Raw genomic sequence first — 144,179 nt, 5'->3', positions numbered from 1 at the left:
CTCAGGGAAGGATCAGGAACGTCTTCTTTCTACAACAGCAGCAGTGATGGCACAGGCTTCAAAAAGTCTATGGCACTACAAGGCCCATCACAGCGAGACAGAAAAGCAATATGACTGCCCTGCACACATCGGAAGCTAGAATGAGTAAGTGCAGGGCAGTCACACTGAGGTCAGATCACCTGGCGACACTGGTGTTACAGCACCGATCATAAGCTGGACATCAGTATTTCAGGCAATTTAATTGCCTGAAACACTGAAAATGCTGTGAAAGTGCCACCATCCCTGGGACGACGACTCCTGGTGCTCTGCTGTGAGAATCAGCAGGCACCTTAATGCGATCACTATGACTGCGGTCGCGGTGTTGCATTAAAGATATGATATATCCATACGTCCAAGGTCGTTGAAAAGTACCTACCAATCTGGACATATGGATATATCCAAGTTCACGAAAAGGTTAAAGAGAATATGTAAGCAGGACTTCACCCCAGACTATTTATATGCACATGTACCTATTTCAAAGAGAAACCCAGCAATACCCTACATGACCAGTTTGCTTCTCCGTTACTGAGAAATCAACGTTTGAATGAATGAGCAAATGAGGCTGAGGTGCTTTTGGCTTGTGGAAGCTCATTCCATATTTCTGTCACTATGTGTCATGATCCATGCTGGATCATGACAGATAAAAGCACTAGTAACCTTTTTTTTTCCTCACTGTGTGGTTTCAGTTCTAGTTTTGCCCCCGGTGGCTGTTAGGGTCATTGCACTTGATGTTTTCTTTGCTTTGCCTTTTGCCCCCAGTGGTCACTGGGGTTATAGCAGTTTTTGGCCCCTGATCATTTGACCATTCCCTTTTCCTATATAGGGTCACATGGTCTATGAGCAGGTGTTAGTGATAGCGTCTTTTTGGGATTCCAACCACGGTTAAGGGAGCAGCTGGCTGAGGTGTGAAGCCACTGCAGAAACCTGGTGAAGTTAGCAGCTGGCTTGAAGGTTGGAGCCACTGCTGAAACTGGTGTTGAACTCTGGCTGCCTGGTGTCCGCAGCAGAGTGAGATGGTGAAGGTGGCAGCTGGCTCTGAGGTGTTGAGCCACTGCGAAAAGTTAATCCGGTGATGCACTCTGCTGCCTGGTGCTGCAGCAGAGCAAGAGAAGTCTTTTTGGTGGTTCCCCTGTTTGTATTTTTCCCTGGTGTGTATTAGTACAGCAGTGGGGCCAGTGCCTGCACCACCCAGCTCCCTAGCAAGGGATAGGTGTAGGGTGTGCTAGGGTGACAGGTATCCTGATCGGCACCCGGTGCGGAACCGGCCTAGGGATCGTTAGGAGTGGAGGGACACTGACTCAGGGGAGTGCAGGAGGTCTCCACATCCCCGTTCCCTATCGCAGGGCCCACCGTTGTAACTGTTGCCCCTTTCCCCGTGTCTTGCTGTTTCAGTTACCGGCCTGTGGGTCGTGTCACACAGGATAGTTACACGTGCCTTGTCTTGTTGTTTCAGTTACCGACCTGCGGGTTGTGTCACACAAGACGGGTCCACGTGACATTATCACCAACCGTACATTTTTTTTTTTCTGCTGAGCCATGGACCCAATGCAGTCCTTTGCCCAAATGCTGCAAATCTTTACCGATGAGATTAGGGGGCTGTGCAGTGAGTTGGTGCAGCAACTGCAGCTGTTGGTGGGCTTTGGGGGCTTGGTTCAGAGACAGGCTCAGCCAGAACCCAAGATATCTCTCCCTGACAGGTTTTCTGGAGGGAGAGATCAATTCTTGGTATTTCAGCAAGCCTGTAAACTATACTTCACTCTGCGCACTCGTTCATCAGGGAGTGAAGAGCAACAGGTGGGAATCATTATGTCCCTTCTTAAGGGGATCCCCAATCCTGGGCCTTCTCCCTGCCGAATGATTCACCATCATTAGAGTTCGTGGACAAGTTTTTTGCGGCTTTGGCGCTTGTGTATGGGGATCCTGATGGCGTCTCCCTGGCGGAATCCCGACTCCGTAGGTGTAAACAGGGAGCCTGGGTTGCTGAGGAGTACTGCTCAGAGTTTAGGAGGTGGGCCACTGACACTGTGGAATGACCCTGCACTTAGGAGTCAATTTGTGCAGGGTCTGTCTCCAAAGTTGCAGGATACTCTGGTGCAGTACGCCGCCCCCAGGTCACTGGAGGCCGCCATGTCCCTTGCCATCCGGGTAGATAGACGCCTTAGGGAGAGACATACTCAAAATGTGCCCCCTGTAGTCTTCGCTAGGAAGGAGGACCCACCAGTGCGGATGGAGGAACCCAAGCAGCCCGGTGTTGTTGGTACAAAAAAGGGGTTGTCTGCGGTTTGCCGTGGTGGGGGGGTATGCTTTTCCTGTGGGAAGCCGGGCCATTTCATGAGTGCCTGCCCAGTGCGTGCCAAGTCTCCAGATGAACCTATGCAAGTAGGAGGAGCTAGTTTGTGTATGGAGCTGCCTACTGTTCGGGGAGTGGTGTCGGCATGTTTTTACTGTGGGCAGACTGGTCATGTCCGAAGGCTTACCCAACCCGCGCCAAATTATCTATGCCATCTCAGAAGCCGCATTCCCCTGGTCGCTCGGAGGAAGGCAACCAGGGAGTGTATATTTCCTCCATTTTGCCCTCCCAAGGTACTATGTCAGCAGAGGTGTTGGCTGGCGGAGTACCAGAGGTGATTGATTGGCGGGCGAGGGAAGTAGTCAGCTGGGGGCAGTCGTGTGAGGGCTGCTGCCTAGGGACTACTGTCTCTGCTGTCTCTCTTCAACCGACCTCTTTCTCTCCAGTGAGAGCAGGAGATGTGCTGCAGGAGAGTAGGGGCAAGTCTCAATCCTCGCCATTAGCCAACCCTGGGAGGCGCAGAGCTCGTGGTGGAAGGGGTTGAAGGGTGGTGTACCCCATGGTGAATTGCGGGGGTATGAGTGTGGTGACACAGGGGAATGCCTCTGTTGTCAATCCCAGAAAGAGTTCACCGAATTGTGACAAATGAATGTGTGGCAATAAACGTTCAGGTCCCCGGTGGCTGCTAGGGTCATTGCACTTGATGTTTTCTTTGCTTTGCCTTTTGACCCCGGTGGTCACTGGGGTTATAGCAGTTTTTGGCCCCTGATCATTTGACCATTCCCTTTTCCTATATAGGGTCACAAGGTCTATGAGCAGGTGTTGGTGATAGCATCTTTTTGGGATTCCAACCACGGTGAAGGGAGCAGCTGGCTGAGGTGTGAAGCCACTGCAGAAACCTGGTGAAGTTAGCAGCTGGCTTGAAGGTTGGAGCCACTGCTGAAACTGGTGTTGAACTCTGGCTGCCTGGTGTCCGCAGCAGAGTGAGATGGTGAAGGTGGCAGCTGGCTCTGAGGTGTCAAGCCTCTGCGAAAAGTTAATCCGGTGATGTACTCTGCTGCCTGGTGCTGCAGCAGAGCAAGATAAGTCTTTTTGGTGGTTCCCCTGTTTGTATTTTTCCCTGGTGTGTATTAGTACAGCGGTGGGGCCAGTGCCTGCACCACCCAGCTCCCTAGCAAGGGATAGGTGTAGGGTGTGCTAGGGTGACACGTATCCTGATTGGTGCCCGGTGCGCAACCGGCCTAGGGATCGTTAGGAGTGGAGGGACACTGACTCAGGGGAGTTCAGGAGGTCTCCACGTCCCCGTTCCCTATCGCAGGGCCCACCGTTGTAACTGTTGCCCCTTTCCCCATGTCTTGCTGTTTCAGTTACCGGCCTGCGGGTCGTGTCACACAGGACAGTTACACGTGCCTTGTCTTGTTGTTTCAGTTACCGACCTGCGGGTTGTGTCACACAAGATGGGTCCACGTGACACTATGGCTCTATGCCACACCAAGTGCTACCTCCTCCTGCTTAACTGACCACTCCTTAGCTGTGTAACTTCAAGCAAATGAATTGTCCATCCAGCAGGAGAATTTGGTGCTGAATAGAAGCTTGGGTAGAGCTTCCATGTGTCGAAAGCACCTCAGCCTTAGGCCGGCGTCACACTATAGAGGAATACGGACGAGTGAGCGGCGATAAAAAAAACGCATTGCCCACGGACAAATGATTCTCTAAGGGGTAGCTCCCATCAGCCGTATTTTTCTCGCGTATTTTCTACGGTCCGTGCCAATCGCAGCATGCTGCGATTGTCAGCGTATTACGACCGTAGTACGCCAATGCAAGTCTGTGGGTTCGCAAAAAAATCGCACGTCACACGGGCCACCCGTGTGACTTGCGAGAAATACACAAAAGTTTTCTTGGTGACAGGAAATGGGTCAATCGCTCATCAGGAAGCTTAGATATGCAAATTAGCTCAAATAGCGCTCTAGACATCCAGGAAGTAAGCCTCCACGGAGTCCTGCAGCGTCATGTCTGGCCACATTAATGTGGAGCTTCTAATTGTGTTGGTACAGGAAAGGCCCGAACTTTGGGACCAACAGGATGCCCATTATTGTGACCGGGGCCGCAAAGAGGCGGCATGGAGGCGCATCTGTGTGCACATGTTCCCAGACTATGCCCAACGGCCGCGTGAGGAGCAACAACTCATTCGTAAGTAAATGTCATTTTTACCAATCAGCTTAAAGGCCAGAAGTGAGCTTTTTTATATGTAGCCACCACAATCCTAGACTGTGTATCCCTGTTTGCTAAAGAATAATTTACATAAAAACCAACCCCTACTAGGCCACGTGACTATGTGAAATGTTATGAATATTGCTTGGCACAATTCCCAAAGGTTACAGTCCCTTTTCACTTCACATTGCAGTTGAGGATGTGATGAGACGCTGGTGCAGCATCCGCAACCAGTATCGGCGGGAAAGACAGCAGAGGGCCAGGAGTGGGACAGTAGCACCGACCAAGCGGAAATACATCTATTTTGACTGCTTGGCATTTTTGGCACCCAGTATGGATCTCAGACCATAAGTACAGACATCACACCACATGGCCCATCTTCTGACCAGAGCTTTTGCAACCCCCAAGCTCCACCAGCATCAGGCCCAGCATCAGGTTCTGCACCTGGCCCAGACCCAGCAGAGCCACCAGCAGCCAGCAACTTAGAAGACCCTGGCAACAGCAGCAGCCCTACTGGCCGTGTTGAGGGGTCCCCCCAGCCTGCAGCCGTAGGCCGCTGTGGGAGACGGAGAAGGGACAACACTGCCTCTGATACCCGGAGGCATGTAGACACAGGTGACCTAAATTACCTGTCCAGGGCTACCCAGGATGAGGGTGAAGAGGCATATTCCCGAAGCCTGGCACGGTACCTCCGCCCCCTACCCCGTGAGGTGAGACTACGTGTGCGTGGATCCATTCAGATCCTAATTGATGCATGCACACACCCCAATGATCCAGATGAGTTATTTGAGTATCTTGAGAGGTGGCAGCTCTCAACTCGTAACCGTCTCCGCCTTGTCCAACAACCAGCTGTGCATGCTCAATTAGGATCTGAATGTCCGCCTGCATGTGTGCCTACACCGCCACCCATTCCCCCCCCAAACCAGCCTTGGCCACAACAGGGCCAAATGGCAGCCTATAACCAACCTGCCCAATATGGCCACTTGTACAGACCTGGTGTTGGAGGCTGGAACCCAACCTGGGTTTGGACGACATGGTCATATTGGGGGGTATGATGGACTTGGCTACAATCAGCCACAGGATTATAATCGACAGAGAGCCAAGATCATCCACCCCAACAGGGTGATGGTCAAGCTGGGCACCTCAACCCCCAACAAAGAGTTGAAGGCCTCCCGCCATCACCTCCGCCAAGCTACCAGCAGTTATAAAATAGCTAATCGTTTTGTAAATTATTTTTGTTGGTATTTATAATTTCTTGTTACCTCTTTGTGTGTCAAAAAATGACAATGTTATATACAGAAAAGGCTAAATGGCCTGGGCAATATCTGCCATATGACAAAAAATATGGTACACCATATTGTAAGCTATTTTTTGCATTTATAAAACATTTGAAAATGCATCTTTGGCCTTCTTCCTGAATTATTTTAGGCATTCGAATAAGTAAGTCAACTTTATCACATATAAACAGACAACACAAATCAGAGAAGACTAAACAAAAAAAATGATATACACACACATAAGAACATCACAACATAGATACAGCCTGATCTTCCCAGGTAGTAGAACCATGAGGTGAAACAAAATACTGGGTGAACACATCACGTACTTTGAGTCCTGAGAGAGGATGCCATAAAGGGAGCACATGTGGCGTAGGCCTAGCCCCATTGTCCACCACACCTTCAGTCACATCAGATGAGGAGCAATCATGCAGTCTAGTGAAGTTATGGAGGACCAAACAAGCTTTGATGACCTCATTGACGTTGGCTTCACTTAGCTGAATGGCAGACTGGAGGACACGCCATTTGGCACAAAGAATGCCGAAGGCGCACTCCACCAGTCTTCGGGCACGTGAAAGGCACACATTAAAAATTCTGCGCTGGTGGTCAAGGTTTCTGCTCGGGTATGGCCTCATGACATGCCATGGTGAATTGGAAGGCTTTATCCCCCACTAGGACATAAGGCACCGCTTCTTGATTTGAGCCTGGCAGCTGACGTGGTGGTATAGGTCCAACAGGTTATTGCGCAGCCGCCGACCCATAATGGAAGAACTGAAGACTCTAGTCTCCAGTTCTTCCATAAGCCCCAATGTCTACAATTATAAACCTGTAGTTGCTGTCAACCAGAGCCAACAAAACTACAGAAAAATATTGTTTCTAATTATAGAATTGGGACCCCGAGTTCGGCGGCTTACGCACACGGATGTGCTTCCCATCCAGGGCTCCAATACAATTGGGGATTTGGCAGTGCAACTCAAATCCCCTGGCAATCCTCAACCAGTCTACCATCTTTGGCTCTGGCATGACCAGACGATGAATTCTGGACCAGATTTCCGAACATGTAGCACTAACAATGCCGGATATTGTCGATCACCCAATCAAAAACTCCAGATGGAGTGCTGCATAAGAAAGGCCAGTTGAGAGGAACCTACAATTAAACAAATGTAGCAAATATATACATTAAAATACATGCTCAAGGATGCACACATTACATATACATCACCAGAACAGTGTGTAAGTAAGAAGCTAGGCGAACAATACATATACACATGTCCCACGGCTATGTAATGTGGAATAACAAGAAAATAGGGGGGGGAAGCCAGCACTGCTTGAGGTTAGAACGCATAAATTGGAGTGCATATGCACACAATATCTAGCTGTATTCAAAAATGAGATATTTAGCAAAAAAATTGATCAATTCAATTGAGCCACCCCGCCGCGTCAAGGCAATCTCATGTGGGGGGTCCTACTCTACATTTTTAATAAATGCTGTGCCATTACGGCCTCCTAAATACATTTAGAGCATGACCACATCAAGTGCAATCTGTACCTGGACATTACTGGATCGCTCCCATGAAGCCAGATGAAGCAAGTGCAGATGAAGGCCAACCAGGTCTGTGCACACACACGGCAGCCCCGCTCTGCCCCAAGCTTTATTTAATTGTGCACCTGTGTCCGGGCCAATATCGCCCTTCATCTATGTTTGCTGGTTGGGCAATGTGTGGAGGTCAATCCTGATATGTCTGTGTTCAGACCTGGTTGGCCTTCATCTGCACTTGTTTCATCTGGCTTCATGGGAGCGATTCAGCAATGTTCAGGTACAGATTGCACTTGATGTGGTCATGCTCTTAGGAGGCCGTAATGGCACAGTATTTATTTATAAATGTAGAGTAGGACCCCCCACATGAGATTGCCTTGGCGCGGCGGGGTGGCTCAATTGAATTGATCAAAATTTTTTTGCCAAATATCTCATTTTTGAATACAGCTGGATATTATGTGCATATGCACTTCAATTTATGCGTTCTAACCTTAAGCAGTGCTGGCTTCCCCCCCTATTTTCTCAATGTGGAATAACACATCAAAGTGTTCTAAGTTTCAGAGCATATATTTGGTACCAATACCTAATGTTTCTTGGCCAAAAAGGGGTTACTGAGTAAGAGAATTAGTTGAGAAAATAATCATCTACATACATTCTGTAGCTGAGAAATACATACCGTAACGTAAGGAGAAGGCGCTCCTCCGCAGAGATACATTTGTGCATCCGAGTGTCCTGGAAAGTGATCCCTGGGCGCACTGTCTCCAACAAAGCATCAAAGGTAGAAACGGTAATCCGACAATAGAGGAAAAACTTGTCAGGATGTGTCCTCAGAGCTGCATAAAGCCTGTGAAAATGGGCTTTATTGAGGCGCTGTCTCAAATGCGGATGCACCCACATGCGTCTCCTCCTCCTCCTCGGATCCACAATCACTGGGTATGGCTGGCCAAAGCGCCTGGACAAAACCCAGTTGAAGAGAACACGGTCAGTTGGGGTGAACTGAAGTGTGTCAGACATGTTTGCTAACAACCACCAAGACACCCACACAAGCACAGCACCAAAATGGGCAGATTGGAGGCTGCCACCTGATGTTGAGGCAATAAATAGGGTTGGTGCTGATGATTTCAATTATGTGCAGGCCTCAAAACCGTTAAATGTTCATTTTGCAAGATTGCGAGAAAAAAACGGTATACGGATGCCATACGGATGATTACATGAGAAAAATACGCGGCCACACCCTGACTACGGATGACATACGGAGCACTATTTAGGGATCATTTATGCGTATTACGGACGTAAAGTACGGTCCGTATGTTTCTACCTTGTGTGTGACTCCGGCCTTATCTGCATATCCGTTCAAATGCTGATATCTCATTAATTGAAGATTGGACTGGCCATGTACACTTATTATTCAATTTGTCTTTAAAAAAGGTTTAAATGCACATAAATAGTCTGGGGTGTGAAATCCAGCTTACAGATTCCCCTTAAATTCCAGGTATGTGAGTAATGTCGGGGCTCTGGATCTTAGCTGCATAAGGAGTATTTTGTATTTGGCACTTTGTCTTTCTTGCCTAGAAATGAGAAAGCAACAATAAGAGAGTACAGTCAGATTTTACATACTGTATGCATATTTTTCTAAATAATTTATGTGCTGTAGAACATCTTGAAGTCTGATTTGTTCAGATTTTTCTACATTCTCTTTCTCTCTCTACACACACACACACACATATCTACTATATAATCGTCTAATTCTGTTTGTCTGTCTGTAACGGAAATCTCGCGTTGCTGATTGGTCGCGCCCGGCCGGCCGCGACCAATCAGCAACAAGCCACAGTGCCACGTAGTTCAGTCACGTTTACTGAAGACGTTCTGTCAATCATAGTGGCACGAAGTTCAGTCACGTTAACTGAACAAGTTTTACCTGGAAAATCCTGTGTATTCATTGCATTATTCTTAAATAAAAAAACTACGTACATACATATTCTAGAATACCGGATGCGTTAGAATCGGGCCACCATCTAGTATTGTTTATTTACAGTGGCATACCATTTATAGCAGCAGACCATGTGGCTGCTATGGGTCCCCAAAGTCAGTAGGACCCCCGGTGCCAGTGCTGACAAAGGGCCTTCCCCTCGTGGCATCCCACTTTCAGTTGTACCTGTATTCTGGATGCAGATACAGTTGAAAGCCGTGATGAAAAAGGGATCCGTCAGCTCTCTCCTCCATCATTCTCTCTGTGCATCTCAAATATGATATCTCAATGCAGCGGGTGTGATGGCATCACTACATTGTGCAAATGTACAGAGCTTCAGATCAAATACTACAGAGCCTGGGAGCCCGAAGCAGCGGGGAAATGAGGAGAGGTTGTGTTTTGTTTTAAATCAATCAGTAGATTGCTTTGGCCATTATACTATTTAAACGGCTATAACGAGGCCAATTAAATTGTTCACACTTAGTTTATGCTTGGATGTGACGGTCAGTTTTTGAAATTTGTATTCATTAACCTTCTGACTAAGCACTCCACCTCTTAGGGCCCCGTCACACATAGCGACTCACCAGCGATCCCGACAACGATATCAACGGGTCAGTGTTATGAATGAGTCACCATAGGAGGAAAAAAACAGAAATACAAGCTAAGTCCAGAAAACCAGAGAAGTTGGCAACTATCAGATTGCAGACCCCTGAACGTATCAACACAACTAGCAGTAGCCGTGGGGGGTTCCTACGATGCCCTAGACCCCTCGATCACAGCCGGAGAATTAAATAGGCCTAAAGAAAGAAAGGGGAAATCTAAACTGCCCCAGAGCAGACCCCAAAGCAATAGGCAGCCCCCAACATATAATGACGGTGAAGCAAGATGAAAACACTAACACAGACAGAAAGATAGACTGAGCAAAGACGGGGCCCAAAACTAACTAGATAGGAAAGGACAGGAAGGCTGCTGTCTGCAATCTGCCAAAACCCTATCAAAGACATAAGCCAACAAGCTGATATGAAAAAGGCCCTGAAGCAGCTAGGCTTCAAAAACTAAATCAGCACTCAGGTATTTTCAGAAGACAGAGCTAAAGTAATTCAGCACACCCCAGCAGGGAATGGCAGAAATCCAGAAAAACAAAACAAAGTCAAAGCACCAATGCAAAAGGCCGAGCAGCAAACTTAGCTTTAGAGGAGCAGGAATTCAGACTGGTCTCCAAGGATCCCACAGAGAAATCACCCGCAGGGCAGAAGGGCGTCGGCAGCCTTATATCCAGTCAGTAACTCCACTCAGCCAGTCATCATCATCAGCCTCAGGTGTTTGATAATCAGGCTCACTACCTTTCTTTACCAGAAGAGGGAGTTCCTCGGGCCTCAGTAATGAAGGGGAAAATGAACTTACAACAGTACCTCCCCCTTGAGGAGGGGTCACCGAACCCTCAACTACGCCACCAGGGCGATCAGGGTGAGCCCGATGAAAGGCACGCACCAATCTTTTGGCATGAATATCAGAGGCAGAGACCCAGGAATTATCCTCCTGACCATAACCCTTCCACTTAACCAAATACTGGAGTCTCCGTCTAGCCAGACGGGAATCCAGTACTTTCTCTACCTCATATTCCATGTTACCTTCAACCAATACAGGGTCTGGAGGTGCCACCCCCGGAACAACAGGTTCAACAAACCTCTTCAACAAAGATTTATGGAACACATTATGGATTTTAAATGTGACAGGAAGAGCCAAACGAAAAGAGACCAGATTAATAATCTCCACAATCTTATAAGGTCCAATAAATCTAGGCTTAAACTTAGGAGAAGCCACCTTCATAGCAATATTTTTTGATGATAGCCACACCATATCACCAACCTTAAACTGGGGACCAATGGTCCTATGTCGGTTGGAAAACCGCTGGGCCTTTTCCTGGGAGAGAGATAACTTATCCACCACTTGGTCCCAGATCTGGTGCATTCTCTCCACCACAGTGTCAACACCTGGGCAGGCAGAGGGCTCCACCTGCCCTGAAGAAAATCGAGGATGAAACCCAAAGTTACAAAAAAAAGGTGACATCAAAGTGGCAGAACTAGCTCTATTATTTAAAGCAAATTCGGCCAAGGGCAAAAATGAAACCCAATCATCCTGATCAGCAGAAATAAAACATCTCAAATATGACTCCAAGGTCTGGTTTGTTCTCTCTGTCTGCCTATTGGTCTGAGGGTGAAAAGCAGAAGAGAAGGACAACTGAATTCCCAGCCTGGAACAGAAAGTTCTCCAAAATCTAGACACAAACTGGACTCCTCTGTCAGATACAATGTTCTCAGGAATCCCGTGCAAGCGAACCACCTGTTGTAAAAACAGGGGCACCAACTCAGAGGAAGACGGCAACTTAGGGAGTGGTACAAGATGAACCATCTTAGAGAACCTATCACAAATCACCCAAATAACAGTCATCCTTTGAGAGACAGGCATATCAGAGATGAAATCCATTGAAATATGGGTCCATGGCCTCTTGGGGACAGGCAAAGGCATCAACAACCCACTAGAGCGAGAACACGATTTAGACTGGGAGCACGTCCCACAGGACTGCACAAAATTCCTGACATCACGAGCCAAGGAGGGCCACCAAAAAAACCGACTCACCAGATCTCTAGTACCAAAAATACCTGGATGACCAGCCAAAGCAGAGCAATGAACTTCAGACATCACTCTCTTCTTCCACTGGTCAGGAACATACAACTTTCCACTGGGACAACGCTCAGGTTTGTCCTCCTGGAACTCTTCCAGAGCACGTCTCAAATCGGGCGAGATGGCAGAAAGAACTACCCCTTCGCCTAAGATGGTAGCAGGCTTGGTCACCACAGGAGAATCAGCAAAGAAGCTCCTAGAGAGGGCGTCTGCCTTGACATTCTTCGCTCCAGGAAGAAAAGAAACCACAAAATCAAAACGTGTAAAAAACAAGGCCCACCTAGCCTGTCTAGGGTTCAAGCGCTTAGCCGACTCTAGGTAAATCAAATTCTTGTGATCAGTGAGGACCACGACTTGATGCTTAGCTCCCTCCAACCAATGTCTCCACTCCTCAAATGCCCATTTCATGGCCAACAGTTCCCTATTCCCCACATCATAGTTACGTTCAGATGGAGAGAACTTTCGGGAAAAGAAAGCACAGGGATTCATTTTAGATGTTACAGGATCCTTTTGGGACAAAACAGCTCCTGCACGAATCTCAGAAGCATCCACCTCTACCTGGAATGGAAGTGAGACATCAGGTTGCCGCAAAACCGGGGCGGAGGTGAATCTTCGCTTCAGCTCCTGAAGGGAAGAAACAGCCTCCGGAGACCAGTTTAACACATCAGCACCCTTCTTAGTCAAATCAGTCAATGGCTTGGCAATACTAGAAAATTTTGCTATAAATTTCCGATAAAAATGAGTAAAACCCAAAAACTTCTGGAGGGCCTTCAAAGAAGTGGGCTGAACCCAATCGTAAATGGCCTGTACCTTGGCCGGGTTCATTTCAATAGTTGACGGGGACAAAATAAATCCCAAAAAAGAAATCCTCTGTACTCCAAAAAGGCATTTAGATCCTTTGACATACAGGGAATTCTCCCTCAAGATCCGGAACACTGTCCGAATATATTCCACATGAGAATCCCAATCCTTGGAGAAGATCAAAATATCATCCAGATAGATAATCAAAAATTTATCGACAAAATCTCGGAAAATATCGTTCATGAAGCACTGGAAGACAGAAGGGGCATTAGTGAGCCCAAAAGGCATCACCAGGTACTCAAAATGTCCCTCCGGAGTATTAAACGCCGTCTTCCATTCATCCCCATGCTTAATGCGAATAAGATTATACGCCCCCCTGAGGTCAAGCTTGGTAAACCAGCAAGCACCTTTAACTCTGGAGAATAGATCAGAAATCAGGGGTAATGGATACTGATATTTAACAGTAATTTTGTTGAGGGCACGATAATCAATACAAGGTCTTAATGATCCATCCTTTTTGGCTACAAAAAAAAATCGGCACCTAACGGTGACGAGGATGGTCTAATATGACCCTTCTCCAACGCCTCCTTAATATAGGATCGCATAGCCTCGTGCTCGGGTACAGATAAATTGAAGAGCCGACCCTTGGGAAATTTACACCCCGGGCTCAGTTCAATAGCACAGTCATAACTCCTATGAGGAGGCAGAGACGCAGACTCATTCTCACTAAATACATCATAAAAGTCCGCCAAATAATCAGGAACATCATGCGACTGAGGAGAGGTGGAAAACACCGGAGCCTCACTAAAGGCACACCGACAACCCCAACTCACCACAGACACAGATTTCCAATCCAAATGTAAGGACTTGGCCTGCATATCCGTTTCTCTGAAATCCTTGCCTTATGTCTGTCGCTCAGTTTCTGCTTTGCCCTTAGTTTAGTTCATTTTTGCCCTCATCCAAGATGGAGTCACGAGCCTCAACGGGGCCATCTTATTTCCTGTGTTGATCTCTCTTGTTCCTGTCTGCTCTGTATATAAGGAGGCTCTGTATGATTACTCATTGCTTGAGTATACTTGTTCTTGGACTTGTTATCAAGCTGGAAGGACTGCTACCTAGCTCGTCTCTTCATTACCTTGGGATACCCCGCCTGCCTGTGAATCTTGGTCTCATTGTAAAGACTTGTTTCTTCAGGATCAGCTCTGCACCCACCTCCACTTCAAGGACTGTTTCCTGCTAGCAGGCCTGGCCTGCTCTCCAGGTCTCTGGATCTGGCAACTTGGACTTCATACATCTCCACGGTCTGTACGTTTGCTCACTGCGTTATTATCTTCATCTGCTTTTTCCCTGCTGTGTCTTATCTGTAAACCTGCTTGATTCTGATAAATACTACAGAACTGAAAACCTATGGGCTCAGGCCTCTTTTCTGATCCACGTCACTGACCTCCATTACACAGAGTATATAAAGTTATAACAGAATACTCAAGCCATCAAATATGGAGATCTCTGGGTCAGATTCTATGGAGGTACGAATGAAGAAACTTTGCTCATTTGTTTCTGGTCTTCATGGGGAGCTGCAGGCTTTTAAAACCAAGCTGGGGACCTTAGAATCGCAAACCAATCATAACGCGAATGTGGCTGATACGTCTATTCAGGCCTTAGCGTCTCGACTTTCAAATGTAGAGACTGCAGCTGTGGTTGCTGCCCCGACTCCAATTCCAGCTCCGGGTCCGGGTTTTCCTAAACTCCCACCATTCAGGTTTGGTGGTGAAAGAGAGAAATTTCGGGGATTTTTGAATCAATGTCAGCTGTATTTCTCTGCACATGCGGCCCAGTTTTTAACTGATCGAGATAAAGTATTGACTATGATTATGTTGCTAACAAACAAAGCGTTAGCCTGGGCTAATCCATTAATTGAGACTAATGATGTATGCCTGAATTCTTTGAATGACTTTACTGCCGCAATGTCTCAAATGTTTGATGACCCCAACCGAAGTTTAACAGCAGAAACCGCATTACTGACACTTCGTCAAGGGAAGCGTCCGGTGGTGGAATATGCAATGGAGTTCCGGAGGTGGGTGCTGGATACGACATGGTGCGATTCTTCAAAGTATGCAGTGTTCAGGAGAGGTTTGTCTGCTTCAATTAAGGACGAACTGGCTCGAGGAGAATCACCTACTAATCTAGCTGACTTTATACATCATTGTATTCGGATTGACATTCGTCTCACTGAACGTCGACAGGAAAAATGGGCTGAGGCTAATCGTAATAACCTCTTGTCTTTCCCTTCCTCCACCAGAGAGGCGTCGAGCAAGACTTTATCCCAGACAGAGTCTGAACCTATGCAGGTCGACGCAATACGGAGAAAAGTCATTGATACACGTAAGGAACATCGTTTCAAGGAGAACTTGTGTTTCTATTGCGGAAAGTCGGGTCATTATATATCGGAGTGCCCTGGAAAAAAATCGCAAGTCCGCAGCTGCAGCGACCGAACTTGACTTTTCAGATATTTCTTCGGTAGGTTCTCATTCACACAGTCAGGAAATAACGGCTGCAAATTTTGATTTCCCTGATGATTCATCGGAGGCCTCATCACCTGTGGATATCGCCTTACTTTCTGCAAGTTCTACCACAGCCAGGAGAGATTCGCTCTGTTGCATTTCTATCAAGATCTGGGTACATTCCCGCTGGATCACGTGCTCCGCCATGATAGACTCTGGAGCTTGCAGCAATCTCATGGACACTTCCTTTGCTGAGAAACATGGCATTCTTTCATGAAAGAGGGACTCTCCGGTGTTTATGGAGACCGTGGACGGGTCTCCATTGATATCTGGGCCTGTGAAACTCGAAATAGTCCCACTAAAGATCCATATGGGGGCAGATCATTCAGAAAAAATGTTTTTTTTTACTGATTTCCTCTCCTAATTTTCCTATTATTTTAGGTCTGCCTTGGTTACGGCTGCGTAATCCTACGATCAATTAGACAACAAAGGAGTTAAAATTTCCAAATGAATCAGCAGCTTCCAGAGAGCTGGCTCCAGTGAAAACAGCAGCCGCGGTCGACTCGACACTACCGGTAGAGTATCGGGATTTTAGTTATGTGTGTGACAAGAAAAATGCGGATAAATTACCGCCACATCGGCCATATGACTTCCCCGTGGAATTATTGCCTGGTGCCGCAATTCCATTCGGGAGTATTTATCCACTGTCTGGTCCGGAATTAAAAGCTCTTAAAGAGTATATTGACGAAAATTTAGCTAAAGGGTTTATACGACCATCTTCCTCCCCAGCGGGTGCCCCAATCTTCTTTGTCAAAAAGAAAGATGGTTCACTTCGTCCATGCATTGACTACCGGGAGCTCAACAAAATCACAATCAGGAACTCTTACCCACTTCCACTAATTCCCGAGTTACTTGAGAGAGTTCGACACGCCAAAATCTTCACTAAATTAGATCTTCGTGGAGCATACAATTTAGTACGGATTCGTCCTGTCGACGAGTGGAAAACGGCATTTCGATCACGTTATGGACATTTTGAGTACCTAGTTATGTCTTTTGGCCTCCGTAATGCACCAGCTACGTTCCAGCACTTGGCAAATGATGTTTTCAGAGACATACTTGATATTTTTGTTGTGATTTACTTGGATGACATTTTAATTTTTTCCAGCAATATCGAGGATCATCAGCGACACGTGAAAATGGTTTTGGATCGTCTACGGCAAAATCATTTATACATTAAACTGGAGAAATGTGAGTTTCACAAAACAGAAATTCAATTTTTGGGATATGTTATTTCTCCCCAGGGTCTCAGCATGGATGTAAGCAAGACGCAAGCCATTCAGGAGTGGCCAACTCCCAAATCAGTGAAGGAGGTACAGTGATTCATCGGATTCGCTAATTTCTACAGACGATTCATTAAAAAATTTTCAGCAATCGTTGCACCCATCACTCATTTAACCCGAAAGAAGACACCATTTGTCTGGTCACCTCAAGCTCAAACATCATTTTCCACATTAAAGTCTAAATTTACGACAGCTCCCGTTCTCGTACATCCTGACCCAGAAAAGGCCTTCATAGTGGAAGTGGACGCCTCGGACTGTGCGGTAGGGGCCATACTCTCGCAAAGGACAGGTGAGAAAGATCTCTTGCATCCGTGTGCCTTTCTCTCTCAAAAGTTATCACCTGCCGAAAGGAATTACGACGTTGGCAACAAAGAACTGTTAGCCATTATAACCGCATTTAAAGAATGGAGACATCTGTTACAAAGAGCATCCCAACAGATTGTTATACTCACGGATCACCGGAATCTCGAATTTATGAGGCCGGCCTCTCGCAATGGAAAGGCTGATGCACTGTCCAGGATTCATTCAGATGAATCAACTCCGGCTTCGCCTCCAAGGACCATTCTATCTGAGAAGAACTTTGTAAGTGTCCTACATAATCAAGATCTTTTAACAGAGATTAAGGAGGCTTATGCTGCAGATTCGGTTTTGGGGCTACCCCCCACCCAGGTAAATCTAACTTTCAAGAATGGACTTTGGTTTCAAGGACAGCGTTTGTATGTTCCAGAAACAGTAAAACTGAGTGTCTTAAAACTAATGCATGACTCAAAGTTTGCCGGCCATAGGGGAGTTCAGAAGACTCAGGAATTTCTGTCTCGTTTTTTTTGGTGGCCAACCTTTCGGAAAGATGTGCTTCAGTATGTGTCGTCATGTGAGTCTAACGGTCAAACTGAACGGACCAATCAGACCTTGGAACAATATCTGCGTTGCTATGTGTGCCACCTACAGGACGATTGGGTGAATTTGCTTCCGTTGGCTGAATTCACATATAATAATCTTCAGAATGCTTCCACCAAATTGTCTCCATTCTTTGCCAACAAGGGATACCACCCCAGTATTCTTCCTCGACTTCCAATAGACATGTCTGTGCCTGCGGTAGCTGACCGCATTTCATCCTTGCAACGCAATTTGGAAGTTCTTAAAGACACTTTAGGTTCAGCACAGGAAAGATACAAGAAGGCAGCAGACAAATTCCGTAAGCCAGCTCCAATGTACAAGCCGGCAGTGCCTAACCCTTTTCCCGGACGCACCTCTGCTCCTCCTGACCCAGTACTCGTTGACGGGCAAGAGGAATTCATCATGGAAAGGATCTTGGATTCACGGGTTCATAGGAGACGTCTCCAATACTTGGTAAAATGGCAAGGCTATTCGGCTGAAGAGAATTCCTGGGAACCAGTGGAGAACGTCCATGCTCCTCACTTAATCAGACTGTTCAACAGCAGATATCCCAATAAGCCGGACTTAAGATCGTCCAGAGGACGTCTTTTAAGGGGAGAGTAATGTAAGGACTTGGCCTGCATATCCGTTTCTCTGAAATCCTTGCCTTATGTCTGTCGCTCAGTTTCTGCTTTGCCCTTAGTTTAGTTCATTTTTGCCCTCATCCAAGATGGAGTCACGAGCCTCAACGGGAGCCATCTTATTTCCTGTGTTGATCTCTCTTGTTCCTGTCTGCTCTGTATATAAGGAGGCTCTGTATGATTACTCATTGCTTGAGTATACTTGTTCTTGGACTTGTTATCAAGCTGGAAGGACTGCTACCTAGCTCGTCTCTTCGTTACCTTGGGATACCCCGCCTGCCTGTGAATCTTGGTCTCATTGTAAAGACTTGTTTCTTCAGGATCAGCTCTGCACCCACCTCCACTTCAAGGACTGTTTCCTGCTAGCAGGCCTGGCCTGCTCTCCAGGTCTCTGGATCTGGCAACTTGGACTTCATACATCTCCACGGTCTGTACGTTTGCTCACTGCGTTATTATCTTCATCTGCTTTTTCCCTGCTGTGTCTTATCTGTAAACCTGCTTGATTCTGATAAATACTACAGAACTGAAAACCTATGAGCTCAGGCCTCTTTTCTGATCCACGTCACTGACCTCCATTACACAGAGTATATAAAGTTATAACACCAAAACTGGATTATGAATTTGTAACCAGGGAAACCCCAGAACAATAGTATCATGCAGATTATGCAACACCAAAAATATGCAATTTTCTTGATGGTCTTGGGCGACCCGCATTACCACCTGGGTCCAAAACTGAGGTTTATTTTTAGCCAAAGGAGTGTCATCAATCCCCCTCAAAGGGATAGGCGTCTGCAGAGGTGTCATCGGAAATCCACAACGTTTAGCAAAATCCAAGTCCATTAGGTTTAGGGCTGCTCCTGAATCCACAAAAGCTTGGGCGGAAAATGTGGACAGGGAGCAGATCAGAGTAATAGCCAGAAGAAACTTAGGTTGAACACCCCCAACAGAAAACGTGTGTGCAAAGCGTTTATCTCGTTTAGGACAGACAGAAATAATATGCGAGGCATCTCCACAGAAAAAACACAACTTATTACGCCTTATGAACTCCTGACGCTGCTCTCTGGAAAAAACTCTATCACATTGCATAGGTTCAGACATTTGTTCAACAGGTGGCAACACCTCTCGTGCAGCTTTGCGTTCGCGCAAACGCCGATCAACCTGAATGGCTAATGACATAGAATCGTCAAGACCAGAGGGAACAGGAAATTCCACCATAGTATCTTTTATGGCTTCTGACAACCCCTTCCGAAAGAGAGCAGCCAAGGCATTATCATTCCAGGTAGTAAGTACTGCCCACTTTCGGAATTTTTGACAGTACAATTCTGCAGAATCACGACCCTGGTTCAATGCCAGCAGGGTCTTTTCAGCCTGATCAATGGCATTAGGTTCGTGATACAACAACCCCAAGGCCTGAAAAAATGCGTTCACATTAGTCAGAATAGGATCATCTGGTTTCAAAGAAAACGCCCAATCCTGGGGATCGCCACGCAGCAAAGAGATGACAATTTTAACCTGCTGCGCGGAGCTCCCTGACGAGTTAGGCTTCAAGGCAAAAAATAATTTACAATTATTTTTGAAATTCAAAAATTTAGACCGATCCCCAAAAAATACATCAGGTGTAGGAATCTTTGGTTCAGCAGCATGTGAATGAGCAAGGTAGGCAGAAATTCCCCGCACTTCCGCAGCGAGCTGCTCCACACGATCAGACAATTGCTTTATCTCCATTGAGAGAAAAAAAAAATTCCCCCTACGGCCTCAGAGATATAGAGGAAAAAATATACACACTCCTTTTTTTTTTTTTTTTTTTTAACAATTCTTTCCTGCTATTGAGTACCCTAGGATTTGCGGTATGGCGGGTGATTCTGTTATGAATGAGTCACCGTAGGAGGCAAAAACAGAAATACAAGCTAAGTCCAGAAAACCAGAGAAGTTGGCAACTATCAGATTGCAGACCCCGGAACCTATCAACACAACTAGCAGTAGCCGTGGGGCGTTCCTACGATGCCCTAGACCCCTCGATCACAGCCGGAGAATTAAATAGGCCTAAAGAAAGAAAGGGGAAATCTAAACTGCCCCAGAGCAGACCCAAAAGCAATAGGCAGCCCCCAACATATAATGACGGTGAAGCAAGATGAAAACACTAACACAGACAGAAAGATAGACTGAGCAAAGACGGGGCCCAAAACTACCTAGATAGGAAAGGACAGGAAGGCTGCTGTCTGCAATCTGCCAAAACCCTATCAAAGACATAAGCCAACAAGCTGATATGAAAAAGGCCCTGAAGCAGCTAGGCATCAAAAACTAAATCAGCACTCAGGTATTTTCAGAAGACAGAGCTAAAGGAATTCAGCACACCCCAGCAGGGAATGGCAGAAATCCAGAAAAACAAAACAAAGTCAAAGCACCAATGCAAAAGGCCGAGCAGCAAACTTAGCTTTAGAGGAGCAGGAATTCAGACTGGTCTCCAAGGATCCCACAGAGAAATCACCCGCAGGGCAGAAGGGTGTCGGCAGCCTTATATCCAGTCAGTAACTCCACTCAACCAGTCATCATCATCAGCCTCAGGTGTTTGATAATCAGGATCACTACCTTTCTTTACCAGAAGAGGGAGTTCCTCGGGCCTCAGTAATGAAGGGGAAAATGAACTCACAACAGGTCAGGATCTCTGGTGAGCTGTCAAACAGACAGCTTCACCAGCGACGCCGAGCACGCGGCGTCACTGTGTACTTTAGTTACCAGCGCGCTGATGCAGGGAGCTGGTAACTAAGGTACACATCGGGTATCTAGGCACAGCGCGCCCCCTTAGAAACCCGATGTATACCTTAGTTACCAGCTCCTGCTCGCTGGTCTCCCGCATGTCACACGCAGCGATGCATGGTGACCAGAGGGAGACCAGCGACCCCAAAAATGTCCAGGGCTTTCCATCAACGATCAGCGATACCGGCAGGGAGCCGGTTGCTGATCGTTGTCACACACGGCGATCTCGCTGGTGAGATCGCTGTTGCGTTACAAAACTAGTGACTCAGCAGCAATCTCGCTAACGAGATCGCTATGTGTGACGGGGCCCTTAGCCGCAGGCGTTTTTAATCACAGCAGGGCCACCTCCCCTCCACAGAGATATATATTTCAGTATAAGGAGAGGATTTACATATGTTCCCATACAGATGAAGACTTTAGTCTAAGTGAGGATTGGCATTAGGTTAGGGTCCTGAAATACGAGAAATACCTTACCGTGGCTTCCAGGTACACATAAATTGGTCATTTTATGCGCTAAGCTTTCTCAATTTTTCATATTTCTAAAGCAGTAATGCAATTCATTTTTCATATTTCATGTTTGCATGCTATGGCGCTACAGTGTGCTTCCTTTTCTCTTTGACAAGGCGGCATATATTCAATTGCCTTTTAGTGTAAAGACATTTGACGTGTGATACGGAAACTCCATATCTTTAGTGTTCTTTCAAATGCATTCTCAAATGACAGCTGTGGGAAATTGCATAGTTTAATAATGGATAGACATGAAGGGCAGTACCAGAAAGATGATCCTAGCATGATTGATGATATTCCTTTATGTGTAAATGAGTTTTAGCTTTCATTATGAATTTTCTTTACTTTTCGGCTGCTGTTTATTCATGGAGTCAAAGCTTGGGAGAGGTGTTAGACTGCAGGGCATGAAACAATTACTTTGTGTTTAATTCTTGCTGCCATTCATAATAATCTATGCCATATTCTCATTTTATTTCTGAATTTGGCCCGAGCAAAATATATAATGCTTTATGCAATAATGAAGTATGTTTCCTTGACCTTGAAACATAGGCCTCTCTCACTCTCTCTCTTTACATAACTGATAAAAATATATATACAGTGGGGAAAAAAAGTATTTAGTCAGTCAGCAATAGTGCAAGTTCCACCACTTAAAAAGATGAGAGGCGTCTGTAATTTACATCATAGGTAGACCTCAACTATGGGAGACAAACTGAGAAAAAAAAATCCAGAAAATCACATTGTCTGTTTTTTTTCATTTTATTTGCATATTATGGTGGAAAATAAGTATTTGGTCAGAAACAAGCAATCAAGATTTCTGGCTCTCACAGACCTGTACCATCTTCCTTAAGAGTCTCCTCTTTCCTCCACTCATTACCTGTAGTAATGGCACCTGTTTAAACTTGTTATCAGTATAAAAAGACACCTGTGCACACCCTCAAACAGTCTGACTCCAAACTCCACTATGGTGAAGACCAAAGAGCTGTCAAAGGACACCAGAAACAAAATTGTAGCCCTGCACCAGGCTGGGAAGACTGAATCTGCAATAGCCAACCAGCTTGGAGTGAAGAAATCAACTGTGGGAGCAATAATTAGAAAATGGAAGACATACAAGACCACTGATAATCTCCCTCGATCTGGTGCTCCACGCAAAATCCCACCCCGTGGGGTCAGAATGATCACAAGAACGGTGAGCAAAAATCCCAGAACCACGCGGGGGGACCTAGTGAATGAACTGCAGAGAGCTGGGACCAATGTAACAAGGCCTACCATAAGTAACACACTACGCCACCATGGACTCAGATCCTGCAGTGCCAGACGTGTCCCACTGCTTAAGCCTGTACATGTCCGGGCCCGTCTAAAGTTTGCTAGAGAGCATTTGGATGATCCAGAGGAGTTTTGGGAGAATGTCCTATGGTCTGATGAAACCAAACTGGAACTGTTTGGTAGAAACACAACTTGTCGTGTTTGGAGGAAAAAGAATACTGAGTTGCATCCATCAAACACCATACCTACTGTAAAGCATGGTGGTGGAAACATCATGCTTTGGGGCTGTTTCTCTGCAAAGGGGCTAGGACGACTGATCCGGGTACATGAAAGAATGAATGGGGCCATGTATCGTGAGATATTGAGTGCAAACCTCCTTCCATCAGCAAGGGTATTGAAGATGAAACGTGGCTGGGTCTTTCAACATGACAATGATCCAAAGCACACCGCCAGGGCAACGAAGGAGTGGCTTCGTAAGAAGCATTTCAAGGTCGTGGAGTGGCCTAGCCAGTCTCCAGATCTCAACCCTATAGAAAACCTTTGGAGGGAGATGAAAGTCCGTGTTGCCAAGCGAAAAACCAAAAACATCACTGCTCTAGAGGAGATCTGCATGGAGGAATGGGCCAACATACCAACAACAGTGTGTGGCAACCTTGTGAAGACTTACAGAAAACGTTTGACCTCTGTCATTGCCAACAAAGGATATATCACAAAGTATAGAGATGAAATTTTGTTTCTGACCAAATACTTATTTTCCACCATAATATGCAAATAAAATGAAAAAGAAAACAGACAATGTGATTTTCTGGATTTTTTTTTTCTCAGTTTGTCTCCCATAGTTGAGGTCTACCTATGATGTAAATTACAGACGCCTCTCATCTTTTTAAGTGGTGGAACTTGCACTTTTGCTGACTGACTAAATACTTTTTTTCCCCACTGTATATATATATATATATATATATATATATGTATATAATAAAATGGTTACAATGCCCCGTAAGTAATATGTGTGTACAAATGCAGATACACGTGTGAATAACATTCTCATAAAGGAACATCAAAGTATTCAAAGTTGAGACTGCAGGCAATAGTGCAAAGTTACTCAGCCTCTAGTGTCACACTCCTTCTTTGTAGAAATGTATTTCCAAGAGCAGGTGGGAAGAATGAAACATTGTCTTGTTCCACCCATGTCTGTGGCAGAAAAATGCTACTAGCGCAGAGTGACCTAGTAAAAATAGAATTTTGCCAGAAGCCAAGGCTCATCAGCTCCTAACTGTGACTTATCACAGACCTGTCTGAGTAATGAATAATAAGGCAATTTTAATCATGGACATTCTCCTAACCTCCATGTACGGTTGAATAATCAATAGAATTGCAGAATGATCATCTTATTCAGACACATTTCAACACGTCGCCTCATCAAGCCTTAAAGAGTATTTCCTTTTAATACGTATTTATATTGGAGCAATTAAGTGTTTTCAACACACATTGGGTGGTCTTTGTACATGTTTTACAAAGCCATGTTGATGATACACACATCAAAGGGGGCGAGAAGTTGTTTACTTCTTGGATGGAAGACAGGAAAGTGGCCTCCATAGACTGTAAAGCCCCCGTTACACACTGCGATATCGCTAGCAATATCGCTGTAAAGTCACCGATTTTGTGACGTTACAGCGATATTGCTAGCGATATCGCTGCATGTGATACTTACCTCCGACCGGCTCCCCCGCTGGTTATCGCTGATCGCGCGAGAAGCTGCTGGACCATTCCTCGTCGGTCACTTCCTGCGGCGCTTCCTGTGGCGCCGACGAGCGATGCGTGGAGCCGGGCGGGAGGACGCAGGATCACCGCGTCTGACAGGTAAGTAGCGATCCCCGTCCCCTGCGATGTCGCTAGTGAGATCTGCCTGTTTGGCAGCTCACTAGCGACCACCTAGCGATGCACCAGCGATCCTGACCGCGTCATATCGCTGGTCGGGATCGCTGGTGAGTCGCTAGGTGTAACGGTACCCTAAAGAAGAGTAGCTTCCCTTACTACTTTACTTTCCAAGGTCAGGAATAAATATGGTTTCCCAGTGTATAATGGGGATGGCGTGTATTTTTTCCTGTTATTAATGCTTTTCAGTGTATACCACCATCTCGACCCTCGTTTAAACATGTCAACTCAGCTTGCGACCACTTTTTAGGTATCAAACTTGTAATCTTATAATGTTATTTGAAACATTCACTTGACATTCATCTTACTATCATGGAAATCATTCAACACTTGACCGTTTCCCCTCTTATAGAGACTAGAACCAAATGTATAAGGGAAAAACTCTTATAGGGCAACACCATATATAACAGGTCTTAAGTGCTGAGAATGGGTGAACAGTAATGTCCCACTTACCTTCTCATCTTGTGTTAAAAACATATCTGTTGATACATATACCATAGGTCATCAAAACTACTACTGAAAGTCCTGTGAAGGCCATGATGAACAGAATACTGTCATACCCGCAGGTGGCGTATATGGTTGGTGGACCCACTGTGGCACAGGGCCAGGCCTGCCTAGGAAGAGGAATAGATAAGCAGCTACCTGGTGTTCACTGGAGCTCCTGATGGATGGAGACAGGCTGGGCTGCAGGTAGCCACCAGGTACCATTCCTAGGCAGTCCCCGACACTCCAGCTGAAGAGGTTCACTGACATGGACTCGGGCTACATTCAGACTGGAATGATTCAAAGACTAGTTTTAGTCCAGATGTATGTAATATTCGGAGGCACACATATACAGTAGACACATGGATCTCGGATACTGGTACTGGCACTGACCGCACACGGACTGGGGGACGATGTTCAGGAACTGGCAGCGCTAGGACCAGGGAATTTGGGTTCAGGACTGGTTGCACACGGACCAGAAACTTCGAGTTTAAGTCTGGCCACACTAGGACCAGGGATATGGGTTCAGGACACTGGCCACACTGGGACAAGGGAGTTTGGGTTCAGGACTGGCTGCACTAAACCAGGAATTCAGGTTCAGGACACTGGCCAAGCCAGGACTAGGGGACCTCACAATTGCACTGGTAGAACACCACACTACATAATAACTACATGTGTTGCTTGGCACCTCCTTATTGGGGAGGGTGCCTTTTAAACAAGATGCCTCCCAACAATTGGCTGTAAGCCATTTTTCAGGTCTACTGTTAAACTAATTGCCTTCGAGCTATTGTTGGGGAATTTTACTATATGCGCGCTTCCCCTTTAAGAGCAGTGAAGCGCACATTAGGCATGCCGTCTGGAGTTATGGCACGCACACACAGACCAGGGAGCAGGGAACAAGCTAGGCGAAGGGGAGCCATGCGGGGACTCTAGCCGCAGAAATACAGATACACAGAAGTTGTGGAAAGACCACCATTCAAGACCTGTACCATGGCTGCACTGTTGTGAAATTAGGTTTTGCTTGCATAAAAATGAAGAAAAGAAGCAGTTTTATTCAAGATGTCCATTTAGATGCATTTCAGGTTCACACTGGAATTTCATTAGAATAAAATACATCATCAGTTTTATTCAAGCTTTATTGAAGACGCTGACACTAACATTTTTCAGGCTTGAACTGACCTCCTTCATCAGGATGAAAACATCACTATTCAACTTTTCTTCAAGATGTCCACATTGGTGCGTTTCAGAATTTCTGCTGTTTTCCTTGTCACCTAGTGACATTGGCCCAATGGTTGTCAGACAATCATGATCATTCCTAGTTACTTAGTAAGTTTTACAACTTTAATACATATAGGAAATGTGGAGACAAATTTAACTAACTAACTTCCAGACAGAGCTGCTAGAAGGTACAGATGAGCGAACATGCTTGGAAAAGGTGTTATCTGAGCATGGTTGGGTGGTAAGTAACTGATTGTGTTCCACGTGTTCGAATAATATGTTAGAGTCCCCGTGCTTGCATGTCTCGCAACACATGCATGGATTGGCCGTTTGGTAGGACTCGAACATATTATTCGAGCACGCCGAAGACACTCGGTTAGCACCTGAGCATGTGCTGCGGATAACACCATATGCAAGCACGTTCGCTCATCACTACTACAGACCCAACATATTGATATTGTCAAAGAATCTTCTCTGTTCTAAATGCTCTGTGTCAGTTCTATCCATTGATGCTGGTAAGCTGATTGTGTATTTACTAAGTTAACAAGTCCAGGAATCTTCATTTATACCTCAAAAACATCTCTAGAATATGACCTTTCCTTACCCTTGACTCTGCAAAAACTCTTACTGTTGCTTTGATTCATTTTTGTCTATAGAGTTAACACTCTTACCCACAAAGTTCTGCACCGCCTTACACATCCTCGCTCCCCTCAGTTTACCACCCTACCTGTCCTCTCCAATCCACTAATGATCTAAGACTGCTATCATTTATTACTACTATTATTATTTATTTATATCCCCATTGATTCCATGGTGCTGTACATGAGAAGTGGTTACTTACAAATTACAGATATCACTCAACAGTAAACAAACTAACAATAACAGACTGATACAGAGGGGAGAGGACCCTGCCCTTGCGGGCTTACATTCTACAGGATGGTGGGGAAGGAGACAGTAGGATGGGGGGTTTCAGCAGCTCCGGTGTTGGTGAGGCGGTAGCTCTGGTAGTGGTGAGAAGGCAGCGGGGTCATTGCAGGCTGTAAGCTTTCTTGAAGAGGTAGGATTTCAGGTGTTGGGGCAAAGAATTCCAGAGGATGGGGGATATTTGGGAGATGTCTTGGAGGCGATTAGATGTAGAGGAGAGAAGGAGGTCTTGGGAGGACTGGAGATTACGTGAGGGAAGATATCGGGAGACTAGTTCAGAAATATATGGAGGAAACAGGTTATTGATGACTTTGTAGGTTAGTATTAGTAATTTGAACTGGATACGCTGAGGGGATGGGAGCTAGTGAAGAGATTTGCAGAGGGGAGAAGTGGAGGAGTAGCGAGGAGAGAGATGAATTATCGGGCAGCAGAGTTAAGGATGGACTGGAGAGGTGCGAGAGTGTTAGCAGTGAGGCCACAGAGGAGGATGTTGCAGTAGTCGAGGTGGGAGATGATGAGAGCATGCACAAGCATTTTAGTAGATTGAGGGTTGAGGAAAGGATGAATTCTGCAGATGTTTTTGAGCCGGAGGCGACAGGAGGTGGAAAGAGCTTGGATGTGCGGTTTGAAGGACAGGGCAGAGTCAAGGGTTACTCCGAGGCAGCGGATTTCCGGTATGGGGGAAAGTGTGATGTCATGAATTGTGATAGATAGATCAGGTAAGGAAGATTTGTGAGATGGAGGAAAGATGATGAGTTCAGATTTGTCCACATTGAGTTTAAGGAAGCGAGAGGAGAAGAAGAAGGATATGGCTGATAGACACTCTGGGATTCTGAACAGGAGAGAGGTAACGTCTGGGCCAGAGAGGTAGATATGGGTGTCATCAGCATAAAGGTCATACTGGAATCCATGGGACTTTTGAGAAATATATTAACACACCTGCAGCACTTATTTCAGTTCCAAATATTAGATGTAGGGAGAATGTATAAAAAACGGCACCTCATAAGCCAGCCTTGATCAATAGCTCACTGGGGTAAGATGGGTTATATTTAATAAGTGCTTTCTTCTTAATTAATGTATTTATTAGTGTTGGCAGGCCTGGCGTGATGTCACATATGCCTCACGTGGCAATGATGACATTTCACCAAGCGGGCGAATCAAATGTGAAGGCGGAGATGCCATCAGGTACCCAGCAGTCCTCAGGATACCAAATTACAGATGTGACCAATGGACCAAGCCATGCAAATTGATCCAAACCAACTTTAAGACTTACGACTTTGACAGAGAATGGTGATTCTTAAACACCCGTTTTCTGAATTTCTACTCAGGCTTCCTACACATGGATTTATTTGCAGGAATTTTGTTTTTGGTTTGAGAAAATAAAAACCCTCCATGATTATCGTGATTATCTTACTTTTCCACAAATTTTTTTGGGGGCTTTTTTTAATTAACAAATTGCTTTCATGTTTTTTCCCCATCAAGAAACATATAGGGAAATGCATGCTACAATTTGTCTTCCAACCAAAATCAGTATTTTTTTTTAACAAGCTAAAGAAAGGATTGTTGTAAATGTCGGAGTTGGATTAAACACTTTCACTCAGTTGTCTTTAGACCAGACACTGTTTTAAAGGATTCTGTTGTGAGATAACAGGTACATCGGATGCAGTGACGAGCAGGAGGCAGAGCAAGATTTAAAGGGTTTATTACAGGGGATACTCCACGCAGGTAGAGAATGAATTATAAGGGGAGTAAAACTGAGTATTAAAACAGGGTAAGAACAAATGTTTATGAGACATGTAAACTTATCAGTCTGATGGTGTCTGGGCTGTGGAAGCTTGAAATCCCATGGTGGCGCCGCAAGTGACGCGTGAAGATTCTGGCCTGATCCTGAAGAAAGGTGAGGCACTGTCTTCTGAGAGAAGCGGCGTATCCTGGCTCTCCTATGCGAGGTCCTGCATTCCCGGGGCAGTGTACGTGACGCAAAGTAGTCTGTAGTACCGCCGGAGTGTGACTCAGTTTAGTGGCGGAGGCGGGGGTGAAATTACCCAGCTCAGTATGATTCACCTGGTCAGAACTAGGCCGCACGCTCACAGCAGTAGGTGGAACAGTGCAAGACAAATTCTCTGTGACCAGGTTGAGCGGGCGCACCGATACACGTTCACAGTCGGTATGCACAAAGGCTGGGGATTTGCAGCGCGGGCCTGGATTACTGCGTCGCTCCACGGAGAGTGAATCAACCTTCTCCTGCTGTGCACTCTGTCTTCCCGCCAAGTTTCCCGCGCACCGCCCCTTTTATAACTGACCCGTCCCATACAGTCGAGTACAAAGGTCTGTCCGGGTCAGAAAGCTTTATCCCTGGCAACAATGGTGACAGCTCCGATAGTTCCGGAACTGACCCAAGAGAGGCATCCCCAGTCCGATCCATCTTCCTACGCTGTCACCAGGTTTTTGCCACCTAATTTGAGAGCAGCTTGATGTAGGGACAGAGATCCCATTCCAGTAATGTGTCACTTAATAAGCTGCATAGTGTAGTTTTGATAAAATCACTGTTTTATCAGTAGTCTATTATTATTAGAGGACTAGTAAACCTGCTACAGTATTAGGTAGTCTTTCATATTCAGGAGCTCAATATAACCCCGCCCCTACCACTTATTGATAGATTTCTGTGCATGGGCCAATCAGTGGTGGGGGTGGGGTTATAGAGTTCAGCATTCAGAGATCTGCTAGATATGCAGCAGATAAAATAGTGATTTTATCAAAACTACAGCAGTCCTGACCTATAAGTGATACATCGCTGGAATCAGGATCTCTGCCCCTATATTATGCTGCTCCCAGATGTGATAGCAAAATCCTGGTGACAGATCCCCTTTAATCTCAATGGTAGCATAAAAAAAACAAGCCATATGGACGCCATCTATATAGCATCCATTTTGTACTGATTACATACAAAGCTGTATTTGGCCTTATTTATTTAAAGTGTGGTCATGCGGATTTCAAAAACAGACATATGTGAAAAATGGACATACAGAACACCATGCACATAAAAAAAATATGTCTTTTTCTCCATACGCTCATCTAAACCAGGGTTTACTAGACACAGAGAGTCTGGAATCACGAACCCTGCCCAACTACTTTTAAACTTGTAATATACGCACAATTATAACTGATACAAATGGGGGGCAATAGTAAGCTCCAGTAAGTAAAATCCATGTATAATTGTGGATACAACGGACATGAACTGGAAGGGGGTTATATACTAGGGGGAAAGGAAACTGGAAGAAGAAAAGGTGTGAGAAGTGAAAAAGTTAGGGATCCAAAGAAAATAACAGGTTAAAAAAAAAGCAAAAAAAAGTCAACGAGAAATATTTGTCACATGACGGATATAAAACCCATCATACGTATCCCTTTATATTGGGGTCTGTTTAGCTTCCATTGGGGTATCCACCAAATGCTGCACACTTTAATTGTCACCAAACGGCCCCTATTATAGTAAAGTAACATTAGTTTCCATGACCGTCCTTGGGTATGACATACAAAACATAGGATGTCAGGGATGAATATCGCTATTTTTCCCTGGTATGGTGTGAACGGTCAGCAAGCAATGAATGATTCCATATCTAACTATGAAAACACACTTCCTGCTAAGTCTCAAGTGTAAAGTATGTCACTTTTTGTAAACTTTTGCTGGTATTTTTTCGTGAAACAGGTAACAATTCTAGTGGAAGTGGTCTTCAGAGCATGTTCCCTGACCCATCCGAGGGGTGTGAGTGTGCTAGGGGTCCTGTTACCTTAGTCTTTAACCCATTCAGAAGGGGCGCCTCTGGATTCATCTGCCTAGGGCACCAAAGTACCTTGTCTGGGCCCTGCCTATCATTATATTATTGTAGTGTGTGCATCAGTGTCCTGATCATAGAAATATCCGCACAACTGTAATACCAGAATCATTGCCAGCAGAGGGCGCTGGATCACATCATTGTGTCACGCTCTATTCGTTGACGCTCGGTGGCTATCTCTGCCTCTGGCGCACACACATCCAGCATTCATTGGGATATACAGGAAATGCACTAATTTCACTTATCTTGTCTATACAAATTTCCAGATCCATACTCTACAGTGACTCATTATTATTCACATGGACTCAGATCTGCACTCATGGCTCAAGGCACAATCATTTCTTTAATTAGACTATATTGCATGTCCTCAGTAGATATCTCAGCTATGACAAATTAGTTTGACGGTCAACACCTATTTTCATAAAATCTACAATTTTATAGATAATCTATACTGTAATAAAGACATAAATTCATTTTCAGGGTAAATTTCACTTGGGACTCACCCATACTAGAATTAGTGCAGTTTTTTTTCCTAGGGGGCTAAACACTTAGCGACATGTCGTTGCTAACTACCTGCCCACTCTGCCCTGCATTGATCTCTCCTGGCTCAGAACAGCCACAGACAGCTCCTGCTTGCCTTTCTCTTGTTTCCTGCGATGTTATGTTCTCTCTCTTCTGCTCTTTCGACAGGGTGTCATGTTGAGTGACAACCGGCACAGGCTAATGTAGCAGGGAACCGGCTGTCAATCAACATGACTCCAGCAGTAATGCCCCATGACGTCAGAGGAAGCATGAGAATAGCATGACCACTCTAAACCGGGAGTAATTGGCGCACAGAAGCACAAGCAGGTAATTAGCAACTACCTGCCCATAAGTGATTAGCCCCATAGGTGAAAAAAAAGACAAAAGTTTCGGATAACCCCTTTAAAGGGAACTTGTCACCATGAAAATGCCGTCCAATTTGCTGGCACCATGTTATACAGCAGGAGGAGCTGAGTAGACTGATATATAGTTTTGATAGAAAAGATTCATTATAATCCTTGTTTTAGGCAATAAATCCTCTTCTTTCTGAGATTTTCGGTCCAGTGGGTTGTTCCTATCAGTGACTGACAGCTATCTCTTTATGTACATTAATGAAAAGAAAGCTGTCAGTTACAGATAGGACCACCCACTGGACCTGAAAATCCAAGATAGATCAGATGATTAAATTATTAAGGTTTTAATGATGAAAACACATGTTATACTGTTTATTTTTTCTTAAAACTATATTCCAATCTGCTTAGTTCCCCCTGCGCTATACCATGGTGCCTACAGATCGGACTGAATTTCCCTGGTGACGGGTTCCTTTACATTAAATTGACTTCTATTATATTTTAATGCAACCACTAGATGATGCAACTAACTATGTAGAGGTTAATGGTAGTCTGTCAGACGAAAACTGACCGTACATAGGGGCCAGCATATAGGGAACGATTCATCAAGAGTGGCATAACATGCGCCTGCCCCATGCCAGTCTTGCTGATGTAGAAGGTGTTGAATGCATTAAGAGGTGCATGCCACTTACACCGCTTGCGTCACGCAAGAAATGCTTCTCCAGTTAGAGACTAGAGAAACATTTTTGCTGTAGAAAGCACTAGCCCTTTTAAGGAATCTGATGGGCGGGTTTGGCTGCTCCTGCATCCCACCCTGACTCTTCCTTATATCAGCCCATTTTGGCTGAGCCGATTCAAACTGAAATGACCAAAAAACACAAGTAATACAACCTTTTAAACATTTTAAGCCAGTTTTTTGGCTTAAAGGCTTTGATGAATCGGCTCCATCAGCTAGTAGGCGATATCCAACTGAAGAGATGAAAAAGGTGGCACTCTGGGATGTCGTTAAAACGTCTTAATGCAGTGAAATAAAATATGGATGCAGGAGAGTGGGTCATACAAAGGATGATGGCCGTTTCTCTTGGGTATAAGTCTTCAACAGGTCCAGGTACGGCTCAATGTGGGTGGGTGGTCCCTTATTTTGGAAAAAAAAATTGGAAGGATGTGGTAGTGTGACAAGGAGTATAATATAGTTCTTCTGCTTACAAGAGAATTTTACGAAAAAGAATCCATGAAACAACTTTCAGACTTTACGATATATACCCGATGTCTCAAGAACCCACTTATAAATTCAAATCCGAACTCCAATCTTTCCTGAGAAAACATGTCAATCAGGGTATTGTGCCCCGGAAAAACAAACCACTGGTATTGTATACCCAACATTCACAAATCAATCACCATGCCCCCTGGCCGACCCATAATTTCCGGAGTGGGATCTCTGACAGAGCCACTGTCTAAGTAGATTGACATCTCCTGAAAAATGTTCCATTCTATGTACAGTTTAACCAATATGCTAATTATGGTGCTCAGAGCACCCTCGGTGTGGCCAAGAACCTCACTGCACTACTCAACCCATTAGCTTTGCATGTTCTGCCTCCCTCACTGGTAATTGGCAGTACTGACTTACCGTGAGGATCACTGTCAGTCACCAGTAAGAGAGGCAGGACATGCAAAACTAGTGGGTGGAACAATGTACTGAGCCTCTCAGCTAAACCAATGGTGCACCAAGCCTCCTAATTAGCATATTTGATTAAACATCAGTTTCTACAGAATAGAGGCAGTGATTAGGTGTAACTTTTATAGGGGCTTAATCACCTATATGGCTAGCTGCTTAGTTTATACTGTCAGTTTGTGCTGACAGACTCTCTTTAAAGGGAACCTGTCACTTGAAAAAATACTATTGACCTGCAGATATGGGGTTAATCTGCAGAATATCCTTGTGATTCTGCCTGGTGCCGGCACTTAGACCCTCGCTGACTGTAGGAAATTAACTTTATTCCGGTCACGGTAACGGCACCGGCACAGGGTTCAGTCTCTGTGTATAGAGTGGTGGCTGTAACTGCACCGCCTGCACTGACTAAAAGCAGCTCAGTATTAGGCCGCCCAGCTGTCAGTCAGTGCTGGGGGCGACGCATTAAGGCCGACTCAGGGCAGGTTCACAATGCTATAAACCTTCAGATTAACTCCATATCTGCAGGCTGATAGTGTTTTTTCAAGTGTCAGGTTCCCTTTAACTTTAAACTTACATTCTTATAAGTGTTACAGATCCAGGTACAAATAGATTTTCTTTTATTGTAGATTCCTTTTATTTTTTTATTGCAATGGGGGAAGGGTAGGGAGAATGTCAACAGAAATCGTGGATGAAGTAAGTTATTCAGTAAATCATTTCCTACAGATTTCTGCGTCCACAATTCTGCGGCCTGAGGCCACTACCTTTGTTTGCTTTACTGTAAGTATATATCCGAATCTATTGTACTACAGTCTCCAGATCAGATTATGGTAGCATTTATTGGACAAATGTTTCATTGCAAAATGTCTTTAGTTTAGTTATATGTTAATATTTTCCTTTCTATTAACCTTCTTGAAAAGGTGATCAAAGGAACAGTATAATTCAACTGAAGGCAAATAAGGTAAAAGGATTACAGTAAACAAATTAGAACCCAGGAAAATTACTGCCCCAAACTCTGCATTTATGGGGCCTTCAGATAAATGTTCCCTGGCTGGAACTGAACGGCTCACGTACCACCTTTGATTGACAGTGAGAATCAGCACCCAAGTCCTGTGATGAGTACTGTATGTGAGACCCCTAATCTACCCATTCTGGAGCTGAGCGCCAGGAAAACAGATATATAGTAATGGAATCTAAAGAGGGGAAAACCGCTAAAAATATATCATATACAGTTGTGTGAAAAAGTGTTTGCCCCCTTTCTGGTTTCCAGTTCTTATGCATGTATGTCGCACATACATGTTTAAGATCACCAAACAAATGTAGACACAGATAACACAAGTAATCACAAAATGCAGTTTTTAGCCCCTTAACCTCCGGAGGTGTTTTCGTTTTTCGCTCCTCTCCTTCCCAGAGCCATAGCTTTTTTATTTTTCTATCAATATGGCCATGTGAGGGCTTGTTTTTTTGCGGGACGAGTTGTACTTTTGAACGACACCATTGGTTTTATCATGCCGTGTAACAGAAAACGGGAAAAAGAATTTTAAGTGCGGAGAAATTGCAAAAAAAGTGCAACTCCACACTTGTTTTCTGTTTGGCTTTTTTACTTGGTTCACTAAATGCTAAAACTGACCTGCCATTATGACTCTCCAGGTCATTACGAGTTCATAGAAACCAAATATATCTAGGTTCTTTTTTTATCTAAGTGGTGAAAAAAAAAAAAGAAAAAATTGTGCCATTTTTAGATATCCATAGCATCTCCATTTTTCATGATCTCTGGTTGGGTGAGGGTTTATTTTTTGCGCATCAAGCTGACATTTTTATTGATACCATTTTGGTGCAGATACGATCTTTTGATTGCCTGTTATTGCATTTTAATGCAATGTCGTGGCGACAAAAAAACGTAATTCTGGCGTTTTGACTTTTTCTCGCTACCATTTAACGATCAGGTTAATTTTTTTTTATTGATAGATCGGGCGATTCCGAATGCGGCGATACCAAATATGTGTATATTTCATATTTTTTTATTGTTTTATTTTGAATGGGGCAAAAGGGGGGTGATTTGAACTTTTATTTTTTTTTTTAATATTTTTTAAAACATTTTTTTTTACTTTTGTCTTGCTTCAATAGTCTCCATGGGAGACTAGAAGCTGCCATAACCTGATCAGCTCTGCTACATAGAGGCGATGATCAGTTCACCTCTATGTCGTAGAATTACTCCCTTGCTAGGAGTGCCGACCACTGGGTGGCACTCAACGCAAGCAGGCAATGACAACCATAGGGGTCTCCAGGAGACCTCTGGTTGTCATGCCAGCACACCGGTGACCCGCGATCACGTGACGGGTCATCGGTGGGCGGATTTCCGGCGGAGTCCGACATCAAGCGTAAATGTACGCTCGATGATGGAAAGGGGATAAATGAAGGTCTTAATTATTAAAGGAAAAAGAAAGCCAAACCTACGGGGTCCTGTATGAAATAGTGATTGCCTCCAAAACCTAATAACTGGTTGGGCCACCTTTAGCAGCAACAACTGCAATCAAGCGTTTGCAATAACTGGCAATGAGTCTTTTACAACGCTCTGGAGGAATTTTGGCCCACTTATCTTTGCAGAATTCTTGTAATTCAGCAACATTGGAGGGTTGCTGAGCATGAATCACCTTTTAATGGTCTTGTCACAGCATCTCAATGGGATTAATGTTAGGACTGACTAGGCCACTCCAAAGTCTTAATTTTGTTAATCTTATGCCATTCAGAGGTGGACTTGCTGGTGTGTTTTGGATCTTTGTCCTGCTGTATAACCCAATTACGCTTCGGCTTGAGGTCACAAACAAACAGCCGGACATTTTCTTTCAGGATTTTTTGGTATACAGCAAAACTCTTGATTCCCTTTACCACAGCAAGTCTTCTAGGTCCTGAAGCAGCAAACAGCCCCAGACCATCATACTACCACCACCATATTTTAATTTTGGCATGATGTTCCTTTTCTGAAATGCTGTGTTACTTCTACGCCAGATGTAATGGACATACATCTTCCAAAAGGTTCAACTTTTGTCTCGTCAGGCCAGAGATTAGTCTTCAATAAGTCTTGGGGATCATTAATATGTTATGTTCTTATTGCTCAGCAGTGGTTTTCATCTTGGAACTCTGCCATGCAGACCATTTTTGCCCAATCTTTCTTACGGTGGAGTCATGAACCTTAACTGAGACAAGTGAGACCTGCAGTTCTTTGGATTTTGTTGTGGGGACTTTTGTGACCTCTTGCATGAGTCGTTGCTGCGCTCTTAGAGTAATTTTGGTGGGTCGGCAACTCCTGGGAAGGTTCACAAGTGTTCCATGTTTTCACCATTTGTGGATAATGGCTCTTACTGTGGTTCGCTGGAGTCCCAAAGGTTAAGAAATGGCTTTAGAATCTTTTCCAGACTGATAGCTCTCACTTACTTGGTTTCTCATTTGTTCCAGAATTTCTTTGGACAGCGGCATTATGTCTAGCTTTTAAGGAGCTTTTGGTCTACCTCACTTTGTCAGGCAGGTCCTATTTAAGTGATTTCTTGATTGAGAGCAGGTGTGGTAGTAATCAGACCTGCATGTGGCTAGAGAATTTGATGCAGCTTCCTAAAGATATAATAAACAAACCACAGTTAATTTATGTTTTAGGATTGGGGGGAAATCACTTTTTCAAACAGGGCCCTGTAGGTTTGAAATTATTTTTCCCTTAATAATTAAGACCTTCATTTAAAAACTCCATTTTGTGTTTACTTGTTTTATCTTTGTCTAATATTTAAATTCGTTTGGTGATCTGAAACATTTAAGTGTGACAAATATGCAAAAAGAATAGGACATAAGGAAGGGGGCAAACACTTTTCACACAACTGTAAATGCCATATATGATTTTATTTTTAATGTATACTCACAACAGCTTATTCAAAAATTCACTTGAAACAAGTTACAATTTAAGGCTTATATGGTTATGAGAAAAACTAAGTACACCTTATTTGAATCCTATTCAGGACATGCTTGGTAATACTGATATACCAGCCATACTAATTCAGTCTTTTTTAACTGTAATGTAGGGCTGAGGGGAACCAGAAGTGAACCTGCAGAACCGCAACGACGAACCTCCTCGGGGCGAGCTGGCCAAATGAGCCGCTCCCTATACAGCGAGTGTCTGGGGCAAGCCCAGGGGAGACTATCGCCGCGGAAGCTGATACCCGGGACAGATAGCAGGAGAAAGACAACCGGAGACCACAGGGGCAGCGGCAGGTCCAGCAGGAGAAGGCTTGAGGTCAGGAAAGGACAAGACTGGTAGCGGCAGGTACTGCAGGAGAAGGCTTGGGGACAGGAACGGACAAGACTGGTAGCGGCAGGTACTGCAGGAGAAGGCTTGAGGACAGGAAAGGGCGAGGCTGGCACTAGGAAGGAACACAGGGAGGTTACAAGGCGGTACAGAAGCACAGGGCGCAGGACAGAGTGCAAGGCTGGGAGGACGCAAGGAAGCATGGACCTGAATCAGAGGTGCTAAACACAAATGATAGTCAGGCACCGGGCAGGAGGCGAGGCTACCTGATATAGGGATTTGGGAGGAGGAGCAGTGGGAGCAGACGGCGCGGCAGCAGGTGGCGTGACAGTACCCCCCTCCTTACGCCCCCTCTTCTTGAGACTGGCAAGGAACCTAGCTAGAATTCGAGGGGCCTGGATGTTCTGCCGGGGTTCCCAAGATCTTTCTTCGGGACCAAAACCGTTCCAATCAAGTAAGAAGGTTTTTCCTCTAGACTTTTTCATGGCAAGAATGTCTTTAACTTCAAAGACATCCCAGGCGGAACCTGGCTGAGGGGAGCGACCCACAGACGCATGGAACTGGTTGAGTATGAGAGGTTTCAGGAGGGAAACGTGAAAAGAATTGGGAATTTGTAGCGAGGCGGGGAGTTTTAACCTATAGGCAACATTGTTGATGTGAGCTAAGACCTCAAAAGGACCGATATACCGAGGACCAAGCTTATACGAGGGAACTTTAAGACGAACAAACTTGGAGGACAGCCACACTTTATCCCCAGGATGGTACAACGGGGAATCCAGGCGCCTTTTGTCAGCGTGTTTCTTTATCCTGTCCCGTGCTAGTACAAGCACGGATTTGGTCTCCTGCCAGACCCTGGAGACCTCCTCAGTCAGAAGGTCGGCCGCTGGCACACCCGAGACAAGGGGTACCGGCAGAGGTACACTAGAATGCTGCCCATAGGCGATGAAAATAGGTGACTTAGATGAGGACTCGCTGGTGTGGTTGTTGTAGGCAAATTCGGCCCACGGGAGCAGGTGGGACCAGTCATTTTGGTGAACGTTGGAGAAGTGACGGAGATAGGTTACCAAAATTTGGTTAATGCGTTCAGCCTGACCATTAGTTTGGGGGTGGTAGGCAGAGGAGATGTCCAAAGTCACGTCCATCAGTTTGCACAGAGCCCGTCAAAACCGTGAAGTAAACTAGAGTCCTCTATCTGAAACGATATGCTGAGGAAAGCCGTGAATCCGGAAAACATGAGTAATGAAAATTCTTGCCAATTCGGGAGCAGAGGGTAGTCCAGGCAGGGAAATGAAATGTGCCATCTTGGAAAATTGATCCACGACCACGAGGATGACTGTGTGACCCGAAGACCGAGGCAAATCGGTAATAAAGTCCATAGCAATGTGTTGCTAGGGGGCTGAAGGAACTGGAAGCGGGTGAAGAAGGCCAGCGGGTAGGTGTCGGGGAACTTTATTTTTGGCACAAGATGGACAAGAGGCAACAAAACTTCAGACATCTTGAGAAAGAGAGGGCCACCAATAGTAACGAGAGATGAAGGAGAGGGTTTTCTTGAGACCGACATGACCTGCTAGTTTGGAGGCATGGCCCCAATGTAAGACTCGCTTCCTATTGTTCTCTAGAACAAACGTCTTACCCAGGGGCAAGGAAGTCAGGTTTACAGGAGCAACCACAATAACCTTGTTAGGATCCACGATGTGTGAAGGCTCCTCCTCATAGTTGGTGACCAAAAAGGATCTGGATAGAGCATCCGCTTTGAGGTTCTTATCGCCGGGACGGAAATGGAGTTCGAAATCGAAACGGGCAAAGAACGGTGACCACCTGGCTTGTCGAGGATTAAGTCTTTGCGCTGTCCGGATGTATGCCAGGTTCTTGTGGTCTGTGTAGATCCTGACGGGATGCACCACTCCCTCCAGGAGGTACCGCCATTCCTCCAAAGCCAACTTGATAGCGAGCAGCTCTCTGTCACCATAGTTCCTCTCCGAGGTGGAGAACGTCTTCGAGAAGAAGCCACAGGTGACCAGTCGTCCAGAGGGAGACCTCTGAGAAAGTACCGCACCGGCTCCGGTGGCAGAGGCGTCTACCTCCAGAATGAAGGGTTTATTGGTCTCAGGGCGATGGAGTACGGGAGCCACAGCAAAGCCTTGTCTCAAGGAGCGGAATGCGTTTTCGGCCTCAGGTGACCAGAGGTGAGGATTGGCCCCCTTACGGATCAGAGCGGAGATAGGACCGGTCAGGGTGGAAAAGTGTGGGATAAACTGCCGGTAGTAATTAGCTAACCCCAGGAATCATTGGATAGCTTTCACTCCCTGGGGGCGCGGCCAGTTGAGTATGGCGGGCAGCTTTCCCGGGTCCATACGTAGACCAGTGTCAGAAATGATGTAGCCCAAAAACGGTAGAGAAGACTGTTCAAAGGCACATTTCTCGAGTTTGGCATAGAGACGATGCTCTCTCAGGCGCAACAACACTTGACGGACGTCTTTTCTGTGGGTAGACAGGTCCGGGGAAGACACCAGAATATCATCCAGGTACACCACCACGCAAGAATAGAGAAGATCTCGGAATACATCATTGACAAATTCCTGGAACACGGCGGGTGCGTTGCACAAGCCGAAGGGCATGACCAGATATTCATAGTGGCCATCGCGGGTGTTGAAAGCAGTCTTCCACTCATGTCCAGGGCGAATGTGGATTAGATTGTAGGCTCCACGCAGATCCAATTTGGTAAAGATTCGCGTCCCTCGGAGACGATCGAATAACTCCGGGATGAGAGGAAGCGGATATTTGTTTTTAATTGTAATATCGTTGAGACCTCGATAGTCAATGCAGGGACGAAGGGACCCGTCCTTCTTCTTGGCGATAAAGAAACCCGCACCTGCGGGTGAGAAAGACTTGTGGATAAAGCCTTTGGCCAAGTTTTCTTGAATATATTCGGTCATGGCTTGGGTTTCAGATGGCGACAGCGGATAAATCCGGCCTCGGGGTGGAGTGGAGCCAGGAACGAGATCGATTGGGCAATCATATGGGCGGTGCGGAGGCAAACTCTCTGCTTCTTTCTTGCTGAAGACATCCACATAGGCCCAATAGGCCGAAGGTAAATCTGGAGACACCGACGTTGGTCGGGGAGAGTTTCTTGGCTCGACAGAAAGCAAATACTTACTCTGACAGAACTGTCCCCACCGCAGGATGTCACCGGACCACCAGTCTAAAGTAGGTTCGTGTGTTCTTAACCAAGGAAGACCCAACAGGATGGTGTGTGATAACGAAGGCAGCACATAGAAGGCTGTCCTCTCCCGATGCAAGGCTCCAATCTGAAGTTCCAACTCTTCGGTGACCTGAGTAATGGACACCCGCAGGGGTTGGCCGTCGACCGACGCAATCAGCCGAGGAGTCTCCAGGAACCTGACAGGAATACGAAGCCTCCTGACTGCCTCAAGCTGAATTAAGTTTCCAGCCGCACCAGAATCTATGTACATCCACTCAGAGGAACGCTTGGAACCCAGGTGCAAAAGAACAGAAAGAGTCAAGGGTAGAGAGGAGTCATAGGTACCTAGGGAGGCCTCTCTTACCTGTCCTAGGTGGAGGCGGTTCCCGGACGCTCAGGGCAGGAACGCAAGTGTGATGCACTCCCACAATAGAGGCAAAGACCCTGAGTGAGCCTCTCTTTTCAGCGTTGCTCCACCGGCTTGAGACGGTCTACTTGCATGGGCTCAGGTGCGGAAGGTGCCGAAGCCAGGGCAGGGCGCGGGCGAGGTGGGCTGCGGGTAGCTGGTGTGAAGCGAGGAAATCTTCTATCCCTGACGGCCTCTCGAGAACGAAAGTGCAAGTCGATGCGGGTAGCCAGGGAAAGTAAATTATCCCGTCCCGCCAGTTCGTCCTTAATTCGGCCCGAGAGTTCCTGCCAAAAAGCTCCTACCAAGGCCTCATTGTTCCATCCTAGCTCGGAGGCCAGGGTACGGAAGCGAATGGCATACTGGCCTACGGAGAGCGTGCCCTGATGCAGGTTAAAAAGTGATTCGGTGGCAGAGGCTAGGCGGCCCGGCTTGTCAAACACTTTACGGAGTCAAGAATGATGGAGAGTTGGGAGACCAAGGGGTCTATAACGCGGGGTTTTGCCAAACAGGGCGGCGGGTGAGGGATCGCAGCCTGGACCGGGGTCGAGGCCGCGGATTGCAGAGCAAGGAGACAGTTATCTATGGATGCCATGTAGTTCAGTATATGGGCCTGAGTGTCGCGCTGCTGAGCCAGCTCCTGTTGGAGGCTGCCCAGCTGGGAGGCAGTCCCAGGATCAGAGGCCTGTAGGGTCGACAAGAGGGACTCCATGGACTTGAGGAAGGACATTATCCTTGCTTGATTCTCCCATAGGAATAGGAGCTCCTTTTGGATTGGGGTTGGGGTACCAGCGGGGTCCATGGCCTGACTATACTGTAGGGCTGAGGGGAACCAGAAGTGAACCCGCAGAACCGCGACGACGAACCTCCTCGGGGCAAGCAGGCCAAGTGGGCCGCTGTTATGGATGAGTCACCGAAGGAGGAAAAAAAATAATAGCTAAGTCCAGAAAACCAGAGAAGTTGGCAGCTATCGGATTGCAGACCCCTGAACCTATCCACAACAACTATCAGTAGCCGTGGGGGGTTCCTACGGTGCCCTAGACCCCTCGATCACAGCCAGAGAACTAAATTAGCCTAAAGACAGAAAGGGGAAATCTAAACTGCCCCAGAGCAGACCCCAAAGCAATAGGCAGCCCCCAACATATAATGACTGTGAAGCAAGATGAAAAACACTAACACAGATAGAAAGATAGGTTGAGCAAATGATGGGGCCCAAGCTAACTAAATAGGACAGGATAGAAAAGCTGCTGTCTGCAATCCGCAAAAACCCTATCCAAAAATGAACCAACAGATTGATAGGAGAAACAGGCCCTGAAGTCGCTAGGCTTCAAAAGACTATATCAGCACTCAGGTATATTCTGAAGACAGAGCCAGAGATCAACAGATCAGAGACAAAAATGGAATTCAGCTCACCCCCGGCCGGGGATGGCTGAACTCCAAAAAAAACAAGGCAAACAAAACCAGAACTAAAGAGTACAAAAGGCAGAGCAAAACTTAGCTTTGAGAAGCAGAAATCAGACTGGTCTCCAAGAATCCAGCAGGAAAATCACCGGCAAGGCAGCAGGGCGTCAGCTGCCTTATATCCAGTCATCAGTTCCTGTGACCCAGTCATCATCTACCTGCTCAGCTGTTTGGTAATCAGCCTCACTACCTTCCTTCGCCAGAAGAGGGAGTTCATCAGACCTCACTGGTGAAGGGAAAAATGAACTCACAACAGGCCACCCCCTATATAGGGAGCGTCTGGGGCAAGCCCAGGGGAGACTATCGCCGCAGAAGCTGATACCCGGGGACAAATAGCAGGAGAAAGAAAACCGGAGACCACAGGGGCAGCGGCAGGTCCAGCAGGAGAAGGCTAGAGGACAGGAACGGACAAGACTGGTAGCGGCAGGTACTGCAGGAGAAGGCTTGAGACAGGAACGGACAAGACTGGTAGCGGCAGGTACTGCAGGAGAAGGCTTGAGGACAGGAACGGACGAGGCTGGCACTAGGAAGGAACACAGGGAGATTACAAGGAGGTACAGAAGCACAGGTCGCAGGACAGAGTGCAAGGCTGGGAGGACGCGGGGAAGCGTGGACCTGAATCAGAGGTGCTAAACACAAATGATAGTCAGGCACCGGGCAGGAGGTGAGGCTACCTGATATAGGGCAGCTGGCAGGACTTCCGGGTCAGGGTCTGCCAGAGGGTGGAGCTGCTGCAGTACAAGCAGGAAAGATGTGTGGCAGGGTCACTGGTGCGCAGTGCGCAGGCGCACCCGACGAGCACCGAAGGCCGTCCGCAGGGGTGGAAGTGAAGGAGCTGGGTGACGCGCGCCCACCTCGGGAGCGCGTCGGGAGAGGTGAGTGCGCCGGGATTCGGGAGGAGCAGTGGGAGCGGACGGCGCGGCAGCGGGAAAGGACGGCGCGGCAGCAGGCAGCGTGACATGTAACATCATAAACACAGGCCTTTAGAGTCTGAACTGTAGCTCTTGGGTTTTTTGCAACTTTTCTGAGCATTGCATGGTCTTAATTTTTGTGATTTTTCTGAGCCCTTACTCCTAGGGAGATTGCCAAGTGTCTTGAATGTTTACCACTTGTAAATAATCTTTTTCACTGTAGAATGATAGACTCCAAATTGTTTGGAAATAGCCTTAAAATTCTTCCCAGATTGATAGCCTGGCTGCTACCCACCCTTTTAATTCTTATGGAATCAATGAGTGTGTACTTAATGTTTCCCATACTGCTTCTGCACTTTGGCCTAGTTTTTGATAAATATATAATAACATGTTGATTTTTTTTGTGTTTTTGTTGTGCACGTGAGGTTGAGTTTACCTAAATTTTTATCTTTTTTTTTTTTAAACATGTCTGCTAAGATGAAAGGTGCATTCTAATTGTTTGCTGCATGCAAAAATTAATTTTCTTTTAGCTTTCATGAATCTGCTCTGGAAACTGCAAACTATACCTAGAGGTAAAAGTGCAATCTGTAGCTGCCTTGTTGATAACAAGCTCCTAGAAAATATTTTTGCAAAATTAATTTTATTACTTTTAGAGAATCTTCGCTAACATGGCAGGACACTGTACACTTACAGAATGCGAAAATAAACTCAGTGTAATTTGTTGCTGCAGTCCTGAAATGTTCTTTTCGTGATGATCCATATATACAGTATAGTTCAGATAATGACAATCATTCTACTGTTCTGTATAATAACCGAGGCCATGAGGGTACTACATCTGTGATTGCTATGGGGAACGATGTTATCATATTGCAAACCGAGTTGTTCTCTGTGCTCTTTTGTTGTTTTTTTTTTTTTTTACAACTCACCAAAGGCAAAGGGAAATTGATACTAAGAAGGAGGCCAAAGCTTTGATGTTCGAGGCATGCAATAATCTTACAAGTCTTGGGCAATGTATTGCATTTGAGTGCTGAGGAGGAGGTTTGTTCTGATGTCCAAATTAGAGAGACAGAGAAGAGGTCAATCAGGATTTATAGGAAGCATAATAATCTTTAGGTTGGAAAGATAATATAAGAATACTTGATTTCATTTCGCCTCATGTCAGTTACAGAAGACCAAAAAAAGACAAAACTCTGTGAAATCTATGTATTCCTCCTTCCATAAGCTGGCTCACGGGACTACATATTTGTTATAAAGCCTACCTGGGAAGACGTGAACCTGATGCCAGGGCCGGCGTCAGCAACCGGCGTTCCCGGGCAAGTGCCGAGGCCCTGGGTCCCCCGCCCTCCGCAAAACATCATACTCACCACTATCTTTTTTCCTGTGAGAGCGCGCGGTCCACATGTTACCTCTCATTAAGGTCATGAATATGGACGCCACTCCACTCCCATAGGCGTGACGCCCATATTCATGACCTTAATGAGCAGTACCACGTGACATCGCGCTCTCACAGGAAAAAGTTACCGGCACCTGGACTCAGGTGAGCAGCATTGAGAATTAGTGGCGGCGGGGCCGGGGGGAGAATGAGCGGGGAGGGCCCAGGGGGAATGAGCCCAGCTCCCGGGGAAGATGAGAGTGGGCGGGGAGGGGAATGAGCCCAGCCCCCGGGGGTGATGAGATTGAGCGAGGGGGGAAATGAACCCAGCGGGGGAGATGAGAGTGAGTGGGGGGGAATGAGCCCAGCGGGGGGGGGAATTGTTAGGAGTCAGATTTCTGCCCTGTCTACGCAGAGATCTAGACCCTTACATCCTGCAGTCTCCTGCTCTCCGTACACTGCAGGAGAGATTGCAGAGGAGATTGCTTTTCAGCAACTCTCTCCGGAAGGCTAAGTTCTTCATCGCATCCTCTGAGCATGCTCGTGGGACAATCTCTCATTGGAGCTCAGGAGTCAGGTGCTCAGGTCCTGCTCCTGATTCTATTGGTCCAGCTCAGGGTTATGAAACCAATTGACCTGATTACCAGCAATACCACAAAGAAACGTAGAAAATTAAAAAGAATTATATAACAGAAATCATTTAGGGTTCCTATTTCCAACGTTTAAAAGTGGATGCTCATGGGGGAATGGTAGACCATTCGAGAGAAACTTACATACCGAACCACAAGGAAAAAACCCGAATTTTATGGTCAATAGTACAAATATTTAAAAATTAAAAAAATAAATAAATAGAGGAAATTTTTTTAAACAATAATGAAATTTAAAATACCTTTATTATATAATAGTGGTACATACACTCACTGGCCACTTTATTAGGTACACCATGCTAGTAAGGGGTTGGACCCCCTTTTGCCTTCAGAACTGCCTCAACTCTTCGTGGCAGAGATTCAACAAGGTGCTGGAAGCATTCCTCAGAGATTTTGGACCATATTGACATGATGGCATCACACAGTTGGCGCAGATTTGTCGGCTGCACATCCCTGATGCGAATCTCCCGTTCCACCTCATCCCAAAGATGCTCTATTGGATTGAGATCTGGTGACTGAGGAGGCCATTTGAGTACAGTGAACTCATTGTCATGTTCAAGAAACCAATCTGAGATGATTCGAGCTTTATGACATGGCGCATTATCCTGCTGAAAGTAGCCATCAGATGTTGGGTACATTGTGGTCATAAAGGGATGGACATGGTCAGCAACAATACTCAGGTAGGCTGTGGCGTTGCAACGATGCTCAATTGGTACCAAGGGGCCCAAAGAGTGCCAAGAAAAAATTCCTCACACCATGACACCACCACCACCAGCCTGAACCGTTGATACAAGGCAGGATGGATCCATGCTTTCAGGTTGTTTACGCCAAATTCTGACCCTACCATCCGAATGTCGCAGCAGAAATCGAGACTCATCAGACCAGGCAACGTTTTTCCAATCTTCTACTGTCCAATTTCGATGAGCTTGTGCAAATTGTAGCCTCAGTTTCCTGTTCTTAGCTGAGAGGAGTGGTACCCAGTGTGGTCTTCTGCTGCTGTAGCCCATCTGCCTCAAAGTTCGACGCACTGTGCGTTCAGAGATGCTCTTCTGCCTACCTTGGTTGTAACGGGTGGCAATTTGAGTCACTGTTGCCTTTCTATCAGCTCGAACCAGTCTGCCCATTCTCCTCTAACCTCTGGCATCAACAAGGCATTTCCGGCCACAGAACTGCCGCTCACTGGTTTTTTTTTCTTTTTCGGACCATTCTCTGTAAACCTTAGAGATGGTTGTGCGTGAAAATCCCAGTAGATCAGCAGTTTCTGAAATTCTCAGACCAGCCCTTCTGGCACCAACAATCATGCCACGTTCAAAGGCACTCAAATCACCTTTCTTCCCCATACTGATGCTCGGTTTGAACTGCAGGAGATTGTCTTGACCATGTCTACATGCCTAAATGCACTGAGTTGCCGCCATGTGATTGGCTGATTAGAAATTAAGTCTTAACACACAGTTGGACAGGTGTACCTAATAAAGTGGCCAGTGAGTGTATATATAAAAAAGCAATGTGTGCTCAAATTGATTAAAATATATACCTATATAGGTTTAATAGACAACATACACAACGGTCCACATATGTGAGATAATGTAATTACACCTTTTTAAAATACTTGTCCTGTAGAAAAGTGACAAAAAATATATAAAGAGCCAAACCAAATATGTCTAGGCTCAAACAGAGTTGGTAACAGGTTGGATCGTATCTCATGTTACATTCACAGGAGTATTTAGGGAGACCGGTTATAGCACACACCACCCCCTGACGAAGGATTCATTCCGAAACGCGCGTCGGGGCTGTGTTGCTCGCTTACCAGCGGTCCTTAAAGGTATACACCCTCATTTGTCCTTTTGCACTTCCATTCCTATTTTTTTGCACTCAGCACTTTAATTTGCACCATTTGGATGAACATTTCACTATTGTTGGCTTATATTGCACTCTTGCAGTTTTGCTTTGAATATACTGACACTCTGTTTGAGCCTAGACATATTTGGTTTGGCTCTTTATATATTTTTTGTCACTTTTCTACAGAACAAGTATTTTAAAAAGGTGTAATTACATTATCTCACATATGTGGACCGTTGTGTATGTTGTCTATTAAACCTATATAGGTATATATTTTAATCAATTTGAGCACACATTGCTTTTTTATATATATGTACCACTATTATATAATGAAGGTATTTTAAATTTCATTATTGTTTCAAAAAATTTCCTTTATTTTTTTTTTTTTTTTAATTTTTAAATATTTGTACTATTGACCATAAAATTCGGGTTTTTTTCCTTGTGGTTCGGTATGGCAGCTCAGGGTTATGGAGACTTCAGGAAGGTCCCGTCCGCTATAAAAAGTGCGCATGGCCGTTCCGCCATGCGCTAGTATTTTCATACTTGCTGCTGTGTGTATGGTGATGGATGCTTGGACTGGTGACTGATTTATTAAGAAACCCCTTTCCTCTGATAATACGTCTGTGTGAGTGTTTGGGTATCAGCCACTAGCAGCGCTAGCGCCAGCGCGCTTAAGCACCATCTACTTCAGCAGCTAGCGTCCTGCATCACGCTTGCGACATAGCGGTGCTTTCTCGGCGGCTCAGTTCATGCCGCGCTGCAGTAGCAGTCCTGTCGGGCGTTCGCAGTTGCGACGCCACGCACCTTATTTCACGGTAGGTCTAGACGGAGTAGTCCTGTTGTTTAAGGCTACTCCTGTGACCTGGAATACCGTGTCTGTATCGCTGGCTGTGACCTTGAACAGACTCAGCGTTTTGTATGCTTTATGCCCGCAGCTCTGTGAAATATAACAGAGCTTGCTCCAGTGCACTAGGTGCAGTTAACCCTGTGCACACTACTGCCATAGTGCTCTGCCTCTTCTAGCAGCGGTTTTTCCATCCACCGCACGGTGGACCCCCAGTGGCGAAGGCACTTTATTTATATTTTTATTTGGTGCCTTCCACCACTCCTAACATAATACTAGCGCCAGGGTCTGGCTGGAGATGGCAGAACAGCAGCAACTTCTGCAGTGTATGCGACAGCTCGAGGCTCGCTTGGCTACCCTTGAGAGGGCTCTCGCAGCTGCGCAGGCCACGGATGCTGCTGTTCAGGCACTCACAGATGCGGTCGGGCGTATGTCCATGTCCACCCTTGCGCCGACAGTTACCCGCCTCCCGTTGCCCAATAAATACTCTGGGGATGGCGCCTCCTGCAGGGGTTTCATCAGCCAGTGCTCAATACACTTGGAGCTGTTGGCTGCGCAATTCCCTACAGAGCGGACCAAGATGGCCTTTATTATTTCTTTACTGTCGGGCAAGGCGTTGGAGTGGGCTACGCCCCTGTGGGAGCGTAGTGACCCCGAGATTCGGACCGCTGCTCACTTGCTAGCAGCCATCAAGCAAGTTTTTCTCAGTCCCCGGGTCATCCATGACACCTCTCTACAGTTGCTGGCCTTGTCTCAGGGATCCCTCCCGGTTAGCCAGTACGCTGTCCGTTTTCTGACACTGGCGTCCGAGTTGGAGTGGTCCGACAAGGCGTTGATCCCTGTTTTCTGGAGAGGTTTAGCGGAGCACGTTAAGGATGCTCTCTCCACTAGAGAGATTCCTACCTCTCTGGAGGAGCTAATTTCCATCTCCTCCCGTATCGACCTCCGTTTTTCGGAGCGCGGTATGGAGCGTGCTCACTCCAAACGGAGAGGTACACCGGCTCCCAACTTCTTTGAGCCTCTGGAGCTGCCCGAGCCAGAGGTTCTACCTCCTGAGCCCATGGAAGTGTCTCGCGCCATTTCTGACATACGTCCGGCTCAAGAGTCCATATGCGGTTGTCACCATCTACACGCTGCTTCCCAGGAAGACAGCGCCCCGCAATGGTCTGACTGTGAGTCGGTAGGCGAGATTTTTGTCCCTCCTCGCCAGCGGCCAAAAATTCTCGCGTGGGAATACGCGTCCAATGCGGACGGCCACCGTGGCTATATGCAGACCACGAAGTCTCTGGCCGGATCGTATTGGTGGCCGCACAGGGCTCGGGATGTGAAAAAATTTATTCGGGCATGCAACTTATGTGCTCGGGACAGTCTTCCCGAACGGAGTGTGGCGACGGCCGTCGACACACGGCGGCGTTCTCCTAAAAATACTCCTACTCCCATTATCTCCCGGGTATCCCTCCTGACACCCGGCGACCTGACCTCCACTGATATCGTCTGTATGTCCCGGTTTTCGGTTTCACCTACCAGGACATCAGGCTCGCCTTTTGACGAGTCTGAGGCCTGTGCCACTGTCGGGCATAGGCTGGTGGATCGGAGGGTTCAGGGAGGGGGGCCCTGGGGGGGTAGTGTTAGGAGTCAGATTTCTGCCCTGTCTACGCAGAGATCTAGACCCTTACATCCTGCAGTCTCCTGCTCTCCGTACACTGCAGGAGAGATTGCAGAGGAGATTGCTTTTCAGCAACTCTCTCCGGAGGCTAAGTCCTTCATCCCATCCTCTGAGCATGCTCGTGGGACAATCTCTCATTTGAGCTCAGGAGTCAGGTGCTCAGGTCCTGCTCCTGATTCCATTGGTCCAGCTCAGGGTTATGGAGACTTCCGGAAGGTCCCGTCCGCTATAAAAAGTGCGCATGGCCGTTCCGCCATGCGCTAGTATTTTCATACTTGCTGCTGTATGTATGGTGATGGATGCTTGGACTGGTGACTGACTTATTAAGAAACCCCTTCCCTCTGATAATACGTCTGTGTGAGTGTTTGGGTATCAGCCACTAGCAGCGCTAGCGCCAGCGCGCTTAAGCACCATCTACTTCAGCAGCTAGCATCCTGCATCGCACTTGCGACAGCGGTGCTTTCTCTGTGGCTCAGTTCACGCCGCGCTGCGGTAGCAGTCCTGTCGGGTGTTCGCAGTTGCGACGCCACGCACCTTATTTCACGGTAGGTCTAGACGGAGTAGTCCTGTTGTTTAAGGCTACTCCTGTGACCCGGAATACCGTGTCTGTATCGCTGGCTGTCTGTGACCTTGAACAGACTCAGCATTTTGTATGTTTAATGCCCGCAGCTCTGTGAAATATAACAGAGCTTGCTACAGTGCACTAGGTGCAGTTAACCCTGTGCACACTACCGCCATAGTGCTCTGCCCCTTCTTGCAGCAGTTTTTCCATTCACCACACGGTGGCCCCAAGTGGCAAAGGCACTTTATATTTTTATTTGGTGCCTTCCGCCACTCCTAACAGAAATGAGCCAAGCGGGGATGAGAATGAGCCCAGTGGGGGAGATGAGCCCATTATTCTCTATGGGGCATTATATGGGGCCCATTCTAAATGTATGAGCATTATATGGGGCCCATTATCCTGTTTGGAGCATTATATGGGGCCCATTATTCTGTTTGGAGCATTATGTGGGGCCCATTATCCTGTTTGGAGCATTATATGGGGCCCATGGGTTGCTAAAGATTTGGTATTGGGAGATGAGTATAAGCTATTTCCTGGTTTTCACTATTTAGCTTTCATACAAAGATATGGACTTCACACTTGGGAAGTTGCTACTTCCAGAGTAGTCTCCATTAGAAGCAGATGGTCTGTGGATGACTCCAATACACGGTACCTAAGCAATAGGCATAAAGCATAGCCATACAGGCTGAGGTCAGAGCAGGCAATGGAAGAATGGCAGGTCAGGGCAGGCAATGGTAGAGTGGCAGGTCAGGGCAGGCAATGGTAGAGTGGCAGGTGAGGGCAGGCGACGCCACAGACGTAAAATGTCAGGGCAGACAACAGTAGAATGGATAAAGATCAAGGCAGGCAATGGTGAAGTGGCAGAAGGTTAAGGATGATACAATTGTAAAGGCAGGCAATTGTAGAGTGGCAGAAAGTCAGAACAGGCGACGTTATAGTGGCTCAAAGTTAGGGCAAGCAACTGTAGAGTGGCAGAAACAGGCTAGGCAAAGAGAGAGGTAGAATGTCAAGGCAAACATGGGTAGAGTGGCAGAATGTCAGGGCAATTATCAACAGACTGGCAGAAGGTCAGTGCAGGCAGTAGACAGGTAAATGTGGTCAAAACCAAGCCCAGAAAAATGGGTTGGACCTCTTGTAAAGACTGGGACACTTGGGTATTCGTAAAAGGCAGCAGCACTGAACTTCTGAAAGGCAAGAATTTACCGCATGAGAAAGAGAATACAGCTTAGGAAACCCACATTTCTGATTCACGATCATATCTACCAGTTGTCTTTACTCCCATGTGATGCCCCAGGGGGTGTGATCACGTCCTAAATGGAAGATGGGGGAACTTTACTAAGCATCTACTGTATTTGCAGACTTAAGTGTTAGGCTACGTGCAATTGTTGAGTATATGGTGAGTATTTTACCTCAGTATTTGTAAGCCAAAATCAGGAGTGGGTGATAAATACAGAAGTGGTGACGTGTTTCTATCATACTTTTCCTCTGATTGTTCCACTCCTGGTTTTGGCTTACCGATACTGAGGTAAAAATCTTACTAAATACTCAACGTGTGCACATGGCCATATAGGGGTGCAGGTACACTGCACAATATCTACCTGTAGACCTAGAGTATTTTATGCAGAACTGTACATAACGGTGGATGATGGGTGGCTTGAGCTGTCCATGTTGGTTTGCTGTCTCCTAGTGCTCATCATGACATAGATGCACTACCACTAGGCATCACAGCAGTTAATTTATGTTTTTCCTAATCTGTTCATTTCAACAGAATTCCACCTCATCAAAAAAACTCCTCAATTGACATGATAGTTATGTCCCAATTTTTTTTTGCTGTAGTCAATGTTTAACATATGTCTAGATAATGGACAAAATGATATCGCCCTGCATACATTTTGCAATCTGCTTTTCAGTATGTTACCATGAGCTTTAATGGAGTGAAAAAATCATAATGGTGTTGATTTAGAAAAAAAACCCATTCATTACCATTAAATAAGACAAATATTAGATAGGTGGGGTCCAACTAACAGGACTATGTCTGGTAACATGTAGGGGGATCTCCTACCACCAGCTCCCTTTTAGATGGTTTAAATAAGAGAGATAAGATCCCTAGACAAGGTGGGATGGCTTACACAATATTTTCATCAAAATTATGTTAACTCAGTACACTGTTATTTTCATGCACTATTGCTATTTTTTTACTGCAGCATATTTGCTCATTTTGCTTTTATCTTCCGTTTTATCTGTTTAATGGCCAGTGTGGACCAATTTATATTCCAGCTCATTTCTTTAAGTTTTTGCACTTTGTGTATATAAGGATGTCGCCTCCCTTTTCTTTGAGCTGGACTAACATTACGTTTATATAGCTCCTCATGGGTGGGTATCCAATAGTAAGGTTCTCGGCCCAGCTTGGCCTTTATTCACATTACGTCACTTAACATATGGTAAGGTTTTAATATTAAAGGTTAGGACCGTCATGAATAGGGTCACCTTGACGTGGTGGGATGGATTTTACGTTTTTCTGATCAAATTATGTTACCTATGAACCCTATGTTATTTTTATTCACTATTGCCATTTAGTTATTTACTGCGTGGTATTTGCTCATATTGTTTTTATCTTAGGTTTTGGCTGTTTAGTGGTCAGTGTGAACATGAGCCTACACGTTGCATGCATACCAACTTAAATACCAGTTAATGTCTTTAATTTTTTTCAGTATGTTACCAGCAGCTTTAATGAAGGAAAAAATCATAGTGGTGTTGATTTAGAAAAAAAAAACATCATTCATTACCGTTACTTAAGGCAAATATTAGACATGGGGTCCAACCAACAGGACTATGTCTTGTAACATGTAGGGAGATGTCCTATCATCAGTTCCCTTTTAAATGGCTTAAATAAGAGAGACTAAGGTCCCAAATTCATCAAAACTTTTACGCCACAAAACTGGCATGAAATGCTTTGAAAAGTTGCAAAATGTTTGCACAAGATTGTGCAAAAGTTTTGAGACTGATGTCGTTTTCACGCCAGCCTCTGCCTGCTCCGCCAATATGAGTGGAGCGGGGATGGGGGTTCTCAAGTCCTCAGACCGTTTTCTTCTCCTCTTTCAGTTCTCTTTGCTTAGTGTAGCACATACAGACACACAATTGCAAAAATTTAGTCAACTTCTCTCCTTTCTATCTGTTTCAGGTATGATTTTCAGGGTGCCCATACCTGTTACTTGCCACAGGCGAGTTTTGAATGAGCATCACATGCTTGAATCAAAAATCTTTACCCACAATTTTGGAAAGGTGGCAACAATTTCGTCCAACCCATTTTTGGGGTTTTGTGTGAAATTATGTCCAATTTGCCTTTTTTCTGTTTTTTTTTGTGTTGTTCCAATGTACCCAAAGGAAATAAACATGTCTATAAAAAAAATGTGTAATTGAAATAATTTTATGGGAGAAATACTTCATTCTCTGGAACAATTTCTAGGGTGCAAAACTTTCGTCCATGACTGTATATTTTTCCCCTTTATAAATAAATCTCATATAACAGCAAGATTTGGATGAAGAGGTCAAGGTCTTGCAGCATTGACATACGTACATTATAAAGCATCTATAATTCATTCCTAATGCTCCTGTGTACAAGCGTGGTTTTCTATCTTGATGGAAATTAGAGATAGTCAGTAAATCTACCAGAGAGAAAATCTAAAAGTTAAATAGCAGAATCACACCACCCTGCCCTTGCACTTAAGCCAGAAAAATCTCCTCCAGGCCTCACGGGTCACACAGCGCACATGGTGAAAGCCCCCAAGCCAAGATCAAAAGAACAGTCTCTACACAGTGTGTCCTGTGCAATGTGTGCTGGGAAACCTTAGATAAACCATAATCTCCGGTTTAAAGTCCCAAGTTAAAAAGAGATAAAAGGAGATAGACAAACAGTTAATTGTGGAGGATTATGTATTGTGATAAGAGCAAGCCAATGGTTCTAAAGGCCCCGTCACACATAAAGATGCACCAGCGATCCCGACGTTACGACCTTGTCAGGATCGCTGGTGCATCGATACATTATTATTATTATTTATTGTTATAGCGCCATTTATTCCATGGCGCTTTACATGTGAGGGGGGTATACATAAAAACAAGTACAATAATCTTAAACAATACAAGTCATAACTGGTACAGGAGGAGAGAGGACCCTGCCCGCGAGGGCTCACAATCTTCAAGGGATGGGTGATAATACAGTAGGCGAGGGTAGAGCTGGTCGTGCAGCGGTTTGGTCGATCGGTGGTTACTGCAGGTTATAGGCTTGTCGGAAGAGGTGGGTCTTCAGGCTCTTTTTGAAGGTTTCGATGGTAGGTGAGAGTCTGATATGTTGTGGTAGAGAGTTCCAGAGTAGGGGTGATGCGCGAGAGAAATCTTGTATGCGATTGTGGGAAGAGGAGATAAGAGGGGAGTAGAGAAGGAGATCTTGTGAGGATCGGAGGTTGCGTGCAGGAAAGTACCGGGAGACGAGGTCACAGATGTATGGAGGAGACAAGTTGTGGATGGCTTTGTATGTCATGGTTAGGGTTTTGTAATGGAGTCTCTGGGCAATTGGGAGCCAGTGAAGGGATTGACAGAGGGGAGAAGCTGGGGAATAGCGGGGGGACAGGTGGATTAGTCGGGCAGCAGAGTTTAGAATAGATTGGAGGGGTGCGAGAGTGTTTGAGGGGAGGCCGCAGAGCATGAGGTTGCAGTAGTCAAGGCGAGAGATGATGAGGGCATGGACTAGGGTTTTTGCAGATTCTTGGGTGAGGAATGAACGGATGCGTGAAATATTTTTGAGTTGAAGTCGGCAGGAAGTGGAAAGGGTTTGGATATGTGGTTTGAAGGAGAGATCAGCATCAAGGATTACTCCGAGGCAGCGAGCTTGTGGGACTGGGGAGAGTGGGCAGTCATTTACTGTAATTGATAGGTTCGTAGGGGGGGTCACGTGAGATGAGGGAAAGATGATGAATTCTGTTTTGTCCATGTTGAGTTTCAGATATCTAGTGGAGAAGAAGGATGAAATAGTGGACAGACATTGAGGGATTCTGGTTAGTAGGGAGGTGATATCTGGTCCAGAGATGTAGATCTGTGTGTCATCAGCATAAAGATGATACTGAAAGCCATGAGATTCTATGAGCTGTCCCAGGCCAAAGGTGTAAATAGAGAACAGCAGGGGCCCTAGGACTGAACCTTGTGGGACTCCGACAGATAGGGGGCGAGGTGAGGAGGTGGTGTGTGAGTGGGAGACGCTGAATGTCCGGTCTGTTAGGTATGATGAGATCCAGGAGAGGGCCAAGTCTGTGATGCCGAGGGATGAGAGGGTCTGTAATAATAGGGAATGGTCCACTGTGTCAAAGGCAGCCGACAGGTCCAGGAGGAGGAGGACAGAGTAGTGTCGCTTGCTCTTGGCAGTTAAGAGGTCATTGGTGACCTTAGTAAGGGCAGTTTCAGTGGAGTGGTGTGACCGGAAGCCAGATTGTAAGCGGTCGAAGAGGGAGCAAGAAGAGAGATGGGAGGACAGTTCAAGGTAGACGTGTTGTTCCAGTAGCTTGGAGGCGTATGGGAGAAGTGATATAGGGCGATAGCTAGATACAGAGGATGGGTCAAGAGAGGGCTTTTTGAGGATAGGTGTGATGGAGGCATGTTTAAAGCTTGAGGGGAAAACACCAGTTGTTAGTGATAGGTTGAAGAGATGGGTTAGGGTTGGGATGAAGACTGTGGTGAGGTTTGGGATGAAGTGGGATGGGATCGGGTCGAGTGCACAGGTGGTGAGATGTGATCTTGAGAGTAGAGTGGAGAGTCGATCTTCTGTAATGGTGGAGAAGTTGGTTACATGATCGCTGGTGAGCTGCCACACAGGCAGCTTCACCAGCGATCAGCACCAATGAGGACGCTGGTCTCTAAGGTAAATATCGGGTTACTAAGTGGCGTGCGTCACTTAGTTACACGATGTGTACCTTAGAAACCTGCGTGCTCGCGCCGGGAGCTGCGAGCACGCAGGTTTCTAAGGTACACATCGGGTAACTAAGTGACGCTCGCCGCTTAGCAACCCGATATTTACCTTAGAGACCAGCTCCCAGCGCCTGCTTAGAGCGCTGGGAGCCTCGCTGATTGTTGGCTCCCACTGCCACACGCTGCGATGCGCGCTGACCAGCGGGAGACCAGCGATCAAAAAATGGCCCAGGCCAATCGAGCACGATCAGCGATACCCGGCGGGGGGGCTGGTCGCTGATCCCCGTCACACACAGCGATTTCGCTGGCGAGATCGCTGTGTGTGATGGGGCCTTTAAGAATTAAAAAAAAGTTGTGCTAACAATCTGCACATAATTTACACTATTCTCAACAGGTGGTGAAGAAAACACAGCCTTTTTTTTACACTTAAGTATATCTACTATGCAATGGTTTACTCCATTTTTATTAATTTCCATTTTATACAGTACATCGGGCTATGTAGACGGCTGTCTGTGGATATTAAATGACTGCCAATTTGGCTACATGCACGCCATCCTACGGCTGTTTAATGCCAGTTTAGAGAATGACTCGACAGTGCGGCAGAAGTTCAGCTCACTCACAATGGCACATCATAAGCCCCCAGCTTTGGTCGCACTGCCACTGTCCATTAGACAGTTTGACCATATTTCCATGGGCATAGAACTGTTAATACGATCCTTCCGTGCCCACAGACTAGCATTGTTCTCTTTGTTTCTATTGAGCCCATACACCATTGTGTGCGATGTAGTTGCAGGGGCTGAGAGCACTTCATTCTCTTGGAGTGCACTTCAGAGCTGTTTTTTGTGCGATCGGTCATGGTCTCAGCATGTGTATAGGGGCATAGTGTGCATATATATGCTATATATACATACACAAGGATAAAACTGAACACGTAGTTTCTTTGGTCCATATTCAGTGTGGTTAATGATGCCAAACAGCACAGTGACTACGTTTCACCACTTAAAAAGGCAGACTGACTGATAACAAGTTTGTAGACACGGGTTATGCTAATCGCTTATCATGTCCCTATGATCAAATTATTTTCAATCTTTTGTAGGTCTGATATTTTTGTCAAGGCCATTTTCATTAGCTTGTTTTTTATTTTTCTATTGAACCTTAATTCAAAAGTCACATCTGATTTTCATTAGTTGATATTCAGTAAATATAAAATTTAAATTACTTTTGCCAGTTTCAAGTTACTTCAGTGACCACTGTGGGGTTTTCTTACTTACTTTACAAAAACCACTTTTGAATATATTCTTGCTGTATTTTTTGCACTTCAGATGATAAAAAATATTTCTACTGTGAAGAATACATTTGTTGGGTGTTTTAGATTATATGTGGATTTAAAACACAGAGTGTTGGACCACTCTGACACACCGAACTGGACTTGCTGCGTTAGTTGCCGATATTTTTATATGAATTCATGTGCCTCTCATGCAACTATTTTCTTACTTTAACATAAGGGACCACCAATTTTGTTCATGTGTGTATATATTGAAAAAAATAAAATCTATATTTACATAAAGCTCAGTCATCTATGTCTTAAAATTGCCTAGCATAGAGTTGATATAATTATATTGATTCATCAGCCATAATATTAGTATAGTGTAGCTTCCCCTTGTGCTGCCAAAATAGTTCTGACCTCTTTAGGCATGACCACCACCCAGCCACTGAATCTGGCACCAAGCATCCTTTATGCTGTGAGGTGCCCCTACATCAGACTTGGTTTTCCGGGCAGCCCACAGAATGAAAATTTGATTGATAGTTGAAGGTAAAGTCAATAACTTCATCTCTTTGTCATATTCCTCAATCTTTTCCCCTTGTGATAGGGGATAACTTTCCAATTGCTGGGTATGAGACCGCTAAAGCCCCTAGTGATCCTGAGAACTGTTCTGCAAAGCCCCAAGTGAATGGAGTGGAGGTCCATCATGCACAATTCCGCTCCATCCATTCTAATGAGCGTGCCAAATAAAAGATGAGGGATGTGCTCAAGAATCTTCGTTGCCCCCATCAAAGGTGAATGGAGCGGCAGCGCACTTAATCGACCACTGCTTCATTCACACTGTGCTCCTCACATCACTAGTTCTCAGTATCACTGGGGTCCCAACGGTTGGACCCCCAACAATTGGAAAGTTATCTCCCATCCAATAGACAGGGGTAAATATTTAGAACTTGAGAATACCTTTTTAAACATGTTTTTGGTGGTAGCCTGGTCACAGTGCCCGTGGTGGCGACCCGTCTGTATGTTGCAAGCCTGGATTCTTTGTGTGTTCCCAAACCTTTCTACCATAGCCAGCATTCATTTTCAGCAAATTCTGCTGCAGTAACATTTTAATGCGATTAATCCATACTGGCTAATTGTCACTCTTCCTGTGTATTAATTAATTCTGACTACCCATGACCCTGTAATTGGTTCAATGGTTTCCCTTCATACCACTTCCAGTAGGGACTAACCGCTGGTCTTAAAGAATTCCCCCACTGGGTTTTATGCTGTGTCCAAATAGTTTTAAGGGTTAATTTAAAAGGGTAACAGTAAAAGTAAAAAATATTGGTGGTGGTGCCCAAGTTGCTCAATTAATAAAAATGAAAAGCAAAATTTGGATTGGTAACCATGGAAAACTTTTTTTTTTTTTTTTACACTTTGGGGTGCAGCGTTTTACTCTTTTTTTTGCATTACCAGCATGACAACACAAATGACAAGTACAACATAAATCCATAGGAAAATTAGCTTCATTAGTTCTTCAAAGAACCACATTCTGTCTCATAAATATAAAACTTTTACAAATATACAATCCATATTTTTATACAATTTGTACAAGGCATAAAAGAGGCACAAGAGCTTACAATCGGTTCTTTTAGGACTTGAGGCACAGATAGTAGAATTTAACATAAGAAGTTTATAAGTGTCGACATGTAGAGCTGGGGATTCACTGAGAGTACCTGAGAAATGTCATTTGTGGGAATTTTACCCAAATAGGTACCCAAGTTCTGGAATCTTAGACTACGAACACAACAGCTGCCATATCACAGATTAGATTTCAGTTATGGTTTAAGGCCAAAACCGGCTTTCAGTCTATAATTTAATTTAAAAAAAAAAAGTGAATCATTAAGTGCAAATTAAACTCATTTTTAACACCTTGTGTCCAGTGAATTTGATAAAGTACAGTATATATTGCATTGGCGATTAGGCCATTGGCCGCACGTTGTGACATTCTATTCCCAATGGAATGGTTCAGTCCTGGAGAAAAACCATCCACGCTGTGCACTGGATGTCTCCAAGGAGGAAGTGCTCCTACATGCAGTCACAGAGCAATCCTTGCTAGGTTTTCCTCACAGATAGATTCTGTGCGAAGAGTGGTGGCTTGTGGATCAACGATATACAAGTGGCAGACGCGGTCTGTGAGGAGATGCATCCGGCACTCTTCTAGGCTAAGGGACAGAGCCCTGAAGGTCTTATCACATGGAACTCTGTAAGGTAAGGAAAAAACGGGATTATAATAAATGGGCACTAACAATTCCAATGAATATTACAAAGCTGCAATACCAGACACAGCCCCACTTTTTCCCACTGTCTTGAAAGCAATGTCATGTATTATCCGCTTATAAAGCGTGACGATAAAATATATGTATTTGATGCTGGCAGATGTCACTGCTCCATGCAGTTTTTATAGGATGTCCAGTTTCACGCAATTCTTGCCAGTTATTAATTTTCTTTGACATTGGCTGCTTTTTGCTCCATTGGGACACATATTCTTTAACTCATACAAACATCTATATTACCGGTTTTCTACTTCTGTGACGGACAGAGAGTGAAATCATGTCGCTATCCTGACAGGCCCTGTTGATTCATAACGGGGGTCCTTTGCCTCTTTTCATTTTATCAGAAAAAAATAATACTACGCTAACTTTTCGTACAAAAAGCAGAGGCTCTTACAGAAATGTGAATCTGGCCTTAGCTGCATTTTCTAAAGTAAGTCTAAGCTGCTAGTTTGAAATCTATTTCTTGTCATATCACAAAAGCATGACGCCGATTTGTTCCACCTTTCTCTCTAAAGGCCTCCATACACATTAGACTAATGTTGGCGGAACCTGCCAATATCTGCCAACACTCTTAATTTCTATTGGAGCCCCAAATAATTTATTTTTGGGGAAGATATCAATCTGGCATGTCCAATTTTGGACTACCATTTCATTTGTTCTCCAAGAGAAAAACGCCGCCAGACTAGCCTGGCGGCGTCTCTTTCATACAAAAGACAGAAGTACTCAAGTTGACTAATGTTCCTGCGCATGGGAGAAATGGCCGAGGCGGCTACCAGCTAAATAGACATCTAGTAGTTATGGGGGCTCAGTTGAATCAGATTGGCGGTTGTGTTAAAACTCAAGCCTCCATAATTCACTGTGAAGTCTGAAAACTAGTGCAGCCCCACTAGGGGAATGAGCCGGTGTTGGGTTGATGTGTCTTGGGTTAAATCATTACACATCACCCGCTTCTGAACTAAACATTTCCAAAAAAGAACTCCCCCAGCCGAGAGCTGCATCTATTTCTTGGAGGCTGCCTAAATCTGCCAACTTTCAATCACTAAATCGAAAAATCTATAAGGAGCTCTGAACTAATCTATTGGTCCCCATGTTTCATTTGAGGACCATATGTTTTTCATTTTTACCACTGGCATGCTTTTTGTATCTGCTAAACTGTCTTGGTTCTTGGCACGAAATGAACATACTTAGAAAACACTGTGACATGTTTTAGAGATTTCTCATCAGGCTTAAGGAAAGGAAGTGTAAACTCACATGCACAGATGTTCTCCGCTCAGTCAGCAGCTGCACAGACACGATGGAGATGAAACGGGTGTAAAATGACCTCGGAGGCTAAGGGAAAATCTGGAAGCTTGAATATGGAGGCAGCCTGCTGGGGACTTTGAGTCCCCATCACTGGAGCCTGTACTGGTGGGTCCTGCCAAATAGTTGTAATGCCTGATGTTTTACACTGCGTGTTCACATACAGCTTCAATCTCTTCTGTACCAGCACCTAGAGGAAAATATATATAAAAAATTAGGAGACAAATCCCAACATGTGGAGAGTTTTATCCAGCTTATTGACATCATTTTGTAGTTTACATTAGTGATAATGGAGAGTCAGAACATAAAAATTATCTTGAGTGTGTGATTGCCTAAAACGCCGTAATTAGGCTGACAGTTCTTCCTCCCGTCTCCCATACACATGCAGCATTTTTGCTCGGACAATTGTGCTTGGGTTTTTACTGTCAAGATCGGAGTAAGCTGCTGCCTGACATCTATGCTGGGGGCTGATCTCCCCTGAGAATCAAAATATTGGGCTTTAAAATTCAAATCCTGACCCATCTTTTCCCTGACATTATCTATCTTTGCAGAATCAGGCTGCCTCCATATACAGAAGATAGCTGGCCAGTCTAGCCAAAAAAACGTTTGGTTCGGCCGATATTGCTGTAATATGTATTGAGGTCTTACAAGAAAAAAAAAAGCACAAGATTTCTCAATACAAACTGCACACTATTTAATTGTCTAAGACCTGATGAAGATGGCGTTCTTCCTTTGAAAGTTTTTTCAAACTCTTTTTATCGTTTTCCTGCTTAATGTTAAAATTAGCATTTTCTTTCAGCTCTAGCCCTACTCATAATATGCCCATTAGTATTAAGTCGTTGATATGGATTTATCAGTATAATATTATATGCAGTTTGTACTGGGAAATCTGGGATTAGAGCTACTTTAAGATGTGTATGGGTCTTTAGAAGGCCACAGGAACAGGACGCCATATTGCTGTCAACATCGAGCTCCTGAGCTGAACCCACTGGTTAACTGACCGTTTTACTCCATGTAACGTACCTTGGTTGTGATTAGAGTGATGCGGAGGGTGATACAAGTGCATCATTGCTGTGTTTTCCCGGTGCGCGTTCACATTTGTATGCGGGAGTCTGTCTGCATCTGTCCAGAGTGGATGGTCTCTTTCAGAGTGCTGAGCACCATGGCTTGTATTGCGGGTGCTATACGGGGGAAGATGCACCTGCGCAGATGATCTTTTCTTCCGATGACTTCTAGTTGACTGTTCACTCCTATGCCCCCTAAAAGACACTGGGGCTTCGGGGTCATTTGGCTCATGTGCTGGTGGTGGAGATTGCTGTGAGGACTGGCTGTGCCGCACCGCTTCCCTGCTGCTCCTTGAATCAAGGTAGTGCCTAGATGACTGAGTCCTTGGCTCTTTTCGAGTCAAAAGAGATCTAGATTCCCCACTATGGCCATTAGCTGACTTGTGCTCCCTATGACTCCCAAGATCTGTCCTTGTCTCCCCCCTAGAGGGCCTAGATCTCCGTTTGGGTCTGGGGGGGTGAGATGAATTGGTTTGCTGGCGTCTGTAGTGGTGATGTCTGTGTTGGTGGTAGTGAACATGGCTGGCATAGGAACTTTCAGCAGGCACAACAGTGTTAAATCCTGGGAGATCATTATGAGGTAGAAGAATAGAGGCAAGTGCTGGAGGTGGTGAATCTCCTCGGTTGCTCTGAGAGCTGTGGCAAGAAGAAGAGGAGGATCCTTGTAGGCAACGTAGACTGACATCTGTACAATTCTCACTGGAGGAGCCATTAAAAGGACCTGAGCTGCTATCACTGCCCGGGTCATCAGGTAAATATCCACTGGACACTTGGTAAAGCGGAGAAATTCCAACTTCTCTGGGTCCTTCTGGTGTACGACGGTGAGAATGGGGCACTGCAGCTTCCCACTGAAGTCCAGTACCAAGAGTATATGGGGAGCGGGACAAAAATATAGTATTGTTCAATGGAGGATATATTAACGGTGTCGTGTGAGGATGTGCAAGATACTGAAAGTGAGCAGTTCTGGGATATTGCCTCCATAGGTGTGGATGTGAAGCAGGTCTTACTGGTGCAGGATGGGAAGTAGTGCTTGGTTCTGCTGTTAAGAAAAAAAAGATAGAGCAAAACAATAAGTCCTGCAACCTATTAAGGAAATCCAGACCCATCAACCCTCCTGTAGGCTAGGGTCACACAACAGTAATTTCGCTAATCTGAGAAAATCAGTCCAATTATGCTAATCCAAGTGTGATCTGATTTTTTTCCAACTTTTCTACGCTGTCAGTCTGTGAAAATCGGACCACACTTGGATGTTATCCAAGTGCAGTCCATTTTTTTATAGACTCATTGACCTGCATGGCTGAGTGCGATCCGAATATCGGATGCAAATTGAGCATGCTGCAATGTTTTCTCGGACAGACTCAAACCAAGGAAAATATCAGGTTTGTGCACGGCCCCATAGCATAACATTGGCACAAGTGCGGTCCGATGTTTTGTCGGATCACACTCGGACAGAAAATACAATCACCTCCATGAGCCTTTACTGTTACCCTTACCGTTTTGCACACAGTTAACTGCAACATTTTTTATATTTTTCTTTAATCTAAAGCGGATAAAGCTATCCCATAATTATCATCTATCGATAGCTGCTGAAAGGTGCGATCTCACCCGCAGAATTATAAAGTCATCCCCAATAACGTGTTCACTTACCTAAGATGTCAAACATGCAGAGGGGACAGGTGTGATTGTCCCTCAGCCAGATATCCACGCAACTCAGATGGTACTCATGGCTACAAGGTAAAATCCGTAGCTCCTACAAAAAAAACGTCAGAGAAATGCCGTTATAATACCAATGTTGTAATATACAAGTAGTTTCCATTATATTTGTAGGGATAGTGCACATAGCTCATGTTAGTTTCACCTGGCATTGGAACTGGTACTTGCCATAAATGATAGAAGCCTTGTATTGGCTCTTGCACTATATGCTCTCCTGGCTATAAGTGCCCAAATCAGTGATAGTACGGAAGTAGTACGGAAAAACAGAAGAGTACATTGCTGTATATGTGGCGTCATACTGTAAAAAGTCACCAGTACAAGAAATGTTTCAAAAGGATTACCTGCCCATCGGAAAACTCATCCAGACATATGGCGCACATAGGCACAGAGCTGCTGGTGCTGCCAGTTTCTACAAGACAACCAGTCCTAGGATGATTGCTTGCTACGCGAGACTGATATTTTCTGGTGCCGAGGCGACTTATGGCCAGAGCAGTCTGTTGCTGTACAGTATCCTGGAAGAAAAGCCATAGATACAATGTAAAATTGTGTGTTTGCCTTTCACCCTCATATTATTATTATTATTATTTCATCTGTAGATGAAGATCTTTAGACAATGCCGAATTTTACCTAAAGTCGAGGGCTGTCATGTAATAGCAGAAATAAATCCTAGTCCTTTTCAAAACTACTCTTAAAGGGTCAGCCCAGGATGACTGTTCAAACTAAGTCCTGCAGCTCAGTGCTCCATGGCGAGGCCAATCATTTACATACACCTTCCCATCTGCTTATTTTCCATCTATCTCCACCCCTTATGTGATTGACAGCTCGGTCTTCATAGAGCCAAAGGGCGGAGATAGATGAAACCAAGCAGGTGGGAAGGTGTATATAAATGAGCAGCCCCGCCATGGAGCACCGAGTGCCTGTATTAGGTTTGAACAGTCATTCTGTGCTGACAGTCCCTTTAGATCTGATGTTGGAAATTTTCAAAAGTCTACAATCCCATATTATGTGCAACTTTCTTTCAGTTACCTGTGCTGGAGATTGCTTGCAACGAAGCCGAATCACGGAGTATATCACGATGATGGCCACTGTTCCAACAACTGTGCCCAGAATCCAGATGTCATGGACGAACTAAGAACGGAAACGGTTCATGAGTTTTGGGCACCTTTCTGTAGGCGGAGGGCTTCTAACAAACTCCACCACCCCTCATAGTAATACAGCAATCGCCCTGCCTTACCAGCTTCACTGGCTGCTGGACCTCAATCTTCACATAGGCTTCAGTATTATTGTGCACCAGGGTCATCAGCCGTTCTGCATCCCGGCCACGTACTAGTACCACGGGCGTGTTGAGCTCCGCGGGCTGTTGTAACTGAGTAATAAGAAAACCAATCCCGTAAGGACATTGCTACATGCATCACAATATTTCATTTTCTTGAAGGATACCTATTTAGGAAACTGTCCAGGATCTAAAAGAAAATGGCTAAGTTGCTAAAGTCACCTGTCAAACCCATCAACTTCAGTGGTCTCCGACAGTCCTTGTCTACTGTACATTCATGTTACTGCAGCAGTCAAGGCAATGGCTGATCTTAAAGGGGTTGTCTGGCCTTAGGCTACAAGTCTGCAGTCACTCTATGTCCGGCCTAGCTCAATACACTTGCATTACGCTACGGTGGGCCCACCTGGTCACACACCTGCGGTCACGCAACCTCCGCTGGTGAATCCTGACACTGCACAATGCATACAGTGTGAGGATTCACATGTCTGCAATCACATGGAGGGACTGCAAACTTGTAGCTTAAGTCCGGCCAACCCCTTTAATTGTCTTGTGCTGTACATGCATACATCGCTGCTGAAAAAAAGTGATTGACTGCAGCGGTCACGTGCATGGTTAGTTAGCACTTGATCACATTCTGAGGCCATGAGGCAATGAGAAAGTAAGTATTGTTTTTATTTTATCAACTTACCAGTGATAATTTACAAAAGAATAAAACAAGCCGTCCTCTCTAGTCATGGCCTCAGAAGTCCAACGTTAGAGACCGGAGGCTTTATGATACTAACTTTTCTCTGCTTTTCCTTTGGAAACATATACATTTTCGGTCAAGCTGAACATTCATCGTGTGTCCGAGTCGGAGAGAGAACTGTCAGCCATGCGATCGTCTGACAGCTATATATTGTGTATGGGGGTCTGAAGGGGTCTTGTCACCAGGTCACAAGTGGCCAGTTTTGGCTTTTATTTTGTTCCCGCTGTTTCCTTGCATAAACTCTTTTTCTAGATCCATAAGGATCCAGAGATCTTGGCCTTTTCACCTGGTGCTTATTTTTATGGCCGTTATCAAATGACCGTTACTCATGGGGTAATAATGCAGTGCCACCTAAAGACACGGGCCCTAAGAAGCCTGAGAGCCACCGATCTCAGGAACCCCAAGCTGGATTGAAAAAAAACAAAAACAGTAATATGCAGGGGGAATACACGAAGAGCAAAAGTTGGTCACTTTTGACCTAGTCTTCTTTTATCCTACTTTCTGGCTCCAGATCCGTGCATGAACAGTGGACTTCAGCAAGGAAAAAATAATTATAAGCTACAAGCAACTAAAACACCAGTAGGATAGAAATGATTACATCAAAGGGGCAAATGTACGCTGGGAACGGAGCCTTAATAAAGAAGGGAGTGGGCTGCGTATCTGCTTTACATCTAGCAGGACGGAACACTTTGAAATCGCCCAGAGATACAGAAAGTTGGTGTACAGATTTCACAAAGCGACACGGCTTGAATTACCTGGTGCTCAGCTCCCTGATCATCAGTAATATCGAAGATTACAGCTCGAGAGCCCCTCTCCCCTGCGAGGCGAACCTGAAATAAGAGCCATGAGATTACTGGAGGGCAGATACCACAGGACAAAGGAAAACAAAGGGTTCGGGGAGAAACGAGGGTGAGGAGTCAGAGCGGAGTGGCACACTCACATATCATATTCTAAGGGGAAATTTGCTGGGGAACCTGGACTAAGCCGCCACCATGTGCAGTTATGTTGCCTAGCAGAAGTCCCAATACACATCACTTCTTCCCCCAGCACTAGCACGTGAGCACACAAGTCGTTGGCGCAGACATTGTTACTGGCCACGCAGAACATCCAGGTTTCCACTTCAGCTATGTAATTTGCTCCAGGTGAATTAACCAAATAAATGAGTTCATTCACCGTATCACCTACATTATTGGGCATGAAAATGTGGCTTGGGTAAAACTATTGCTTCCCCAATATGCCTCCTCCATGGTGATGGATCTCATTAAAAGGGGCCTTGTAAAGTGGACTTCTATGGAACTTGTATAAAAGGAGTTTTCCTGGAACCTTAATGATGACCCAACCTTAGAATAGGTAATCAAAATCAGATTGGTGGGATCTGACTCCCAGGAACCCTACCATTCACCAGATGGAAGGTGCTGTGCACCACCGGGAGTGGCACAGCACCATACACCGCCGGGAGTGGCACAGCGCTATACACACCACGAGTGGCACAGCGCCATACACACCACCAGGAGTGGCACAGCGCCATACACCACCGGTATTGGCACAGCGCCATACACACCACCGGGAGAGGCACAGCGCCATACACACCACCAGCAGCGGCACAGCGCCATACACACCACTGGAAGTGACACAGCGCCATACACACCACCAGGAGTGGCACAGTGCCATACACACCACCAGGAGTGGCACAGTGCCATACACACCACCAGGAGTGGCACAGTGCCATACACCACCGGGAGTGGCACAGCGCCATACACTGTATAGTGGCTGTGAAAGGTACTGCAATCTCTCTCCTATTTACTTGTACAGGGGAAAGTTTGCATTACTACACCGTGTACAGACCTATATCACATCCAGTGCGCAAGCAGCACCTTCACTTTAATCAACACATCGTGGCTTGAACAGGATTCAGACCCAGTTGATCTGATATTGATGTAATCATCAGCATTAAAGTTCAGGAACATTCCTCTAACCTTAAATATAGTAGGTCAGAATATGACTGCTACCGGCTTTGATACACTGATTTTGTCCTACTCTAGTTGGACGTTTTTAGTCCTTTGTATCATAAATCTAAATGTCAGGACGATGGTCATATAATGATGCCCTTAACAGGACTGATTTCAGATGTGAGACACTGGTATAAACCAAGAGACCCATATCTACAGAGCAGTGCTACATGTTCGCCCACCAGAGACAGACCGCCAGCCGTGCCCCCTGAACTACCCTGCAATCAAATATTGAAGGTCTATGGCCTCCTTATTAAGATAAATGATTATTGGTTACATGGCGGAAGGCATCATGAATACCTGCACAGGTAATCCAGGAATAGACCAATAAGGAAATTAAATATTTTGGAGGAGCAAACAACCTTTTCAAATTTACATAAAGTCCAGCGCCAAATGTTTTTTTTTTTTTTCAGGTTAAACTATTCTACATTCCAGGCATAATAATGGAGGAACTTACTTGCAAAGTGCAATCAATTAATGGTCAGGTACGTCACCTAACCTAAATCTCCATCTGTGTGTAGCATACGGTACTACAGTACAGGGACGGGTGACAGGGGATAACAGATGGCTTTTAACTACTACTACCCCCTCTGCATTCCACCCTTCAGGTGCACGGTCAGAGGTCAGTGGACAGCTGTTTGATCAAAAGCAGGATGAGAAAAGCACCAGGGAGACGGAGCTACAGACACCATTGTCATTACCCAGGACTCTGCTACCAATTCCTGAGAGTGGTTTTATTAGTGGTGCTACATACTATAGTTCCCAAAATAATGGCACGATTTAATTTTCGTTGATGCTGTAACATACACATCTGATAAAGTGGACAACAAAGCTTATGCTTGCTGGACCCCAAGGAGATGAGCGTGGTCTGTGGTTTCTGATTGTGGCTTGTACCCATCTCTGTAAGCTAGGAAAGCAATCTTAGTTATATGGCTTTGACCAAAGGCTGAGGCCCATGTGAGCATGGACAGAAATATTTTTATACTCTCCTCCCATTCATACAAGTATTTTGTATGGACAGAGTATGTGGGATCATAGAATCATAGAATGGTAGAGTTGGAATGGACCTCCAGGGTCATCGTGTCCAACCCCCTGCTCAATGCAAGAGTCACTAAATCATCCCAGACAGATGTCTGTCCAGCCTCTGTTTGAAGACTTCCATTGAGGTAGAACTCACCACCTCTCGTGGCAGCCTGTTCCACTCATTGATCACCCTCACTGTCATAAATTTTGTTCTAATACCTATTCTGTATCTTCGACCTTTCAGTTTCATTACATTACTTTTCGTGTTTCCAAGTGCAAATGAGAATAAGGATGACCTCTCTACACTGTGACATCCCTTCAGATATTTGTAGACAGCTATTAAGTGTCCTCTTAGCCTTCTTTTTTGTAAGCTAAACATTCCCAAAACCTTTAACTGTTCCTCGTAGGACATAGTTTGCAGTCTGCTCACCATCCTGGTAGCTATTCTCTGAACTTGCTCCAGTTCAGAGAAAATTATAAATAGCTGTGAATGCACCATATTCTATCACACAGCATGTAATTAAGCATTACCAAAAATTAGACAAAAGTAGCAGTCCATGAAGCTCTTGGGTCAGATGCAGTTTTCATCTGACCCCCCCTTTGATATGTGTTTCGCCAAAGAGAACATCTTTAAACATCCAGACTTATTGAGCATTCATTTATCTACGCTGTTATATAAGGTACTACTTTACCTTGCTTGCCAGGGATAGGCATGGTTGGGGGGAACGTTCTGGGCTCTCCAGTTTCACGATGGAAATGAATACAGGTTTTGGCGGGTCGTCATCACTGGCATTGCAAAGAGACAGTGGGTGAAACTAAAAAGAGAAAAAAAAAACATTAGTAAGTGCTCAGCCATGTGCTGGCTCTTTATACAAGGAAAAGTCAACTTTTTGGGGGAAATAAAAGGACTCTTGAGAACATGGAATGGGGGAGAAAACAGCAATCCTGCCTGCTTTTTCTTGTAGACCTTATGTGGTCATATGGCTAGAGACATATTTATATGAGCTGAAGCAAGTCCCATCAGGGCTGCCATACAAGAAGTATAACTGCTGTTGCTGATGCTGGATTGTGGGTCAATGGTCACTACAATGTATGTTTTCTTGTCTTCTTCTGTATGTGTGTTTCCAGTTTTTGATGACACATGGTGGTCTGAACCATGCCTACCTACAGGATGTCCGCAACGACTAAAAGTATCCACCAACAAGTGGCCACCAACCAAACGTCGAGTGAGGCCAGCCTTCACTCAACAATTGAGCCCTACTTTACCAAGAGGACTACCAGAGGGATAGTAGAGGTCGTAACTGAGGCCATAGTTTATACAAACTGTGTTGACGCCTTGTGATCTCCAGGTTTAGGTGGAATGAAATTTGGTCTCACTCAATGCCCTTTACTTTACCTCTAACAAAAGCTCAGCTAAAAGTCAAACTTTTGAAGAATATTGCTCCCAGTGTTTACCAGATTAGGGGTCAGTTGGCCCCTGTGGGCGATACCTCTGGATAAAAAAAAAAGTGCAACTGAAAAAATGTACCCTCATACCATGCTGAACAATATCCGTGCAACCGGAGAGCTGCAAAAAGAGTGACAGTGAAATGAGATAGGTGGGCAAACAAGGAGAGAGTGCAAGGTAAATGTTTGCAGATAGATGAACGATATCAGGTATCTAGGTTGAGGGGCTCCATGGAGGAAATGAAGGAGATAGAATGAGATAGGAATGTCCCCAGACGTTCTAAACACGAGGAACCTGCGTATGAGAATATAATAATTGTACTCCTGGCTCCAGCGCTCGCTCCAATCCAGCCACAAGGAATGTCTGTGTACTCGAAGCTGGATAACAATATTTAGTCTGAAGAAAGAAGGACACAGATGTACAGATAAACATAGCATCTTCCCAGCGGGCCCCAAAAAGCTCTCTATATAGTATGAAGGCAAACCCACCATGTACACACAGACCAGCGCTATTCGGCACTTCATATCAGCCACAGAATTAGGACAAGTGTCGATGTATGCCGCCGATACAGCACTCACTGGAGTAAAAGCAAAAAGCAACGATTATTTGACAGATGTCTGTTCTGACGGTCCCTATATGCACGTATGCTCAGCTCGGCTGAGTGTGCATGTGTCCTGAGTAGATAGAACAGAGTAGGCTGCTGCTAGACAAAAGAACCAGGCAGTTAAAACCCAAAGTGTGTGCGGCGCATCAGGAGGCCCACACATGGTCAGCAGGTTCAGCCGATATCGTACATGTCCAGCAAAACTCTCAAACAAGGTTGTTTGTGAATATTCTCCATTTCTAAATATTTCTGAATAAATCGTTTTATTCAGGGAAATAATACACATGGATGAATATGTGCCACAGAGTACAGATCACTAATACAGCATAAAAGCAGGGATCCAGATCAGATCCAGATCAGATCCAGAGGAAAAGAACAGTGGCAGAAATTTCTGTAACAAATGTGCAGAGCTTGAAAATACCATTTATGAGTATTCTATAAATGTTGCATATCATTTGGGAACTGTATGGTGCTATTAGATGAATTGTTCCGGTACTAGATAACACCATGAAGTGGTTTGAAATTGTAAGAAATATAGTAAAAAAAAATGGCGAGATGAGCGATCTACTTCGCTTCTTGCCCAAGACCCATTTTATCCGATATTAACCCTACCTACAGAAATGTGCAATATAACCTCGCATAGTGCGACCTACAAGTCAGCAGCCCTGCATGGAATTATGTGCAATGAGAAACAATGCTTACGGCATGATGTCAATGATATTACACATATGTGAAGATTAAAAATTATTGGAGCTGTCTGCTTCTTTCTTGACAGTTTATGGTAATAGTAAATGCCATAAATGGATTTAAAGTTTATTACCTATCAACAGACTAAAGGTTGTGGATATCAGAATCGGTGAGAGTCCCAGTCATCGGTCCCCCATTAATCAACTAAATATATCTTATCCTGTAGATAACCGATGTTGGGAATAACCAATTAAGGTAGCCATGCACCGTAGATACAATGCTTGTTGGGCTCGGACATCAATTGGGTCCAACCTTCCTATATACGTGTATGCTCGGCTAAACATGTGCTCTCTACAGGAAGAGGGAAATATTCTCTGACAGCAACTTATTTATCTCTGGGGAGAACAAGGTACTGGTCATATTAAAATCCAACAAGTCCAGACCATGTTTCCCCAGACATCTGGTGTCGTGTAGAGTTAGGACCACCCTATACACATTAGGTGGTTGACTGGTCCCTTCGGGTTCAGTTGATGTTCATCTACTGCGTCTGGTCACCTTTAAGCATTATACACTCACTAGCCACTTTATTAGGTACACCTGTCCAACTGTGTGTTAAGACTTAATTTCTAATCAGCCAATCACATGGCGGCAACTCAGTGCATTTAGGCATGTAGACATGGTCAAGACAATCTCCTGCAGTTCAAACCGAGCATCAGTATGGGGAAGAAAGGTGATTTGAGTGCCTTTGAACGTGGCATGATTGTTGGTGCCAGAAGGGCTGGTCTGAGAATTTCAGAAACTGCTGATCTACTGGAATTTTCACGCACAACCATCTCTAGGGTTTACAGAGAATGGTCCAAAAAAGAAAAAAAATCCAGTGAGCGGCAGTTCTGTGGCCGGAAATGCCATGTTGATGCCAGAGGTCAGAGGAGAATGGGCAGACTGGTTCGAGCTGATAGAAAGGCAACAGTGACTCAAATTGCCACCCGTTACAACCAAGGTAGGCAGAAGAGCATCTCTGAACGCACAGTGCGTCGAACTTTGAGGCAGATGGGCTACAGCAGCAGAAGACCACACTGGGTACCACTCCTCTCAGCTAAGAACAGGAAACTGAGGCTACAATTTGCACAAGCTCATCGAAATTGGACAGTAGAAGATTGGAAAAACGTTGCCTGGTCTGATGAGTCTCGATTTCTGCTGCGACATTCGGATGGTAGGGTCAGAATTTGGCGTAAACAACATGAAAGCATGGATCCATCCTGCCTTGTATCAACGGTTCAGGCTGGTGGTGGTGGTGTCATGGTGTGGGGAATTTTTTCTGGGCACTCTTTGGGCCCCTTGGTACCAATTGAGCATCGTTGCAACGCCACAGCCTACCTGAGTATTGTTGCTGACCATGTCCATCCCTTTATGACCACAATGTACCCAACATCTGATGGCTACTTTCAGCAGGATAATGCGCCATGTCATAAAGCTCGAATCATCTCAGATTGGTTTCTTGAACATGACAATGAGTTTACTGTACTCAAATGGCCTCCTCAGTCACCAGATCTCAATCCAATAGAGCATCTTTGGGATGTGGTGGAACGGGAGATTCGCATCAGGGATGTGCAGCCGACAAATCTGCGCCAACTGTGTGATGCCATCATGTCAATATGGTCCAAAATCTCTGAGGAATGCTTCCAGCACCTTGTTGAATCTCTGCCACGAAGAATTGAGGCAGTTCTGAAGGCAAAAGGGGGTCCAACCCCTTACTAGCATGGTGTACCTAATAAAGTGGCCAGTGAGTGTATATTAGATAAAAATGGGAAGATTACCGTAATTAACCACCGTTGCTAGAACCATTGTTCATTCAACAATGGTCCCATAAACACTTTTGATTTTATTGGAGGATGATCTGGACATCAAACGTGCCAAAACAGTGGTTTTAACGATTAAGAACGTTTGTTAGCTTTGAAACAAAATGTTGCTCGTTTCACCAATCCAGCCGATCAAGTCTTCCAGTTGAAATTGTCTTTTTCCATCAACTTTAATCTAGCAAGTATGGGCACCTATACCGCTCATGTGGTAAGGAACGCCTGCTCATTGATGCCACCAATGAGGTCGATCAAGTTGATTCACATTTTCGTTCCACTCTGTGTGAACGCTAAAGAGAACAAAGAAACCTCTGCACTTAAAAATTAGCTGTAAAAATGAGTACGTCCGCCAAAATGTCATGTTACAAATTCAGGAAACAATTATTTTAAATTAAAAAGCAGTGACGTATCGGCAGAATCTGGAATCACCTCCAGGGCATTCTCTAACATTAGATGGCAAAAAGTGCAGACAAGACCGGGCTGAATTCTTCCTGTCTGACACACAAGATCTATTACTGACGGATCTGGATGTTCATTGATTTCATTTTTTTTCCCCTTAAATCCAAACTTTGGGATTCTACAAGGAAAATACGTGACATGACTAATAAAAAGCTTTTAAAAAAACATGCTTAAAAAAAACCCATTGCTTCCGAATGTATAGAACGTGAATAGGCCAGGTTACCATTTAGGCCTGATTGAAGGTGTCAGGCTTCTTTTAGACACTGCAAAAAAAAATATTTAAAAACAAACAAAAAAATCAGCGTAAAAGTCTAGAAATGTTGTGCAATCAAGAACATAAAAAAGAAAGAAAAACATAATGATCTTCAAATTTTGCTCAGTCTTTTCATTAATTGACACAGTTCACTCAAGGTATTTAAATGATGTCATGAAATATGTCTCTTATATGTGCACGCTGATAGGTGACTAGAAAGATAAAACTACAGCGCATCAGAGGCATAAAAGCAAAGTGGGCAGGACGGGTGGCTGTCTGTGTGTGGGGCCTCTCAACTCTTCTAACAGAGGAAGTCAGTGGTGACAAAGATTTGTTTTCCAGAGATAAGCCACCACTAGAGGTGTCTGGCAGGGGCGACCGCCTCCCCTCTATCTATGTAAAACACAGGAATGTGATTCCTAGGGGGAGATTAGCTGTTAGACAGTGGTTATTGGGCTTCTTTAGACAAGGCTCACATACAGCAGTTTTTTAAGCCAAAATAAGACTCAGGGTGCTTTCACATTACATTTTGCCCCATCTTACATCCAAACATCTCTTCCACAAAACAGAAATCGGCATATGTGCCGACATAGGCATAGACAATAATGGTATAAAAACACATGGGCCATGCACACAGTGAACAAGTCTGTAGGATTGTGTTCACACCACCAAAAGACTGAAACACAGAAAAAAACAGTAAAACAAACGTATAAAAATACTCTGCTGTAAAAAAGTAACAGTAAACAGCAAGTGCTAGTAAAAAGATAACAAAACAGGGTATTTGGCTGATACTTTTTTCGCAAAAAATGTATACTAAGGCTGGTTTCACATTAGCGCTTTTTAAGCGCACGCACGGCCGGGGGTAGCTCCACCCCCGAGCCGGCTCTCTGCCCGGCGTGCCCGCCCCTTGCTTGTAGCGCCGCCTCCTAGCGCACAGCGGCGCCTGCGATCGGCGCACCCTATCTTTAGCATAGGGTGCGCAGATTGTGCGCAGGCCGTGCGCTAGTTGCGCTTTGACCTGCGCTGCGCACTTTTGACGGTGCGCCGTGCGCGCCAAAATCCGAAAAGTTTGATTTTGGCGCGCACGGCGCACCGTCAAAAGTGCGCAGCGCAGGTCAAAGCGCAACTAGCGCACGGCCTGCGCACGATCTGCGCACCCTATGCTAAAGATAGGGTGCGCCGATCGCAGGCGCCGCTGTGCGCTAGCAGGCGGCGCTACAAGCAAGGGGCGGGCACGCCGGGCAGAGTGCCGGCTCGGGGGCGGAGCTACCCCCGGCCGTGCGTGCGCTTAAAAAGCGCTAATGTGAAACCAGCCTAAGCCGCTCTACCAAACGTCAAGGTAACCCATATCAGAGCAGTCCCTAACTGATGTATTTTAAAACCTGATCATGTCTTCTACAGCGTGTCCACATCGGACATTACCTGTCTGAATCCTGCTCATATAGGTACAATACACATGATCAGGTTTTTAAATAGTTAGGTACTGCACTGAGATGGGTATACCCTGATGTTTGGTAGAGTGGCTTAGTATACATTTTTTGCAAAAAACGTATCAGCCAAATACCCTGTTTTGTTATCTTTTTATTAGCACTTGCTGTTTACTGTTACTTTTTTACAGCACAGTATTTTTATACGTTTATTTTACTGTGTTTTTCTGTGTTTCTAGACAAGAATGGTGCAGACAGAATGAATGTGCGCTTTGCTGTAGATCATTTTCGAGCATGTACGCCTGCTGGAGGCAGTCACTCACGACATAGAAGACGGCATCTGAGTGTCCACCTCCAGTAGGTGTATATGCCTGAAAGTGATTCATGGCAGCGCACATGTTGACTCTTTCAGCACCATTATAGTTTGTGGCCACTTCGGCGCATACCTTCAAATCCCGTTTTGGGGGGAGGGGGGGGTTTCAGACGTAAACCCCGATGGGGCTATGAAACGTGTGCCTGAATGCAGTGTGAAAGCACCCTTAAGCTGGGGTCACATTTGCGAGTGTGATGCGAGAAACTCGCACGAGTCTCTCGCATCAATATCCGGCCGCACTTGGGACCAGAGTGTGGTCCAAGTGCCTGCGACAGTGCCGGGAACTGATGCGCGAGTTTCTCGCATCACACTCGCAAGTGTGACCCTGGGCTTAGGCTATGTTTACATGTCCAGTAATCATCCGTTAGAATGGGTCAAGCAGCAATCTGTTGGCAAGAGAGGTGTGCAAACAACTTTTTAGTCCGTTTTTAAAAACTCATCTCTGCAGGATCTGTTTTGAAGCTTATGGAAAATGGATCCGTTAATTAGCCGTCCATGTTCTTCCATTTGTGCCAGATCCAGTAAGCAAAAAAAAAAAAGTGACATTTGGTTAAAGTCGCATGTCATCAATCTGTCTAAAACACCTGGGTAAGCAAAGAAAAAAACCCCAAAAAGACTTAAAATAAAGACAACTTTAAAAGTGGCGTAAAACATGTAGACAATAAGACACAAATTCTAAAGAAGTCAAAAACATGGAGAAACAGCGATGATGAAACTAAGGCTGTGTGCACAAGTTCAATATTTCTCTTCTTCAAAAACCAGTGTTGGCAGGAAAAATGCTGCGTAAAATTTATGTGTTTGATGCGTTTTTACTCCATTCATTTGAATGGGTGAAAAAAAACCACAAAATTGACTAAATTGTTATTGTCTCAAATCTCTTCATCTATAATCAACAAAATAATTGGAAAGCCTTTCAACCTTACTCCCTGCATTGCCCTGCTTTCATTAAATTTGGATGAAATAGATCATTCACTGAGACCTATTTTCAATCATATATGTCTCGTCACGAAGAACACCATAGCATACCATTGGAAATCCAATTTTTTGCCTACTTCTAATGACATAATTAAACTGATCAATCAACATAGATCACATGAGCTACAATTCGCTCTTCATAATGATCACTTCAACAAATTCTTCAAGAAATGGTCTGTATGGGACCATGTCTTCCCTCCCCCGTTAGTATGAGTTTGGTAGGATTTTTATTTAACAAAGTGGTCCCTCAACTTCATTTGTGACATAACGTTTATTGTACTTTATTCATTACTTCGATCGCTATGTTTGCGCTTGCACTTGATTTTGTATGATCTAATGTCTGTTGCGTCAATTAATGACTCGATGTTATTGTCTTGTTTTGAAAAAGAATAAAACTTTGGAAAAGAAAAAAAACACAAAAACACAGAAAAAACTGACATTCTGCAAATCTGAAAAAAAAAAAACAACAATTTCAAGGCTCAAAATCAACAAGTTAAAACTAAACAGCTGATTTTAGAAACCTCATTCACCTGGCTGGTACTGTAAAATGGTGCAATTTTTTCTACGACAAAATTCACAGAAAAAAAAACAAAACGCAGAACGCAACGTGTGAACGGCTAAGCCCTTAGGTCTTATCTTTTTTATGGATGCATCGGTGACTATAATCTGTGCGAACGTTTGGCCATTTCCCAACTCTGGAGAGCCATAGTTTACAGGTGACCACCGACCCTCCACAGTGTGTGGACCTCAATCCCGACCTGCTGAGTGTGACATAAGGGACTGAATGTAGTCAACAGCCCAACCTTTGGCTTTTGTGTAGGGTCAGGCTGTCGGGGATAATTCCTCTGGCCTTATACCAACTGCAAGGTTTATTTTGCAGAGATTTAAAAAAAAAAAAAAAGGATAATAAAATGGAAAAGTCAGAGGGCTATGTGTGACAGGGCAGGCGCTGAGATTTTGCAGCGACCTGCCTCCTCGCGCTCTTTCCATCTTCTATTAACTGGCGGCCCCTTTAGTGCTGTTTGAACTCTTTGCAGAGCAGAGTTAACGATTGCAGGCAGTGTGTGTCTTGGCTGCCAGCCGAAATTCTTACACACCCGTGGCACATTCTCACAGAAGCCAACATGCTGATAAAAGGAGCGAGCAGGGGCAGCCGCAGAGAAGAAGCGAAGGGAGGATTCTTCACCCTGTAAACATGTGCTAAACTGGGGTATTAATATTTTACTTCTTCTACTAAACAAAGTATAAAAGATAAAGTCACGCCAACATAACAATCAGAAAAGCCGCATAAACTGACCTGTAAAAAGTGCATTAATAATAGGTCAGCCACTTATCAATGAACCATCCAAACAGTATATAGCAGTGGTCAATGACTATGTAAGGCCTCGTATGCAGCCGCCATAAATACTATGCTGGCCAGGCGCTACCAGCATGAAATTGGCATCTGCAAAGCTTTTCCGATGTAAGAAGTTTCAGATGCACTGAATGCCTGTGAGTGTTATATTGTGATGGGTGAACAATAGGGTATAGAGTCTTCACCCATGAACTTCTGAGGTCAATCAACTGCTACCCGGCTTTTCCAGAAACAGGTACAATATTAAAGAGCTCCAAAACATTCCCAACAATAAGGCAATTTAAAGGGAATCAGCTACCCATCTGAGAGCAGCATGGTATAGGGGCCGAGATGCCGATTCCAGCGATGTATCACTTAGTGGGCTGCTTGCCGAAGTTTTGACAAAATAAACTTTTTCGCTGCTGCAGATCAAGCAGTTCTAGGAATGCTGAGCTCTGTATAACTCCGCCCACACCTCTGATTGGCAGCTTTCTGGGTACACTGTGCATAGGCAGAAAGCTGCCAATCAGTTGTGGGATGTCTGGAGAGCCAAAAAGATGCCAAACCAGAATCTGATGTTCATATTTGTACTCAGTGGCATTCCCCTGCCGTAAGCCTGCCAACGGGCTATGGCAGCCAGCTCATGCATACCCTGGACACCTGGGCTCAGCAATATGACACAACAGTACTCTTAACTGCTTCATTAACATACGGAGCCCGGGCAGGTTACACCACGGGAAAGATAAGCTACACATCCAGATCCATCCTCTATTTTTAACCTATCGACGTAATGCTGTAGTTTGAGAGTATATGAGGTGTTGTATGGTGAACAGTGGGGTAACTTGTATGGGCCCCAATGCAAAATCTCCAATGGGGCCCCCGACGACCACAGGATTTTAATAGTGATTGTCTTTTCATATGGGACCTTTGGGGCTCCTCTAGTCTCCAGTGTCCGGGGGCCATTGCAACCCCTGCACCTATTATAGCTACAGGCAGTGAAAGATTCCTTTGAATGCCTCCGTATAAATCATAAATGTAACTGCAACAACTTAAAAGACTCAAAAGTTCTCATCTGTTTGCGTGTCTTTAAGCGTGCATTCTTATCATTTCTGGGGCAAAATGAAATATTTATTAACATGTTTTCCAAGCATAATTTCCTCTATGTTCCGCATCACAAAAGTCAAGTGTGAACATACCCTTGCAATGGAAACACTGTGCCCGGGAGAGGTATGACTGATAGAAAAGGTTAGGGTCCCATCAAAGAAAGCTAGCCTTGTTGTGGCTGGTGGGCACACATGAAATTGTGTGCCAACTGCTTCTATTTTATAAGTATGTTTTACATGGAAGTGTTTGCCTATATGATGCACTGCAGTCACAGCAGCTCGCTCCTGTTCACACTTGCTTCATTCTGTTCGCAGAGGCTGGTCAGATAATTTTTTTTTGTAGAATACATTTGGAGGTTGTGACTGCCTCCATCGTCAGATGAGCAGTCCTCCCATCAGTCTACGGCCTCATTCATACTATTTTCATCAGTGTTCTGGTTTTAACATCAGTGTTTCATCAGTGATTTCCTCACACGCTTCCACACCCCCAAATTTGTAAAGCTTCTCCTGCCGATTGCAATGTTAAAAACGGACAGTATATGGATGACATCTGTGTGCTGTCCGGTTTTTGTCACAGACTAGTATGGGTGATTTTGATCTGTGACTTGGATCAAAACAAGTCTCTTTATTTTGGAGCAGGTCAAAAAAAAAAACCCCACAGACATGTGAACTGTCCCAGATGTCAGGATGAGGCTTTAGGCCGTTCTAAATTAGTGCTGGATCCTACTTGCCTTTAAAATGTTGTAGTCTTTTGGCCCAAGGGTGGTATGTCTAATAGACGAGGTTAGGGTCCCATCAAAGAAAGGTTGTGGCTGGTGGGCGCACACGAATTGCCCAATTTGTGTGCCAATTATTTCAAACAAAAGATGCTTTGCGGTCGTAATGCAGTTTACGTTTCATGCACTCAGCGCTTGCATCTGTCTTAGCACACCGCTTGCTGCTGCGCTTTTTGATATGCAATCAAGAGAATTGGATCATAGGTGAGCTCATGGAAGTTTTTATAATTTAGGCAGAAAAATGTGATTAAAGCAATTTCCCCCCAAAAATGTAAAATTCATGAGCAGCACTAAATGAAACTAAAAGTCTAAGGGTATGTGCACACATTGCGGATTCGTGTGCGGATTTTTCCCGCGGAATCTGCAGAATCTGCAGGTAAATTGACCTGCGTTTTACCTGCGGATTTTGAGCGGATTTGGCCTGCTTTTTTACACCTGCGGATTCCTATAATGGAATGGGTGTAAAAACGCTGCGGAATCCGCACAAAGAATTGACATGCTGCTGAAAATAAACCTCTGCGTTTCCGAGCGGAATTTTCCGCAGCATGTGCACAGCGGTTTTTCATTTCCATAGCCTAACATGGTACTGTACACCGCATGAGAATCTGCAGCAGATCCACAGGGCCAAATCTGCAACGTGTGCACAGACCCTAATAAGAGACGTGATGCAATCAGCGATCGCTAATATTCCTGCCTTCTGGGGGAGCCTTGGGGGCTGCAGGATGTGAGAGCAGTGACATCACAGAGGGTTTGCACGGTGCCTGCAGCAGTTTTCAGACGTCCCTGGTTAATAAGTTGTTGCCTCATAAATCAGGAATGTGGTTACTTTGTGGAAGTGTTATTTTTAACAATGCCTTTAATATAGTATTAATTATGATCTGTTCCATTTAATAAGGGCTTGTTCGAAAAGTGTGATCTTATGTAACAACTCCCACATATGGAAAATGGAGTTCATTTACTCAAATGTTCCATACTTCTTGGCTTTCGGAGGCCGGGCTGTAGTGTATGAAGCGTAGGAAAAAAACCAGCAGCCTGCTCTGTGAATGGCTCCATGAGCGCTGGCATTGTGTAATGGGGAGCCAAGCCGAGTCAGGTTCACTCCTTTGAAAACGGTGCCAACCAAACAGGCACAAATTAGCTCCACCAGTCTGTTCTCACTTCAGTAATTTTCCCAGTATACAGTCATGAAGTTCCAGAATAGTCCAGGACTAAAAGCCATTTACCCCTTAAAGGGAACCTGCCAGGCTCCCCGTGACCCCCAACCCAGCAGCAGTCACTGATTCATGAGTAAATTCCCAGCCTAACCAGCCCTGGATAACTTTTTCTGTAAAAATTTGGTTTTAAAAAAAGCATTTCTATTGTCCCCGTTTCCTATGCTAATTATATGCGTACTGCGCATGACCAGAAGTTCAGAAGATGGCTTCCGACCGTGCGCCTCTGACGTCGGGAAGCGTTCACCTGCCTGTAGAGGGGCAGTGACTGTGCCAAAATGTGCGGCACTCGGGTGCTAGACTGACTTGAGCTCATGCAAATTATGCTATCACGCCCACAGGGATGTGATAACATGGAAAGAGGGTCAACTAGTCTGGGGCAACTAACGCCCCATCAACTAGTCAAAGCCCTAATTAGCATAGGAAACGGGGCCACTATAAATGCTTTTTTTAAACCTCATTTTTACAAAAAAAGTTATGTAGGGCTGCTTAGGCTGGGAATTTACTCATAAATAAGTGGTTGCTGCTGGGTTGGAGGGCACGATTGACCCGACAGGTTCCCTTTAATATTTAGAAATATATTTAACATCATTATATGATGAAATTATCATATATTTATGTGTTCTCAATGAGAGGGGAATAAACGCTGCCAAATATGGTGGTTTATTCCTTTGAAAACACAATGTTTTAGACGTGCACAATCCTCCTTTTCCACCTGATATCAGGGTGGAGCTGGAAAATCCTGATACGCATCAACCGCTTGTACATGGGCATTTTAAAGGAGTCCTCCACAATTCAGACAACCCCTTCTGAACCTGTGCTTCCCCCCAGTAAACAATTAACATTATACTTACCTCTGGTGCGCTTCTAGCAGTATTTGGCATTTATTCTCCCAGGGATTGTATGACACTGTTATGTCACGTGATCCCTGTGTCCAAACAACGCTGGCTTCACTCTCCTCTTCTACAGGTGAATCAAGACATATCTCAATTCCTCCAGATGTCAACTACGCCAGTGGGAGCAGAGAGTGAAACCAATGCTGACTGGAAGCTGGGATTGTGTGACATATAAATGCCAGTGCTGACAGAAAGGGTTGTCAGAGTAGTGGACAACCCCTTTACTTCAGCCAAGAACAGAAGACACTAGGGTACAACTATGGTAGTAACATACAGATTTACAAATTTTCGGCACAACAGGTACTTGGATAATATAACAGGGAGTCTAGTTGCTTGTTTGCAGGCTACATGACAAAATATACCGTGGTAGAACCTCCACAATGATTTACTATGGTGGTAACTTCATCTCTCCAGTTCTAGGACACATAAGAAGCGGCAAGTGAAACACTGTGTGGATTTTATTATTTATTTTATTATTATTTATTATTACTTCCAGGACCATAAAAAGGTCTCAACTGAAAACCAAAAATAGTAACTGAATGTATGAGCCTTTCATTTTAGACATGGTTAAAATGGATAGTTAAATTCTGTTTACACAGAGGATTTCTCCTACAAAAAAATAAAAAAAATCTTCGTTTTTGCAGTGAATCTCTGGTAGGACTCTGACGATGATCCTTAGATTTCTGCAGTCAGATTGCCCCCATTCAAGTGACAAAAAAAATCAACAATATTCACACAAGTTTTGAAGCAAAAGTTTGATCAAATGAGCTACTGACACTGAATGTGTATGGCTGAAATGTGCTGAGGTCTGCGAAGAATCTGATGTCCGTGGTGGTCACACACAAACTAAAATAAGCTGGGCCTACCAATCATCTGCAGATAAAAATCTCATGTCTATTAAATCCAGAATACCTGACCCTTCTTCCCCACCCACATCTGCCGTCGGCTGACAGTCAAGGCACGCCAGTGCACATTAGTTGGCCAGCAGGTCTTGGCATAATTGACAGGTTTGGTTGAATTAATCTAATGTGTATGGGCCCTGTAAGTTACTGTATATCCGTTTCTTCAAAGGGAGACTACCATCAGAAAATAACTTATTGTTTAAATCAAATTTTTGTGTGAAATGTATATATTTCTTTAAAATTTGGAAAAATAATTGTATTTATTTTCAACTTTATATTATTATTATTATGCATTTATATAGCGCCATTTATTCCATGGCGCTTTACATGTGAAAAGGGGAAATATAGACAAGTATAGCAAACATGTGTAAGACAAGGGACACACAAGTACATAAGGAGAGGGGACCCTGCCCGCGAGGGCTCAGTCTACAGGGATGGGTGAGGATACAGTAGGAGAGGGTAGAGCAGGTTGTGCTGTGGTTCAGTAGACCAAGGATCATTGCAGGCTGTAGGCTTGTCGGAACAGGTGGGTCTTCAGGTTCTTCTTGAAGGTTTCCGTTGATGGTGAGAGTCTGATGTGTTGTCGCAGGGAGTTCCAGAGTATGGGGGAAGCACGGGAGAAGTCTTGTATGCGGTTGTGGGAAGAAGAGATAAGGGGGGAGTAGAGAAGGAGATCTTGAGATGATCGAAGGTTGCGTGCGGGTAGGTAACTAGAGACCATGTCACAGATGTATGGAGGAGACAGGTTGTGGATGGCTTTGTATGTCATGGTTAGGGTTTTGCATTGGAGCCTCTGGGCGATAGGAAGCCAGTGAAGGGCCTGGCACAGGGGGGAGGCTGGGGAATAGCGGGGAGACACGTGGATTAGTCAGGCAGCAGAGTGTAGGATGGACTGGAGAGGAGCCAGAGTGCTAGAGGGGAGGCCAGAGAGTAATAGGTTGCAGTAGTCGAGGCGGGAGATGATAAGAGCATGCACTAGTGTTTTTGTGGTTTCGTGGTTGAGTTTGAGGCGGCAGGAGGAGGCGAGGGCTTGGATATGTGGTTTGAAAGAGAACGCAGAGTCGAGGATCACCCCAAGGCACCGAGCGTACGGGACTGGGGAAAGAGAGCAGCCGTTGACATTGATGGATAGGTCTGGTGGAGGGGTAGAGTGAGATGGGGGAAAGATAATGAATTCTGTTTTTTCCATGTTCAGTTTGAGAAAGCTAGCAGAGAAGAAGGCTGAGATAGCAGACAGACATTGTGGGATTTCAGTCAGTAAGGAGGCGAGGTCGGGTCCAGATAGGTAGATCTGCGTGTCATCGGCATAGAGGTGATACTGCAAACCGTGGGATTCTATGAGCTGTCCCAAGCCGAAGGTATAGATGGAGAATAGTAGGGGTCCTAGGACAGAGCCTTGGGGAACACCGACAGACAGGGGGCGAGGTGAGGAGGTGGTGTGTGAGAGGGAGACACTAAATGTTCGGTCTGTTAGGTATGATGAGATCCAGGATAGGGCCAGGTCTGTGATGCCAAGAGATGAGAGTCTGTAGCAGGAGGGAATGGTCTACGGTGTCGAAGGCAGAGGACAGGTCCAGGAGAAGGAGGACAGAGTAGTGTCGCTTGCTCTTGGCGGTTAGTAAGTCGTTAGTGACTTTAGTTAGGGCAGTTTCAGTTGAGTGATGCGGTCGGAAGCCAGATTGTAACCGGTCAAAGAGGGAACAGGAGGAGAGGTGGGAGGACAGTTCAAGATATACATGCTGTTCCAGTAGTTTTGAGGCGTAAGGGAGAAGAGATATTGGGCAATAGTTAGACACAGAGGATGGGTCAAGGGAGGGCTTTTTGAGGATGGGTGTGATTGAGGCATGTTTGAAGGATGAGGGAAAGACACCATTTGTAAGTGAAAGGTTGAAAAGGTGTGTTAGAGATGGGATGAGGACTGTGGCCAAGTTAGGGATGAGGTGAGACGGGAGTGGGTCGAGGGCACAAGTGGTGAGGTGTGATCTTGACAGAAGGGTGGAGAGCTGATCTTCTGTCATGGTGGAGAAGCTGGCTTTTGCAGAACAGGGCTGAGCGGCTAAGAGGGGCATTGGGGACTGCGGGCCAAAGTTTTATATAAAATATATATATTAGAAATCTTGCAAATTTTTACAATGGCCACAGGGGATTTTTAAGACTAACTTCATGTTTAAGGAAACAACACATGTACATGAGCTGCAATGGTCAGATCGGATCTTTTTGTATTGACGTATCTAATGAGCCTTGTGCTAAGGCCATTGTGATGGCGGAGGATGAGCGCTAGGTATGACATTGTTTCAACATGAGGGAAGGATCCAGCGAGAAAATAGCAGTCTAAAAAATAACTTTTAATCCATTATTTAAAAACATGGACAGTACAAAGTTGTCAGGCAAAAAAACACATTGTTGTGAGATCAACGCGTTTCGACTTTGCAGTCTTCTTCAAGATCCGACATTGTTTATTGTGAATCCTGTGTTATCATCTTTGTATAAAGGTGTTAACTGTCATTGTAATCTTGCCTCTGCTGATAAGGAGCCTGCTGCAAACTCTTCCTGAAAGGATAGGGAGTATAAGTATAAAAAAGTCCCAGTGTTCATTGTTAATTTGGCAAGATTACAAATGCTATTTTTGATTTGTCTTTTAATAAAGATTATGATATAAAAAAATTGAATTTTTTTCTTTCATATGTATAACCCAAAATCCTGATTTAACCAATAGGTCATTTTCTGATGATGGATTAACTTTCAGAGCAAATCATAAGGCTCCGATCATAACTCTCCAACTTAGGTTGTCACCCAACATCCTAATCCTAGTGCCTTTGATCATGAACATCCATGTAAAATTACGATTTGTTCACACAAATTGCCCACGCACAGCACACTGACCAATGTTTTCGTATGTTCCAGTTAAAGGGATGCCAGATTCCGAATTTTTTACTACAGGCCTGAGAACTAACAGGCAGCAACTACCTGCCTATTCTGCCCATCACTGAGCTCTGTCGGCACAGAGCGATCACAGACCGCTCCTGCCAGCGATTCAAGGGCTTCCGCTGATGTCACGTCAACAGAGCAGCGGCTTCTCTTCAGAGCTCTGCCGTAACTACCGAGGTAATGTCAGCTGGTTCCCTGCTGCCTGTCCGTGGTAACCTGGCTGTCAATCAGAATGATGCTGGCAGTCACGCCCCACTGACAGAGCAGCCCGGTAGAAGAGCTGCTCCGTGGACATGGAGAAGGTGAATCGTTGGCAAGAGCAGGCAGCGACCTCTCTGAGCCGACACTGGATGGAACAGGCAGGTTTTAGCAACTACCTGCCTGTCAGGCCACGTTTACACGTTCAGTACGTGGTGACGTGTTTCTATTATACTTTTCCTCTGATTGATAAACTCCCTGGATTTGTCTTACAAATACTGAGGTAAAATACTGACCAAATACTGAACGTGTGAACGTGGCCTAAGTTTTTAGGCCCATAGTAAAAAAACAGAATAGTCATGGACTACCCTTTAAAGCGCAGCATGCACTATTCTTGTCTGATTTAGGGACCGGTATAGCGCATGCAATCGCAGGACCAGTTATATGTGCTTCAATATACAACAGTCTCCAGATCTTTTTGGAATCTGGAAGATGGATGACAGCATATATAGAAGCTGTAATGGGAACGTTGGGAGTCATTTTATTTTTTAGGGTAAATACGTTTTTTCTACAGAAGCTCTTCTCAATAACAGGCAGCCCTAGTATTATAGTATTAATACCACAAGCATGATAACACAATATTTAATTTTACAGCAACATAGACAATGTAATGCCGCCTCACGTCTTTGTGAATACAGGCAAACAGAATTCCTCCGTGGCTGCGTATCCTGACACGTCTTCCCACATGTCTGCATGGATCCAGCAGACGCGGCCCCGGCATTTCTTCACCTTGGAGTACAGTTCAATGAACAAAGTTCTACAGGTCTCTACTGTGAGGGAAGGAATTATCTCAAGTCTCCCTCACTCTCCCCCAACTCGCTCCCTTTTATCAGTCCTGCCAGCAGCTGCACGTAGCATGGTTATAAAACTATTTCTTTTGTTCCACTTGTAATAAAAAAAAAAAAAAAAGTTGTTCTCAGGGCGTGTTCTGAAGGCAAAATGAGCGGTGCCTCTGAAGTATATTATCCTTCCATTATAGCAGGAGAGTGATAATGCAGGGAAAGGTCATGTCCTGCCTCGCAGCCTCTAAGTGCTCCTATTTATTCACAGTCCTCCATGCCCAAGTCAACGAGTAAACAGACTCATTAACAAAAACATCTAGAGGACTTTCCTGCCTTGTAACATTCAGGTGCCAGACCTGCGGAACTCGCCTCATATGAAACGTTCAAAGAATAAGTAGATTTAATTTTCTTTTTTTTATTAGTCCAAAAGTGTTTTCCCCTTGGACCCAGAGCACTAAAAGAATTTTAGAAGTGAAAAACTAAAACCTCAAAAACATCCTAACAGCTAGGAGGGATAGCTAATACTAGAGAAGAGAGAGAGAGAGCGGATTCAAAAAGATATATAAATAAACTGGAGCAGTGGGCAGCAACTAACAGAATGGTTTTTAACAGGGAAAAATGCAAAGTACTACATCTGGGCAATAAAAATGAAAAAAGCATATACAGAATGGGAGGAATAGGGCTAAGCAACAGCACATGTGAAAAAGACTTGAGTATACTAATAGATCACAGACTGAACATGAGTCAACAGTGTGATGCAGCAGCAAAAATGGCAAATACAATTCTAGGATATATTAACAGAAGCATACAGTCTAGATCACGTGAAGTCATCATTGCCCTCTACTCCTCTTTGGACAAACTGGAGCAAGTTCAGAGAAGAGCGACCACAATGGTGACCGGTCTGCAAACCATGTCCTATGGGAAACGGTTGAAGGATTTGGGAATGTTTAGCTTGCAAAAGAGAAGACTGAGAGGAGACTTAATAGCTGTCTACAAATATCTTAAGGGCTGTCACATTGTGGAAGGATCATCTTTATTCTCATTTGCACAAGGAAAGACTAGAAGCAATGGGATGAGACTGAATGGGAGGAGACACAGATTAGATACTACAAAAAACTTCTTGACAGTGAGGGTGATCAATGAGTGGAACAGGCTGCCACGAGAGGTGGTGAGTTCTCCTTCCATGGAAGTCTTCAAACAGAGGCTGGACAAACATCTGTCTGGGATGACTTAGTGAATCCTGCTTTGAGCGGGGGTGGGGGTAGGTCCCTTCCAGTTCCTAGTGCGGCCACACTTAATACTGTGCACAATTTGGGGCTTAAAAATGTATCTTTTATTGATATAATTCTAAAAAAAAGGTAGTAAAGAACCTGGATGTAAGCAAACAAACACTAAGTTATATATATATATATAAATATATATATACACTCACTGGCCACTTTATTAGGTACACCATGCTAGTAACGGGTTGGACCCCCTTTTGCCTTCAGAACTGCCTCAATTCTTCGTGGCAGAGATTCAACAAGGTGCTGGAAGCATTCCTCAGAGATTTTGGACCATATTGACATGATGGCATCACACAGTTGGCGCAGATTTGTCGGCTGCACATCCCTGATGCGAATCTCCCGTTCCACCACATCCCAAAGATGCTCTATTGGATTGAGATCTGGTGACTGAGGAGGCCATTTGAGTACAGTAAACTCATTGTCATGTTCAAGAAACCAATCTGAGATGATTCGAGCTTTATGACATGGCGCATTATCCTGCTGAAAGTAGCCATCAGATGCCTGTTCTTAGCTGAGAGGAGTGGTACCCAGTGTGGTCTTCTGCTGCTGTAGCCCATCTGCCTCAAAGTTCGACGCACTGTGCGTTCAGAGATGCTCTTCTGCCTACCTTGGTTGTAACGGGTGGCAATTTGAGTCACTGTTGCCTTTCTATCAGCTCGAACCAGTATGCCCATTCTCCTCTGACCTCTGGCATCAACAAGGCATTTCCGGCCACAGAACTGCCGCTCACTGGATTTTTTTTCTTTTTCGGACCATTCTCTGTAAACCCTAGAGATGGTTGTGCGTGAAAATCCCAGTAGATCAGCAGTTTCTGAAATACTCAGACCAGCCCTTCTGGCACCAACAATCATGCCACGTTCAAAGGCACTCAAATCACCTTTCTTCCCCATACTGATGCTCAGTTTGAACTGCAGGAGATTGTCTTGACCATGTCTACATGCCTAAATGCACTGAGTTGCCGCCATGTGATTGGCTGATTAGAAATTAAGTCTTAACACACAGTTGGACAGGTGTACCTAATAAAGTGGCCAGTGAGTGTATATATATATATATTAGGGTGCCAAGGAAAAATGAACTTTGCAAATTGGTAAGTCTTACCCCTCAAGTTTGTTCCTTTTGGCATAAGGATTCACCATATAAAATATGTCGACATTAAATTTAGATTTACTACCACTTGCTCAAGTATGTAATATATATATATATATATATATATATTTATATATATATATTACAGTACAGACCAAAAGCTTGGACACACCTTCTCATTCAAAGAATTTTCTTTATTTTCACGACTATGAAAATTGTAGATTCACTCTGAAGGCATCAAAACTATGAATTTACACATGTGGAATTATATAATTAACAAAAAAGTGTGAAACAACTGAAATATGTCTTATATTCTAGGTTCTTCAAAGTAGCCACCTTTTGCTTTGATTACTGCTTTGCACACTCTTGGCATTCTCTTGATGAGCTTCAAGAGGTAGTCACCGGAAATGGTTTTCACTTCACAGGTGTTCCCTGTCAGGTTTAATAAGTGGGATTTCTTGCCTTATAAATGGGGTTGGGACCATCAGTTGTTTTGTGCAGAAGTCTGGTGGATACACAGCTGATAGTCCTACTGAATAGACTGTTAGAATTTGTATTATGGCAAGAAAAAAGCAGCTGAGTAAAGAAAAACGAGTGGCCATCATTACTTTAAGAAATGAAGGTCAGTCAGTCCGAAAAATTGGGAAAACTTTAAAAGTTCCCCCACGTGCAGTGGCAAAAACCATCAAGCGCTACAAAGAAACTGGCTCACATGAGGACCGCCCCAGGAAAGGAAGAACAAGAGTCACCTCTGCTGCGGAGGATAAGTTCATCCGAGTCACCAGCCTCAGAAATCTCAGGTTAACAGCAGCTCAGATTAGAGACCAGGTCAATGCCACACAGAGTTCTAGCAGCAGACACATCTCCACAACAACTGTTAAGAGCAGACTTTGTGCAGCAGGCCTTCATGGTAAAATAGCTGCTAGGAAACCACTGCTAAGGACAGGCAACAAGCAGAAGAGACTTGTTTGGGCTAAAGAACACAAGGAATGGACACTAGACCAGTGGAAATCTGTGCTTTGGTCTGATTAGTCCAAATTTGATATCTCTGGTTCCAACCACCGTGTCTTGTGCGACGCAGAAAAGGTGAATGGATGGACTCTACATGCCTGGTTCCCACCGTGAAGCATGGAGGAGGAGGTGAGATGGTGTGGGGGTGCTTTGCTGGTGACACTGTTGGGGATTTATTCAAAATTGAAGGCATACTGAACCAGCATGTCTACCACAGCATCTTGCAGCGGCATGCTATTCCATCCGGTTTGCGTTTAGTTGGACCATCATTTATTTTTCAACAGGACAATGACCCCAAACACAACTCCAGGCTGTGTAAGGGCTATTTGACCAAGAAGCAGAGTGATGGGGTGCTACACCAGATGACCTGACCTCCACAGTCACCAGACCTGTACCCAATAGAGATGGTTTGAAGTGAGCTGGACCGCAGAGTGAAGGCAAAAGGGCCAACAAGTGCTAAGCATCTCTGGGAACTCCTTCAAGACTGTTGGAAGACCATTTCCAGTGACTACCTCTTGAAGCTCATCAAGAGAATGCCAAGAGTGTGCAAAGCAGTAATCAAAGCAAAAGGTGGCTACTTTGAAGAACCTAGAATATAAGACATTTTCAGTTGTTTCACACTTTTTTGTTAATTGTTAATTATATAATTCCACATGTGTTAATTCATAGTTTTGATGCCTTCAGAGTGAATCTCCAATTTTCATAGTCCTGACTGATTTGCGTTTTTGCAGCGAGTCACTTCTTTCAGCGTTTTTGCAGCATTTTTCCACCCACAGAAAGCAGTAAGTGCAAAAATGCAGCAAAAAACCCCGCAGGTATCAGGTTTTGCTGCATTTTTGGTGCAAAAACCTTAAAGGTTGTATCTGAAACTTTTCAAAAAATGTACCTAAGGGCTAACAGGCAGGTAATAGCAGCTTGCCTGTCCGTTGTGCACAGCGTTGCTCTTCCCCGGCACAGAGCGGTCACAGAAGCCTCTGCTGATGTCACGTCTACAGAGCGGAGGCTTCTTTTCCTGCCTATTGTGTCAACAGGGCAGGACTTCTGAGGTCAATCTGATTGACAGCCTGACAGCCGGATCCCCACTGCCTAATTGGGGAAGCCGGCTGTCAATCCAAGTAACCTTGGAAGTCGCAGCCCGTCGCGTCAGCAGAGGCAGCTGAATCCCCGGCAAGAGCGCCTGTGACCGCTCTGTGCTGGAGAAGAACAGCGCTGTGCACAACGGGCAGGTAACTTGCAATTACCTGCCTGTTAGTGCTTAGCTACATTTTTTGTTTTTTGAAAAGTCTGGGATACGCCTTTTATGGAAGTGGCATCATGATTTTTCAGAGGGCGCTAAACTTTATGAGCATGCACAAGAGACAACAAAAACTCAGCAAATTAACACCGCAAAAAAAAGCCACAACACCCGCTTTTTGTAAGCAGGTTCTTTACTGCCAAGAGAGCAGGTTTTGTCTGCAGAAAAAAAAGCAACAAAAACGCAACGTGTGAACACAGCCTAAAGCTATGATCTGATGAGCTTTTGTTGAGTTTTTGACGCTGCCGAATTTCTGCGCCTATTACTTGAATTACTGTAGGTTACTTGCATTTTTTTATTGCGCTTTTGTGTGCGGATTTTTAACAGGCATTTTTATCGCTGTGGCTTTTGTCTCTTGTTGGTGTGTCATGCTTTAAATAAAGCTGCTTTACTTTTTATAATTGCTGGCATTTAGCGGTGACAAAACTTTATTGCTATACTTAGGTGCGGGATTACAAGCATTTCTGATGCGATTCTGCTGCAGAAACGCAGTAAAAACACGTGTTTTCTGCACTTCATGTAAGTCTACGGGGATATTTATTCCGCGCAGAAAACTCAGCGCACTAACAAGAGAAATTGACAGGTTGCGGATTTTTGAAACTCGCACCAAAAAGTCAGTGTACGCTGCGTTAAAAAGAAGCACAGCGGTCCGGAGGTCTCAATAAATTCCATCCACTTTGCCGGAACTAAGATGCTGCGTTTTTGACCCAGCAAAATTACCCATCATCTAAAACCGCATCAAAAGCTCATCATGAGAACATAACCTATAGGGATTGTCCTGCTTTCAAAAACAGCACCACACCTCTCCACTGGGTATGTCTGGTATTGCAGCTCAGATTCATTAAAGTGAATTCAGAAGAACAAAGAAAAATTCTAAGATCAGAGGTATATTCTATGTAGACAATGTGTAAGGAGTATAGTCTATAGGACTGACAATGTGACTGTATACTCTTAGGGAGATGAAAAGAATACCACATATTTGTAAGGAGTTTGGCCTTATAGACATCTGCACCAACTCAACATTTTACACCTTTATTACCCCAGGTCTACTCCTAGATGGCCGCACATCTCAGATTGTATGTCAACTTTCTTATGACAACTGTGATAATGCTATCAGTTCTGTCTTTCATAAAAATAAAAAGCGAGGGGCATAAAAAGATTACCTATTGGCTGACACATAAAACTACAGAATGCTCCAAAGCTCCGAAACAAAAGCACAATTGTACAGTGAGTTCATACACTCTCATTTATGGCTGCTTTATCGGAGAAAAGCACATTGTGAGCCGTGATTTCAGGTTTACAACCGCAGTGCACTGTACACACGAAGGAGAAGGTTATGGGCATAAGTTTTACAAGAAAAAAAAAATCTAAACTTAGGGGATGTTCACATGTATCGGGGTTTTTGCCATGAAAAAGGCAAAATGTTACTATTCCATCAATGTGAATAAGATTTCAGAAGTCTCGTGCACACGTTGCTTAATTTTTCATTGAAGATCTGAAGCAGCTTCAAATCCGCAGCACATCAATTCTTTCAGTATTTCAGGGCTGTGGAGTCGGAGCCCATTTTGGTGGCGTCGGAGTGTCATGGAAACTGAGGAGTCGGAGGTTTGGCTTACTGACTCCACAGCCCTGCAGCATTTTTCACCTCTTTATTATTATTATGCATTTATATAGCGCCATATATTCCATGGCGCTTTACATGTCAAAAGGGGAATTATAGACAAGTGTAATATATACAAGAATAATAAACAAGTGTAAGACAAGGGACGCACAAGTACATAAGGAGAGGGGACCCTGCCCGTGAGGGCTCACAGTCTACAGGGATGGGTGAGGATACAGTAGGAGAGGGTAGAGCAGGTCGTGCGGTGGTTCAGTAGACCGAGGATCATTGAAGGCTGTAGGCTTGTCAGAACAGGTGGGTCTTCAGGTTGTTCTTGAAGGTTTCCGTTGATGGTGAGAGTCTGATGTGTTGTGGTAGAGAGTTCCAGAGTATGAGGGAAGCACGGGAGAAGTCTTGTATGCGGTTGTGGGAAGAGGAGATAAGGGGGGAGTAGAGAAGGAGATCTTGAGATGATCGAAGACTGCGTGCGGGTAGGTACCTAGAGACCATGTCACAGATGTATGGAGGAGACAGGTTGTGGATGGCTTTGTATGTCATGGTTAGGGTTTTGAATTGGATCCTCTGGGCGATAGGAAGCCAGTTAAGGGCCTGGCATAGGGGTAGGCTGGGGAGTAGTGGGGAGACAGGTGGATTAGTCGGGCAGCAGAGTGTAGGATGGACTGGAGCGGTGCCAGAGTGCTAGAGGGGACGCCAGAGAGTAGGAGGCGCAGTACCTTTTGTAATTAATGAGAAAAAAAACGCCTGTAGCAAATACTTAGGCCATGTTCACACGTTGCGGTTATGCTGCGTTTTTTCATGCAAATTTTAAGCTGTGTTTTACAGTACCAGCAAAGTCTATGAGATTTTAGAAATCTCATACACACACCTTGGCTTTATTTTCAAGACTGAATAAAAAAAACTTCTGCGTTTTTGCAAAACGCCGCATTGTAAGGAGGACGACGAGACAGCAGGTACCTATGTGCCGGGTCCTGAACTAGAGAGGCTCCATCCACTGTTCCCGGGGGGAAGCATTAGTAAGGTGGACCTTCCTCTGCTGCCTGAGGGAAAGGCTAGCGAGGGGGATCTTCCTGCCGACCGAGGGGTGCGGAGAAAGAGGAAAAAGAAGCGAGAGCAGAGGAGCACTTTGGCGGAAACGGAGGGCAGTGCAGAGTCAGGCGAGCAGTGCGCTCCGCTCCCTGTCCCGACACAGAGTACCGGAGCGCTACGACAGGCCGTGCTGCAGCAGACGAGAAGGACAGGGACTGCTGCGTGGAGGGAAGCAGTGTGCTCAGCAGCAATCAAGAGATAGGGACCACTGCAGAGTGTGCAGAGTCAGGTGTGCGCAGCAGCCAGGAAGAGAAGTGCTCTGTCCCGGGCCCATCAGCATTACACATGCCTGCGCCCATACAGCATGCCCGCCACCAGCAGCGGGGACCACAGAGCGAGAGGGACGTGCAGTGTGTGCCCGGTGGCTAAGCAAGAGAAAGCCGCTGCACGCTAAGTGTCCGTGAGTACTGCACAACACACAAGAGGGACTGCATACGAGACGGACACTTGCACCCCGACTTTGATAGCAAATATTTGCCCAGGCACTTGTGACCTGACTTTACTTGGAATATAGTTGCAGAGCCACGCTGGGCTCGTACCCTTGTTAGCCACTGCAGCATATGGACTAGGGGCTCAGCAGATGATATCGCAGAATTGTCCACAGCATTTCTGCAACTCCCTGCCGTGGGTAAAATGCGTTTTCCCGCAAAACACAAGCGTTTTGCAAGCGTTTTTAGCTTGCAGAATGCTAGCGTTTTCCAAGTGATTTGAAGCATCGCTTAAAAAAGTGATTGACAGGTTGGTCACTCTCGGCAAACATAGTGCTTGACAAGTGTGACCACCTTTTTACTATTGATGCTGCCTATGCAGCATCAATAGTAAAAGAATGTTAAAAATAATGAAAAATATGGATATACTCACCTCCTGGCGGCCCGTGATCTCGTCAGCGCCGATCACGGTCCTCAACGGCGCTGCCGGCAAGTTCCGTTCCCAGGCGTGCTTTGCGAGAATGACCTCTGTGACGTTGCGGTCTTCAGAGGTCATTCTTACATAGCACGCCTGGGAACGGAACTTGCCGGCAGCGACGCTGAGGACTCCGGGGGCCGACAGAGGGTAAGTATATCCCTATTTTTTATTTTAATTCTATTTTTTTACAGGAATATGGTACCCAGGGCCTGGAGGAGAGTCATGCTGCACCAATTCTTTGGAATGCACTTCCCAGGTCAATATGATTAGTCCCCAATCCCTACAATTTTAAGCGTGTCCTGAAAACGCATTTATTCAGGCTGGCCTACCACCTCAACACATTAACCTAATCTATCCCTGTGTGGCACAGCCAAAAGTTTTTACCATAACCAGGTTCCCCGCATCATGTTCCCACATGCTTTATGCATCCATTAGCCCTCTGCGTCTGTACTGTTACACACTTAACATTATGGCTGGTCCATACAATCAGGGCAACTGTTACCACCCACCTTTCGTGTCTACCTCTTTCCTCATAGATTGTAAGCTTGCGAGCAGGGCCCTCATTCCTCTTGGTATCTGTTATGATCTATGTGATTATTGTTATGTTGTAATGTCTATCGTCTGTACAAATCCCCTCTGAAATGTAAAGTGCTGCGGAATATGTCGGCGCTATAGAAATAAAATGTTTTATTATTATTAATATTATTATTACGGTAATTATTATTATCATCATTCACAAGAGACAATAATAAAGCAGCAAAAGAACGCAGCAAAACCTGCTTCTTGTAAGCAGCCTCTTTACTGCCAAGCAGGTTTTGTGTGTGAAAAAAAAATGCAACAAAAACGCAACCTGTGAACATAGTCTAAAAACCCTTATTTCTGAAGATATCTGATTTTGGTAGATAAGGCCTGTTTCACATTTCCGTTTGTTGCCATCAGTCAAAATCCGCCGTTACGTAAAAAAAAACGGATGCGCCTTTTTTTTTGGCGGATCCGTTTTTTTTCCCATTGACTTGCATTAGCAGTGGATTTTGACGGATGGTCATCCGTTGGATCCGTTTTTTGTCGGATCCGCCATAATTTTGGCGTCCGCTGACTTGAGTTGACGGACAATGAAACGTTTTTTGGCTGCGTCAAAATAGCGGATAGCAACGGATCCGCCGCTATCCGCCATTCGCTATAATGGTCGCCTATGCCAACCGTTTTTTCACAGAATCCGGCAACGGATCAGCTTTTTGACACTGAGCATGCCCGGAAGAACTTTCTTGCCAGAAATTTAACCCCAAACTCCGTTCTGGCGGCGGAATATCTTTCTCTCTCTGTCATTTCCCTTTAAATTTCATCACCTTGCCTCCAAAAACGGATCCTGTGACATCCGTTTGTGGCAAAACGGAAACGGATCCGTTTTTTCACACTCTGGCGGATTTGGACTGACGTAAAAAAACTGAAGTGTGAAACAGGCCTAAGCAGTCAGTCACCTACACAGAAGTCACGGGCTCTCCAGAAGTGGGAATACAGTAATGAAGGCAACAATGTGCTCGTCCCCTACAGTCACCCAGAAAAAGCTGTGTGACATTATTCTGCTCATAGCCTTTGCGAAGGTACACACTGAATTTATCAAGATTGGAGTTGTATTCATCAGTCTTGAACCAAAAGTACGGTTGGCCAGCTTTAGTAAGAACCACACACCTCTTAATAAACACACATTATAGTAAATCGCACTTTGTTGCTTGGCACTTGGACACACACCTTTTGTAAGCCAACATGTATGTACACCATAAGGTCTCATTCAGACGTCCGATTTTTTTTTTCACATATGAGAGTTCAGAGTTTCACCAGAGTTGGATCAAAGTTTTCTACAAGTGTCATCAAATTTTCTCATAGGTGGAGTCATTTTAAAAACAAAGTTTCTCCACCTTCTCCATTCTGACAGTCTGTTAGAATCAGACAGCACTCAGATGTCATCCAAGTGCAGTCTGATTTTTCCACGGACCCACTGACTTTCATTGTCGATGTTGACCAGACTCATGGATCAAAATCGAGCATGTCTCCGATATTTTCCGCAGACTACCTGGTCAGAGGGAAAAAAAAATCGAACATGCCAATGGCCCCATAGCATATCGCAGGCATGAGTGCTAACTTGGACATGTGAATGAGGCCTAAAACTAACACACAAGTAGGTCAGGTTAGGAAAAAAGACTTTTGCTGCCTCCTGCCCTTCACTGACCCTTATTAGCACTGAACCTAAACATAACCTAATGCTTCAAACTCCCAGAGATCATTAGTTTGCAGGCTGCACTGGGACACAATCAGTTAATACTGCTGGTGAACCGCCACCGCTTCCACCCCCTTTATAATGTAGGGCTATGAACAACATAAATCAGCAGAGGCCGGTGTGACACAAGAGCAGATCAATTACAGGTTATTTGACTCACAGGAAACCGTTATTAATCAGAAGGGATTGTCTTTCTCCAGGATCACAGGGTCTGCCGCAACGACTTCAACCGGCACCAGAACTTAAAGCAGTGTAGAATACAATCTACATTAAAAATAAAAAAAAATAAATCTTGCAGTTTTCACACTGACCAATGGGGCTTTTTTAGACTTAAGCTTCATACTCTTTCAGGAAATAAAGTGTTCATAGCCACAATGGTCAGATCCTGAGCCGAACTTTTGCATTGAAGTGTCAAACGAGTGTGTAAAAAAGTCATTATGAGGGGGAACAGGGTCTGGTGTGACCTTGTATATTATGATTGGGGGGTCCTAGGTTATCACCTGTGTGTAGAGGTGTTACCTATCCCTGTAATCCTGTCTCTGCTGATATGGAGCCTTGCTGAAAAGTCTGCCTGAAAAATGGCAACTGGAGGCGGCGCATGCGCAGATTGACATTTCGAGAGATGAGATCTCGGTCTACGCATGCACCCGCCTCCGATGGCCATTTTTTTAAATGTTCACCGAAGTGACCTGAATGGGAAAGGGGACTCCGCTCACCGGCCCCAACATGTAATGAGCGCCCAGGCACCACAGCATCGTCACACTCCTGCCGCCTCCGCCGGCCTCAGCAGCGACCCTGCCTGCTCTGACACCGCTCCACAATTAAAACGGAATATAAGATGCACCACCATTTTCTCTTTTTTAAATAAAATGTTTTGCTATTTTCCACCACCAAATTTGGGGTCATATAGTCCGATGCGTTTCATAATCCGCAAAATAAGAGTTATACGGCCCAACACGGAATGTCATAGGGCAACCAAAATGGGACAATGGTAATTACCTGAAGAAGAGCAAACCCAGAAAGGAAAAATAACAGCAATAGAAACCATCAGCAGAAAGACAGGGAAGAAAAGGGCAAAATCTCAGCAGACAGGAGAACCGTCCATAGAGCCAGAGGTCATCGGATTGAATCCCCAAACCGAACTATGACACCATTGTGAAAAATGCAGAATTACTAATTTATTTCTATTAAAGTTCATAATATAAAAATATTCAATTTTTTTTTAATACATGTAACACAAAAATCTGATTTAAACAATAGGTCATTTTCATTCCATTCCATTCATTTCATTCCCTTTTAAGTGTTTTCCCATTAACAAAGTACATTTTAATGTTATTGAATCTTGGAATAAAAAATAATTTTGCAATTGAATGTGTTAAAAAAAAGTGTTCCTGTGCTGAGATAATCTTATAGATGTGCCCCTGCTGTGTACTGTGCAATGGCCGTGTCTGACCGTACAGGGACAAGGTCTGATCATACCACAGCTCCTGGGCAGACCATGTTCCTGCACGGTCAGACACAGCCATTACACAGTACACAGCAGGGGCACGTCTATAAGATTATCTCAGCACAGGAACACTTTTTTAAGGTATTTAATTATGGAGCTTATTTTTATTCCAACATCTATTAATTTAAAATGTTGGAACTTTGTTCAAGAGAAAAACCCTTTAACAACAAACGATCATTTTAACTGATTGTTGACTGATCATCTGTAAAGACGTTTATTATTTTTGTCCGGTAGTCGCTAGTCCACAAAAGATATATATATATATACACAGAACATTCCTAGAAAGATTGTTTGTCTTTCTTTGAATTGTTTTTGACAGGTTTACTAGAACGGATATGATGATGATTCACAAGATGATCATTTGGATAAGGACAGATGAGGATATGAAAAAAAAAATCACCTTTTTTTCATCCAGAAAACGTGGACGAATTTCATCTGTAGTGTCACCCTAGCGTCCATATTATATTGCCGTGTGACATCGGTCTTTATACATCAACATTTAAAATGTAATTAGTATAATAGACTAATAGATCACAGACTGAATATGAGTCAACAGTGTGATGCAGCAGCAAAAAAGGCAAATGCAATTCTAGGATGTATTAACAGAAGCATACAGTCTAGATCACGTGAAGTCATTATTTCCCTCTACTCCTCTTTGGTCAGACCTCATCTGGAATATTGTGTCCAGTTTTGGGCACCACATTTTAAAAAAGACATCAACAAACTGGAGCAAGTTCAGAAAAGAGCGACCAGAATGGTGACCGGTCTGCAAACCCTGTCTTATGAGGAAAGGTTGCAGGATTTGGGAATGTTTAGTTTGAAAAAGAGAAGACTGAGAGGAGACTTAATAGCTGTCTACAAATATCTCAAGGGCTGTCACATTGTAGAAGGATCAACTTTATTCTCATTTGCACAAGGAAAGACTAGAAGCAATGGGATGAAACTGAATGGGAGGAGACACAGATTAGATATTAGAAAAAACTTTTTGACAGTTAGAGTGATCAATGAGTGGAACAAGCTGCCACGAGAAGTGGTGAGTTCTCCTTCAATGGAAGTCTTCAAACAGAGGCTGGACAGACATCTGACTGGGATGATTTAGCGAATCCTGCTTTGAGCAGGGGGTTGGACCAGATGGCCCAGGAGGTCCTTTCCAACTCTACGATTCTATGATTCTAATACAGTTCCCTGTGTTAAAAATGGCAATGGGATCGATCCGATTTCTTTTTGAGCACACATAAACTTCAATGGGTGCGTCTCATTGGATATACAGAAGAGATTAGTTCATGCCACTATTATTTTCACACGGATGCCCAGTCATCTGAACAGCCTTACTGAATTACATTGGTCAGTGTGCTTCCGATTTTTACTCGGACAACATACATCTGTATAATACGCTCGCATGAATGAGCCCTTAACTTCTTTCTGTATAATGTGTTTGGGCACTTGGCCAAAAAGTAGGTGATAAATATTCGGCAAAAGTAGGCAACATATGGTCACCCAACTTGCACGTTCTAACTGAGAATTACAGTTCAACGTCTGGATACCATGGCCAATTGTCCACCAAGTCAAATAGTAAGGATTTGCTTACACGGAGTGACTGGCGGCACTAAACGACCGTTGACTGGTAAACCTGTACCGATCAGCAGTCGTATAATAGCCGGTATACAGAGGCTGACTGCACTAAATGATCCGTATTGAAGGATCTGCCGTAGAATATTCAGTGCGCGAAGGCTGTGCCATTGTTCTCGGCCGCCCATGTGCGATTAGCGTGAATCGAGCGTTCTTACGAATGCTTGTTGACGATACTCTTTTAGTGTAAATGGACCTTTAGATCGCACGGATGATGATCTATGTCAATGAAGATCTTACATTACCATTTTTTTCTACAGGTCAATTCTAGATAATACAACTGATACATAGACCGCCTAGTCTTTTATGTCCACATTTTGATGATGAATTGAAGGATTAAGCAACAAAACAACATATTATTTAACATAATTTATTTGCATTGCTAAATGAGTTGTGATCTGATTATTCAGCCAATCATCCAGCCATGTCCAAAACACATTTCACAAGAACATGATAATTATAATCCAGATTTTAGGAAGCATCACATGCAGTCTGTGAAGCTTACACGCACTTCAAACATTGAGCTAAGCTTTTAAGGTGGTCATATATTTAGGGTGTGGTTCACACTGACTTTTTTTTAGGAGTTTTTGGAGCAGAGACTGAGTGGAAACTCTACAAATCCTTCCCAAAAAAACTAGAGAGTTTCTGCTCAGTTTCCACTCCATAAACTCAGCACAAAAAATCAGTATCCACATACCACTAGAAAGCCAAAAAGGCTGATTTTGACATTTTCTTCCTACCATAGTCATTATTAGTGACAAAAAAAAAAAGAGTGTGACAAGTGCTGACCGATGTCTGTTGAATCCGCCATGTTGGATTTTGTTGTAGACCATCATACACATTAGACTAATGTCGGGGACATAAGGATCCATCCTTTTGTCCTCAGCGCGATAAGCCGCAGAGGAATCTGACAGCGGCGGTCTCATGGACAGCACAGGAACGCTCGGCAGGGAGAGCTCTCCAGTGTACTGATGAGTTGGGAGACATAACTGTTGGACAAACGATAGACCGAACCATTGTTCCTCCAACAGCCATCTACTGTGTGTAGATAGATCTACATCCCATCCACGGAAGCAATCCTCCTCAGCTATCTATATGGGTATACCACTCGATATTTGCGATCTGATGTTTTATTCCAGACTCATTCACATTTTCCTTAACATGTAAATGAGTTGTTAAGATCCCACCAAGAACAACATCTGCAAGGAGTTTGTATGTTCTCCCCGTGTTTGTGTGGGTTTCCTCCAGGTACTCCGGTTTCCTCCCACACTCCAAATACATACTGATAGGGAATTTAGATTGTGACCCCCATCAGGGACAGTGATGAAAATATGTGCAAACTGTAAAGAGCTGCGGAATATGTTAGCGCTATATAAAAATAAAGATTATATAAAAAATAAAGATTTAAGATCTGTGGGCTGGACACTGATCTTCCTGAGAATCTGCCTATAGAGCTTATTTTAGATGAAAAGGGAGTATTACCAGTGCGAGACATATAATGACTGACAGTCTCCTCTCCTGATCCACATGTCTCATACTAATAACACCACTAACCTCTGGAGGCAGATTCTCCGCGAGATCCATGTCCAGCCCATAGATTTTATCCCCTCATTTACGTATTAAGAAAAACGTGGATTTCATTGTAGTAAAATATCAGATCGTAAATATCAAAGTATCATTTTATTCGCAGCAGCCCGTCGGTGGTCGCTCTTACCTGTCACACCGCAGCGATGATGACGACTTCCGCCTGCGTCCATGCGTCGCTAGTTGGCGCCAGCGGGATGCCAATGAGGAAATAAAGGCCCAGGACATTCGAGCGCGATCAGCGATATCTAGTGAAGGGGCCGGTCGCAGGTACGTGTCACATGTAGCGAGATCGCTACCGATATCGCTGTTGCGTCACAAAATCGGTGAGAAGGGGGCTTTAGAAGGGTTGATACTACTGACATATTCCCTTTAAGCCAATGCCAACTGAGATAACAACCATCACAAACGAACCATTAGTGCGAAATATTAAAGACACCAGAGTCTGAAATTCCTAATGTAGAGTCAACGTTAGGCCACATTCAGTATTTGATCAGTATTTAACACCAGTGTAAGCCAAAACCAGGAGAGGGTAAGGCTACTTTCACACATTAAGTTTTTTCTGACAGGCAGGATCCGGCTATTTGTTAAAAAAACGGATCCGGCGAAAGCTGCCACCGAAACCAGTTTTCTCTCATTGAATTGTATTAGCGCCGGATTGTGCTGCATGGTATTCCGTTTCTTCCAGTTTTCGCCGAATACGGCTAAATGTTTCATTCCGGCGTCTGGAAAACCGTCTCTAGTAACGTTTTTTGCCTGTGGCGAAAAACCGGCGCTTCCGTTTTTTTTGCTATAATGGAAGCCTATGGGCGCTGGAATGCACCGGATCCGGAAAAAGACGGATCCAGCCACCGGATCCGTTTTTTTAAGTCTGCGCATGCTCTGATCCAATTGGCCAGCCCCCAGGAAACAGATATAAACCTGCTAGACGGATCTGGCAGAAAAATGGATCCGTTTCTTCAGTTCTCCAAAATTTACGCCGGATCCGTTTTTTCTAAAAATAGCCGGACCCTGCCTGTCGGAAAAAACCTGATGTGTGAAAGCCTAAAGAATGCAGAAGTGTTGACGTGTTTCTATTATACTTTTCCTCTGGTTTTTCCATTCTTGATTTTGTCTTACAAATACTGATGTAAAATACTGACCAAATACTGATAGTGTGAACGTGGCCTTAGGCATAAGGTCCTTTGAGCTTAATTAGAGGGGTTGCCCACTAGTAGGACAGCTCCTTCTTTATCTAAATGTTTGTCCCTAATAAAATAAAAAAAAACGTATACTCGCCTCCCGTGCAGGCGCCGTTCCAGCACTCAGTCCTGTAGCTCCTGTGAGGTTTTATGACACGTGGTGCCCGATGCCCAATTAGCACTGGCGTCACTGGAGGAACCCAGAGAACAGCTGCAGCCCTGGCTTCCTCTTCATGTTCAATTCATCAGAAGGTGGGGACAGTGACGCCAGCGCTGATTGGGCACAGGGCACCACATGTCATATAAACTCACGAGAGCTATGGAACTGTGAGTGTAAACACTGCTGGAACGGTGCCGATACGGGAGGTGAGTGTAAGCTATTTTATTATATCGGGGCCAAACATTTAGATCAAGAAGGGGTTGGTCCTAGTAGTGGGCAGCCCCTTTAATGTGTGGGGGTGTTTGTACAAAAAAATAATGTCTATAGAATTTTTGCATCTGATGACTCTCAAGGTTCATTTATTGTTCGGATATAAACTTTGATGCTTCTTTGGCTTAGGATGATACAAGGTGGCGTGGTTGTCTCCTAATTTGAATCTCCAGGGCCCAAATGTTGAATTTATAACAGAGCCATCCCCACCCTCCACGAGATGCTTACCATACGGTTGGATGCGGCAGAGGGAACATAACGCACTGCGGTACGCTCTCTGGTGGGTTTAATAAACTCAAAGTTGCCTTCCCTTGAAGCTCACCAAGTTTGACTTACTGGAGACCAGTTATCAAAGTATCGTAACTGGAATCCTGCTTACTACAGTCTAGCCCTCCCATGTAGGCTTAGAATTGCTAAGCAATCGCATAGTTCAAGGCCCGAAGCAGCGAAAGAACAAGGACACCAGGCTAGTTGAATGAGCATTATATGAAAACATTTTCGTGCGTGTCCATCGCCCATAGCTATAGTTTCAAATGTGTAAAGGCACAGAAGAAGAGCTTTAGTCTTTTTCGGCCCGACTACAGAAATTGCCATTTACTCTATCGCCAAATTTCAAAGATCCACGATCATGTCTGGATGAGAAGACCTAAAAAACCTAATGAACTAATCACAGCATATGAAACTAATAAAACGTTTTGGTGAAAATTTTTCAAAAGAATCTACAAACTTTTCGTTGGTCTAAGTCTCAGCAGATGGTCACAGTGGTCTGTCACGTGCGGGGTCATTCAATAGCTAAATGATGACTAGTTGCTATGGATTTACACATGTGAAATTCTGCCCTTTGTTAGTAATAATCTCTTGCTGTGAAGGAATTGGATATGCTATGCAGGCATTTTCTCCAGCGAGATCAAAGACCTGCCTGGGTCTCCTGCAATGACCCAGGTTTAGTATTTACAGTTATTGGTTGTAAAACTTAATGACGGTCTGAAACTAGCAAGAAAGGCAAATAAAAATAAGAGCGGGCCAATACGACGGAAAAGCCGTGCTGCAAATAATGTGGCATGTGCTTTACGAATATAGCTGACAGAACCGCAAGTGGGTCGTCGCAAGTCCCGGTGATTTTACAGGGGTCCTGTCGAAAGTTTTGTGAGTGACACATTAGTGATTATAGAGTTATAAAGTGAAATCCCTTGTATCTTGCTTCTATCACCACGTCACGTTATTAGTAGCGGATCAGATCTCGGGGGGGTGGAGGATTTAAACTGAAAAGGCTTAGACGTGGTAACAAAGCCGAATAATGAGGAACCAGACAGATAGCTTTGTAGTCGTGAGACTCCATTCACATGAACATATTATCAATTTGAGTGTTGTCCATGGGAAAAACGGAAAGCACTAGCACCAATGTTTTCACGTGGATTGAAGGTCCGCATGAAAAAAAATTGCAGAATGCACTATTTTCTTCCGTATTTCAGATGAAACTTGCCTATTCAAGTGTATGGGTGCGCAAACAAAATCGGATCCTATACAGATCAGCCAACATCTTATTTTTTTACAGATACATTGCCCACCTCATTTGGTGTTGCAGATTTTATGCATTGCTGATGTATAAAAAAGGATGCCAAAAATGATTAAAAATAATCAACGTTTCTTCTGGAGGAAAATAAGACAATTTTTTATACGATCATGTGGGTTTGTTCACTAGTCGGACAACCCCTCCTCAATACTCACCTCCGGTGCCAATGCCGTCTCAGCGCTGTTGACATTGGCTTTCCTGGGAATTGTGTAACGTTGTCATGTCACGCAATCACTGTGGCCAATCGGCTGCTGACATCTCATTTCCTCCAGATGTATGCGATTCATCCACACGGCAGGAAGAGTTAAGCGGCCACTGATTGACTGCAAGGATCACATGACCTAATGTCACGCAATCCCAGTGCCACAACGCTGGAATAGTGCTGGCCCCAGAGGTGAAAAGAAAAGAAACGCTATTATATGACAAGGGGGCAACATAGGGATTGAGAAGGGGTTGTCCGAGTAGTCGACAATCTCTCTAAAGTCCAGAAAACCTAGATTCTGAAGCGTGCCTTCCCAAATCCTGTTTACATCATACAAGGGGTTTGTCATTTCTAGAGGAGCACACGGGTGGTTTTTCATGTTTACCTGTGTGCGGGGATCCTGATTAATAATATTAACCTTTCGACGTGTAGTGACATTTTTATTTACTTTACACCGGCTTTTATAAGATACCAATGCACTGCCCTTACTTTAACCCCGCTCCAACTCCTTGCTTACAATGCAGCTGTGTCAGAGCGGGGCTGTATTTAATAGTTGCCGAACTGTAGAAGCGAGAATAATCAACCATGTTATGGTACAGCTTTCTGCAAGCCGTCAACTGTTCCCCCTAGTTTCCTGCTTAAGCTACAAAACGAATGTGTAAAAAGCAGCAGAACATGAGCTCATTTCATTTTCTTCTAAGAGATTGGAGAAATCCTATTAACTATTCAAATATTTTAGCGCTCAAGTTTGGTTCTCCGTCTTTAGAGAAAACCCATCCGCACACCGCATGTGTCTGTTTTAGTAAATCCTTGCAGTTCCCGTGGAATAGCAGTTCTGGAGCGTTTTTGTTCTTCTATTATTCCTCCTGTTCATTGGCGAATCAACACAATTGGGCACCACCATTCCCAATGTTAAAGGGGTGCTTCCCCACACACTTTGCCTGACAGCACCGATTGGAAAATATCTGTAGGGACACACCCCAAATTGTCGTAGTTTGCAGAAATGTCTAGGAGGAAAATCAGAGGAACAGCTCAATGCCAAAGGCTACAACCAGGAGCGGTGACATACCATCATGATGGTGCTGTATATGGGAAATAATGAATAATGAAGCAGAAGGTTAATGCAAAACTGTCACCAGGTTTTTACTATCCCATTTGAGAGCAGCATGATATAGAGGCAGAGACCCTGATTCCAGCGATGTATGCCCTCATTTTAGTAAAATCTGTTTTCTTCTGCAGATCAAGCCATTCTCTGCATGCTGAGCTCGGTATAACCCTGCCCACACCACTGATTGGCACATTTCTGTGTACACTGTGCATAGGCAGAAAATAGCCAATCAGTGGTAAATCAGTAATTTTAATCAAAACTACAGAAAGCAGCCAAGAGACACCTAACTGGAATCAGGGTCTCTGTCTCTACATTATGCTTCTCTCATATAAGGTGGCAGAAACCTGGTGACAGATGCCCTTTAACTAGGGAGTAATAAAAAGTGGGTGCTATTTACAGACAAAAGACACAAGACTATAGCCCGATATACCCTAACTGTTGGCTGAACAATGGTTCTGCTATCTCTCCCATATACATTTTGCTCTCTCATCAGGTGATCCCTGGATTGTTATGACCGTACACTTTCCGAAGTTGGGGGCATTCTTCAATCAAGAAGAAACTCGGACGGTAAAGAGCAAAATGTACATTTTCCATAATGCTGAACAGTTTCTTAGCAATGAGCCAGCCACTTCCCAGGAGGAGCCGTGCCCCCCACTCATGATACGTCTCGATGGTGACACGCAGGATCTGAGGACACGCATGAACATGTCTATCCACCCACTGAAGCGACATCAACCTGTTTACGGCTACACTAACCCAAACCTGGAGACACCACTAATAAAACATTTACACATTACAGAGGTAAAAGATTCCACGCCTTGACAAAACCTAGGATAATTAATTTATTAACATATATTTGCTGTGCAAATGAGTATGAAATATTGCTCCAAGCCAGGGGCGGACTCCGAACACCCGGGGCGTGGTGACCTGCTCGGAGGTGAGATGCTCAGCCCATTAACTGGGTGAGTGTGGAACGCAGTCAGTGGAGCGGGAAGTAATGTGCTCCATGGACTGGTTTACTACTGGACCTGGGGTCTCATAGCTGCTCAGCCACGGAGCACTTTCTTATTGCCCAGATCCAGGCTGGACTGTCCTTCCATAGCAATAATCAGAAGCCAGTACGTACACACACCACTATGTCTGCCTACTTAATTCCATCAATTCACACAAGGAAATGTCAATGTTTCAAGTTTTCTTCAAAGAATGGAACTTCCTTGAGCCCAAAGCAGGAAAAGTACTTGAGATGGTGAATCTTACCCAGGAGAGATAAAACAATCCAGGAAATATGTATTTCTCAGCAGAAATGACGTGTTGGGTCCTGAGATAAGTGTAAGGCTAAGTGCACACGTAGCAGGAAATTTCTGCTCAAAAACCTGACTCCCTTCCCAGAAACCGCGGTTTTGATGCGTTTTTTTCCGCGCGTTTTCTAAACGCATAGAAATAGCCAGAAACGCGGAAAAATCCGCGAAATTAATGAGCATGCTGCGTTTTTTACCACAATGCTATTTTTTTGCGGTAAAAAACGCATCAATATGCACAAAAAGTGCAAAATGCATAGAAATCAATGGGAAGCTTATTTTTAGCGGTTTTATTGGGAAAACCGCTATAAAACGCTGTGTGTGAACACAGCCTTACCGTATTTCTGGGCTTGGGATTTTAATAGAGTGGCAGGCCAGTTGGTAGTTGGACATGACACTCCAACCAGTATGAATTTGGGGCAAGTCTTCAATAAAAGGGTTGTTTAGGAATGGATGATTCCTTGATGATATACTCCTTTAGGTATGTAACCACTGCAGTCAATCACAGGCTTCAGTGGTGCTGATGACATCCCAAGGATGCAGACACACCACTTAGGAAGATCCATGTGGGTGAAGGAAAATGAGTACGCTTCAGTGTTTTTAAAAACATCCGTGCCTTAAAAAAAAAGTTGTTGGACAGCCTCTGGTACTTCTGCTCCTGTTTCTGACACGGCTCGTCTGATCACTCTTTCGCCAACGGGTGGCACCTGTGCTGCTGCTCAGTGTTGCTACGCTGTGTGTGCAACCTCTCTACCCTCGCCAGCACCCCCCTGGTGGATGTTGCGCTCTACTGCACAGCAGCAGCATTACACTTAGGTTTTATTCACACATCAGTACTTTTGATCAGTATTTCTATGCCAAAATCATGTGTCTCCAAAACACAGAACAGTTGTCAAACTTTAAGGCTGGGTTCACACGTAGCGGAACTCTCGCGGAAATTACCGCGAGAATTCCGGAATTCCATTCCGCAGGAAAATCGCATTCTAAATTCCCGCAATTTTCCCGCGGAAAAACTAGCATTTTGCAAGCGTAATTAGCTTGCAGAATTGCTAGCGCTTTCCAAGCGATCTGTAGCATCGCTTGGAGAACCGATTGGCAGGTTGGTCACACTCGTCAAACATAGTGTTTGACGAGTGTGACCAACTTTTTACTATTGAGGCCGCCTATGCGACCTCAATAGTAAAAGACAGAATGTAAATAATAAAAAAAAATATTGTTATTCTCACCTTCCGACGTCCCGCGCAGCCTTCCCGCCTCGCTCCACGCTCCCGGTCCCAGTAATCCTTTGCGACAATTACCGCGATGACGTCCGTACTCGTGGGATCCCGACGTCTCGCGGTTATTCGCGATGACGTCGCGCGAATGACCGCGAGACTTCGCGATCCCGTGAGAACGGACGTCATCGCTCGTAAAGGCTTACTGGGACCGGGAGCGTGGAGAGAAGCGGGAAGGCTGCGCGGGATGTCGGAAGGTGAGAATAACAATATTTTTTATTTTAAATTCTATTTTTTACAGGGATATGGTACCCAACGCCCGGAGGACTGTCTCCTCTCCTCCGGACCGTGGGTACCATCCGCAAATGTTCTGCTTACTTTTCGCATGGTGCACAGCCACATGCGGAAAGTAAGCAGAACAATGCATTCCTATGGGTGCGGGATCGCCGCGATTCCCGAAATTAATGAGCATGCTGCGTTTTTTACCGTGACGCAATTCCGCCGCGGTAAAAACCGCAGCATTAGCACACCATTGCGGAATCCCATAGGAATGCATGGGATGCTTATTTTTCGCGGCAAAATCGCGCGGTTAAAACCGCCGCGGAAACGCGAAAAAAAAGCCACGTGTGAACTCAGCCTAAATTATACACTCACTGGCCACTTTATTAGGTACACCTGTCCAACTGTGTGTTAAGACTTAATTTCTAATCAGCCAATCACATGGCGGCAACTCAGTGCATTTAGGCATGTAGACATGGTCAAGACAATCTCCTGCAGTTCAAACCGAGCATCAGTATGGGGAAGAAAGATGATTTGAGTGCCTTTGAACGTGGCATGATTGTTGGTGCCAGAAGGGCTGGTCTGAGTATTTCAGAAACTGCTGATCTACTGGGATTTTCACGCACAACCATCTCTAGGGTTTACAGAGAATGGTCCGAAAAAGAAAAAAAATCCAGTGAGCGGCAGTTCTGTGGCCGGAAATGCCATGTTGATGCCAGAGGTCAGAGGAGAATGGGCAGACTGGTTCGAGCTGATAGAAAGGCAACAGTGACTCAAATTGCCACCCGTTACAACCAAGGTAGGCAGAAGAGCATCTCTGAACGCACAGTGCGTCGAACTTTGAGGCAGATGGGCTACAGCAGCAGAAGACCACACTGGGTACCACTCCTCTCAGCTAAGAACAGGAAACTGAGGCTACAATTTGCACAAGCTCATCGAAATTGGACAGTAGAAGATTGGAAAAATGTTGCCTGGTCTGATGAGTCTCGATTTCTGCTGCGACATTCGGATGGCAGGGTCAGAATTTGGCGAAAACAACATGAAAGCATGGATCCATCCTGCCTTGTATCAACGGTTCAGGCTGGTGGTGGTGGTGTCATGGTGTGGGGAATTTTTTCTGGGCACTCTTTGGGCCCCTTGGTACCAATTGAGCATCGTTGCAACGCCACAGCCTACCTGAGTATTGTTGCTGACCATGTCCATCCCTTTATGACCACAATGTACCCAACATCTGATGGCTACTTTCAGCAGGATAATGCGCCATGTCATAAAGCTCGAATCATCTCAGATTGGTTTCTTGAACATGACAATGAGTTTACTGTACTCAAATGGCCTCCTCAGTCACCAGATCTCAATCCAATAGAGCATCTTTGGGATGTAGTGGAACGGGAGATTCGCATCAGGGATGTGCAGCCGACAAATCTGCGCCAACTGTGTGATGCCATCATGTCAATATGGTCCAAAATCTCTGAGGAATGCTTCCAGCACCTTGTTGAATCTCTGCCACGAAGAATTGAGGCAGTTCTGAAGGCAAAAGGGGGTCCAACCCCTTACTAGCATGGTGTACCTAATAAAGTGGCCAGTGAGTGTAGGTGATTCTCATTAAGTCCCAATCCTGGTTTTGGCTACAAATTCTATGACGCAAGATACTAACCAAATACTGACTTATCAATAATGTGAAGCTGTTGGGTTCATTGACAGATCATGGAGACTTTGCAACTAGTCCCAAGCAGAGCTAGACACTTGGCCAAGATGCAGATGCAATTTCAACTGGATCATTAAAGGGAATCTGTCACCCCATCTTTGCTGCATGAGCTGCAGCCACCACAATCAGGGGCTTATCTGCAGCATTCTGTAATGATAGATTATACTCACCCTGGGGTCCGGTCCAATGGGTGTCGTGGTCCGGTCTGGCACCTCCCATCTTCCAGAGATGAGGTCCTCCTTCTTACTTCTGCCGCAGCTCCTGTGAAAGGCGTACTGTATCTGCCCAGTTGAGGGCAGAGTAAAGTACTGCAGTGCGCAGGCGCCGGACCTCTCTGACCTTTCAAAAGGGCAGATATAGTACGCCTGCGCAGGAGCCACGGCAGAAGTAAGGAGGACGTCATCGCTAGAAGATGGGAGGCGGTGGCCGCATCTCATACAGCAAAAATAGGGTGACAGGTTCCCTTTAAAGATTCAGTGTAAATTGCTTGCATTGCCTTATTGTTTCTGCACCACACACGGCCATAACAGGCATTGATTTAGAACAATCCAGCTGATATCCGCATTGATGTCTGACTGCGTTAAATGCCATGTTGTCGGATTTACTTAAAAATGAAAAAACTTGCTGGTGTTTACTTCGTGGCCGGACGTCCCGGGGGGTTTTGTTTTTGCAATGTAACTTGCTTTGCTGTTCATGAAGATAATAAAACTGGTTGTGGACAGTTCTGAACCTAGTCCACCATGCCAACTATCTACCTCTGGAGATGCCAAACCTGAGAGCTAGTGGAATCCCAAGTTGTTACTTTCGCCTTGGATGCAGCAAAACATACAAGAAAAACACACTGCAACAAAGTCAGCACTGTATACAGATATATACATGTAACAGGTAATGTAGAATACACACGATATGTCAATAACTGATCCACATCTTGTAGAAATCAGGGTCTCCATCACATGAAAAAAGCTCTGCACTTCTCGGCACATCAGCATTTCCAACCACATTTTATAAAGGGTACAAATAACATCATACAGTAGACTGAATCATAATGATATATGGGGCAATGTTTATAAAACCAGTGGGATCTTTGCTTGTCACCACCCAGGATCACGGTTTGCAGCTTAACCACTTTATGACTGGAAGCAGAAGGCAAACAGAGACTGTCACTTGTCCCTTGGGTTCAAATTTTACATCATTGCACTAAAACCAGAGCTATTCGCATGACATCATTCTTTTAAAAAGAACTTCCGATCAGGTCAAAAGTGGTCAGTTTTTGCTATTATTGCATTCCCACTGCTACCCCAGTATTCTGCTTTTTTTGTAGTTTTGCTTTTGTTTTTAATCTGTCATGCAGTTCCAGAGATACAGACCATTTTGCGGAGTGGTAATTTGTATGGTTTTACCAACAAGAGGTGCCTCACAGGACCCTCCTTGGGGGCGTGCCTCACAGGACCCTCCTTGGGGGCGTGCCTCACAGGACCCTCCTTGGGGGCGTGCCTCACAGGACCCTCCTTGGGGACGTGCCTCACAGGACTCTCCTTGGGGGCGTGCCTCACAGGACCCTCCTTGGGGGCGTACCTCACAGGACTCTTCTTCGGGGTGTGCCTCACAGGACTCTCCTTGGGGGCGTGCCTCACAAGACTCTCCTCGGGGGCGTGCCTCACAGGACTCTCCTTGGGGGTGTGCCTCACAGGACTCTCAATGTTCAAAAAAAACTGATCCAGTTGCAATCAGCTTTTTTAGCCGTACAAAAAAGTTGTGCCTGCACAACTATTGTTGTCCTGCTAAGATAATGGATTGCTGATGGATCTGTTTAAGGCCTCTTTCACACATCAGTATTTTTGATCAGTATTTCATCAGTATTTGTATGCCAAAACCAGGAGTGTCTCCAAAACAAAGAACAGATATCAGTCTTTCAATTATATTTTTTTCTCGGTAAGTTCCATTCCTGACTTTGGCATACAAACACTGATGCAAAATACTGACCAAATACTGACGTGTGAATGAGCCTTAAAACAGATAATTACTGGACATGTGAAATTGGGCAACTTGGGAATGCCAGTTATGACTCCATGGTGGAAAAGATTTATGGTATTTACATTGCTCATCTATTTAAACCAAGGAATAAACCTTTTCTTTCGCAGACTTTGTGATTATGTCCTGTAGAAAAGCATACAGAATTTTCTAATTTGGATTATTTTTGGTTCCTTTCATCCTACCACACTATAACCATATTGGATTAAGAAAAAACAAGTCAGGAAAAAAAAAGTTACAAAATTTAATTGACAACTGTCCCTACATAAACGCAGAATGAACTCTTTCCTATAGCTGCAGAAAATCCTGCTGACCGCAGCAGGCACACATTAAAGCCAGCAGTATAGGAATTTGGCCTCTTTTTGCAGATACAAGCAGCACTTTATTTGCAGTTTTTACATCAAATGATGAATCAATGTAAAAAATAAGAATTTCTGAGAAATCCATCACTGGGCTGCTCTGCATTATTACCCTGTGAGAAGCACCCCATTGTAAAGCCCATAACAATTAGCACAGAATAAAAAGGACTAGATTTCTGGAACTGTATGGTGGATTGAAGTTAAAAAAAATGGAATACTCAGGGGAGCAGCGGGAATAAAGGGGGAGTGCAACAGGTAACAAAACAAGGGGACACAAGTGAAAAATGGCGTTCCATGTACAGACCACCGCACGACTTCAAAGACCTAAAGACACAAACACAGAAGGGTTACAGGATGATCGGTGGCTGGAAAATTGCTGAGCGCGTTCACTGGCGGCACATCATGTGTTTAGCATTTCCGCAGAGGACATCTTTTCTTCAGATGATCAAAGACATTTTAATTTCACAGATTTTAAAAAGAAGAAGAGCCTTCTAGAAAAATCTCAGGTCGGTTCTTCATTTTCCATTTGAGTCAACTTTCACTTATTACAGTAATTCCCTAAATACTATACCAGGGGCGTCTGGCTGCTCTTCTTCTCAAACCCACAATAATAACCATCTGCCATTCAGGAAACCCCTCAGCAGCAAATTTTTCAGATACGAGTCCACCATAACCCTGCCCAAAACCACGAGTGATCATAGGCTGAAGAGATTACTGTGTTCTCAGCGGAATGCCAAAACTTAGCGATGCAAGTGATACTCCTGAATTGTGCCAGCCACAGTGCCCTGATAATACAGGACATGCCAGCCGCCGATCCGCAGCTGCTTCTGTGGAACAATCTCTTGTACGTTCCAGACAGTGCTGGGAACTCATGACAGCTTGACCCCTCTGTCCTCTTCACACAGACAACTTAAAAAGCGATAAGCCAGCGCCTGCACTGACAGCTCTAGATGGATGGTCCACTACTGGACCTGAAAGGACATGGAGGTGTCTAGGTGCCATCATCTGTGATCGTGACAGAAGGATCTTCTCATTCCATGGTGGCCAGTCTTTGCTATCAAGTGGTTATTACACTTACCCAATGGCGAGATGCACCATTCATTACTATGCTATCCAAATGCACATGGAAAAGTAAAAACTATTATTAAATTTTGGAAGCGCCAATACAATTTTTTTTAGTCTTGCCCTCTCTAACCCACATAGTTAATGAGTGTTATCCATACAAAAATGGACATAAGTTCCATCATTTGGCCTTTAGATAGCTTCAGAAGTCCAACCACGGGTCATGATGTCTGGACCAGCCGAGGCACTCCTTACCCAAACACAATAATATACAGGTGCATCTCCCAAAATTAGAATATCATCAAAAATTTAATTATTTCAGTTCTTCAATGTAAAAAGTGAATCTCATATTATATAGAGTCATTACAGAGTGATCAATTTCATGTGTTTATTTCTGTTAATGTTGATGATTATGGCTTACAGCCAATGAAAACCCAAAAGTCATTATGTCAGTAAATTAGAATACTTTATAACACCAGCTTGAAAAATGATTGTAAAATCTGAAATGTTGGCCTACTGAAATGTATGTTCTGAAAATGCACTCAATACTTGGTCGGGGCTCTTTTGGCATCAATTACTGCATCAACGCAGCATGGCATGGAGGCGATCAGCCTGTGGCACTGCTGAGGTGTTATGGAAGCCCAGGTTGCTTTGATAGCAGCCTTCAGCTCATCTGCGTTGTTGGGTCTGGTGTCTCTTATCTTCCTCTTGACAATACTCCATAGATTCTCTATGGGGTTAAGGTCAGGCGAGTTTGCTGGCCAATCAAGCACAGTGATACTGTTGTTTTTACACCAGGTATTGGTACTTTTGGCAGTGTGAACAGGTGCAAAATCCTGCTGGGGAATGAAATTTCCATTTCCAAAAAGCTTGTTGGCCCTCTAGAGGGAAGCATAAAGTGCTCTAAAGTTTCCTGGTAGACGGCTGCGCTGACTTTGGTCTTGATATAACACAGTGGACCTACACCGGCAGATGACATGGCTCCCCAAACCATCACTGACTGTGGAAACTTCGCACTAGACCTCCAGCAGCTTGGATTGTGGCCTCTCCACTCTTCCTCCAAGGTCTAGAGTGAAGTTTGGTTTGTATTTTAAAATCATTTTTCAAGCTGGTGTTATAAAGTATTCTAATTTACTGAGATAATGACTTTTGGGTTTTCATTGGCTGTAAGCCATAATCATCAACATTAACAGAAATAAACACGTGAAATAGATCACTCTGTGTATAATGACTCTATATAATATATGAGGTTCACTTTTTGTATTGAAGAACTGAAGTAAATTAATTGATGATATTCTAATTTTGTGAGAAGCACCTGTACATGCCTACGTGGCTGTCGAGTTTGGTGGTCAGGAGATACGTGGCCGATCTGGACATCGCAGTCTCTATGTGAACTGTGACTGTCAAGACACATGAAACTGCTGAGACCCATGTTCACACGTCAGCATTTGTTGGTCATATTCCATCATTATTTGTAACTCAAAACCAAAAGCGAAAAAAAAACAAAAACAAAAAGAGGAATGGAAACACTTGCCCCACTTCTGCATTTTTGATCCACTCCTGGTTTTGGCTTACAAACAGTGATTTGAAAATACTGATGAAAGAACTGAAGTGTGAATGTGGCCTAAGAGTGACCATTGGGCTTCAGATAGAGATCAAAAGAGCGATCTTTCATCTTCGGACTGGAAAACCTTGATATACCACAAAAAAAGGTAGTGGATTCTTTTTAGAGCCTTTGTGATATATCTGTAAATTGGCCTCAAAACAATCCGCTGCTCTGCTTTGATCTTGTAATCTGTGTTACTGGAAGATAACTGGTTATTATCTTTATGCTGAGGGCTACATTGGCGACTTTGTTGTAAAATTAAATGTAATGACCAAAGACCAGGGTCAATTATCAGTGGCTATCTAATACAAGGGCGATCAAGCCGCAGAGGTCGTCGCTGGCTGAAAGGGAGACAGTCAAGTCAATGTAAAGACCCACTTAGATGAGCCAATAATCGGGAACTCCCATTTGTTGGAACACTTGTGGGCCGATTACTGGCTTGTGTAAACCTGCCGGCAATCACCCGACGAGCGAAATACCATGGCTATCAGCACGTCACCCTGTGTAAACAGGTGATGTGCTCCCAATAACAATGATAGTCTATGCGCACAAAATGATCAGATTAAGGCCAGGGGTCGCACTGTGCTCCCATCCTCTCGCAAGACAGAATCGCCGCACAGGTGTGGAGAAATCGGGAGAAAATCATATCTCCATCTGTTCTGTTATCTGTTGTTGATGTCCACGGTAATCGGACTGCACTCTGATTACATCCAAGTGCAGTCCGCTATTCCACACACATGCTGCAATTGTTCTCTCATGCTGTTATACGCTTGTGTGAGCAAACCCTAATGGTCATTCTATGCGCAATAAATGCTAGCCGGCTTGGCTATTCAATGACAGCCAATTAGCTTGTATGTAGTCGATTCGTGGTCATTTGACAGTTGTAGCTGGCGGGAGTAAATGTATCATAAAACCACAGAAGGGGGTTATGTAATAATCAAGAAAGTGGGAATTTTCAAAAATGTTTTAGAAGTGGCTAGATGTACATCGGATCAGCAGCTAAATAACTACTGGTGTGTGTGTATGATCTATACATACATATACACACCCATATACACATACAGATCAAATATATAGTTACATAGTAATTTATATATATAATAAAAAATGGAGGCGGCACACCAGTTTCCACAAAGTGGAAACAGTGCTAGCTTGAAAAAGGCTCACAGTTTTGAGCCGAAACATCGTCATTTTGGGCTACTAAATAGCACTTTTTCCACTTTGAACTGGTGCGCTGCCTATATATATAAATATATATATATATACAGTATATATTACACACACATATGAAACTATTAATACCATACTCTGCATACACCTGTCGTATGTCGAAGCTACTACTGCACATTATTTTGCATATTACGGTGGAACAATTATAATTCTAATATGTATATGAGCACCATTACATTGAGATTCCTGCCAATGTCCTACATCAGAGGGCCCTGGTATTCTGTGACAGGCTGCACGCCCTGGGTGCCCATGGGGTTCCCAATTTTCAGACCTCTATTGCAGGGACTTTTTTAAATGTGTAATGAACCTGTCCAAACAATACACGGTAACTGATGAACCCCATAATCAGGTGTCTGACTCCATGCCCTCCTCTATTATTCCATATCCTGGCTAGTTCAGAGGAGATGATGACACTTCTAAAATGACACATAAAGGGGAGAAACTGAAGACGTAAACATATGTCCTCACAAAACTTTCCTTTCTTCAATAAGCACTTTAAAAACACCATAAAAACTTATGCCTGAAAAAAAACGTCTTGCTCTGAGCACAGATCTGTTTTCTTTGGCAATGGCGCTGGTCGGAAGCCTTGAGTTGGATAATGAGAAGTTCCCCGGTTCTTGTATGTTGTAACATTAATGACATAATAAAAAGCATGCATTTCAATAACAGAGCAAGCTCTCTTCCTTACAACCCACCTGCTCCCTCTCCCACAGCCAAGTCCTCATGCCAGGCAGAAATATTCACCCGCTGCTGCTGCCCTGATCTCTGCCAGGAACAATGCCCGGGTGTGCGTACTACACAGGGCTTACAAGTAATTAAGGTGCCCACAAACCTCACCAAGGCGTGAAATATGGCTGACGAATGCCACCACCGGCTAGCTGCCTTACATAGATGGTGCCTTCTTCGTCTGATATTACACAATTTTCTGATACAGGGTTGACTCAACTGTAAGTAAATTTTTTTTTTTGTGTTCGCCTTGTTCACACATAGGTTGTCAAAGGCATACGATCCGTAAAAAAGGCAGCCTAATCGCTTTGCAATTTTCCAAGATGCATTGGCTACATGACTCCGGGAATTTACCCAGTCTTGGTCTGATGGACGTCTGAAGTTGTCCGACATCCACTTCCTGTCTTATCGGAGGCGGATTCTTTAAATCCATGCTTTACACTTCAGCTCTTCTTACATTTTACAAAACGCTTATTTCTTCATTTGGGCCGTTTATCTTATGGGCTTGGGATTCTGCTGCAGATCAGAAAAGGAATTCAACAGAAGACATACAGTGCCTACAAGTAGTATTCAACCCCCTGCAGATTTAGCAGGTTTGATAAGATGCAAATAAGTTAGAGCCTTCAAACTTCACACAAGAGCAGGATTTATTAACAGATGCATAAATCTTACAAACCAAAAAGTTATGTTGCTCAGTTAAATTTTAATAAATTTGAAACATAAAAGTGTGGGTCAATTATTATTCAACCCCTAGGTTTAATATTTTGTGGAATAACCCTTGTTTGCAATTACAGCTAGTAATCGTCTTTTATAAGACCTCATCAGGCCGGCACAGGTCTCTGGAGTTATCTTGGCCCACTCCTCCATGCAGATCTTCTCCAAGTTATCTAGGTTCTTTGGGTGTCTCATGTGGACTTTAATCTTGAGCTCCTTCCACAAGTTTTCAATTGGGTTAAGGTCAGGAGACTGACTAGGCCACTCCAACACCTTGATTTTTTGCCTCTTGAACCAGGCCTTGGTTTTCTTGGCTGTGTGCTTTGGGTCGTTGTCTTGTTGGAAGATGAAATGATGACCCATCTTAAGATCCTTGATGGAGGAGCGGAGGTTCTTGGCCAAAATCTCCAGGTAGGCCATGCTATCCATCTTCCCATGGATGCGGACCAGATGGCTAGGCCCCTTGGCTGAGAAACCGCCCCAAAGCATGATGCTGCCACCACCATGCTTGACTGTAGGGATGGTATTCTTGGGGTCATATGCAGTTCCATCCAGTCTCCAAACGTCACGTGTGTGGTTGGCACCAAAGATCTCGATCTTGGTCTCATCAGACCAGAGAACCTTGAACCAGTCTGTCTCAGAGTCCTCCAAGTGATCATGAGCAAACTGTAGACGAGCCTTGACATGACGCTTTGAAAGTAAAGGTACCTTACGGGCTCGTCTGGAACGGAGACCATTGCGGTGGAGTACGTTACTTATGGTATTGACTGAAACCAATGTCCCCACTGCCATGAGATCTTCCCGGCGCTCCTTCCTTGTTGTCCTTGGGTTAGCCTTGACTCTTCGGACAAGCCTGGCTTCGGCACGGGAGGAAACTTTCAAAGGCTGTCCAGGCCGTGGAAGGCTAACAGTAGTTCCCTAAGCCTTCCACTTCCAGATGATGCTCCCAACAGTGGAGACAGGTAGGCCCAACTCCTTGGAAAGGGTTTTGTACCCCTAGCCAGCCTTGTGACCCTCCACGATCTTGTCTCAGATGGCCTTGGAATGCTCCTTTGTCTTTCCCATGTTGACCATGTATGAGTGCTGTTCACAAGTTTGGGGAGGGTCTTAAATAGTCAGAAAAGGCTGGAAAAAGAGATAATTAATCCAAACATGTGAAGCTCATTGTTCTTTGTGCCTGAAATACTTCTTAATACTTTAGGGGAACCAAACAGAATTCTGGTGGTTTGAGGGGTTGAATAATAAATGACCCTCTGAATAAACTTTTCACAATTTAAAAAAAAATTAAACAAAGAAATAACATTCTTTTTTGCTGCAGTGCATTTCACACTTCCAGGCTGATCTACAGTCCAAATGTCACAATGTCAAGTTAATTCCGAATGTGTAAACCTGCTAAATCTGCAGGGGGTTGAATACTACTTGTAGGCACTGTATAAGGGGAGTTTTACAGACCTCATTCATATCCATCGTGCTGTCATTTGTTGCAAGCATTGTATGGGCAATCTGCATTAAAAGTTCTCCCCGGCTCATAGTATAGGTAATAATGTGTGGATCGGTGGAAGATGGACAGCGTAGACCCCCCATGGATCCCAAGAATGGGGTTCTGAAATGCCCTGTTGGAATAACGGAATGGCCTCACACACGTACAGCCACCGCCGCTCCATTCATTCACTTTGGAAGTACCAGAAAAAGCCAAACGCGGTACTTGGCGCTCACCGGCGGTCCCATAGGATGAACAATGCACTTTTTTTTTTTACTATGGCTTAGCATCACCTACATACACCACAGCGAAGAAATAAAAGGGTCTTAAAAAATGGCAGCAATACAATATATAGATGGAAATCCTGAATAATTCCCCACAATTATCACAAAATCTATAACTAGAGTTAAGTGGAAGCCTCTGGTACAGTCCTGTATGGCGTTTTCCATTGACACCAAATAGTGGTAAATTAATCCTAAGTGTTGTGCTCAGTCCTAGGACCAGGAGTGGACATAATGGTAGAACCTGTACAGTCACACAGGGGTCCAAGAATTAAGGGGGCCCATTTACAGGGGGAATAGGTGGAATTGTGCATTATGATGAGCTACTGGACTGCAACGGCCCCATATAGTGCTCTTACACAGGGGGCCTCTTCTGTCTGTGTCCGCCAGGACCTTACACAACACCAATAGGATCCTCAGGCGATCCCACACATAGGTCTTCCCACTAATTACATTACTTATGGCTACAGGATATTATAAAGGAAAAACGCTGTGTACCCTGCTTCATGTCAAGTTATTATAAAGAAAACCTAGAGTCACTTTCCCAGGGACATTCATTTTCTGAAAGAACAACCCCTTTAAGGCTAAAACGATGTTCAAGTATAAACATAACAGTGGCCACTGCATCCGTCCACCATAGAAACCCATAGCATGGCATGCTTGTTTTTTTTTCATCGGTCCTCTGTATGTAGCGCTTTCCTATACGGTATAACAGTGTGCCCACGTATAACGGCCGGATAGTGTCCTTTTGGCCTCCACTAAGCGAATGGCGCCAATGGCAACGATAACGTACATACCGGGAGCTTTTGTTGGGACTAAGTGGAATCCACACATAGGGCATGATTTGGGATTTGCAGAGTTTTTTTAAGCCACTTTTCTTTGTGGTATGGTGTTTGTTGATTTTTTTTGTGCCAAATTCCTTGAAATGTCACATGTGGTTCTTGAATTTTGCAAAAAATCAAACATGCTTTTTATTTTTGTCTTTAACCCACTTTGTGACTTTTTGGCGCAGTCACATGTTTCGCTTAGATGTTACAAAATATGAGTTAAAACAAAAAGGCGTCCATAACAATCCATCCAGGGGGTGACGGGAGCATAAAACCTCTCTCCTACCATCGAAATGGTGCACAAGGTGACACATGGCTTAGAGTCCAATGCCACGAGTTCGCCATCGCTACCTACAGCACATCCTCTAAGGATGTGTTCACACAGACTTCTTGACGAAGACTTCGAAGCAGGTTCTCCTCCAAAATCCAGCTTAAAAAACAAGTCAGTGTTTGAATAAGCTGCCTATTGCTTTCAATGCAAAACACGTGCCCACATGGTGCTTGCTGTTTTCGTTCATGTCTCTGAACGTTTACCAATAAACACCTACTAGAAAGCTGCATCCCGATCAATATGTCTCCCTCACTCTGCTCCACTTTCCTTTTCCTCCCCTTCCCATAGACTTATATGTGCTGTAATCTGATACCTCAGTGATCTGTCAGACAGCCTTATTTCGACCGAGATGGATTTTAGCTGTATTTCAGAGTGAATAATGAATTAAGAAGAAGAGGTGTAAGGGGGGGGGGAGAAGTGGCTCATAAGTGGAGAAAGAAACATATTGCTTGGAAAACATATATTTCTAATATTTGCTTCTACTATACTGATTTATGCAAAGGGTCTCCAAACCGCAGCGACCTCCTAATTTCTTTGAATACGCACATCTACTTATGTAAACTGTGATCTGGATATGATGGCAGCAAACTGAAGTTTTATGGGGCTGGCCAAGGAGATGGAATTTAAGAAATGATAAAAGTGAGCGCACATCCTAATGTTATACATGAAGATATAAAATCACCAAACTGGAACAAAGAGGGACTTGTGTGGCATGATAAAGCTGGCATTCAGCGGGCAATTTTATTATAGTAATCTGTAGGATCAGTTATTCTGTGCCTCATTATAGGAATGATAGGATTACAGGGGGCTCTGCCGCTTATTACAGAGCGCTGCGGAGGTCATGTGTATGGAGAAAACTATACTTACAGAACGTAAATGTGCCGTATTGTTCTGACAGTGATGGGGCCCAAGTAACATAAAGCGGCAGGAAATGTCCCAATTTAGTCAATAAAGAGATTATATATATATGTCCCACCATGGCTGTGGAGTCGGAGTCAGAGCCCATTTTGGTACAGTCGGAGTCCGAGGTTTGGCTTACTGACTCCACAGCCCTGTGTCCCACTACGATCGGTGAATTCAAGTGTCTGTAATGCAGTGCAGCAAAAAATGGTCACCAGTGGGGCAAATGGGCCGGCGGAGATCACAATATAAGGACGATAAGTCGCAAGCCTTTTCCGCTCGCATGGCTTGTATGAGGCTTGCTGTTATGTGATGACATCCACCATGGAGCCCATACAAGCACAGAGGAAGTGACCTTTCTTTCCGCTAGCCATGAACACCTATGGGAGCAGGATAATGTCCTGATGCCAGGTTGCCAATAGCCGCTGCCACCTAATATATGCGGGCAGTCGGCAGAGTCGAGATGTTGTGTATTATCTGCAGACCCCTGTGTTGTCGCCATCACGTTCACCCTATATCTGAGACAGAAAAAAATCCTATAATCCGGCATCAACGGTACCTGAGTGATGCGGGGCTATTAAAGGGGCTGTCCAGATAACTCAGAAGAGTTAAAGAGGTTATCCAATACCTGAACTCCTGAACTAACCTACATCACGTGACTGCGGCAGCTAACCAGCGCCTGCCGATCGCCTGCAGCCTTCATATTTCCATCTAGGTGGAAGAAATACTGTTCTCCTACGCAGACATGATTCTAAAGGCTACAGCTGATCCATAGCCGGTGATTGCCTGCAGCGGTCACATAAAATGGCTTATAACAGACCGGCGGGGGACACCGAATTCACAGAAGAGAAGTGGGAAGTATGGATTTGTGTTTTGTTTAGGTACCCCATGGCCATCAATAAAAGGATAGTTCAGTAGTGGAGAACCCCTTTAAATTTTTCGGACTGAACTGGCAATTAAAGGTAAAGTAAATGGAAATAATTTGGAAGATCTGAGAACCTCCTAAAAGTATTCTTACAAAATAATGTGAAATCAGGAAACATCTCCAAATCTTATCACCCCTGCAATAGCAGATTTGAACAGGAGTCCTTATATTCATTCATCCCCCTAAGAGCTATTAAACCACATTTATATTTTTTTTCTTTTTTTTTAATGGTGTGCTGCCTTCACCTTTTTGCATTATTTTTGGTCTATGCCTGGAAAGTTTGGCACCCTTCGGCTATGTTCACACTTTGCGTTTTTGCTGCAGTTTTTTTTTAACGCAAATTATCAGCTGCGTTTTACAGTACCAGCAAAGTCTATGAGATTTCAGAAGTCTCACGCACACACCTTGGTTGTTTTCCCCGACTCTTTTGTCCAAAGAGCTGCGTTTTTTGCCAAATGCTGCACGTCACTTCTTTCAGCGTTTTTCATCCACTGAAGGCAATGGGTGGTGCAAAAAAAAAAAGCTACAAAAAACGCAGGTATCAGGTTTTGCTGCGTTTTTTGGGGCCAAATCCTGATGAAGTTGAAATAGATTTTTTATGCGCTAAACCTTTATCAGCGTGCACAAGAGACAAGCGTGCCCGGACAAAAAAACACAGCAAAAACTAAGCAAATCTTGCATTTTGTAAGCAGCTTAAACTTTGCTTTAAAAAAAAAAACGCAGCAAGAACGCAACGCCTTACATTGCCATTGTTTGCTAGTGCTGCTATCAAATCTTTTTTAGATTTTTTTTACCAGAAAACGACTGGTTTGGGCACAAATTGCATAGCTGCAAGATTTTCTGACTTTTTGTGTTTATATGCCAAGTCCACTAACTTTTTGAAAAGTTGTCAGGCTTCTTAGGACTGAGCGTGGCTTATTGCTGCCCAACAGATTGGCTTTAATTGACATGATAAATTAGGGCAGAAATGTACTAGATTTCTGGCACACGGACTGCTGAAAGATGAGGGACGTTCACAACCGGCATGCACCTTGGTGCATATTACAGTGGTGCGCCCTGGATCAAGCCTGATATACAAGATCCCAGTCTTCATGAATGATCTCCTCTTTTTGAATACATTCCTAGGCCTCAGACATTGTTTTTTTCATGTATATGCTTGGATGTGGCCTTTACCCATACCCTTTGTAAACTTCAACTATGGAGCTGCGTGTCCGCAAAACATTCATGGAGACATGTCTATTTGTGATCGGAGGCGCGGATCAAAATCAACCACGCAGGTCCATGAGATGGCGTCCGTGTGCAGTCCGTGACTGATATTATAATGAATCGGAGAAACTTTGTAAAAAAAATTTTCATAAACTCACTGATGATGGTAAAACCTGACCCACTGACGGCAATCTGACGGTAAAAACGGAATCAATGGGAAAGATCAATGATAAGGTTCAGATCATAACACGGATGAAACGTGGACTGTTTTTTGCGTCTGGATGAGGCCTTAGCTTTGGCTTCATAAACTGCATCAAGAACCTGAACCTCATCGTCTTTAATTTAAGATTAGTGACGCTTCACCTTTGGGGTCACTTTCATTTGGCAACTGCACTCACAGGTCCCTTAACCAGCAGAAAATCACATTACGTTGGGAGAGTTAGGCTGGATTCACACCTCCAACATTCACGGTCCAAGTACGGACTGCGAGGCATGGACTGGCCGAGGGTCTCCGGACCCAAATACGCCAGTCCCATAGGCATACATGAGGCTGTCGCGTTTGAGTCAGAAGACCCCACTACAGTTTTATAAGTGCACAAACACTAGCTGTAGCCCACGGCGGCAGAAAGTGGTCCCGGTACACTGTCTGACCCCGCTACTATGGATCGGTTCCTGAAAGTGACCGCACAGGAGGATCCCGAGATGCGGCTGATGATAACGTTCTGTTGTCAGTTCTATGGTAAATATTGGGGATATTATGGGATATAAACATGGAAGCTAAACTCTCGGGAAAGAACACTAATATGCACTGCGTCAGCGGACGGCCTGGACTGGTTGCAATGGCAGAATCCCTTAACCTGGGACAGGAGTGGGGTCTTTATGGGGTTTTCAGCCTCTGGAAGTAAACACGAATGCTTCTATTCACTGACAGCAAGCAGAAATCCTAAAACCTCAAAATGACGTTACACCATTGTAGATCTGGTGACTAAACTATTACAACCATTACATACAAATCTGGGGGTTATGATGTCGCCAGCTCAGGGGGGTTGCACCTGAAATCTAGAAGGGTCTTACCTGACTTATGACGGATCCCACAGACTAAAAAAACAGAAACTAAAGGAAAGCAAACACCACCAGTGTGAACAGAGACTAAGGATGAGATAGCCGGGTTTTTTTTGGAGGTGCAACCACTGCCCCATTTTCAGTCTTGATGCCAAACAAATTATTGGGGGAAAGAAAACTGTGATTAACGGGGTCTTATTCCCGGAGAGTTCTGCCCAGAAATGTTGGACAATCCATGAGGAACGTGTCACACGAGGCGAAGCGTTATCTGGCCTGGCAGGCTCCATACGACGCTGCATGAAGGTCATTATTACCCGGCACACTGGAAGTCCTTATCTCCACATCACGAGCCCATAGTGACCGTGCCAGCGGAGCCGCCATAGACCTGCTGCCTGGCGTTTCACCCAGTGTTTATGGCTGGGAATTAGGCGCCAACATTCAGACAAAATCAACTGCAATCTTGTTCTTAGGAAATATTCCTTACACATTATTACCATTACCTGACGCCCGCATCGGGGCTGGATTTCCGGCACATGGTTGCCCAGGTCGCCCATGTGAGGCCATCGGGTAAGTGTCTTCTTCTAGGTCTTCGGGGCAGCGGGCACGTAATGCCGTCTACCTTTCCGGGTGACCTCGGTAATTACGGGCAGCATGTGCAGCGGCTTTCATGGCATTTTTCTACACTTCAGAGTTATTCTCACCTCTGCCAACATGGCAGCACACACCATAGCTGTGCCCACAGCACCCTGATATACATGCCACGACACGCGGGCACTGCCAGGCCTGGTCACACTTGGGGGCAACCAGGACGTGCGGCCGCAGGTGCTAAATGCCAAGGGGCCCAGGATAGTTACTCTGGTCACACTCACCTGGAACAGCTTGCCCTCCGCGCCGCTCACATCCGCCACCTTGGCGAACACCCCCTCCACGGTGAAGTTTGGGTGCTCCATCTTCACAGGGTAAACCCTGAGCAGGGCTTTCTGCTGGTGGTCCTGCTCAGTCAGTGCCAGCCTCGCCTGTAGAGTTACCAGAAGCAGCAGCCAGAGGGATGCCAGCTGCAGCCGGGCTCTAGTCATACTGCAGCCAGCAGCAGGCATCCATAGCCAGTCCCAGGAACCCTGCGTGCCAGCAGTGCCAGCCGCTACCCCCAGGGCAGGGGCCCCCCATCCATGGCCTGGGCTGTCACGTACTCCTCCTCAGTCGCTGCTCACAGCACAGTCACTTCCATTCATTGGCTCCTCTCTCAGCACCAGGGGGGCTCAGCCTTGGCCATGGGCAGCATCATGCCAGCAGCGTGCGGCGAGGTGCACAGGTAGATGAGGCCGTGCAGCCGGCCAGTGCCCCCTCCTCCTCCTCAGTGAACGCAGCAGCGCAGGCCCCTTCCAGCTCCACTCACATCTCCCTGAGCCAATCCCAGCTGAGCAGAAGGTGGATTCCAGCTCCTGCCGCCTGTGTACAACTTCTGTCCGCAGCGCAGGGCTCGCAGTGAGGACGCTTCTTCCCAGGACACAGAGCTCCCTCCCCGGGGGACTGCGCTGCTGCTCTGCTCCTACCTGCTGACACAAAGTGAGGGTGGAGCAGCTGCAGGCGATCCCCTCCCCTCCCCCCTCACTGGAGAATGTGGTTCTGCTGGCTCCCAGACTCCCTCTGCAGCCTGGCCGACAGATGGCAGCTCTCTGCCTGCTGCTGCTGCTGCCTCCTCTCTGCATGTGGCGGCACATAACGCGAGGCTCTGTGTCAGGGTGTCACACAGGCATCACTGTGCTGTGCATATAGACTGATGCAGCAGACATATACCGAGGCCCCTGTGCATGAGACCCCTAGGTCATCACAAAGCCCCTCATTCTTTCTCTCACAATTCAAGAACCATGAAGTTTACCAGCCTAACATGGAGGCCCCCCAACTTACTGGGCCCCTATGCAGCTGCACACATGGCACCCATGGCATGTCCATCCCTGCTGTGTTGCTTCATGTAGGAATGTACCAGGGCTGCCAATGGGAACAAGCATTGCCCCCGTGCGGCCAAGATGCAAGCTGTGCTGGTGACCCTGTTTTTTGGTGCAGTTTTCAAAGTGGTCATGTGGCAATTAATTTGAGTCTGGATTTGTATCCCACATTAAAATTTGCATTCAATGTGTCAACATCTGCTTTGCCATTCCTCCGTCCATCGATTTTTTTTCACCGTAGGTTAATCGTAGAATTTCTGATACGGAGTCACTACAGAATTTTTTTTTTTTTTTACAGGAGAAAGCCATGCTCTTAACGTAGCTTTTAAATGGGATTGTATGGGATTGGAATAGTACGTGTCCGTTCAGAAACAGTGCCACTCTCGTAGACAGGCCGCGTCTGGTGTTACAACTTAACCACAATGCTAACCAAGCAGGAGTAAGGGATGGCACGGATATGAGTACCCCTTTTACTCCCCACAATGCTTAGGAAATAAGGTTGGGGAGATTGTTGACTTTGTAAAGGGCACGTGAGAAAGTGAATATGGCAAACACAGCACAGCTCCCACATCGGCAGGCATTGACTATTAGTGATGCTCAAATTTAAAGGGAATGATCCTCTTTACCTAAACTTGTGGGGACCCCCAGCAGCGGTGCAGAGACGTGTCAGGGGATTATTTTTAGAGCCCTTTGATGAATTTTAAAAAAGATGGACAACCCTTTTAATTCTGGCTTGTAAAGGGGATCTGCGGAGATATCACCCTGTAAAGAAGCCTTTACCTTTACGTCTCCCCACAGTTATAGGTTATGTTTTCTTATAGGAATATAATCTGCTCTCAAAAATACAATAAAGAATCTGGCACTCAAAAATGGACAATAGTATTGTATTTATTCATAATCCCCAAAAAAGTAACGTTTCGATCTTTCCATAGACCTTCTTCAGACGGATTATGTTTGAATAGAAGGACCCACCAAAATGTAATCAATGGTCAGAGAGAGTTCATATGGGTTTGAGGTGTATGTGGTCCCAAGAAGAAGCGCTGCTAAAGTGTTACAGCAAGTGAGTGCTTGAGGTGATGGCACTTTGGTGGGTCCTTCTATACAAACATATTCCGTCTGAAGAAGGTCTATGGAAAGACCGAAACGTTACTTTTTTGGGGATTGTGAAAAAATACAATACTATTGTCCATTTTTGAGTGCCAGATTCTTTATTGTATTTTTATGTACAGGGTTTGGTAACCCTTATCTGAGCACCTAATTTTGAAGAGGAGTTACGTGTCATATCATTCAAGACAATCTGCTCTCAGGCATGCCACTTGGGCAAAGAGCTTGCAATTAAAGATCAACTAATGTTCTCAGCAAATCATTAGGGGTCACTAACTTGTGGCTGTCAGAGCATGCTGGGAGTTGTGGTTTTGCACCAGTTTAAGAGATACAGATTAGATGTTGCTCTCCAGGAAGAACGACTGGAAGGAGTAGAGAAATTCTGGAAGGAGTTGTAGATCCACATCTGCAGGATGGCCATCTCTTGCCTTGTCCCTTTGTGAATGTAAAGGACAATAAGGCACAGGACTAATTCTAATATAGTGAACATAATGATCGCCAGTCCGTAAATCATGGGTGTCTTCTGCCAATATGGTTTCGAAGTGTCATTTTCTCGTTATACAGTACATCTCAAAGTTATGAAAGTCCTTTTCACCAAAGAGGAATATGTATAAGGCCCTCATTTATGTGGCCGAACTCGAAGCTCATAAAATTCTCTTGTCTCTTACGTATAACTTGTGCCTCTAATTTTACAGGGTGGTTTTTCCATTACATTAGTAAAAAAGGACAAATTGCAGAAGTTCTAGAGTAGAACACAGTTCTTTAAGGGTAGGACACAGCTCCACGTAGAGGCACCGCACCATCTGTACCTTAGCAGCATTAGTATATGATACACTAGAGGGAATGTGTCAGCAGGGTTTTGCTATGTAATCTGAAAACAGAATGACATAGTGACAGAGACCCTGATTACAGTGATGTGTCACTTACTATACTGGGTGCAGCCGTTATGATAGAATCACAGTTTTCTCTGCTTCAGATCTAGCAGAGCTCAGTTGTTGAGCTGTGTATAATCCCAACCCACACCACAGCTTTATGTATACATTGTATAAAGCCGCTATTCAGTACTGGGGGTATGGTTGGATTAGGATGCACAAGGCGAGTTGTCCTGTAGTGATAATCTCCTGCTGATTGTATTGAAACAGCAAAGCACAGCCTAGTACGTGACACATCGCAGTAATCAGGGTACCTGCTTCTACACTATGCTGCTCTCAGATTACACAGCAAAAACCTGCTGACAGATTCTGATGAATGTACACCTTTCAGCTCTTTATCAATTTGTCTTTGTCATATCACTAATTTGTCCGTTTTAGGATTCCAGTGAACTGGGTGAATATTTGTTGTCAGCCTTACTTTCAGGCAAGGGTTATGACCATCTATAATATAATGTTAGAAGCGTCACTCTCTCCAAAGCCTTTATAGACTGCGCAAGCGCGACGCGCCTGCGGAGTCTGGACCCCACAGAGTTACACATCAGGGGTGGAGGACTGTGGCCCAGGAGATCACGGTATGCGTAAGCACTGAACGCATACCGCGATCTCCAACACAACAACTTACCTATCCGGTATTGCCGCGGGGTCTCTTCGAGCCGGAGGCCGGGACATGAATCCTCCATCGGAAATGGCGCATGCGTATAGTGCACTTCAGATGCCATTTTGTTGGTTGGCGGAAATTATTGAAATAAGGCCTTGATGTCAGGAGAGGGCGGGTTGTGGCGCAGTCCCCGCTTGCCGGCGCCATTTTTATAGATACGTCAGCGGAGCAAACCAGCCACTTTCTACTGAATATATATATAAAATACATCAGCGGAGCAATCCAGCCGCTTTCTAATGAAGAGCATCACATGACAGGATGGGGTCGCAGGATAGGAGCACCACATGACAGGATGGGGTCGCAGGATGGGAGCACCACATGACAGGATGGGGTCGCAGGATGGGAGCACCACATGACAGGATGGGGTCGCAGGATGGGAGCACCACGTGACAGGATGAGGGCACAGGAAGAGAGTAGCACATGACAAGATGGAGGCACACAAAACAGAATGAGGGCGCAGGATGAGGGCTGCACATGACAGGATGGGGTCGCAGGTTGGGAGCAGCACATGACAGCATGAGGGCACAGGAAGAGAGTAGCACATGACAAGATGGAGGCACACAAAACAGAACGAGGGCGCAGGATGGGGGCTGCACATGACAGGATGGAGTCGCAGGATGGAAGCACCACATGACAGGATGAGGGCACAGGAAGAGAGTAGCACATGACAAGATGGAGGCACACAAAACAGAACGAGGGCGCAGGATGGGGGCTGCACATGACAGGATGGAGTCGCAGGATGGGAGCACCACATGACAGGATGAGGGCACAGGAAGAGAGTAGCACATGACAAGATGGAGGCGCACAAAACAGAATGAGGGCGCAGGATGGGGGCTGCACATGACAGGATGGGGTCGCAGGTTGGGAGCAGCACATGACAGCATGAGGGCACAGGAAGAGAGTAGTACATGACAAGATGGAGGCGCACAAAACAGAATGAGGGCGCAGGATGAGGGCTGCACATGACAGGATGGGGTCGCAGGTTGGGAGCAGCACATGACAGCATGAGGGCACAGGAAGAGAGTAGCACATGACAAGATGGAGGCACACAAAACAGAACGAGGGCGCAGAATGGGGGCTGCACATGACAGGATGGGGTCGCAGGTTGGGAGCAGCACATGACAGCATGAGGGCACAGGAAGAGAGTAGCACATGACAAGATGGAGGCGCACAAAACAGAATGAGGGCGCAGGATGAGGGCTGCACATGACAGGATGGGGTCGCAGGTTGGGAGCAGCACATGACAGCATGAGGGCACAGGAAGAGAGTAGCACATGACAAGATGGAGGCACACAAAACAGAACGAGGGCGCAGGATGGGGGCTGCACATGACAGGATGGGGTCGCAGGATGGGAGCACCACATGACAGGATGAGGGCACAGGAAGAGAGTAGCACATGACAAGATGGAGGCACACAAAACAGAACGAGGGCGCAGGATGGGGGCTGCACATGACAGGATGGAGTCGCAGGATGGGAGCACCACATGACAGGATGAGGGCACAGGAAGAGAGTAGCACATGACAAGATGGAGGCGCACAAAACAGAACGAGGGCGCAGGATGGGGGCTGCACATGACAGGATGGGGTCGCAGGTTGGGAGCAGCACATGACAGCATGAGGGCACAGGAAGAGAGTAGTACATGACAAGATGGAGGCGCACAAAACAGAATGAGGGCGCAGGATGAGGGCTGCACATGACAGGATGGGGTCGCAGGTTGGGAGCAGCACATGACAGCATGAGGGCACAGGAAGAGAGTAGCACATGACAAGATGGAGGCACACAAAACAGAACGAGGGCGCAGAATGGGGGCTGCACATGACAGGATGGGGTCGCAGGTTGGGAGCAGCACATGACAGCATGAGGGCACAGGAAGAGAGTAGCACATGACAAGATGGAGGCGCACAAAACAGAATGAGGGTGCAGGATGAGGGCTGCACATGACAGGATGGGGTCGCAGGTTGGGAGCAGCACATGACAGCATGAGGGCACAGGAAGAGAGTAGCACATGACAAGATGGAGGCACACAAAACAGAACGAGGGCGCAGGATGGGGGCTGCACATGACAGGATGTGGTCGCAGGTTGGGAGTAGCACATGACAGCATGAGGGCACAGGAAGAGAGTAGCACATGACAAGATGGAGGCACACAAAACAGAACGAGGGCGCAGGATGGGGGCTGCACATGACAGGATGGGGTCGCAGGTTGGGAGCAGCACATGACAGCATGAGGGCACAGGAAGAGAGTAGCACATGACAAGATGGAGGCGCACAAAACAGAATGAGGGCGCAGGATGGGGGCTGCACATGACAGGAAGGGGGCGCAGGATGGAAGCAGCATATGACAGGATGGGGGCGCAAGATGGTAGCAGCACATGACAAGATTAGGGCGCAGGATGGAAGCAGCACATACCAGGATGGAGACCATATACCAATATAAATGCTCGCCACCCGCGCGTAGAACGGGTTCAATAGCTAGTCTTGTATATTCATGGTATTTCCACAGGATATGACATTTATTTATTATTTCCAGGTAGAAAAGACCTTGAGAGTGAAGTGGTGGCTCTAGTGAGGTGTGGCGCAAGCCCCGACGTGCGTTTCGGATGATCCTTCGTCATTTATTTATTATGTTTGCTTAATTTACTTAAGATTTGGACCCTAGACCCCAGCTCTGCAAAGAAACAGTGCCAATGACATTCCCAAGAATTAAGTCACCGACAAGAAAGAGAACTGTAGTTGGAGTCCAGGACTGCCATTGTGAAAGAGATGCAGCGCTGTATGAGTCCTCCAGCCCCTTCATTCTTAGGATCAGTGCAGGGGTCGGAAGTAGGACACCTACTGATCAGGAAGTAATGGCCAATACTAGTGAAAATATATATGTAAGAGGAAAACTCTACCGTATCAAATGCCTTTCTTATATAAGACCAGAAAACTATATTAAAGACAACCTGCTATGTCCCCAAACACTATATATAGGGTTAAATCTGCAGGTTAGTCGCGTTCCGATGCTGTCCGGCCTCTCCGTTCTTAGTACATGCCCTGACACCTTGATTGACATCTCATTCTGCAGCGCATCTGTGCAGAGTGAGCTGTCAATCAAAGTGTCGGGTGTGCGAACAGCCGACGCTCACTGTGTACGGAGCGGTGACTGTAGCCACTCCGTGCACGCCTCTATGACTAAAAGCTGGCAGCTTTCAGAGCAGCGGCCGGTCGGCATTTAAACTCCATTAACCTGCAGATTATCTTCAGGTTATTAGTGTTTTGGGACATTTCAGGTTCCCTTTAAGTGAAAGTGGTCAGTCCAAGCCTGTTTGTATTTCTGAAACCTGAAACAAGGTCAGCAGAAGGTTTATATGTCGTGCATTGGTCTAATGAGCAGAAATATGTTCCTGCAATGTCTCTTAAGGGTAATTATCGCCTTGCTACATCTTATGTTAATCAAAGAACTACACCCAAAAAGTAATTTACGCTGAAATGTAAATCATGTCGTTCTCATGCACCGTGGAATGCTTTTGATGTGCACGGTTTCACTGTCACTCCTCAGACTTGTCAAACATAAGTAATATAAACTTCATTTCTCATTTTATAAACATGTATATTAATTATATCAATGGGGTTTTCCCGATAGCGCCGTGTAAGTGTCATAAAGAAGGGGGTCCCACTGAGACCCCCAGCTCTATTAACCAGAATGTGAAGACACTACCAAATATTGAGTTTTGCTCAGCCACACTTGACCAAGCCACCTATTACATGCTCGGTCATTTATTTGAATGGCTCGTACTATCTTTAGTAACAATCAGTTGTGAAATACAAACATACAATGTACTGCGACGCAGCGTACAATGAATAATAGCATTTACTGACTATAGCATGAGAGTAGAACACATTCTACAGGTTATCAAACACTACACATCAGCCCCCATAACACTCCGGCAAATTAGTACCGCTAGTCACCCCACAAGGCATTACAAGCTGTGATAGGGGAAAAGGGATGGGAAAAGGTGACGGGGAGGGGAAATCACAGGTCCGAAGCTTTATTAAGAGACAATGAGATAAAAAAAGAGGAGCAGAATAGGGATTAGTCCTCTTCTTCATCCACACCCGTACTGTCCAAGATGCCTCAGGGTATGGATCAGACTTTGGAAGTCCTGGACGGACATGCTCTCCTTTCTGCAAATGAGCCAGTTCCTGGCGAGCCACACAACGTCCTTAGTGTCTTCCTTTTTGAGGCGGGTACAAAAGCGCAGTCACCCATTCTATTTTGCCTGCCTCAAAAGGGTGGACTCTGATGAAAATTAGGTCAGACAGAAAAAAAGTGAATCCGAAAACTTCAAGTCAATGGTTCTGTTTGGAGGTCTGCCTGAATCCCATTCTTCAGGGCTTCGGGTGCCCTGATGGAGCCACTGACCAGTGGCCAAAATATGATGTTGAAAACAGCCTAAGAATACAGGCCTCTTTGATGGCGCCAACAGAATGAAATCTCAGGGAATAGGCCTTAAAGTACCGACTGGTACATTAGGCTTCTTCTGAATGTTTGAGTTTTTATTACACGATGTCCAAGAGGTCCTCTACAAAGTGGCAATATATATTTTTATATGTATGTATATATGTATAACTGTTGTTAATACTAGTATTATTGTCTACTATGATGCAATTGCAAGTAGTTTATCTAAATATCTTATACCATTTGTGATTTGTATTATTATGATGGCTCTTTATACAATTTTTGCCTTTCATACAGCTATATGTGGTTTATATACACACACATACATATATATATCTAAACTACTATCCTGACCCTTCTAACGTATATGTTTACCTGGCTTAATACGGGGTTTAAGAGTAATATTCCTTATCAGCGTTCTTCTCTTTTGCCATATGTTCCCCCGTCTGACTATTTCTGGCTGCACATGTAATTTACATCCTGCAACACTTGCCAGGCATTGCTGTATATGTTTTGATTTCTTTACCACGCATTGGCATATAATCTCTATGTTTTTCAACCATTCACTGTTATCCAATATGGCCGTTGCGTGTTGTTGCGCTACTGCGCATACGCGGCTTTGCCCTGCTTCCGCCTCCTTTACTTCCGCCCGCAGTCTGTTGTCTGACCTCATGGGGCCCCGTTCTGTGTCAGCAACAGCTGTCGAGGTGGTAATTGATAGGTGGGCGGGATCTTGGCGCGGCGCTGAGTGGATGGTTTCTTTGCATGCCTGTTATAAATAGCCACAACGGGGTTTACATCTGACGTCCCCTGAGGAAGGAATTGTTCTGAAACACGCGTTGGGGTTAGCGGTTGGCTGTGTGGAGTCTCCAATCCTGGTATGTGACCTTTCCTTTGCAGCAGTGACCATGGCCAATCATTGAACACTTGTTTCCAATATGTGTAAAGGTCCTGCATGGCCATTTTCCTCCACAGGGTCTATTCATCTGCTATGATGACAGGTCTGTTTGACCTATATACTGTGGTGACTGACAGTCTGGTTATTAGCTATACATCCATCTGTTACTTAATGCTGGTTTATTTGACCACAATTTACAAAACAGCCTGCTAGTCACCATTTATCTTAATGCATTCGCCATGTTGTATATGGGCCCTTGTGCAAGTGATCAGGGTCATTGCTGTATGCACTCTATATAACTCATTTGTTGGCCATATATATAGGCTTTTTGCATACAATTGTGTTATTATAAACCTTTGGAGCCATCCCCCACTTCTCCACCGCTACTTTGACAGACATTGTTTGTCACTTTTTAGTCTGTTTATGCTGCTTACCTGTCTGTCCTAAATAAAGATTTTTTCACTTTTCTATAAAAATATTACTTTTGGACTTTTTTGCATTGCGTTTCATTTGTGGTTATTTTAACGTGGCAATCCCACAAGACGTACAAAGATGTGTCCTCCACAAAGTGGCATCTTGGGCAGTACTGGGTTTTGTAAATGTTCCCCAGTGTGCAAAATACAGGACTAAGACACCATAACTGTTAGAAACTTTTTATAATATAAATTTTAATTATTTCAATGGGGTCTTCTCAATAGAGCCATGTGAGTATCCTAAGGGAGGGGGGCTCACTGAGACCTCCAGCTCTATTAGCCAGAGTAGAGAAACACTACCAAAGATTGACGCTTGCCCTGCCATCCTAGACCAAGCCACCTATTACATGGTCAGCCATTTAAGTGAAGGGCAGGTAAGTAATACTTCAGCAACAGCTGAGGTTTTCAGAAGTTGGAACGGGGGTTATTGGCTAATTGCCAGGACTGCTTCATTGTAAAATTAGCTCGCCTAGATGAGACAACCCCTGAAAATGGACTAATGTGTATGGCAGCAGCATGATAATGGGAAAGAAGGCTTGGGCATATTGGATTTCAGCATGCCCCATTCATTCCTTCTGTGGGAAAAAACCTGCTGGCGAATATGTCTGACAGTGGCCTATTTCATCTCACCACTGAAATAAACATGATTCAGTCCATCCAGGCGTGTGTGTTCATGGGGTGTGAGGAGAGATCCATATTGGCCACATGATTGTTGGGCCAATATCTCTAGCGTATGACCGGATTTATAAAAGCTAGAACATGATTATTGAAGAATGGAGATTCTCATGTGACAATGAAATTAGTTCTCCTCTCCTGGGCAGGTATTCTACCATGCTATTTCTCCTTCTGTTGTACTTTAGAACTATGACATGAGCATGTGACAAATTACCCACCGTATTACCAATTTACAGCATATCTATAATAATAAATGCCCTAAGCAGCTTCCGGTTGTAACAACTTCCGTCCAGTTGTAACCGGTGACGTCACCACACACACGCACATGTTAACCCTCAACACACCACACCGCCTCAACACACACTCCTCTCACCTTTCACCTCCACTCACGTCCACTCACTCTTTCACTCCACATACGTTCCTTTCTCTCACTCCGTTTCTCATACTCACACCGTCATCGTCGCTGCCCCGACATCTTCCTCCACCGCCGCGATCCTGGATCCAGACGTTCTCCAGGCCGCCGACATGTTCTTGCGGCGACGCCATCTTGGATTTCGTGAAATCCCGCGAGATTCAAGATGGCGTCGCCGCAAGAACATGTCACTGGCGTGGATGACTCGGGATCCAAAAAGATGGCGTCGGCGAAATCTCGCGAGATTACGCCGACGCCATTTTGGATCCCGATGTCGTCCACGCCGGCGACATGTTCTTGCGGCGACGCCATTTTGGATCTGCGAAATCCCGCGATAGTCAAGATGGCGTCGCCGCAAGAACATGTCGCCGGCGAGGACGACGTCGGGATCCAAAATGGCGTCGGCGAAAACTCGCGAGATTTCGCCGACGCCATTTTGGATCCCGACGTCGTCCACGCCGGCGACATGTTCTTCCGGCGATGCTATCTTGACTATCGCGGGATTTCACGATACTCAAGATGGCGTCGCCGCAAGAACATGTCGCCGGCGTGGACAACGTCTGGATCCAGGATGGCGCCGGCGGAAGAAGATGTCGGGGATCGTGTAGCAGCGGCGATGACGGCGTGAGTATGAGAGACGGAGTGAGAGAAGGGGTCGTATGTGGAGTGAAAGAGTGAGTGGAGATGATGAAAGGTGAGAGGAGTGTGTGTTGAGGAGTGTGTGTGTTGAGGGTTAACATGGCAAGAGGTGTGATGCTATCGCATCCTCCCGATGCGATAGCATCGGGCCATAATCTAGTGTAGTAATAAGCTCGGCACGTAGCACGTAGTATACTCAGTAGATTAACAGATGGATACTAATGGCAAATTCTGTACAATTATTTTATGTTGGGGACATAAACTAAAATTATACTGTACATTTTTAACTGATTAACTTTTTAAAGGTCATGGTCATAATATATAGAAAAATGTAAAACCATACATCAGTGTCTATACACATAAGATAGCTGACGGCCAACATCTGTCATCAAGAGACTGTTTGGAGTCTGTTATCCTAGATTAAAGGCAGATACCATCGATTTTGGCAGGATCCACCACCATTTGATTTCATGTATGTGGACATTTTTACAGCAGGATGTATATAATTGCCATTAAGATAAAGGTGCCCACCATACACCTTCAATAGCTGCCAGCCCAACACTATCATGCATGTGTGTGGAATGGGCAGAGGGGTGAAGAAGGTGTTGGGCACCTTTGGCAGTGGCTTATCTTCCACAGAGCAAAAAAATTGCAAGTTGAAAATCTGATCCTTCTTTTCTTGACATCATCGAGTCAGGAGACCATCATAGGATGCGAACATGAGATAGTTGGTCAAAAGTGGTGGTTTGGTCATCCATGTGTATGGATGTGTATGGATCCACTTGACCAATGGATCCTTAAAGGAGTTGTCAGGGACTATAGTAAAGGTTATCAGAATCAGATCAGTTGAGGTCTTACACTCGGCACCACCTGTCAGCGGTCGCTTGTAAGCAATGTATGGAGTAGAATACCCAGTAGCGTAGCTATTGGGGGGGGGAGAGGGGGCGGTGGCCCTGGGCCCCACACTCTGAGGGGGCCCACCCGGTGCTACGCTACTGTAACTGTATCAGCGTGCACAGCGTGCCCATACAGTTACATTCTGCAGCAGTGTAGGGAGAATCTATCTCACTGCTCGGCCACCCGGCCGCTATGGGGCTGCTGAGTAGGTGGTGGTGGGCCCGGTGCCAGCAGTGGGCCCCTCTCCGTCATTGCAGGGTTATCTGTATCGGCATCTAGCCGATATAGCTGACCGCATTGATGAGAGAAGGAGTGAGCGCTGCCTCTCCCATCATTTCCCTGTCAGCATCTGATGCAGACACTGACAGCAGGTGCGCTGACGTCACTACCCAGCACCCGCTGTCAGGAGATGAGTGGGAACTCGGAGCAGCACAGGAACCAGGAGGAAGAGAGGTGAGTATTTATTATTTTTTTAATAGGGGTGCATTATAATACAAAAGGCTGCCTACGAGAGGGGGGCTGCATTATAATACATAGGCTGCCTATGAGAGGGGGACTGCATTATAATACAGAGGCTGTCTATGGGGGTGCATTATAATACAGAGGCTGTCTATGGGGGTGCATTGTCATACAGAGGCTGCCTATGGGGGTGCATTGTAATACCGAGGCTCACAATGGGGTGCATTATACAGTGGCTGCCTATGGGGAGTGCATTATAATATAGAGGCTGCCTATGGGGAGTGAATTATACTATAGACTGTTACTATGAGTCCTGGCTGGAAGAAATTGTCATGTCGGTCTGGGCCAGATGGAAAAGACATGAAAAGTGAACGATCCCATCAGAAAGAACGTCAGCGGTAAGTCATTATCTGTAACTCTGCTGTATTCTCTTATATGTTCTGGTACTGACCATATGGCGGTAATATCAAGGTTGGTCTTTATATAGAGATTATTTTCAGCAACAGCGCAGTGATCTGCTGAGGTTCACCTCCACTATTAGGGTGCGTCACCCAGTTGTAATCAAGGTTACCTGGTTAGGAGCCCACTCAGAAGTTTAACCCCCCCCCCCGAACCAAAACCCTAGCTACGCCTCTGAGAATACCGATTACATTTGGCTGATGTCGGGGCAGATTTAAGCTAGTCGCTGGAGGTGCCCAGTTTTGGACCCACACCGATCTCATGTTGATCAAAATATTAGTCCCGGACAACCCCTTTAAACATTCAGACAAGGCTAGTGTTGAAAACATGAAAAGGAAAACTTGTTCTTTGTGGATGATGGACCATGAATGGTCAAAGCAAGCTCGTTTATGTCCCCAGGTAAACGATAGTTCACTTCCTTGCAAGTGCAAGCTTATAAAGATCGCGTAAAAGACAGAAATCCCTGATCTGTGCTCTTTATTATTTGATTCACAATAACACATTGTATATCAATTCTTATTACTATGCCTTAAAATGAACCATATCTATAGGACAAAAGAAGCCCATCATTCATCATTCATACGCTTTGTTCCACCCCGGGACAAAATTATGTTTCTATCCCTTTCTCTATGTTAACTTTAATCAGGATAGGGATCAAGCAGATGTCAAGGGTCAGGAATTCAGCTGTTCCAATCCTTTGACATAGCTAGGATGATGGGGCTAATGCTTTGCAAGTGACCTCTGACCTCACAGTGAGTCTACAAAGGTCAGTGTTTGTCTTCAGCAGCACAGGGAGCCACCCAATAAACCACACACTATCCCTTTCAACCTCACTAAAGTGGTTCAACACTTCACAATTGCATGTCTGGAAAGAAAAGTAGCCCATCCATGACACGACTACATAAACAAGTGCAATGTGGCATGATAGCTCCACTCGATCGGAACCATCGAGAATTTGCCTTGGAATACCTGGGTAAAGCCATAGCATATGAAGACACCAAGCATTAAAATAGTAAAAATGATTTGCATTTATCAATATTGCCCATCAAAACATTTTAGTTCCCCTACAAATTATCGGCCAACTGTTCCCAGTTATTAAATGATGGAATGTTTGAACAATATGCATCAAAATTAACTAAAAGTACAGTAATAAATAATATTTTGCTAAAAAGAAGGAATTGCATCTATTATTATTTCTTTTGAGAGCACCATTAACTACAAGCTGCTTAACATGTGAAGAGGGTTTATATACATGTTATACAAATACACCATAGTAATAGAGTAAGCACAGCAAGGCCACGTTCACACGTTCAGTATTTGGTCAGTGTTTTACCTCAGCATTTGTAAGACAAATCCAGAAGTGGATGATGAATACAGAAATCGGGACGTGTTTCTATTACCAATTTACAGCATATCTATAATAATAAATGCCCTAAGCAGCTTCCGGTTGTAACAACTTCCGTCCAGTTGTAACCGGTGACGTCACCACACACACGCACATGTTAACCCTCAACACACCACACCGCCTCAACACACACTCCTCTCACCTTTCACCTCCACTCACGTCCACTCACTCTTTCACTCCACATACGTTCCTTTCTCTCACTCCGTTTCTCATACTCACACCGTCATCGTCGCTGCCCCGACATCTTCCTCCACCGCCGCGATCCTGGATCCAGACGTTCTCCAGGCCGCCGACATGTTCTTGCGGCGACGCCATCTTGGATTTCGTGAAATCCCGCGAGATTCAAGATGGCGTCGCCGCAAGAACATGTCACTGGCGTGGATGACTCGGGATCCAAAAAGATGGCGTCGGCGAAATCTCGCGAGATTACGCCGACGCCATTTTGGATCCCGATGTCGTCCACGCCGGCGACATGTTCTTGCGGCGACGCCATTTTGGATCTGCGAAATCCCGCGATAGTCAAGATGGCGTCGCCGCAAGAACATGTCGCCGGCGAGGACGACGTCGGGATCCAAAATGGCGTCGGCGAAAACTCGCGAGATTTCGCCGACGCCATTTTGGATCCCGACGTCGTCCACGCCGGCGACATGTTCTTCCGGCGATGCTATCTTGACTATCGCGGGATTTCACGATACTCAAGATGGCGTCGCCGCAAGAACATGTCGCCGGCGTGGACAACGTCTGGATCCAGGATGGCGCCGGCGGAAGAAGATGTCGGGGATCGTGTAGCAGCGGCGATGACGGCGTGAGTATGAGAGACGGAGTGAGAGAAGGGGTCGTATGTGGAGTGAAAGAGTGAGTGGAGATGATGAAAGGTGAGAGGAGTGTGTGTTGAGGAGTGTGTGTGTTGAGGGTTAACATGGCAAGAGGTGTGATGCTATCGCATCCTCCCGATGCGATAGCATCGGGCCATAATCTAGTGTAGTAATAAGCTCGGCACGTAGCACGTAGTATACTCAGTAGATTAACAGATGGATACTAATGGCAAATTCTGTACAATTATTTTATGTTGGGGACATAAACTAAAATTATACTGTACATTTTTAACTGATTAACTTTTTAAAGGTCATGGTCATAATATATAGAAAAATGTAAAACCATACATCAGTGTCTATACACATAAGATAGCTGACGGCCAACATCTGTCATCAAGAGACTGTTTGGAGTCTGTTATCCTAGATTAAAGGCAGATACCATCGATTTTGGCAGGATCCACCACCATTTGATTTCATGTATGTGGACATTTTTACAGCAGGATGTATATAATTGCCATTAAGATAAAGGTGCCCACCATACACCTTCAATAGCTGCCAGCCCAACACTATCATGCATGTGTGTGGAATGGGCAGAGGGGTGAAGAAGGTGTTGGGCACCTTTGGCAGTGGCTTATCTTCCACAGAGCAAAAAAATTGCAAGTTGAAAATCTGATCCTTCTTTTCTTGACATCATCGAGTCAGGAGACCATCATAGGATGCGAACATGAGATAGTTGGTCAAAAGTGGTGGTTTGGTCATCCATGTGTATGGATGTGTATGGATCCACTTGACCAATGGATCCTTAAAGGAGTTGTCAGGGACTATAGTAAAGGTTATCAGAATCAGATCAGTTGAGGTCTTACACTCGGCACCACCTGTCAGCGGTCGCTTGTAAGCAATGTATGGAGTAGAATACCCAGTAGCGTAGCTATTGGGGGGGGGAGAGGGGGCGGTGGCCCTGGGCCCCACACTCTGAGGGGGCCCACCCGGTGCTACGCTACTGTAACTGTATCAGCGTGCACAGCGTGCCCATACAGTTACATTCTGCAGCAGTGTAGGGAGAATCTATCTCACTGCTCGGCCACCCGGCCGCTATGGGGCTGCTGAGTAGGTGGTGGTGGGCCCGGTGCCAGCAGTGGGCCCCTCTCCGTCATTGCAGGGTTATCTGTATCGGCATCTAGCCGATATA

The 144,179-nt window shown here is 45.0% G+C and overlaps 1 protein-coding gene across 3 annotated transcripts; it reads right to left on the bottom strand.

Annotated features, from left to right (window-relative positions):
* Nucleotides 1-59,538: 59,538 nt before the first annotated feature.
* Nucleotides 59,539-128,344, bottom strand: RNF43 (ring finger protein 43). Of its 3 annotated transcripts, none has more exons than XM_073565794.1 (10): nucleotides 127,647-128,344; nucleotides 70,185-70,307; nucleotides 67,216-67,290; nucleotides 65,677-65,808; nucleotides 65,469-65,570; nucleotides 64,784-64,954; nucleotides 64,377-64,479; nucleotides 62,689-63,765; nucleotides 61,618-61,855; nucleotides 59,539-60,294 (listed from the first exon to the last, which is right to left on the bottom strand). In XM_073565794.1, the coding sequence occupies exons 1-9, from the start codon at nucleotides 127,872-127,874 to the stop codon at nucleotides 61,809-61,811; spliced, it is 2,058 nt and encodes a 685-aa protein (XP_073421895.1). In that variant the 5' UTR covers nucleotides 127,875-128,344; the 3' UTR covers nucleotides 59,539-60,294; nucleotides 61,618-61,808. The 3 variants fall into 3 exon arrangements, with proteins under 3 accessions (XP_073421895.1, XP_073421893.1, XP_073421896.1); XM_073565792.1 differs by having other exon boundaries at nucleotides 62,689-63,768; nucleotides 127,647-128,343; XM_073565795.1 differs by lacking the exon at nucleotides 127,647-128,344 and adding an exon at nucleotides 78,871-79,173 and having other exon boundaries at nucleotides 62,689-63,768.
* Between the last annotated feature and the right edge of the window lie 15,835 nt (nucleotides 128,345-144,179).

Source organism: Dendrobates tinctorius, unplaced genomic scaffold (genome assembly GCF_039654945.1).
Source record: "Dendrobates tinctorius isolate UK_male_01 unplaced genomic scaffold, ASM3965494v1 ptg000016l, whole genome shotgun sequence".
NCBI lineage: Eukaryota > Metazoa > Chordata > Amphibia > Anura > Dendrobatidae > Dendrobates > Dendrobates tinctorius.
Note: the sequence above shows the minus strand (reverse complement) of the source record. Positions and strands in the feature narration are given on the sequence as shown.

What these genes read in the sequence shown, in the direction of transcription:
- RNF43 (XM_073565792.1), bottom strand. Translation starts at nt 127,874, where the DNA reads ATGCCTGCTGCTGGCTGCAGTATGACTAGAGCCCGGCTGCAGCTGGCA. An exon ending in ATCAGGGAGCTGAGCACCAG is followed by an intron (nt 65,809 to 67,215) that starts GTAATTCAAGCC and finishes CTTATTACTCAG; the next exon opens with TTACAACAGCCCGCGGAGCT. An exon ending in CTGCATGTTTGACATCTTAG is followed by an intron (nt 63,769 to 64,376) that starts GTAAGTGAACAC and finishes TTTTCTTAACAG; the next exon opens with CAGAACCAAGCACTACTTCC.